The 143,774-nt window shown below is 47.4% G+C and overlaps 2 protein-coding genes and 2 pseudogenes across 5 annotated transcripts in view; 2 read left to right on the top strand and 2 right to left on the bottom strand.

The window, feature by feature from the left end:
• Positions 1-57,249, top strand: part of CASTOR2 (cytosolic arginine sensor for mTORC1 subunit 2) — a 62,968-nt gene extending 5,719 nt beyond the window's left edge. The window contains exons 2-9 of one of the 2 annotated variants that reach the window (XM_077141002.1): positions 31,578-31,648; positions 44,440-44,633; positions 46,183-46,315; positions 46,833-46,956; positions 47,577-47,687; positions 47,988-48,070; positions 51,732-51,826; positions 51,917-57,249. In XM_077141002.1, coding sequence (XP_076997117.1) covers positions 31,578-31,648; positions 44,440-44,633; positions 46,183-46,315; positions 46,833-46,956; positions 47,577-47,687; positions 47,988-48,070; positions 51,732-51,826; positions 51,917-51,982 — 877 coding nt within the window. In that variant the 3' untranslated portion in view covers positions 51,983-57,249. Of the gene's footprint in view, positions 1-31,577; positions 31,649-44,439; positions 44,634-46,182; positions 46,316-46,832; positions 46,957-47,576; positions 47,688-47,987; positions 48,101-51,731; positions 51,827-51,916 lie in introns of both variants that reach the window. The other variant, XM_077141001.1, reaches the window with a different exon arrangement.
• A 6,405-nt stretch (positions 57,250-63,654) lies between these two features.
• On the bottom strand, positions 63,655-118,038 carry RCC1L (RCC1 like). 3 transcript variants are annotated; one of them, XM_077140997.1, is made up of 11 exons: positions 117,623-118,038; positions 91,327-91,456; positions 87,910-88,038; positions 86,978-87,044; positions 86,301-86,352; positions 84,291-84,375; positions 79,419-79,600; positions 73,540-73,627; positions 72,576-72,749; positions 70,133-70,218; positions 63,655-64,697 (listed from the first exon to the last, which is right to left on the bottom strand). In XM_077140997.1, exons 1-11 carry the CDS (start codon positions 117,944-117,946, stop codon positions 64,620-64,622), a joined length of 1,395 nt encoding a protein of 464 aa, XP_076997112.1. In that variant the 5' UTR covers positions 117,947-118,038; the 3' UTR covers positions 63,655-64,619. The 3 variants fall into 3 exon arrangements, with proteins under 3 accessions (XP_076997112.1, XP_076997115.1, XP_076997113.1); XM_077141000.1 differs by lacking the exon at positions 117,623-118,038 and adding an exon at positions 111,058-111,642; XM_077140998.1 differs by lacking the exon at positions 63,655-64,697 and adding an exon at positions 64,720-69,429.
• LOC143667782 (lactosylceramide alpha-2,3-sialyltransferase pseudogene) lies at positions 93,735-94,327 on the top strand (annotated as a pseudogene).
• Positions 118,039-133,460: 15,422 nt separating the features above from the next.
• On the bottom strand, positions 133,461-134,371 carry LOC143666493 (large ribosomal subunit protein mL45 pseudogene; annotated as a pseudogene).
• Positions 134,372-143,774: the final 9,403 nt, after the last annotated feature.

Here is a 143,774-nt window from a genome sequence, read left to right as displayed (position 1 = left end):
CCTGTGAAATGCTGTTATCTTTAAATTCCGTCCTAGAAAGTCTATTTCATTTGATGGGCAAGTAAAGGTAACTAGGTAAGTATGTAGTAAGCGTGTGCCCACAGAAACCCTCAGCTGCCTGCCTGGGCCCGGATCTGCTGTCTCTGGCTCTCTGGTTCGCTTTGGCCGCTACTAGTTTATTCGTGTTGCTGCCTGTGCGAAAACTTTCTGACAAGCCATAGCGAGCACTAAAGGCTCAAAGACATTTATGGAGAAAAGCTTAAAACTTACAAAAAGTACAGCCAGACTCTTCATTGTTTTCCTGTCTGCACTAAGCTGAGGCCACCATTTACAGTTTAGGAAAAGATAGGCTAGCAGAGGGTTAGGGCACCTTAGTTAGAATCCAAGCACTGCCACTTCCCTGCTGTGTAACCTCAGACAAGTTGCCTAACCTCTCTGAACTGTCATTTTCTTCTACAATAAACATAGTGATTGTGCCTGCTGCCTAGGTCGTCGTGAGGACTTAATGAGATTCAGACTTGTGAAGCTCTGAGAACAGGGCCCAGTCCACGGTAAATGCCAGTAAACGGAGAGAAAAAAATGCCCTGGATGCATTTGCCAGCAGCAGTCTGGGAGCAGAAGTTGAAAAGCCTAGGTTTAGAAAATATTTTTAAGGCTCAGTGCATGCACATAATCACACACTGATTCTAGGGAGTGAAGATGCTTTCACTGCCCTCAGGGAATGAACCAAAGTCCCTGGTCATTTAGGTATAGGACTTTCCGGAAGAGGTGGTCACTGTGCTATATAGGATCTCAGAGCTGACAGCAAGTAAGGCTTCCTGGAGGAGGCACCGTGCAGCCAAGTGTGAGCCAAATGGGAAGAGGGCAGGGGTGCAGGGGAAGAAGGAAGACTGGCCAGGCAGGGAGCTGGAGCGAGTGGACACAGATTGAGTAGAGGAGGGGGCTGGTGGGAAGACACAGGGTGAGCCTCAGTGCCCTTACCCACCCCATGCACTGCCGCTGGGGCTTGCTGCTGCCCCAGAGGAAGGAGCAGGCTCAACCCCAGCTGTCAGCATCGACTATGGAAGACGTAGGGTGCGTCTTTTCCAACTGCTCATCCTAGTCCACCTTCCTTGCCAGGTCCTCTCCTTCGCCTCTGCCCTGGCCCAGTCCCCTGCGTGATCTAGCTTCTGGCTGCTCCATCTGCCCCCCAGGTAGCCCACATGGTTGGCACAGCCAGAACCCCGGGCTGGAGCCCAGAAGGAGGTAGGGTGAGCCTGCTGCAGGGCACATGGCTGTGCTCTGGTGGCCAGAGCTCAGGGTTGCTGTTTTGTTCATTCAGAAACCCTGAAGCCTGCACCCCCTGTGTGCTGGGCCCAGTGGGAGATACAGGAGCTGTGTTCAGAAGGAAGAAAAGCCAAGGTAAAGGCTGAGAGGCCCAGTGGCCCACGAGAGAGGACAGAGGGCAGTGCAGGGGAAGAGTGGAGCCACCGAGGCCCCATCAGAGGTTGGTGCTGCACAGACGGCATGCCTGCCTTCTGGAATCCCTGACCTCCTCCTCCCGGTTCCCACACTCACCTGGCCTTGTGAAAATTCTTCTTTTGTCCTCTCTGGCTTTATCCCATCCCAACCCCACACATGGCCTATTTTAGGGGTAACTGTGGTTGTTTAAAAATACTCCATATTCTTTGGGATGCCTCTCCCTTCTAAAGTTCAAGCCCTCACCCCTGGCCTAGCAGCTTCGGGGGGTGGGGGGTGCAGAGTGGCACTGGATGACTTCCGAGGCTAGGTTGGAAAAGATGGCTCGGCCTGGCACACCCTCTCGGGAAGCCAGTCGCCATGGCTTGAGGACGCTCAAGCCTCCCTGTGAGGAGGCCCATGGTGGCCGGGGACAGGGGCCTCCCACCAGGAGCCCGCCACGGGAGTGAGTCATCCTGGAAGCAATCCTCCAGGCCCCCAGCGGCATCCTGGCTGCAGCTTCCTAAGAGACCCTGCACCAGAACTGCCTGGCCGAGCCCCCGATTCCTAACCTGTAGAAATCATGAGACAATAAATGTTTCTTGTTATTTCAAAGGCACTGAGTTTTGGGGTAATTTGTTGTGCCACAATAGATAACTTTACTGTGACCATATGATTTATCATTCAAATAGGGCCATTTTTTAGAATAACAAGAAGTGCTATAAGTAATTACCCTCGGCCACAGGGCAAACCAGGTGGTGTGATTTGCCTACCTTTGGACCAGCTAGCCGGCTCTTGGCACGTCCTTAAACTTAAAACCTCTTCCTTCTCCTTGGCATCAGCTCGCACATTGCCTCCTCCAGGAAGCCTCCCTGGAGCTGGGTGAATGGCTTCCTGTGACTCGGGATGTAGATTGGAGGGCTTGCTCCTTTCTGTTCTTACCCCATCTGCGTGCTCAGACTTTGGGACCACGGTTTCCAAGGCACTGCCCATCTCCCGTGCATCAAGGGGGGGGCAGTGCAACAGGCCAAATCGGCCCCTTCTGTGCCCTGCAGTTGGGTGGCAAGCTTTTTTCTCATGACAAACCTCTGTCGCGAGAACCCCAACCCTGAATAGAAACCCTAGTTCCATCAGGGTGGGAACAACTGGGTGCTGGCTTAATAAGTCCTGTAGGCCCCCTGCAGGGTGTGGGTCTGCGCTTCGGCTCCCAAAGAAGCCAGCTCAGACCTCCCACAGTTCACAGTTCACCTGAGCCTCTAGCCGCTCCGTGTTATGGGCATTTTCAATTAAAACATTTAAAGGGAAAAGCACTTCTTGCTGCCCTGCACGTTCCCTTGTCTTAAATAAAGTACACGGAACTTAGTACTGCCTCTGCGTTTAAAACCTCAGGGTCTACCCTGAAGGCCAGCTGTTCTGGGCAGTGACCCTCGCAGGTCTTCCCAGGTGTGTGTCAGGAGTGTTTGTCCCTGCACTAAAAGGGTCCCAGGTGCAGTGTGGTCTCTCCTTGCCCTTTCCTGGCTCACCCCCCCCCCGCCCCCGCTACTCCCTGTGTCTTCTCGCAAGTTACCCTTGTCAGCACCTTCCAGACCAGCCTGAGCTTGGGGTCCAGACAGACTGCTGCCCAAATGCTAGCCCTCCCATTTCCTCTGATCTGGACAAGACCCTTCCCCGTGCCAGAGGGGCCTGTAGAGAACAGGTCAGGGTCTCTGAGTTCATGGGGCTTCTGTCCGCATCAGAGGAGCCAGATGCTGAATGAGGGAGTGACACTGCACGGCAGGACCGAGTACCATGAAGTCAGTAAAACAGGAACGTGATAGGGGCAGGGGGTGGGGCCAGTTTGTGTTTGGTCAGGGGAAGGTCTGCTTGGGAGGTGACATCTGAGCCGAGACCCAATGACAAACAGGAGCCAGCCACACAGACGTGGGGGCCAGAGAGGGAAACTGCCCGTGCCAAGGTGGGGAGCATGGGGGGCCGGGGGCAGTGGCTGTGCGTTCCGGCCAAGGGAAAGAGCTGACCCTCAGAGAAGCAGCTGCCCTACGCATATTAACTTGGGTAATCCTCACAGCAGCCCTTTTCAAGAGGGTACGACTGATGGCCCCATTTTACAGGTGAGGAAACTGAGGGCATTAAATGGTTTGAAATCTTGCCCAAGACCACGAAATCCGATAAGTGAGGAGTGGGGATTGTTAACAGCTTTATTAAGCTGTAATTCACTTACCCTAAAACTCGCCCTTTTAAAGTGTAGGATTCAGTGGTTTTTTGTACATTCGCAGAGCTCAGCAGCCGGTGCCACTGATTTCAGAATATTTTTATCACTCCAAAAAGAAGTCCTGTACTGTGGGCAGCCACTCTCCATTCCTGCTCTCCCCAGCTTCCAGGCAAGCACTCATCTACTTTCTCCTTTACGGATTTGCCTGTGGTGGACATGGCTGGCTTCTTCCATTGAGCATCGGGTGACTAGGGCTTATCCATGTTACAGCGTGGATCGGTCCTTCATTTCTTTATTTTGTGAAATAATGCTCTGTAGTATGGAATATGGATATCTTGTGGATCCATTCACCCACTGGTGGACGTTGGGGTTGTTTGCACTTTTTGCCTACCGTGAATAGAGCTGCCGTGAGCATTCACGTACGGGTTTTCGCGTGGACGCACCGTTTTCAGTTCTTTTGGGTACCTGATACCTGGCAGGGGAATTGCTGGGTCGTGTGTGGACCCTGCTTTCTGAGGAACAGTGCCTGCGCATCCAAGCTGCAGGGATATCATGGGACCTCGAGCAATGTGGAGGAGAAGAAAGTTCGCATGTGGGCCCTGGGGTGGCACTCCCAACCCCTCGGAGACCTCTCCTGGGTGCTTCATTTCTGGACTTAGGGAGGACGCACGGGTGGCCACGCCTGGAGGCTTAGCATGCTGCTGGGGGCAGGCAGCCTCCCTCTGTCACTGGCTTGGCCTGGGCTGTGGCCCCTTGGTGGGAGGCGAGGCTGCCAGAGGGTGAAGAGGAGGGACAGTGGGGCCGGCGGGAGGGGCCGGTGGCCAGGTGCCTATTCCCAAGGTAAGGTCAGTTTTCCCTCAGTGGCTTCTCGCTGAGCCCGGGCTGGGCCTCCCGGCCCCTCCCTTGGACTTTCTTTTGCACCCTCCAGGCCTCTCCGCCGGATCTGCGTTCTTTTGGTCCCTACTCCCCTGCCATGATTTACTCCTTTTCTCCATCGTGAAGGCAGTGGGTGGAAAATCTCAAAGTTCAATTTTTTTTTCCTTCAGAGCTCGAAAGTCACAGGGGCGCAGGGAATGATAGGATGGCTTTGGAACAAAGTTTAACCTCAGCACAGCTTCCCACAAAGCCTGCTATGGGTCGGCCAGCCCGCTGGATGCTTTCCAGCCTCTCTGGAGGAGGAAGGGTTGTCTGCCCAGCTGACCGACGGCGCCGTGCTTGCCCCAAATACCAACGGGGGCAGGTAGCAGGTGGGGTTCATACCTGGCTCCCCACTTCCAGCCCTTCTCAGCCTGGGCACAGGTCCTCTCATGTCTCTGCTGTTAACACCAGAAGCGAGATCCGGCTCTCAGAGACGCTTCCCAGATGGTGTACAAATAACATTAAACAAAATGCCTTTCAGCCAGATTCTGTCACTTACTGGCTAGGTGACCTTCGCCAGATTTTTCAAGTTCTCAGAGGCTCGGTTTCCTCCTCCTTTAAACAGGGATAATAAGAATCTCCCACTGTGGGTCGTTGCGAGGACTGAGCAGGAAAGCTGGGGTCAGGGCCCCAGGCGTCCGATGCGGACCAGAGCCAGTGTCATCGTGGCTGGAGTGCCTGGCCCTGTCCCCGGGCCCTGCCGTCTGTGTTGCTTTTGAGTCACCGGGAGGCCTGCTCGGGAGGTTGCGGGACTTAATGACTAATCCTAACTGAGGGCGGAGCTTTTTCTTTCGTCCTGGGTGAGCATAGGGCCTGCCGGGGTCCAGACCGAGGGGAAGGGTGAGGCTGGTGGGCGAGAAGCAGCAGCAAGATCCGAGGGTCCACAGAGATGCTGGAAGGGCAGCTGCTTAGACCAGCAAGCCAGGTGTCCAGCCTGGAAGAGGGTGCCATTTCTCAGTTGAAGCCCGGCCTTCCGGGCTCCTCTCAGCCAACCCACCCTGCACACCCTGGACCCCTGTCCCGAATGGTACTTAGTGTCTTCCCCCCAGACTTGCTCTCCATCCTCCTCGCCTGCCTGCCCCATGTCCACCCCACCTCCAAGACCTGTCCCCTCAACTCCAAAGATTTTCTTCAGTCTGCCCTCTCCTCTCCATCCCAGCTGCCCCCTCCTCTCTCCTCCATTCCAGCCCCCTTGCTGCTGGCCTAGGGCCTCGGACCCTGCTGCCCTAGGAGGGGCCCCCTCTGGCATCTGACCCTTATCCCTCTTTCACGCAGCAGGTGAGGTGCTTCCATTACTCAGAAACCTACCCATGCCCTAAGTTCTCCAGGATGCACTCCAGACCCCCGAGGCCCTGCGCACGGGACCCTGCGCCCAGCCTCCGAGCCCCACCTGCCTGGTCTTCTGTCCTAAGTCCTTCTGGGTTATCCCACCCCAGTTCTCAAGACCAAGAAGACATTGTCCAACAGGCCCACCGCCCCCGACGTTCCTGCCATCTCCTCAGTGCCCAGGCCATGCAGCCGTGGTCTGGTCACGTGGTGGCCCCGGGCCTTGCTTTCCTGTCTGTGGGTAGGGCTGTTGTAGCACAAGCTGTCATGTTTGCTTGTTTGTTTGTTTGTGAACTTTTTTTATTGTATCATATAACATACATACAAAGCAAAGAAAGAAAAAAAAACAATAGTTTTCAAAGCACTCTTAAATGAGTGGTTACAGGACAGATCCCAGAGTTTGTCATGGGCTACCATATACTCTCTCAAATTCTTCCTTCTAGCTGCTCTGGGACGTTGGAGGCTAGAAGGAATAAATATTTTTTTATCATCACAATCGACTTTTTTTTCCTTTTTTCTATGAAAAAAATAGCATACATACAAAAAAGCAATAAATTCAAAGCACATTGCCACAGTTAGTTGTAGAACAGATTTCAGAGTTTGGGGTGGGTTACAATTCCACAATTTTAAGTTTTTACTTCTGGCTGCTCTAAGGTATTAGAGACTGAAAGAAGTATCAATGAAATGATTCAGCACTCATACGCATTTGTTAAACCCGACCTTCTCTGTATAACTCCACCATCACCTTTGATCTTTCTCCCACTCTTTAGGGTTATTTGGGCCATGGTCATTCTGGCTTTTTCATGTTGGAAGGGGCTGTCGGTGCATGGGGTAGGGAGATGGAACGAGCTGATGCTCTGAAGAGGCTGCAGGCCGTCGTGTTTTATGCAGCCTGGAGGTCGGGGGCGCTTCCAAAGCCGGGAGCCCATGTCCGCCTCTTCCCTGCGGCCCCCATAGGGCCAAGCGTGACCCTTCAGGGCAAGGAGAGAGTGGCCGGAGCACTGGGAGCATTTAAGCACCGAACCAGAGGCTGGAGGATGAGTGCCCAGGGGACCCCTTCTCCCTGTCACACGGCTGAGTGGTGGGACACAGGATGAGCATTTCAGTGGGAAGACCCCCCACCCCACATTCTTCTCGGGGTGGAATTTGGAGCCCTGCAGTGGAATCTTGAACTTCAGCTGGACGTGTGGATGGCGCTTGGAATTGGGGGGGGCCTTGGATTTCGTTCCACCTTAAGTGCTTTCAGGGAAGCCTAAAGGGAGGGTCTCAGGGGAGGAGCCTGGGAGGGTCTTCCAGGGCCAGGACCCACCCCTGTTCCTGGTGGGACCCCCTCCCCCGTTCCCATCCGGCTCTGGGCCCCCTGGGCCTCCAGGTGAGCCATCCCAGCCACCAGCAGCTCTGCCATGGTAGGAGCAGGTGGGGTGGGGGCACCCCATGTGGGGGCTGGACCTCCCTGGCTGTCCACTGAGAGCAGCCCAGCTGGGAGCAAGGGACGAGTGGCACCTGGGGGAGCAGGCAGCTTTCAGTCCCGCCAGGACCCATCCCCCGTGCATGCCGAGGCCGCTTCATCCCTGCCCCCCAGGCCTCTGAGGGGCCCCAAGTGGGTGTATGCAGGTGCCTGGAAGCAGTAAAACCACGCTGGGTCTTCACCTGCATCTTTCTAAACCCTCTTCAGACTTTGTTCTGTTTGGAGCAGCTGCCTTCAGCTTCCCTGTCCACCTCCCGCGACGCCCGGGTCCTCGGGCCAGTCCAGGGATTAAAGGAGACCTGCAGCGGCGGTGCTTGGAGCAGCGCCTGGGGTTGCACACGTCCGTGTGGGGGGCGGTGTCCATAGGGAGGGGGATGGCATGCGTGGGGGGGGGCAGCATCTGTGGGGGAGTGGCATGCGGTGGGGGGGCGGTGTGCATGGGGGTGTCGGCATCCATGGGGGGTGCGGCATACGTGGGGGTCCGCGTCTCTGGGGGGTTCAGCGTCCATGTGGGGGGTCAGTGGTTGTCCATCCAAGCCCTCATGGTTCCTTTAGGAGCTCAGCATCCCCAGGGGAGCCCTCCAGCCTGCTTACTGACAGCCCACCTGGACTCTGCGGCGTTGGGGGCGTCCCGTCCACGCGTATGCAGGAGGCAGGCGCGTTTCCCCGTGCTCTCACCTGTGGAATGGGGCTGTGAGGACTCGGGCCTATGACAGAAGGGACTGCCTCAGACAGTGCACACGGAGTGTCCTTTCTGGTTGAGCCGTCGCTCGGCCTCCGGGGCCCTGAGACTGGCACACACAGCCAGGCATCCCAGGCCAGCCCTTCAGTGTCACTGAAAGACCCTGGGGATGGGAGAGGGGCAGCGATTGGGGCCAGGGCTCTCCAGGGAGGTGGGGAGAGGGCAGCATGACCACGGGGCAGAAACTAGGGAGTTTCCGCCTCGCTGGGGATGCTGGGCTGGAAGGCAGGGTCCTGGGCTGGTCCTCAGTGGGATTGAGACCTGTCCCCCGAGGCCAGGAGAACTGAAGCTCTGGGATGCAGAGTGATAGGCCAGCTGCCACGCTACACTGTCGTGCGGGCGTCCTTTGGCTGGGGAGCCTTGGAGAGAAAGACCCTCCAGGGTCCCCACCGCCACCTCCTGATCCTTTCCCTGCCTTGGTGATGAAGATGATGACGATGATATCACTCCTTGACTCTTGTATTCCTGACCCAGTGCCACGCGCCTTGAATGCATTATTGCTGTGGTAGGTAGACCACCTCCCCATTTACAGATGGGGAAACTGAATCCCCAGAGGATGGGAACTTGCCCAACGGCCTGAAACTCAGTGGATGAAACTCTGCAGTCCTGAGAATTCAGGAGCCACTGGCCTGACCACCACGTCCCACCCTCTACATGCCTTCCCTGAGGGTCCCAGGAGGCTTTAAGGGTCAGGGGTATCCAGCCCCTAACTGGGGGCAGGGCTAGGGGCAGGGCTGTGCGGCCCTTGGCAGGAAAGCGCACCTCAGCAGGTCCCGAGTCAGTCCTGACCCTCACCCAGCTCTGCCTTCCTGAGCTGGGGGACCGTGCCCACCTGGGCCTCAGTTTCCCCTCTGCAGAATGGGCATGGCGTCGGCAACTTCCCCACGGGGCCGTGAGGGTTAGACCACGCCCGGTACGGACAGAGCCTCATACTGCGTCCAGCACAGGGTGTGCTCCAGAACAGGCAGCTGTTTTTTAAAAAGGATGTTTCAGTCATTTTAGCCAGTTCCAACTTTACACTCACTCCTTCAGCAAACGCTGACCAAGCCTCAGAGGCCATCTTCTGAGCACCCTCGGTGCTGCAGGGGGCTCCTGTCGAAGGACTGTTTGACCTCTTTGGAACGCAAAGGGGCCTCTGACCCCTCGTCTCCCCCAACGGGGCTGAGAGAAGGCGGCTTCCCAGAGCCCTTCGGGGCTGCGACTTTGGGGTTCCAGAGCCCCCCTGTACTTCGGCTCCCCTTTGCTCGCCTGTCATGTTCCTGCCGCGTCCTGTGAACGATCAACCCTCAAAAACCACCCCAAGGAGCTCTTGCTCCTGGCTCCAGCCAGGATCCCTGACTCTTCCCGTAGAATCAGGAATTGTTGGAATCCCCTCCCCATGCCCGCCCGCGTTTCCTCTGCAGCTCCCCTTCTCCCGAAAAGGCAAGGGCAGCTGGAGGAGGGAGGCAGAGTGGGCTCCCCGGGCAAGCGCGTGCTCCAGGCGCCTCTGGTGTCCCATGGTCCTCGGCCTTCACCTCACAGGACAGCAGACCTGCCCAGGCCGAGGCTGCTCCGTGGAGGAGGTGCTTCACACCTGGGTGGCCCCCGGCCCTGAGGCCTCCGTCTGACCCACGGGTTCAGCCAGGGCCATGTGCCCGGGCCTGCGGGGATCAGATTCAGCCCCCGGACCCCGAGCTGGGGAGACGGGCGCACGAGCCCTCCACTCTGCTCTGCTGTAACAGGTGAGCGCCATCCCGGAGGCCCTGTTTACCGACCCCGTGGGCCAGGGAGGAAGTCCAGGAGACCAAGATAGACAAGAGTGTTCCAGGAGGAAGGAACAGTCTGTGCAGATGCTCAGAGGCTTGGGCCGAGGTGTGGCTGGAGCTCAGGGTGGGCCTGGAACGGGGAGCTCATGGCTGTGACCTGTTTGCCAGCCTAATCCCAGGGCCAAAGAAGGGTTTGTTGGGGCAGGAGGGAGGGAGGGAGGAAGGCACTGGACAGCTGGGGGATGGGCCTGGTAAGGTGGCTTGGGACAAAGGGAGTGAGAAAGTACAGGACAGTACAGGCGCCAGGAACCTTCTTTGAGAAAAATCACATATCCCAGGGTTGTGGCAGAACCCAGGGCAATGCCCCTGCCCCTTTCCGACTGTGCCACCTTTGGAAAGGATTTCTTGTCTAGAAAACGGGGTTGTGGTACTGACCCCCGGCATATTGCAGGACTCTTGTGAGCTCATCTGTGTCCGTGGAGGGTCCTGGTAGGTGCTTGGCCAGTGGTGTGAGCCACCACAAGTGAGGCTTCCCTGAGCCTCCAGTGCGCCTGGCCTGGCCTGACCTCAGCCTGGCCCCAGACCCGGGGGTGCTGGTCTTTAAGTGGAGGGCTGGACACAGGCAAAGGCTCAGGAAGGCCCGTGCAGGCACATGTCCCCATGTAGAGTCTGGATAAGCTGCATTGGGATTCCTGCCCATCTATCATTCGCCCATCCCCACGGGACCCAGGCTTACTGGGGGACACCCCGACAGCCCCCGGCAGCTGGGGAGAGGGGTCCAGCACCCTGATCAGCTGTAGGATGAAGGGTCAGGGGTAGGGGAGGCAGGAGCCTCCTCATACTCTGATCCCCCTTTGGTCTTCTGACATCGGGCTGTGGCTGGGGTGTCCCCCAGGGCTGTCTGACTCCTGATAGATACCCCTAACTACTACCACTGCCCCCCCACTTCCCACACCTTCTCCATGCCCCCTTTCTTATCCCCCTTGGCCTCCTTGCCTCTGAAGTTCATCACAGACCTGTCCCCTCCTCCAGGAAGCCCTCTTTGACTCTTGGTGCTTTTTTTATTATTATTATTAATTTCATGTTTGTTTTGTAAATAGATAATACATTGGCATGGTTCGGTGTGCCAAAAGCCCAAAGAGATACCTTCCAAACGCCCTCTCACCGTTTCATCAACAACCCAGTTCCCACACCTACGGACAACCAGATTCTTGGGAATTCCTGGCGATATTTCCTGTGTATAGATGCCATGACCCCATATCCTTTTTCTAAGTGCCGCCCCGTTTTCCCTGTAGCAGGTGGCCATAAGACCTGCCTCCACGGATGGACGTTTGTTCCCAACTTTTTTTTTTTCCCTTCCTTTTTCACAATCACAGATGTGACGTGCCCCTTGGCACACAGGCCTCGTTCCGCAGGCATGGGAACGTATCTGTTGGCCAATGCTAGAAGCAGGGTCCTAGGGCAGTGCACATGTGCATCTGTAACTCTCCTGGGTGCTGCCCTCCTGCCGGGGTGTCCTGGAGGGGCCCGGCATCCCACCATCTCCCCAGCCCAGCACCTCATCGGCCTGCGAGGCACGAAGGCCATCTCCGTGTGCCCTTGGCTCCTGGGCATGTGCATTTTCTGTACTGTGATGTTTACACCCCTCCTCCCGTGGGCGTGGGGTCATCTTAGAGTCCAGGGTCATTCGCTCCTGTTCGTCGTACCCCCCATCCTGGGTGCAGGCGCCCAGCGGCAGGGCAGGGCTGTGTGGGTCTCTACCCCCACCCGCCACGGCCCCCTACCCTTGGTGGGCCCGCCAGATTAGGGCACTGATTGCTCTTCCCCCAGATGTGTGGGTCATCCGTGCGGCTGGTCTCCCCTCCTTCCCGCCACGTGCAGGTGAAGAAACTGTCGCCACCCACCGTCCGCCAGCCCCTGGGGCCAGGCCCTCCTTGCTGCGTGCTCACCCACCCCCAGCAGCTGCCCGGCCCTGGGCTCAGCATTCTCCTTCTTCCAGGAATGTGGGACCGTCGGTCCGGGGCCCCAGCAGCCGGAGTCTTCCCACCTTCCCGCTGGCTGAGCTGCTCCAAGGCTCCAAGTCTGACCAGTGGCCTCCATGCCCAGGCCGGGCCCCAGGGGGCCAGGGGGGCAGACACTCTTAAGTCAGGGAGGTGAGTAGCTTCAGGCCCCTCTGGCCTCCGAAAGGCCCTGGAAGATGGTCACCCCTGGGTGCCCCACCACCGGCGGGCAGGGACGTGGCCACAGCAGCCCAGGCCTGGTTGGGGCCCAGAGGGTCTGCTGACCGCTTGTCCTTACTGGTCACACGCGCAGCACGATCTGTCTGCCTCCCAGCTCACGGCGTCCAGCAAGGGTTGACCTCTTGGAGCCTCAGTTTCCTCATCTGCAAAATGGGGTGATCCCACAGACTTTGCCGGGTTGTAGGCACTGTTCTGTAATGATGTTCGGATGACTTTACCTCTTTTTCTCTAAAAGTGCCAGCTCCCTCTCCTCATCTTTCCCGGGGGCCCTGGCAGCAGCAGATGTGGCGCTAGTCATGTTGGCCATGGGCCGAGAGAGAATTTTTAGTAAAAATGAACTGCTTGGCGTAAAGCCCCTAGAAGGCCCTGGGGCCTGGACCTCCTCACGGGGAGCAGGGCCGGTCATCTGGACCTTCTCCAAGCTGCTCCAGGCAGCTCAGAGGGGTGACGACAGGTGGAAGCCGCAAAACAAAACGCCGTGTCCTCGCGGGTTGTTTGGGGAAGGTTGGGTTGCAAGACGCTGAACAGGCCATGGGTGTCTGTGTTGATTTTAGGTCCAGGGCCTGGCTCTGGGCCATCGATGGCGCCATTTACACCTCCGGGGTAAAGTGACAGCTCGTCTGGGCATTTGCCACGGCCCGAGCACTTTGGAAGGAACAAGCAGGAGCCGGCGACCTCCATGCCTTAGTAAGCAAAGCCCTCCCGCTGACCATGCGCCCAGCCTGGCCTGGGGGAGTCCTGTGAGCGTGTTTGCCAAGGTTGAATCTCCCAGCCACTGGAAGCCAAAGGTCAGCAGACAGGTTCTCTGCAGCAGGTCCGAGGAGGGGGTCCGAGCCCTGTACCCTGCGATGGCACCGGTTGGGTGAAGTACTGTCCTTCCTGGTCGAGAAGGGCAGCACATCAACGCTCGGCTAATCCAGGCCAGGCCCAGCCTGACATCTCTTAGCTCAGCTCTTTTTATTTCATGGATTTGGAACTGAGTCACAAAAGGAAATGACTAGCCCGGGACACATGATGATTCCACGGCTTCCCTGGAGGGCTGGAGGCTGGCCCCTGTGTCAGGGAGTGGTGGCCACCGGTACGTGCGTCCCGGCACCCAGGCCTGTGACAGCACCCACGGGGGAGTCTGTCGCTGCCAGAATGGAGCAGGAAGGGCACGGGTAGGAACGAGTGCCCGGCACCCTGCTCCCGTGGCCATCCCAGTGTTCTCCCAGGTTCATGCCTCCTCTGCACTATGCCCCCCTTTTCTCTGTCTCAGTCCCCCTGTCCTTAGGGCCCAGCACGGAGTCCCCTCTCCTGGGAAGCCTTCCTGCGCCCCTTGCTAGCCAACTGATGTGGCTACTGGCGCTTTCTCCCTGGTCAGCACATTCCTTCCTGGGATTGCATCCAGTCCAGCCCTTTATCCGCCATCCGTGGTGTCATCTAGTTGTACCCTCATGAGCATCTCTTCCCCTCAGCGTGCAGCCTCAGGGGTCTGTTGCTGTAATTTCTCGGGTTCCCTGCGCTGCCAGGCCTCCTGGGTCCAACTTGTGGGCACGCGGAAAGAGTGCAGGCTTTGGGCTGGGATGAGCCTCTCCCGCAGATGGGACTGTCCTGGGCCTCAGTGTTGCTGTCTCCCTCTGGGAAGGGCTAAGAAAGAGGCGCTGTCAGACCCGGTAATGGTTTTCCTGCCCTTTCTTCCTGGCTCAGGATTGAGCTCATTAAAAGTGCTTGGTGTAAATGCCAGCAGTTTTCTCCTGTGGGCTGAGTGAATGAAAAGACTTTTCTGGAAGAAAGAGGTGGGGATGTGAGCAGCAGACCTGGGACACTGCCTTGTGCCAGGGCCTCGGGGAGATTCCCAGCAGCAGGGACCACGTGTGGAATCGAAACTGGGAATACTGGGCCCAGGGCCCGTGGCATAGGGGTCAGGTACAGTAGCATGGCCAGGCGGGGACAGGACCGCGAGCTGCAGGTCAGTGGGAGTGCTCGGGCTGGGTTTTTGGTGCAGGCTGCCTGGGTTTGAGTCAGGAATAGGTTGAGAAGTTCTAGAACTGTGTCCACATCAGTCACCTCTACCCACAGGTGACTATTCAGATTAATGACAATTAAATAAAATTAAAACTGCAGTTCCTCCGTTGCTCTGGCCTCATTTTAAGTGCCACATGTGGCAAGTGGCTACTGTATCTCATAGTGCTGAAATAGACCATTTCCATCATCCTCAGAAGCCGTGTTGGGCAACACTGTTCTAGAAGATTCCACGTGGGTCAGTGAGCGCGAATACCAGGTTCGTTTTAGCATTGGCTGCCTTAGTTCAGGATTGGGGTAAGTGGCCACATATGGCCGTACTTGCCATCCTGAGGGGGCTGATGCTGGGGAAACACCAAGGGCCCCCCTGCCTGGGAATGGGGTGCCAGGAATGTCATCAGGCACCACTTGGAAATCTCAGATGCCACCTCTTCCAAGACACCTTTCCCCGGCCCCAGACCCCGACCCCTGCCACTCCCTGGGTGCCCTGACCCCCGCATCTGCACCCCTCACAAGCCCGGTGCTTGGCCCAGGGAGAATAGGAAACAGGACTACGGCTTGATAGAGCTGGAGCCACTGGCCTTCGGAGGCACGGACCCAGATGTAAGGGAAACGTGTGATAGGCCCGGCGTCACCCAGCTCGCTGGGGTGGGGTGGGAGCAGAGGCTCATGTCTTTTCCTCTCTTCCGCTTGGAAGCTGGAGGGGCGAGAGGGGCAGCCCGAAGTACCCCAGGGGCAGCTAGTGGTGCTGCCACCCAGGCCTGGGTGCTGGAGCTCCAGGAGGAGCCCCAAGGGGCAGCAGCAGGCGCTCAGCAGCGTGGAGCTGGCAGGTGGGCAGAGGCGTGGGCCACGTCTCTGTTATCTGATTCCCATTTTGCTTCACCTGCCCGTGAAGGCAGCCTGGGAGCTCTGAGTGGTCCGGCGAGGCCCCTGGCTTGGGCCGCCCCTTCCCTGGGCCCTGTCCTCTGGGCATTGATGCTGGCTGCCCTAACACAGGACCCTGAGAGGAAGAGTGGGATGTCCATCAGCCAAACATGGTTTCTTAGGCTCACCCAAGTGTGTCTAAAAAAAGATAATTGCACCAGCATGTAAACGTTGAGAGAAATCCTAAAAATCTGGATTTCCGACTTTTCTTGAAATAATGGAAAAGCTTGCAACCCAGGGCCCACATGGCAACAGTTTATCAGGGCCAAGTCGCGGCTGCCCCCTTTGGGCAAGGAGGGAGCCCCTGGTTGCTTCAGTCCCATGCCATTTGTCATCAGGTATGCACACACCTGTTTCTTGGGTACAGAAACAGAAAAATATTTCTCTACTGTTCTTTTCCCAAAGTGCTAGGAAGAAAAGTCGACTGAGAGGGCCACATGTTGCTTCGTGAAGGTAAAGAATGTTCCTGGGTTTCAAATATGCAAAAGTTCATCTGCGCCCATTTTCCTTCTCCTGGTTCCATTCTCCCATCCATCCCAGCCACTGCCCTTGTGAGTTCCTCCCTGCCTGGGATCCCCTCCTGGATCCCCTCCTCCTGCCAGCCCCTGCACCTGGGGTCACCAGCAGAAGCACAGCCCACTCCCTGCACCGGCTGTCCCTGGGACACCTGCAGAAACACAGCCCACCCCCACCCCACAGCACATACTGGGCAGACAGTGCTGATGGGGTGCACGATGGCTGGGCATGTGCTGTCCCTCCAGGCTCGTCTAGAGGAGCTCAAGGGCCCCAGGGCTGCCTCCCAGGCTTCAGTCTCTGGCCCTGAGTCACAGCAGCTCCTTCCCCACACCAACCCGGGTGGCCTGTAGCCCCTAGTCCAACTCCTCCCACCAAAGAGAAAATGGGGCCCAAGCAGGGACAGAGGGGGGAGTTCAGAGGTTAAACAGGGCGGGTGTGAGGTGTAAGAGTGGCATCCTCACTGCAGCCAAAGTGAGCTTCTTATAATCATCTCTGGTCATTGCAATGCCTTTATTTTATTTTATTTTTTTAATGAATCTCAGATGCAGAGTTTGATTAATCCTAATTCTTGGTTCATGGCACACTTCTCAGGAATCCATGCACGGCCTCCCACCCCTGTCTGGAGAGCAGTTACCCAAAGCCCCTCCCCCAGCTGCAACCACAACAGTTAATGAAACCGCCTGCGCCCACCTTTATTTTTCCCTTCTTTTTTTTTTTTTAACATTTTTTGTTGTGAAATATAACACATTTACAAAAAAATGTGGTAAATTTCAAAGCATGTTTTAACACATAATTATAGAACAGATTTCAAAGTTTGGTATGGGTTACAGTTCTACCATTACAGGTGTTTCCTTCTAGCTGCTCTGAGACACCGGAGCCTTAAACATCCATACTCGTTTGTTAAATCCTGTCTTCTCGGTTACAGCTCCTCCCTCTCCTTTGCACCTTCTCCCGATCTTTAGGGATATCTGAGCAATGGCCATTCTAGCTTCATGTTGAAAAGGGGCATTACCATCATGGGGTAGGGGAATGCAACTGATTGACGGTCCCTCTGGGTTTCAGGACTTATCTGGCATAGGAACCATCTGGAGGTTCTGAAAAATAAACTTAGTGAGTTCATTGCAGTTTTGTCCCATGTGTGTGCACCCAGGTAATGGGTTACCTTTAGGGTTTCTTTAGCATTACAGAAAGGGTATCTGGTTGTTGTATAATCTTCTGCTACAAAGTATAAGAAAATCTTCTGCATTCTCACTGCTGTGGAATTGTCAGCGCATTGCTGTAAAGCCTTCTTTTCCTGGAGTTAGGGGACTCTTCCCCTTCCATGGGCCCTTTGCACCTGTCGTTTGCCATCCCTGGACCTCTTCTGTTCCAGCCTCAGCCGAAGCATCATCTCCTGAGAGCCCTTCCCTGCGCGTCCCGACCACCCACGTTGTCCTTTGTCTGAACTCTTATTTCACGGCTCTTAACCTGAGCCACACTGTCTTGTGTTCTTGGTTTTTTTAGGGGGAGAACCCCCCCACCCGTCTTGTCCAGGCAGGGGACACTGTCTCTGCACAGAGTGCCTGAGCCAGTGGCTACAGACCACCTGCCCCCCACCAGAAGGAGAGGGCAGGCTTTGCAGTGGGCTTGGGGACACCGAGGCAGGGCATGCAAACTCCTGCACAAATCTGGAATTCTGCAAGGGAAGCTTGAGCTGCTTTTGTAGCTTCCATTCAGGCCACCTTGGCATGGACCACTCAGTGCAACTGCTCGAGTGTGGCCCAGATGACCCACAGAAGACAAGGAAAGAGGAAAGAACATTCAACCTCAGCCGCTGTCCCGCCGGCCTCCCTCCTGCCAGCCTGCCTCTCAGCTCCTCTCCTTTCCTACTCAGGGGCTAACAGAGGAGCATGTGAGAGTCATGGGCAAGCGGCTGGGTGAATTCCCACAAGCTGAGCACACTCTGGGTAACAGCCAGAAGAGAACACCACCAGGATTCCAGAAGTTTCCTCCGTGCCCCCTTCCAGTCTCTACTCCCCTTTTCCACCTCCATCCCAACTTCTGAGGCCTTGATGCCCCTTTTTGGCATTTATCTTAGGTCCTTCTTAACCTGGCTCACCGGCCACCTGTTGGTATATCGTGTCAGGTTGCACAGGACCCCAAAAAGATGCATCTGACCACCATCTGATGTCCCTTGGGGTTTCGGTGAGCTGGAAGGTGTGAAATCGCCAGGCTCATCTACCTGTAAAGTGCCCTCCCACTTTGAGGTGCTGCCTTCCTGTAGTTAGATGTTGGGGAGACATAGGATTATGACCCCTGAAGGGACTCGGGAAATTGCCCAAGCAGCTGGAGACGCTAAACGAAGGAAGGGGCTTGGGGCCTAGGCCTGCAGGGAGCCAGTGGTTCACCCCTCCACCCTCTTGTCCAGCCCCCAGCAGGCCCCCAGGCAAGGGGCAGCTCCCTCACGGCCTCAGGCAGGTGGCAGTCAATCATCAAACATGCCAAGGCTGATGGGGCCCGCGAGCTGGGGTGGCAAGGACAAAGGAGCCTTGGTCCTCAGTGTCATTGGCTGGGTGGGGGCAGGTAATCCCAGCAATAGCACATGCATCTCACTAGACACTGCCTGCAGTGGTGAGGGTAGGTGGGCAGTGCAGAGGGAGTCCCCAGGGAGGGGGTCAGTGAAGGTGCTACCCTGAGTGCCGAAGGACAGCTCCAGGGCAGGGAGGTCAGCAAGGAGTGTGCCAGGTGGGTGCCCAGCAGGTGGAAGAGCCCAAGAAGGGACCTGAAAATGGCACAGGGCTGCAGTGCCCAGGTATGGCTGGGCAGGAAGGCAAAGCGAGATGGCCTAGTCACCCGATGCTGTGAGCTGGGCCCAGGAATTTGGCGTCGACCTGGTGATCGTGGGGTGTCATAGAAGGCATTTGAGTGAGAGCCTCAGATGTGTGTTTTAAGAAAACTGTTGTGTCTTAGTTTGTCTCAGCTGCTATGACAAATACCACATGATGGATGGGCTTAAACAATGGGGATTTATTGGCTCATGGTTTTGAGACTAGGAAAAGTCCAAAATTAAGATATCGGCAAGGCTGGCTTTCTCCCCAAGGACTGTAGCTTTCAGTTCCGTGCCTTTCCTGTCCTCTGGTGATGTCCTCTCCTTTCTCACTGCTGTGACTTTCGGGTTCTCTTTATAAGGCCTCTAGGGACATGCCTTCAGACCCACCCTCAGACGGTTGGGCCACACCATAACTAAAAATAACCACTTCAAGAGGCCCTGTTTATAGTGGGTTCACACCAACGGGAATGTGGATTGAGATTAAGAACACGGCTAGACTGGGGTACGTAATCCAGTGCCCCACTCCTTGCCTGAGCTGTGGCGAGTAGATGGACAGGGCTGCTGGCTTCCAGAGGGCCAGGCCTGAGGTGACAGCAGAGAGGAAGGCAAGGGGTCGATTCAGGGTGGGGTGGTGAGGTTGACAGATTGGCGAGGGACAGTTTGTAGGGAAGGAGTGGCAAGTGGAGAGTCCAGGATGGCGCCCAGGCAGGGTCTGGCTCTGGGTGGGTCCCCCACCAGAGTACGTGGGAGAAGCCCATGGTAGGGAGTTAGGGGGGGTGGGGGATGGGCAGAGATGGCAAGTTCAGGCTCCCTTGAGTCTGCAGCCCCTGCCACACCACCCGTCCCTCCAAACCCACAATTACGGCCCTGACACCTCAACACTCAGCCCTGCTTTCCTTCCCATGGCCATCCAGGCGCGGGGTCACGGCAGGTCCCACTTTACCCATGACTAAACTGAGAGGCTCAGAGATGGAAAGTAAGTTGCCCTAGGTCACACAGCTGCCAGGTGGCAGAGCCAGGATATTAACCCCAGGTGCATTTGCTTCCAAAGTCACCCCCATACTCTTATCCACGGCACGTGGAGATGAGTCTGCGGAAGCGCCTGTGTGGGATCTGCCCAGGCCTCCGTGCCATGGGCCAGACCTGCAGAAGGCTGGGAGGGCTGCCTCGTGTGCCCAGGAGTGGGGCCACCCAGAGGCCAGGCCCCGCCCGGCTGCTGGTCCGAGGGCATGATGGCCCCAGCAGCCAGAGCACGGGACTCCCACCTACGCCGGCGGCTCACGGTCACCAGAGGGCTGGGTCTCCTGGTCCCGGTTCTGGTTCCTGTGAGGTCCCCTGAGGCCTCAGCAGCTCCTTCCCCTCTCTGAGCCTTGGTGTGGGTCTGGAGATGAGTCCTCCAAGGTGAAAGCTTTCTTCCCTCTTCTGATGCTAATCAGGAAGGACGTGAGGGAAGCTGGTCCCTGACAACAGGACTTTAGAAACTGTCTCCTCCTGATGGGGAGCTAACCCCCCTGGTTTGCGCAGGACTGATGGCTTTCCTGGGATGCAGGACTTCCAAGGCAGTTGGTCTCCCTTGTTTTCCCCTTGCTGGCATTGTGGTGACCAGGCATGGCTTGTGCCCAGCGAAGACACCCAGCCAGGGTGCTACGTAGGGCCCACCTTGCATCCAAGGGGTCTACAGTGCACTCCGGGTTTTGACATCATCACTCCCGCAGTGGGACAGTCATCCTCACTTTATAACATGGGGTGCTTATCCTCCCAGGCTTGGTTTAACAGTCACAGATGTGGAATACACTTCAGCAGCACTGGGAGTGTGGCTAGTGAGCAGATCCCGTCTCCCTCTGTCTCATTTTCAGAGGGCCAAGAACATGCCATCACCCCCCCCCCCCCACCCATGGACATCTGCAGACATAAAGATGGGAGCAGGTGGGGTGGGGCCAGGTGCAGCCACTTCATTTAACAGCCCTGCAGGTAGGCACTCGCCCAGGGTGGGCCGCCAGGAATTCAATGTGTGGTGCCGTAGCTGCTGGTTAGGGCAACCTGCCAGGGGCCTCTCCAGACCAGGAAGACCCAGACATCCGGGGGGGGGGGGAGAGAGAGAGAGGGAGGCTGCCCATCCCCCTAGTTTTCCAACTTGAGCTTTACCCCCTCAGCAGGTCCTCTGGGGGTGGGGCCCCAGCCTTGATAGTTTTTAGAGCTCGTAAGGTGAGTTCAATGTGCAGCCTTTTTATTTCCTCGGTAAAGAGCTGGAGGTTGTTGTGTAGAACAGGTGATGGCCCTGCTGGGGCCACTGTCACTTTCTCAGCTGGAGATGCACATATTTCTGTGAAAATCTGTGGGTCCCCGAAGGGCAGGATTCAGACTAGTGGGGTGCCAGTTAAAAGGAGGCCCCATGGATAGAGCTTTCTAGAAACTAGTTACCCTAGGACAGACTGAGTTACCGTGCAAAGGAATGAGCTCCCCATCTCTAGGGGTATGCAAATGGAAGCTGGGTGACCATGTGTTTGGGATGCCTCAGAGCAGAGTTTCTATCCCTGGGGAAGGCAGCATAAGAGGCCCTTCTGGTCTTGCCTCAGTGATCACCTGTGCCCAGCCTGCCTGTCTCTAAGGCCGTAGGAAGGGCCTTCCCGTGTAGCTTTAAAGGGGGACTGGTGTTCAATCACCCCACAAATTAGTTCTCTTCCCTTTGCTCATTTTTCTGGTTCACAAATCTGAAACCTCCCAGGGTGGGTTTTGCTAGACACGTCCACCTGTTGGTGGCCCTCCCCTCACTCCTGCCCACCCCTGCCCTTTGCCTGCAAGATTTAGGGCTGTGACCCAAGCAGGGCTCGGACCGGGGCCGAGGCTCGTTGCCCAGGATGCCCAGGAGTGGCCCATGTCAGGGCCTCCTTCGGCCCTCAGGAATCTGAGGGTAAACAGATCAAGTTTCCAGTGCCAGCCGGGCTGTCCACAGGCGGCCGGCGATTGAGGAGAATGTTTTTCTCCAAGATGACTCAGCTTCTCGGCCGCAGGGTAGGGGCAGCTCCCGGCCAAGGCGGGACAGCAGCGGGTCTTTAGGGTCAAGCCCTCGGGATGAGGGGACATTTCAGCAGCTCTACGCGTTGCCACAGTGTCCGTCGTTGGCTCAACCCTGCCCAGCCTCAGTTTCTCTTTCTGTCAAATGGGGTCACCGCGGCCCTGGCTTTTCACCGTCTCAGAGGGTGGATGTGAGAAGCGCCACCCGGACGCTTCCAGGGGAAGTGGAGACGCGCACATCTGAAGCTTGGGAGAAAAGCCAGGGCCGCGGTGGGAGCGCGTGAGCTTGGGGACCGGCCGCGGGAGGCTGGGCAGGCCCCAGGGGAGGCCCCTGCAGCACTGTCCGTGTGGGAAGGAGCGGTCATGACAGGAAGCAAAAGCCAGGCGTCCCTGTCGGAGGAGACCACGTGGAAGGTTCTGGTGTCTGGGGAAAAGGGCTATGTCAACCGGTGGGTCCGGCCCTCGGGAGGGCCTGGGCGGTGGGTGGCGGCAGGGGCGTGAGTCGGGGACAGTGGTAGAGGGCTGTAAGGAGGTGGAGGCCTGTGTGGAGGTGGCATGAGCATGAGCAAAGACTTTTATTTAGGCCGGAGAGAACGCGAGCCTGCTCGCGGGCTGAGAGAAAGAGGCCGAGGGTGCGGCGGCCGCTCATTCTCCGGGGAAGAGGCGCGTGGGAGTGGGTGAAGGGAAGGGCCTTTGGGAAGGGGTGAGATGGGTGGCAATTCAGAGACCTTCTGCGGGGAGGGGGTGGGCTCCTCCCTGCTGGGCCTCGGGAAGTGGGAGGGGCAGGTCGGGGTGCTGAGGGTTAGAGAGGTGAGAGAGGCGGGTGGGACAGCGAGGGGAGGGTGGAGGGTCGCCCCATTGCTGGGAGGACGACTTCCGAGCTGGAGGCCTCTTGCCCAGGAGAGTGGTGTGGGGCGGGCTAGGGCAGCCCAGGACACCGCAGCCCGAGGCCAGCAGCAGAGGGGACAGAGGAGGGAGTGGCCGCAGGCGGTGAGAGAGGCCCTCAGGTGACCCAGGAGGCTCCAGCAAGGCCAGGGCCACTCAGGGTTGCCAGGCAACGGGACAACACAACTGTGGGCAGCTTGGCCCCAGCCTCTCTGCAAATTAATAGCCAGCCCTCCAGGGAGCGGCGATGCCCGGGGGCCTGGGGTTGGGGGGTGGGCAGGAGGGCACCAGATGGCTTTAGGGGCAAGTCTTTTAATCAGTGTTTTTAACATGCTGACGAAAAGCTGTTGGTATCCTTGGAGAGGGAAGAGGTTGTGTGTTCTAAGCTGCAGGTGGTGAACATGGAAAATCAAAATGAGCTTCCAGTCATGTCAGCTCAGTCATGTCCGGAGTGGGAGAGGAAGGAGCCAGCCACTGTTTGAACGGCCCCTGTGTGCCTGGGGCCTTTATCTGCAAAGGTGTGGGACTTCTCGCCTGGCCCCCCGCGGCAGGGCTACTGTACCCCTCTCTGTGGGTGGGAGAGAGGCAGGCTCGGAGACCAGGCGAATTGTCTGAGGCCCTGGGCTGGGCATCCGAACTGTGACTTAAACCCCGGGCCCTCCAGCTCCACAGTTGGGCTGTTTCCAAAAACACCCCACGGCACCGCCAGGATGCCGGATGCAGGTGGGTCTGTGGTCCCCGCGACGGAGCTGGGGGATGAAGGTACATCAGTGGAGCCACGGTGAACCCCCAGATCACTGGCCTGCAGGACAGACTGATGACCCAGTTGGGGGCCTGGTATGGGGGCTGGGGCAGCCCTGGGGCTTTGGCCTCATCCGGTGTCCAGACCCCTTTCTGACCACTCCTTGGGGTCAGCTCTTTGGCTTTGTTTCCTGCTGGATTCTGTGTCCAGAGGCCTCCTCTGGCTCCAGCTCTGCAGCTGTATCCTGCCGGCCCTTCTGCCCGACCCCTGACCCCTGACCCCCGACCTCACCCACCTGCTGCCTAACCTTCCATCTGATCCAGGTTCCGCAGAATTTTTGCCTTCTGGGGCATGCCTGTAGCTGTGGCTGTTTTTGGTACTATATATTTATTTATTTTTATTAATTTTTTTAAAATTACAACAAAAACATTCTTAACATATCATTCCGTTCTCTATATATAATCAGTAATTCACAATATCATCACATAGTTGCATATTCATCATCATCATTTCTTAGAACAGTTGCATCAATTCATAAAAAGAAATAGAAAGACAACAGAAAAAGAAATAAAATGAAAACAGAAAAAAAAGATTATACATACCATACCCCTTATCACTCCCTTTCATTGATCACTAGCATTTCAGTCTACTAAATTTATTTTAACATTTCTTCCCCCTATTATTTATTTATTTTTAATCTATATGTCTACTTGTCTGTCGATAAGGTAGGTAAAAGGAGCATCAGACACAAGGTTTTCACAATCACAGAGTCTCATTGTGAAAGCTATATCATTGTTCAATCATCCTCAAGAAACATGGCTACTGGAACACAGCTCTACATTTTCAGGTAGTTCCCTCCAGCCTCTCCATTGCATCTTGAACAACAAGGTGATATCTACTTAATACGTAAGAATAACCTCCAGTGTAACCTCTCGACTCTGTTTGGAATCTCTCAGTCATTGCCACTTTGTCTCATTTCACTCTTCCCCCTTTTGGTCAAGAAGGTTTTCTCAATCCCTTGATGCTGAGTCTCAGCTCATTTCAGGATTTCTGTCCCACATTGACAGGAAGGTCCACACTCCTGGGAGTCATGTCCCACGTAGACGGGGTGGGAGGGTGGTGAGTTTGCTTGTTGTGTTGGCTGGAGTGAGATAGCCGTTGCTTTTTGCCCCAGTGGCCTGCAGGCTCATCTGCTCCATCCATCGTGGATCTTCGTGGCGCCCACTTTTATTCTGTACCGAAGTCATTAATGTTAATGATGTAATGAAACACACACAGCCGTCGCCCAGAAGGAAGGCGAGGATGTTGTGGGACCCTTCGGCTCACCATGAGCTGTGACAACTCCCTGTTCTGTCCCTTGCCTTCTCCCACCCCTGCTCTCCTATTTATGAAGTTATATTGCAACTATTTGTAGTCCTTTAGGTGTATTTTTTTTTAAGTTTTTTATTGTAAAAACATATATAACATATACAAAGCAAAGAAAGAAAAAAGCAATAATTTCCAAAGCACACTTCAACAAGTAGTTTCAGAATGGATTCCAAAGTTTGTCATGTGCTACATTCCACCATCTCAGGTTTTTCTTTCTAGCTGCTCCAAAACACGGGAGGCTAGAAGGGATATGAGTATAGTGGTTCAGCAGCCATATTCGTTTGTTAAATCCTGTTTTCTTTGTTATGCCTCCTTCTCCTTTAATCCTTCCAGTCTATTGGGATCTTTGGGCAATGCCCCTTCTGACTTTTTCATGTTGAAGAGGGTGACCACACTAAAGAATAGGGGGATGTAATTAATTGATAATCTCGGAGAGGCTTGTCCCTCTGAGTTTCAGGATTTATTTGACCTGGGAACCCTCCGGAAATTATAGATTCCATGAAGGCAAACCTAGGGCATGAAATCTTTGTAGAGTCTCAGTTCAAGCCCTAGGTGTTCTTAAGAGTTCGCAGGACCTTTAGGTGTGTTTTTAAAATTGTAGTTGCTTTTAACCCTGTGGAAAGAGTGTCATGCTCTATGTGGCATTTAGGGACGTGTTTCTTCATAAGTGTTCTGTTGCTGAGACTCATTCCTGTTTTGGGGGCATCACTGAAGATTGTTCATTTTGACACTAGATGATGTTGTGCTGTGTGCAGACCTGCCCTGCTGACAGGTATCCGGGTTTTTCTTACTGAGAACAGACACTCCCGAATTTTTGGTCCCTGTCTCCTGTTGCACAGATGGGGTGGGACTCGGGTCATCGGGGACGTGCCCCTGTGGCTCTCCATCCTCACTGGCCTTCTGGCTGCACCCACCTCTGAGACAGAGCATGCGGGGGACCTCCGGACACAGTGTTCCCCTGACTGAGCCCCAGTTTTCCCACCTGTAGAATGGGAACACGTATACTGCATATTCCTTCCATTGACACTGATAAAGCCCAGATCCCAGGCCCAGGGACCCCGAATCCCAGGTCAGCTGTCTCGCTAGGAACGACCTACCTGGGAAGGAACAGCTGCAGGGACGTGACGGTCATCGCTGGGGAGGTGATCGGAGATGGTGACCAGAGGCTCTGGGCTCACGAACGCCCCTGCTGCCCTCCCGGTCCGTGCTTTGGCCCTTAGGGCAGGGGCAGGCCCATGCCCCTCCCCGAATTCCTCCCCTTCCCGGGTCTCTATGGAGGAGGGAGTGCTGATACGGTGGATCAGGGCCAAGTCCAGAGGCAATTCCATGAGCACAGCCCGCTGTCCAGGGTCCCGTCCCTGCCTGCTGACTCCCTCGCGGAACGGCTCTGTCTGACAGCACTGTCCCCGGAAGACTTTATATTTCTACACCAGGAATATGATTTTCTGGCCACAAACAGACCCACATCCCCCAGGACCAGCCGCCACGACAGTGGGCTGTCACCTCCCACCAGCATCCTTTAAAAAAATAAAGGCACAGCCTCCTGCCTGGTCTCCCTGCTTCGTCCTCAGAACGGCGACCAAGCATCCCTCCTTGGTGGCGAGGAGAGAGGGCAGCATCTCTCCCTTCCCTGTGAGCCGCTGCCGCTGCCTCTGCCGTCATCACCTGGCATTGCCCACCTTTGACCCCCTCGGGGTTCCCCAGGACAGCAGACCGCTCCTCCACCTGCTGCAGGTCTCCCGTGGGCCTGCCCTTCCTGACTGCATTTCAAATGATAAATCCCTCCTTCCGCATCCCATCCCCCCTTCTCCCCCTTTTTTTTTTCTTTTTTCTTTTCAGCATTCACAGCCATCTGACACACTATTTGTACCTCCCCTCCCTGATCAATTCCAGTTGTTTTATTTACAGTGCACCCCCAGCACCTGAAGCACTGCCTGATGCCCAAAGACGCTTAATGTTTGTTGAATGACTGAATGATCTGTCCATTGAATTAGGCTGTTTGCTGGGTGTGGAACACCGGGGGTGGGGTGGGGGACCTAGACCTTTCTGATTCTATCAGCTCTTATCCACCTCTTCTGCTGTCCTGCCTCTGCATCTCACCCTCGAATTTGCAAAACACCGTCCCCCACACTGCCTGATGGGATTCTGGTGGCTCTGGAGGCCAGCAGATTTGTTTCCATTCTGCAGGGTCAAAAGCCTCCTGTTCAGGTTGCCGTTTAAATTGCAGAACCTGTGCAGGTAGTTTTTCTGAGTAAGCCCAGCCCCAGCAGCTTCTAATTGTAAAAGACAACAGAGGTGAACTGTAAATAATATGACAGACCTGTCAAAGCCCCGGGAGAAACAGATTAAAGAGTCACAGTTGGTAGAGAGAACGAAGCCAGCCTGCCACGCTCCATCCTGCCTGGTTTTCCTTTGGGAAGAGAAGCCCTGGGAGTACGTATGAGGCTGCAGCTTCCCCACGCCCCGTGTCGGTGTTCCACAACAGAAAGGTATTAGCCGAGGGAGGACGGCAGGGGAAGGGAATCTCTGGAAGAGGGACAGAGCCTGGCTCCTCTCCCTCCTTGCTGTGACACACTCCAGGGAAAGGTATGGCTAAACTTCCCTTGTTCAGACTGCATGTACAGCATTTTGCAAGGAACACCCCTGGCTTTTCGAGCTGCGCCATGACTCGAAGTGAGCGAACAGCTGTTCACAGGTACAGGAGGACCTGCCTTAGCAAAACAGCAAGGTGGTGTGTGAACTGTGCTTGGGAAGGGCCCAAAGCCTGTTTTGAGGCCTGCTGGTGGGCCCCTGTGGTTTGGGTGGCCAGTTTGGGTGAGAATCTTTAGGCTCATTTCAAAGCAGGGCTGGCCAAGCATGAACCAGTTCTGTGGTTAGCCAGCAGGTGATATCAGGTGACCTCGGCAGGGTCCGGCGTCCTGCACCTGCAGCCCTCGCCTCCCAGGGCCCCTGGTCCTCTGAATGGAGTCTCACAAAGGCACCTTTGCAGAGCCCTGGCTGTACTGGGGGGGGGGGGGGGGTCCTTGTGGTGATGGAGAGCACTGGAAGCGGGGTGCATGCCTTGCAGGGCCCCAGAAGGCCAGTGAGTGATGGGGAAGACAAGGCAGAGACTGATGGGTGCTCACACACAGGGACAATTGGTCGGGCTCCCCTCCTGGACTCCCCCTGACCTGCACGGGCCCTGTGCTCAGACGTGCTTAGCATGTGTACAACTCCCTTGGTCTCGGCATGACACGTCAGGGAGCCAGGGGCCAGGTGGGGTCAGCACAGCCTCACTGGGGGCTTCAGGCTGAGTCAGGCTCTCCGGTCACAAAGCAGTGTCATCACCCCACGCTGCTGTCCTGGTGGAGGGGGGCTGCTGGGAAGACGGACAGAGTCTTTAAGGCCAGGCTTGTTTCGTGGGGTTCAGTAAGTGGGACCCAGCTCCAGGGAACCTCAGAGGTGTTCCATCCAGCCTCCCCAGCAAGGCGGCCTGCCTCTGAGAACAGACCTCCCTGTCCCCACCATCCCCAGCCAGCCCATATGGCCTCACGGACGTCCTTCCCACGGTGGGACTGGCTGGGTTCCACGAGGCCCGTTCATGGGAATGAGTCCACCCTGGCCCTGTCCCCTCATTGCGCCAAGAAATGTGCTTTTCCAGGGAAAGAGAGGTCTGGTGGCCCACAGATGCCAAGTGGGACTGGAATCTGGGTCTCTTGACGGCATGGCCACAGCTTGTTTCCTTTCACCAGGCTGCAGTCTCTTCCCCATTGCTGCTTCCTAAGGGGCACATCAGGGGCACAGAGTCCTCCTCCCGCTCCCCAGTTTCCTAATGACACCAGGGGAGGTGCTGGCTACGTGCTGGTCTCTCTGCAGCACCCCCGTGGTAGAGCACCAGGGGGTCACAAACTTGGGGCCCAACCTTGGGGATGTGGGTTCAGCCATGGCCCGTTGGAGAGGGCGTGGTTAGGACTGGAGACTTTCAGTGGGGGTAAGCAGGGATTTGTTCCAATGGGAACTTCTCTGGCATTTGGGACAGGGGCTTGCTCCTCTAGGCCACTTGTTCCCTCAGCAGTCACCGAGTGTTGGCACTAGGCGTGTGCACAGAGAACCCACAGCCCTTACCTCTCACAGTTTATGGTCTACAGGGGAACAGACCCTTACATTGTTATTTTTAATAGATTATCAAAAGCACTCGGGACCATCATGCACAGTTGCACAGGTTATGCACTGCTCAGCTCTAAGCGCACTCCTCACACGGCTGAGAAGAATGAATGAACTGTAGAGTGGTGATGCGCCAGCTGCCAAGCCATCCCGGTGGCCTGGAAGCCTTGTAGATGTGTGCACCGAGTGAGGCCGCAGGCTGTCGGAGTGGACCATGTCTGTGGTGGGAGGCAAGGGGGAGGAGTGCAGGTCAGACTAGAGTTCAACAAGATGCATCCATGGGACTTGAAGGATGAGCCAGAAACCTCCAGCCAACAAGGAGGGGGAGGAGTGCTGGGCTGTGGGACGCACCGTTGTCGACCACTGGAGGCAAGGAGGCCGGCTAAGAGCACGGGAGTGAGCCAGGGAAGAGACCGGGACAGTCCTCCACATGAGTGGCTGCAGCAGGGAAGTGGGAGTGAGAGAGAAGCAGATCCCGAAGACTGGGGAGAAAAGGAAGGGCTTAGAGCCGCGTGGGATGTGGTGGGAGGGAGAGCCAAGGGAGTCTGGGGTCCGGCTCCTGAGTTGGGTGACCGGAGAGAGTGACAGGTCCCTGCGGCTGTCTGACCTGCCCACAGCATGCCCACACCAGGCTGCGTGTCCTGAGATTGATGTCCAGCAGCTGGCCAGGCTGCAGAGACACCCGGCCCCAGGAGAGGGGTCACATCAATGACATTTATACCCCAGTTACTCCCAGGCTGCTGCCTTCTGCCGCTGCTGTTTTTGCCCTCCAGAATAATCCGTGGGGTCTATTTCTGGAGCATCCTTCCCAGCCCAGAGGGCACGCGAGCCCCACGTCCGCGTGCCTCCCCAGGGTTCCCGCAGACAAGAGGTGATAGCTGCCCCAACCAGCGATCTGCGCGCACGGGGACCCGGTGCCTCGAGGGGCTCCCAGCCTCCATCCAAGGACAGGCAGGTCCCTAGGAAGGAGCTGGGCCAGACCACATTAGGCAGGGCAATGCTGGCCGCTTAAGAAGGTGATAATTTGCTGTCGGCCCCAAAGCAATTACAGATTTCATCTGTCCCAGCAATAGTTGCAAATTGGATAGGAGACAGGCAGGGACAGAGATGTAATTTGAAAACCAAAGGGCTGCAGGGAAACAACCTCGTGCCATTGGCTGGGCATGATCGGGGCAGAGAATGCCTGCTTCATTAGCGCCCGAGCGCAAGCATTTTCCTTTTCATGTCCATTTTATTGCGGCATAATTTACAAACGATGAAATCCACCTTTGGAGCACGCAGTGTCTTGAACTTTGACAAATGCAAACAGTCATGTAACCACCACCGCAATTGAGATTTGCCGTAGTTCCATCACCTCTCAAAAGTTCCCCAGTGCCCTCCCCCGGACCCCAGCAGCCACAAATGTGTTCTCTCTCCATCGTTATAATTTTGCCTTTTCTGGAATGTCCTATCCGTGGACTCCGACAGTAAGCAGCCTTTTGAGGCTGGCTTCTCTCACGTAGCAAAATGCGTTTACGATTCGTGCATGTTACTGCACGATTCTGTATTTCCTTTGTTTTTATTGCCGAGTTGCGTTCCAGGGTACGGAGGCGTCACCGTTTATCCATTACCCAGTTGAAGGCAGGACATTGGGGTGGTTTGCAGTTTTGGGTGATTACAAATCAGGTCTGTAAACATTTGTGCATGGGCCTTTGCAGGGGGGTGGGGGTGGGGGTTCTTATGTTTTCATTTCTCTTGGGTAAATACCTCGGAATAGGATCCTGGCTCAGATGGTGTGTGTTTCACTTTATAAGAAATTGCCAAACCATGTTCCAAAGTGGCTGTACCATTTTTTCATTCTCACCAGCAACATATGAAATTTTCCAGTTGCTCTACACCCTTGGGAAAAATTTAAAAAAGAAAAAAAAAAGTGGATGCCGTGGAGGTTTCCATTGACAAGACGGCACAGTTGCAGGGTGGCTGGCGGGAGGGGAGGGCCCGCGAAGAGAGAGGTCTGTGGACCGTCCTGCCACCCCCGGCCCCTGCAACTCTGGGTCTGCTTCCAGATTCCTTTTCCAGTTGGAGCTTGGTGAAAACGATATTTGGGCCCTTGCCTGGGTTCTTTGCTGGGCCTCTTTTTGGGCGGTTTCTCGTGATGGATGGGTTTTACGTACTGGGCACGGAGCCCACGCGTGGCCTCGAGCTGCAGAGTGGCAACGTCTGATAAAAACCGTGGGCCTGTTTCCTCCAAGCCACTGCTTGTAGACGCGCAGGCTCGGGCGTGGGGTGACTCCGGGCGCACCTGGGGTGCTCCGGGCAATTCTGGCTGGCTGGGGAAAAGGCAAGGGCCTCGAGGGGTGGATGGCACCCGGCCCCCAGTGACTGCAAGCCTCAAAGCTCCCCCAAGGGCTGCCTGGACACAGAGCCAGGCACTCCAGTGCTGGGAACCAGGCCCACGGGGAGGAGCTGCAGGAGAACGGGGTAGTGCCTCATCCCGGCTCTTGGGGACTCGATGGTCTAGATTTGGGGGGAAGGAAGCGGCGCACACTCTGGGCCAGACAGTAGTTCCAAAGGTGGCATGTAGCCGTGCAGGAATTCCTGTCCCCAAAATGTCACAGACATCCTTCTGAGGAAGGAAAGTACCCCGGGGGCTGGACAGTCTTGCAGGGGGACAGCGACCAAAGGCCTTGAGGTGGGAACACAAGGTGCATTCAAAAGACAGTTGGTCTACAAGAACCCCTCCAAGAGCCACCCTTTTGGCTGCCTCCTTCCCCTGAGAAAAATGCAGATCAAAGACTCTCAGGCCTGGATGGAACCTTAGGGGGAAGCTGGCTCACAGGTCCCCAGAGATTGGGGGTGCTTCAGCCGTGACCTACTGAGTCAGAATTGGGGGGTAAAGAGGGTGCAGGGCAGAGGCAGAGTCCAGGAGCTTACCGGAGGCCACAAGCACCCTGGCAGAGAGCTCAGAGGAACCCGAGCCACCTCCCGCTGCGCCACCCTTCCCCGGCGACCGAGGAGGGATTGAGCGGGTGGGCGGCTGCCGCAGAGGGAGGTCTCCCCAGCAGGGGCCGGACTAACGTGCTGTCCCATGCTTGTCCTCGGCCTAGGTGCAAGTTCTTCAGTCTGACCGAGACGCCTGAGGATTACACCATCATTGTGGACGAGGAGGGCTTCCTGGGTGAGTGGCCCTCCCACCGTGGGGGCTTGCAGACTGGCCCGAGGCCGATGCTGCCTGCCCACCCCCTGGTTTCTGTCCCCACCTGCTGGTCGGTGAGGAAGCCCCAGAGTCTGCTTCCTTCTCTTCCTCTGTCCTTGGCCGAGCCACCCTGGGAAGTCTCCAGAGGTAAAAGGGTCAATACGGCCTGGTGGCACCCAGCAGAGAAGTAAAGCAGCCAAGAAAGAGAGGCAGCATGCTTTATTGAGTGCCTACTGTGTGCATGCTTCCAAATGTCCTCCATTCTCACACCTCTCCTGGAGGAAGCTCTGATCACGATTCTTTTATTATTTTTGCTTTTCTCTCCTTGCTGAGATGTCCTTCGCATACCATCCCGTCCACCATTTTAATTTTAAAACGGACAGTTCCGTGGTTTTAGTATATTCACAGCATCGCGCACCCACTCTCCTGTTCCAGAAGGTTTTCATCACCCGTACCCATTAGCGGCCACTCCCTGTGTCCCCCTCCCCCGAGATCCTTTTATGTTTATTATGTTTGTCCTGCTGTAAAGTAACAACTAACATCTGTGGGATGTTTGCTGGGCTGCCCGGTACTGTGCTAATGAGCGCACGTCAGTTTACGGGAGGCGTTATGGTCTGCCCTCTGTCAGTGAGGACCCAGGGGGGAGCTGCAGGGGCTTTACCCAGGCTGACTGCAACGCCACTGCTGGCTCCAAGCCACAGCTGCATTCCTCCAGACATGCAGAGAATACAACACGGTGGGCATTTTCAAAGCACCATAGTCCTACCCTAAAGACAGCTGCTACCAACATTTCAGGGTGTTTCCTTCCAGCTCTTTTTTTATGCACAGGTTATTGGCTCTGTTTTTTTTTTTAAAACTTACCTATGATCGTATTATGTATAGAATTGTTTTGACTTTGAGCATTATAACCTAAAACTCCCTATGTTATTACAGAGTGGTAGATATGTCCTGCTTGCTTCTCCAGTTGCCTACAGTTAGAAGTTTAAGTTGTTCTTAATGTAAGCTTATAAATGTCTTACATGCATAGGTATTGTGATTCTCAGCAGTTCTGCATTAGAGAGATGAGTGCCCATTAGGAAAGGAAAACGTGTTTGGGTTGCCCAAGCATGCAGTCTTCTCAGGTTAATTCCTACAATGGCATCTTGTAGGATTGGCATGAGGAGGTTGGAGGTGACTTTTTTATGGCTCGTGGGACAGCCGTGTGAGACCCTCTGTGTTAGTGAGGACATTAAGTCCCCAAGAAATTACCTGCCCCCATATGGTCCATGGCAGTCTCACATGTGCTCTTGGGCAGAAAGCCAGGGGAGGGGCTGGGCCTGGCCTCCCTGCATCTCAGGGGCTGCAGGTGTCCCTCCCTGCTGTGTGGCCAGAGCAGGGACATGCCGTGTGTGCTGCCTGCTCCATAGCAAAGGGAGAGAGTGTGCAAAGAGTGTGCAATGTGCCCAAGGGCAAGCCCTGACCCCCTCATCAAAGGCATCTGTCTGGTCATTCATTCGCTTGCTCATTCATTCATTCATTCGTTCAGCACACATCTACTCAGCATCTGCCCTGGGTGCAGCACCCCAGGCTGAGCACAGGAGCCACAAACACAACCCACTGCCTTAACTGCGGAACGCAAGTCACATGGAGATTGTTTTCTTGGACAACCCAAATGCATTTTGATTTATTTATGGACGTTCATACCTTGAAGCAGAGCTGCTGAGAATCATGGCACTTCAGAGACAGAAGGAACCTCCCAGAGAATGTTTTCTGATCTGCCCAAGATAGAGCAAACGCTCTACCTCTCTGGGCAGCGAATGGGAGGGACTCTGTGAGCCAGGAGAAAGGGAGACCCTGGTCCCTGGTGGGCTGGAATTTCAGGGCCCAGAAGGCCGTCTTGGCGATGTTGTCAGTAACCAGGGAGATGCCTCGGGGCTGAGGGGCCGGTTACTCTGAGCCCCCAGGGGTGGCAGGAGGCAACCTTTACCGAGCCCCTGCTAGGTGCCAGCTTCTCGCTGGGCTCAGAGATGCCGCTGGGAACGAGAGCTCTGACCCCGTGAGCCTCAGATCCTGCCAGCAACTGATGACATCACTAACTGTCGAACTGTCATGGAGTAGATGCCATGCAGGTGGGGAGAATGCGGTGCTGTGTGACCAGGCCACAAAGGAAGTACTGCTGTGCAGGAGACCCCATGGGAGGGACCCTTGGAACAGGGAGCGAGACATTAGAAAGTTTGGACTTGAACTCACTGTCTTGACATATGGATTCATTTCACCAGCCTGTCAGTGCTTCTCTCAGATGGACACTGTTCTAAGCACAAGAAATTCTCTTATCCTCATTTTAGAAATGGGGAAACGGAAGCACAGGAATGTTATACAACCTGCCCAAGGCCTTATGACTGGTGTCCTTTGCACCTGTTTCCGTGGCTGGGGCCCAAGCAGGGCAAACAAGGAGGTGCAGGGGCTTGTGCCTCAGGCCTTATGGTCCCAGAGGAGAAAGATGTAGGAGCCAGAATTACAGCATCCACAGAGGAAGATACTCAGCCCAGTGGTTAGGAGTGCAGTCCTGGAGGACTTTCAGGAGGAGGTGATGCTGAAGGTGAACCCAAATAGGAAAATCCCACCAGGTGAAAGCCCCCAGTCAGAGGGAACAGCACGCATGTGCTGCTGGGGTTTCCAAGAACGGGGTAGCTCAGCATTCCTGGGGAGTTAGAGTGTGAGAAGGGCAGGAGGAGGAGATAGGCCAGGCAAGGCTAGAAAGGGCTGGAATAGATACTGAGACTTGGTCTTGAGGGTAAAAGGGAGCCAGCGAACGGTCTCAACTGATCTTGGGGCCTTGCCTAGAGGAGGAGCCTGAAGGAAGAAGCCAAGCAAAGAGGCTGGGCAGTGAGAATTCAACAGATTCCAGATCTGAATTTACCTGGGACTTTATCCTGAGCTCCCCTCCCAACCAACAGCAACCCCACCCCACCACCACCAGAAGACTGTGGGAAGCCTTCCATAGCATGACCTTTTCTCATGCAGTCATGTGATCCAGGAAGACTTCCTGGAGGAGGTGAAATTAGAGCTGGCTCTGAAGAACTAGGAAGCCTGGGAAGGGAGAGAACATGTCAGGTTGAGTGAGATTGAGTACAGGGCAGAAGCAGGGGCCAGGTCTAGCCTATGAAAAGGAGATGAGGGGCTGGAGGTTCAAGCAAAAGAGGTAAGCCAGGCAAGTTTGGGCCTTACTCTATAGGCAGGAGGAAGCCATCGAAGGTTGTGGAGCTGGGACAGTCACTGAGGCTGGACCCGGGGGAGAGTTGCCTGGGATGTGTACTAAAGAGAAAGGGCCCTCCCTGGGGGTCATAAGCAGGTTTGGTCCAAATCGAGGTGTTTAGGTCCAGGGCTGAGACCCTCCACTGGCCCAGGGGGGAATAAGCCACAACCTCTCCAACCTGGGGTTGCCCAGAGCTGTTCCTAATGACCTTGTGACTTGGAATGGCCTCGCCCTGTCCCTCCCCCAACCTTTCCCAGTGGCAGGAGTGTAGCTGATGACGCAGGGGCTGTCGTCTCAGCCTTCTGTCCGAAGGACGTAGGATGGGCAAGCAGGTTCCACTGGGAAGAGAGGGGCCCAGCGGCTGCTTGGATGTCCATTGCTGCCCAAGAAAAAGAGCGTATTTTTAAGCTGTCAGCCCCTCTCACTCCCTACTGTGGTGCCCCGGGTGGGGGAGGCATACAACATAAACTCCCCTTGGTCACATGGTGCAGTGCCTCAGTTTCCCCACCAGTGCTCAGCGGATACATCATCTTGTTGAATCATTCCAGTGGCCTGAAAGGTCCCACTGTACAAGGGAGAAGACTGCCGTGAACTTGCCTGAGTTTCCATGACTCGAAGCAGGAAATTCCCGCAGGGAGCTTCCAGCGGGAAGTGAGGTGCTGGCTTCCAAACATGGCAAGGTCCAGCTGCAGCCCAGCAAAGGTGGTGGGGGCTCCTGGCCAGCAAAGGGGGTGGGGGCTTGAGCAGGGTTTGCAGGGGGCAAGCAGTGAGGCCTCAGCCTCCAAGGAGTCTCTTCGGAGGCCCCGTCTCAGAAGGGGGACGAAGGTGGGGGCCGTGGAGGGCAGCTGCCCAGGCCTGCGGTGTGAAGGGCAGCTCTGCATCTCAGCCCCACAAAGTCAGCTTCTCACCCCAGGGCCTCCCCTGGCCACCTTCAGCCTCAGCCAGGAAGCTTCGGTGGCTGCTCACCAGAAACGTTGCCAGCATGAAGCTTTCCTGGTTAGAAACCAGCAGCTGTCCATGTACACCGCGGCTCCTTTGGGGGAGCGGGAGGCAGGGAGTGGATTATAAATCACATGTACCAGACAGGTTCTCTGTTTGACGTGGAAATTCTGCAGAGGTTCTTTAGCTCAGCTGGATAGTGTCTGTGCGGAGGGGATGGGCGTCTGCATCGTTTTGGTCTTCTGCAGATTTAGCAAGCACTCCTAGGTGCTGGGTGTTCGCAGGGACCCAGGTGATGTCGGCAGCAGCCCCTGCCTTGATGTCAGGGTAGTGGCAGGATCTTAGATCCAGAGCTAGAGGGGCCCACTCAGTGCTGAACTGGCCTCCGTGACTGGCCCTCACCAAAGCACAGCCCCCTGCCTGTAAATGGGGCCCAGCAGTGTGTCATCATGACATGTAACAAAGTGGGGGCCGGCCGTGGTCAGTGGGCCATGGTTGGTGAAAAAGCACAGGCGGAAGCCATCAGGTGGTAACTGCTGGGCACCTCCCTCCAGACTGAGATGGGCGATCCAGGTGCAAATCCAGACTCAGCTCCCTGCAGCCTCCTTCTCCCAGAGCCGGGTGAGGCGTGAGCCTGGAGACGCACATGTGCTCAAGGGGCCCCTGCATTCCGGAAGTCTTCCCTGTGCATCCATCAGCATCCCTCCTCCTCCTAAGCTCCAAGCCTGTAGCTCACAATTTCCTTAAACCAGAGATCAGAGTAGCGTCATCCGAGAGGCGGTCACCTCTGAGTGAGGCCCAGGCCCGTGAAGTTGCTGGTATTCTGGCCAGAGTCGCAGGCCTGATGGCAGCCAGTTTCGAAGCCAGCTCTTCAGCAGGGGGCAGGGGGCGGGGGACGGGGGGCAGGGGTCGAGGCACGCCTGCATCCAGAGGGAGTGTCATCCCCATGGCTTTCAATACCGGCCCAGAGCCGAGGCTGCATTTCCTAGGGTGGAGAGGGGCTCAGACACTGGGGAGGGGGCGGCGAGGGTGGGGAGGGCAGGCTTTGAGGATGCGGGTGGGGGTACCCCTGGAAAGTCCTTGTTTCCATCATCCCTGTGACCTCCCACCTCCACCCCGGCCTCCCCAGGGTTGCTCTGCATCATGGTTCCTCTTTCCCTTTTGGATGGCAATTTTGAGTTGTAGGTCCCCAGTTGGTATATGCTTCTATACGCTCACATTCGTTTTCCAATACCAGGTAGCCTGCAATGGCTTGCCATCCCCGTTCCTTGGTCCCCTGTAGTAACTCTTTGTATTTGGACATGTTTTAGTTCCTGTGCTGCTCAGACAAATCCCATGTGATGGGTCGATGTAGACAGTGGGAATTTATGAGCTCACAGTTTTGAGGCTAAGAGAAAGCCCAAAATCAAGGCCTCACCAAGGCGATACCTTCTTGCCAAAGAATGGCGCTCTGGGGCCGGCTGCCAGCAAGCCTCGGTCTGCGCTCCCCTGCCACGGCTGCTCCCTTCTCCTCCAGGTTCCGTTGGTTTCAGCATCTGGCTCTGTGGCTTTTTCTCTGCCTCTCTATTCATTCCACTTATAAAGGTCTCCAGTAATAGGATTACGACCCACCCTGGGTCCCCTTCAACTGAATAACCCCATCAAAGGGTCCCACTTACAGTGGGTTCACCCCACAGCAATGGGATAAGTTGAAGAACATGTCTTTCTGGGGCACAGGCAGCTCCAGACCCCTGCAGGCCAGTTGTCAGATCTGCAGAGTTGGTAGTCAACACCCATCACCTAGAACTTGACTCGCCGGTTGCTACCTTTTGGCGATGCTTGTTTTCTCTCCCTACCTAAGTACCTGTGCACAGGGATTTCTTGTCTAGTGAGCCATTGAAAACTTCACTCCAAGATACTTCAGCATTTATCTACTAGGAATAAGAGCAGTCTCCTAGTCATGACTAAGGAATGAAACCAAAGACCATGATATCAAGTATAAATTTTATATTCACATTTCCTTGATTATTGAAAAACATATTTTCTAGCCAGCAAACTTTTTTTTTGTCGATATCAACAAATCTTCACACACTTAACACACTTTTATCGACAAATCTTCACACACTTAACAGTCCATACATGATGTACAATCAGTGGCTCCCAATATCATCAGATAGTTGTGTATTCGTCACCATGATCATTTTTAGAACATTTATATCACTCCAGAAAAAAGAAAGAAAAAGAAAAAACCTGTACATTGCATGCCCCTTACCCCTGCCTCTCACTGACCACTAGTATTTCCATCTACCCAATTTATTTTACCCCTTATCACCCTATTATTTATTTGTTTATTTTTATCCATATTTTTTGCTCATCTGTCCATACCCTGGATAAAAGGAGCATCGGACACAAGGGTTTCATAATCACACCATCACGTTGTAAAAGCTCTATCCTCACAATCATCTTCAAGAATCAAGGCTACTGTATCACAGCTCAACAGTGTCAGGTATTTCCCTCCAGCAGACACCATAAATACACCATAAACTTAAAAGGGATTTCTATATAATGCGTAAGAATAACCTACAGGATAGCCTCATGACTCTGTTTGAAATCTCTCGGCCACTGAAACTTTGTCTCTGTTTCCCCTGTGGGTCAAGAAAGCTTCTCAATCCCATGATGCCGGGTCCTGGCTAATCTGGGAATTCTGTCCCACGTTGCCAGGGAGACTTATATCCCTGGGGGTCATGTCCTACCTAGTGGGGAGGGCAGTGAGTTCACCTGTGTTGTTGGCTTAGAGAGAGAGCCCACATCTGAGCAACAAAAGAGGTTCTCTGGGAGTGACTCTTAGGCTTAATTTCAAGTAGGCTTGGCCTATCCTTTGCAGGAATAAATTTCATAGGGCGAGTCTCAAGATCGAGGGCTCAGCTTATTGATTTGGTTGTCCCCACTGCTTGTGAGAATATCAGGAATTTCCCAGATGGGGAAGTTCAATATTTCCTTCTTTCTCCCCAGTCCCCCAAGGGTACTTGGCAAATAATCCTGTATTCACTGCCCAAATTACTCTGAGATTTATTGGGTCATCACACTAACCTGGACAAACCAACAAAATCTCACGCCCTATTCAAAATTCCACGTACTTAACGATATTCAACTAAACTGACCATACAACTTAAATAAGGTAATGAGCTACCCAACATATAAATTTGGCACCAACTAAATGTCTCTCCTTTAGGTCTCACACACAGAGGTGGAAGTTTTAATATATGGAACATATCATCCTTTACCCTGTATTCTGATTTACCTTAGTCTTACCCAGATCAGCTTCATTCATATCTCTAGTCGAAGTCTGATCTCTTTTTCAACTTTTTAAGCAGTTTCTGTATGGGGTGCTGCTGACTTTCATAGCTTCAGGGCTCTAATTCTGAGTTTCAGGTGTCCTATAAATACCCAAAGTTTCTGGGAATAACTAGATTATGAAAAAGCAGCTCAGTATCTCAAAATTTAGAAATAGCTGTTACACCTCCTGAAAAGATGTGACTGCAGTAAGAGCTTGCAATCTAGGACCCTTTACAGCAGGCCCCAACCTGATAACCCATGCTCTCGTCTTCAGTTCACCAAGTTTTTATGTTATAATTAGTCCATATGAGTGAGGCCTGATAATGTTCGTCTTTTTGTTTGTGACATTTCATTCAACATACAGTCCTTAAGGTTCGCTCACAAAGGTGCATGCCTCACAACTTCATTCCTTCTTGCAGCCTCTCCGGAGTCCACTGGAGTCCATGGTATGTGACTGTACCCCGCAGTTCCCCTTCCATTCCCCAGTTGTCGTACCCTTAGGCTTCCTCCATTCATCGTGGCTCACGATCTTTCCCACCGTAGATACCAGTGTCCAAATGTCCATCCGTGTCCCCAGTCTCCAGGTATATATACCTAGCTGTGGGGTTGCAGGATCATATGGCAGCCCCCGCCCCTAGCCTCCTGTGGCACCTCCACACTCCCCTCCAAGGGGCTGCACCTCTCAGCTTCCCTACCGACAGGGAATAGGTACATCTCTTTCTTCACATTTTCTCCGGCGCTTGTTTCTCTCTGTTCATCTTGAAACAATTTTATTCACATATCAGAATCCAGCGTAAGTGAATAGACGTAACTTCACCACCATAATCTATCTGAAGACCTTTCCTTTTCTTCCACGAAGAATCCGTACCCGTTCCCCATGCCCCCCGCCTGTTGACATTTAGTGTTGGCATTATGTCTTTGTTGCATTCAGTGGGGGCGTGTTACAATATCACTGTTGACTGTAAACTCTAGCGTGCATTGATTGCACTTTTTCCCGTATACCATCTATTTCCAACAGCCTGCAATATTGACATTCATTTGTTCTCCCTCACACAAAAACGTTTTTTATTTGTATATTTAATCACCATCCTTGTCCATTCTAGGCATTCCTAAGTTATACCATCTCAGTATTTATCTTCCATCTTTCCTTTTGGTTTCAAACGTACCTTTTTGAAACGAATGCATGGTACTCCATCATAGATGACCTGTGGCTTTGTCTTCCCGAGCCATTGGACTTTTAAGTTAAGCTCCTGGGTCTTTATTTTGAACCCCTTTGGGCTGAATTCTTGCCCAGGAGTCTTTACCCCACGTGAAATGACTTCTTTACAGTGAAATTGTGCATTTTTGAAACTCTTAGTACATCTTGCCCAACTGCCACCTGAGAAGGGTGACCTAGCAATGTGGTGCTGGGAAGCCCCTGGCTGGGCTGCCGGGCTCTTACCAAAGCACCTCATAGGGGATTCTTTCATTTGATCCTCGAGGCATCTTCTGGAGTGGTTCCCACCTTCATAAATCATCCAACACTGCAAAACTAATAAACCAGGGGACGGTGACCTTGCTCAAGGTCACGCAGCCAGCATGTGCCACGGCCACTGACACCGGGACTCCTGGGCTCCCACAGGGCAGGAGGGCCTGAGAAGCAGGGGCTCTGTGCTGCGGGCACAGCTGAGGACGTTAGGAGCCGCGTGCAGAAACGGGGGTCTGGGGGGTCGAGGGAACCAGAGGGAGGGAGCCCCAGCAGCCCCTGCCCAGCAACAGAGCAGCCCAGACTTTGTAATTGGTGGTGGCAGGACACTCACCTCCTCCCCAAGGAGAGTCCTCAGCTCTGAGAGGCTATTTTTAGGGTCAAGATGATGGGCAGTGACAGAAATACCCGCCTTGGCCCTGGAGTGGGTCCACATTTCCTCCAGAAGGGTGAGCTTGCTGCTTCCTGGCCACACTCCCAGTGGCTTGTCCCCAAGCCCCAAAGTGGCTCCCCAGGCACCCTGCGGCTTGGCCCAAGCCCGAGGATGGAGCCCAGGCCTTCCCTCCCAGTCCCCAGAATCTTGGGGCGAGACACCCTCAACTCCGCCTTCCCGGTGTGTCTGTGGGGCTTGCAAAGCCCACTCTTCTGCAAACCACGGAGGACTGACCCCTGTGCCCATGGGGTGCCACCCAGGATCTCCTAGGGACTAGGGCTGGGTGAGGGGGGCCTGGGGCCAGGAGCAGGGCAGCTGGGGGCCAGCCTTGGATCCCTGGAGACAACACACGCACGCACACACACACACACCACACACCACACACCACACACCACACACACATACACTCCCAAACTCCTGTCAGCAGTTTTATTGACTCAAAATCCTCCGGGGCAGACACAGCCTGCCTGCTACTTGCCACTTCTCCCCTCTCCCTCCTCATATCCCCGTTTCCAGTCTCCCTTAGGCCTGGGTTTCCCACCAGGACCACCACCCCCACCCCACCCCGCAACTCGTCCGAACTTGCCGAGAGAATCCTTGGGGCAGCACCTTGGTTATGCAAGCACCCTCCAAAAATAACAGCCCCCGCGCTGTGCCCAGCAGAGGGAACATGCCTTCCCTGCTCCGCCTGGGTCGGCAACAGCTCCCTCCCCGGGGTGGGGGGGGCCAGGGCCAGCGCTGGAGCCTGTGCCCGAGCCTATGCTCTCCGCCACCCACCCCACAGGACCTCCACCACAGGCACCCCCTTCCCCTCCCCCGCTACTAAAGCTCAGACCCCAATGGGAACGTGGGACCCAGTGGGCGGGACAGGCAGGCCAGCCCCAGGTGGGGGCAGTGGAAGGGTCTGCCTGACAGCCGAAGGCCCAGTGGGGCCAGTGAGACCGTGGAAGGGGGGACCCTGGGATCTGAGACTCATGGTGACGTCATTCATTCTCCCCCCTGCTGACCCGACACCCCTCGGTGCGCTCCGTGGTGCTGGATGCAACCACCACTGGTCACACACACTGCTGTGTGCCCCTGGGCTCGCAGCGCCCCTCTCTGGGCCTGAGCTTCCTGCTCTGTGAAGAGGTTGATGATGGGGTGCGGGCACTGACCCCCCAGGGCCAGTTCAGCATCTGTAAGCAGATGGACAGAGCCCTGCTTGGTCCTCGCGAGGGACTGAGAGGTCCGAGGAATCGGGCAGTATTTGGGGGCGGCCTGTGCGGTGCCAATGACGCTCCCTCCGTGCACCTTGTCCAGTCCTGGAAAGTCAGGGAGCTTGCAGCGATGTCAAAGCAGCCCACCCCCTGCTCCCACCCCCAGTCTGGCAGTGTCCCAGCCCCCCCAACCAGAGACGCCGAGCTGGGGGAGAGGGCAGAGAAGATAAAGGGGTGCACCTGGCAAAGGTGTGGGGCAGTTGGGAGTGGTTGGGGACAGCGGCCTCAGCCCTTCGTCCGTCCATTCGGCGGGCACCTGTGTGCACCCAGCACTGGGACCTGCAGGGGACAAAACGGGACTCTCTGCCCGCATGGTGCCAGCGGGCTCGGGGGCCTCATTTTCCACCAGCACTGCCCGCAGTTGCTTGCCACATGTGCCTATGGCAATCTGATTTACACTTTGAACTTCTGGTCCCTCGGTTGCCCTGGCCACGTTTCACGTGCTCACGAGCCCCCCGTGGTGAGTGGCTGCCGTGTGGGTGGGCAGTTCCCATCAGCCCAGAAGGTTCTCGTGGCTGGCACTGCTTTAAAGCATGGCAAGGACTCGGCATCCCCCGAGGATGGGAGGGCACAGGGCGCGGTTCTGAGCCAGGAGAGACCTCGGCAGGACCGGGAGTGGATTTGCAAAACCTGACATGCTTTTGTGGTTTTAACACTCAGCCACCAGCATTTTCCCAAGAGGGCTTTTGGGGCTCTGCTTTCACGAAAAAGGGGCAATTTTTTGTTTGTTTCGTTGTTTACTATATTAAAATGGCCACTTTGGAGCGACTTGCTGCTGCCCGGGGATGCGGGAAAGGCAGGCGTTGGCCACCCAGCAAGGCCTTCGGGCCCCTGGCGGCCCCCCTTGTCTGTACTCTAGTCATCCTAGGGAGGGGAGGGGGCGCCTACAGCCCGTTCCCCAGGAAATCCCCTCTGTTGCCCCAGATGCAGAATTTCTGAGTTGAGCTGGGTCTCGATATCCAGGAGCATGTTTCTTCTTGGTGCGGGGGCCAAGAAACTTCTTTTCTGAAACTCTGGATGGTTGGGGGAAGGCGGTGAGAGCCGGGGCTCTGGAAAGCCCCTCCTCTGCTCTCCCCACCCCCACCCAGGTCCCCCCTCTCCTCTGTGAAGCCTTCTGGCCTCTCCACCCGCCCCAGCACCCGAGGTCGAGTGATTTGCAGCCGCAAGACCTTGTGGCAGCCGGAGCTAGGCAGTGAGGGCCGGGATGGCCCACCTGGGCCTCCCACCTGGAAGCCCGCTTGCATCGCAGCCCCGGGTCTTGCCGGCCTCTGGGCCCTCCCCCTCTTCTGGAACCTGGAGCCCAGGATGGAGCATGGAGTTTTCAGCCAGACCCGGGCTTGGCTCCTGGTGCTCTGGGGAAATGTGTAGCCTGCTGCCCACCCCGCCTAGGCTTTGCCCCTGTGCCCGGGCCTGGTACCTGCCGGGGTCAAGCACCACCCACGCTCGGCTGGGTGGCCGTGCCATGTGCAGGCCTTCTCGAGGGACACGCAGGGGGCAGTCCCAGCACTTGGATTCTGAGTTTGCATGGCCAGCCGAGGGGACTCGGTCGTGGCTGTCGCTCACATCCTTCCCCACCCCTGCTCGAGCCAGGGCCACCCCAGGACCCCTGGGCTCCCAGGAGGAGCTCTGTGACGTCTCCCAGAGAGGCCCAGCCTACAGGCTGCTCAGGTTGGGGAGAGGTCGAGGCCCAGGCCCCACACCTCGACTTCTCCTGGCCTCCCCTCCCAGCCCCAGCCCCAAGTTCCCGGAACCCAGCTTGAACACCACAGGGCCCCACAGTGTGGTGGTGTCAGTCACAGCACTTCGCACAGAAGGGTCCTCGGAGCTAAAGGTGACGGCAAAAGTCCCCACCATAAGGATATTCCATCTCCTTAAGGGAGCCTGCCCGTTTTCTCTGTATTATGGCCGAGGAAACTGAGGCTCAGTGCCCTTGTCTGTCCCACTCCTGCCCGGCCGCACTCCCTGCAGCTCCCCGAGCTGTCCCAGGCCTTCCTGCCATCGCCCCGAAGGCGCCTCACGGGAGCCTGTCCTGATGCGGGAGGAGCTGAGGCCAGAGCGGGCATGGCCGAACCCCACCCTGTCCCGGGAAGCCCGGGGCCCCTGCACTCAGGGCCGCCTCTGTGTCCCCAGAGCTGCCCTCCTCGGAGCACCTGAGTGTGGCAGACGCCACCTGGTTGGCTCTGAACGTGGTGTCCGGCGGCGGCAGCTTCTCCAGCTCCCAGCCCATCGGGGTCACCAAGATCGCCAAGTCCGTGATCGCCCCGCTGGCCGACCACAACATCTCCGTGTTCATGCTCTCCACCTACCAGACCGACTTCATCCTGGTAAGATCCCGCGGGCCCCCGGCAGGGCCACCCCAGCACGCAGACACCTCAGGCAGGAGCCCCCCACGGCACGCAGACACCTCAGGCAGGAGCCCCCCACGGCACGCAGACACCCCAGGCAGGAGCCCCCCACGGCACGCAGACACCCCAGGCAGGAGCCCCCAACGGCACGCAGACACCCCAGGCAGGAGCCCCCCACGGCACGCAGACACCCCCGGCAGGGCCACCCCAGCACGCAGACACCCCCGGCAGGAGCCCCCCACGGCACGCAGACACCCCCGGCAGGGCCACGCCAGCACGCAGACACCCCCGGCAGGAGCCCCCCACAGCACGCAGACACCCCAGGCAGGAGCCCCCCACGGCACGCAGACACCCCAGGCAGGAGCCCCCCCCCCCCATGGCACGCAGACACCCCCGGCAGGAGCCCCCCACAGCACGCAGACACCCCAGGCAAGAGCTCCCTACAACATATGGGTCACCCCCACAAGCAGGAGCCCCTCAGATATATGCCACCCCCCAGGCAGGAAACCCTCCCAGCATGTGGATCACCCCCAACATGCAGACACCCCCCCCCCCCAGGTAGAAGGCCCCCACTGGGCATGGCACCCCCACATGTACATGGACTTTCCCAATGTGTCACCACCCCCATACGTAAGGATAACCCCCCTGCATGTGCACAGGCACCCCCCAGCATGCACTGCCGCCCCTCGGACATAGTAACAGGCACACCCCCACACATTCTCCACCCCTCCGTCATGTGGCCTCCCTCACACACTCGCACACACACCCTCTCACACCCCCCACACTCCCTGTTGAACGCCTGCTTTCTCCAACACCTTCCTCCTTCACACATCACTCACACACTCCCCTTGCACACATGCTCCCTTCACACGTGCTCCTTCTGGCACACACACACTCCCCCTCACACTCCCATATGCAGCCCATTCCCTCACATTCTCCCACAGCTCGCTCACACTTGCACACACACATACACCCTTGCACACTCCTGTCATGGACGGTGGTTTGTTGTGAAGCCTTGCTCCCTCATGGATGCGCTGTGGCCTCCATCCCCTCGGTCACCAGGCAGGTATCAGCATGGCCCCCCAGGGGTCCCTGATGCTGCTAGCCCCCCTCTACCCCACCCCACCCCCCGCCAGCTGCCTCCCCCCTGGGCCTTGGGTCAGCTTGGCCTGGAGGCCCATTACGGCAGGACGGCCGCCCTCCTGGCTGGACACTGCCCCTGCCCGCCCCCCTGCTGTGGCAGAGAGGGTGCCAGTGTTGGCCCAGCCTGGCCCGGGAACACGGGGCCTGGCAAGGGGCAGAGGCAGGCCTGGATGCAGTGTCCTCCCGGGCAGAGATGGGGCTCGGGCCTGGGCGTGCTGGGAGGCGGGCACCCTGGCCCTGGGCTCCCTCCCCACCCCCATCTCCCACCTCCAGGAGGGCAGGAGGCAAAGAGGGAGGGAGCTGGGGCTGGGGCAGAAACTCAGAGGGATGGGGTCCGAGCCCCCAGGACCTCAGGCCACTCACCCCCTCGGCTTCCCGCCCCCAGGTGCGCGAGCGGGACCTGCCCTTCGTCACCCACACCCTGTCCTCAGAGTTCACCATCCTGCGCGTCGTCAACGGCGAGACGGTGGCCGCCGACAACCTCGGCATCACCAATGGCTTCGTGAAGCCCAAGTTGGGTGCGTGGGGGCTGGTGTGGGCAGGGGGCCCTCGGGGGGGGGGGGGGTCCAGGCACAGCATGGTGCAGTGTCCTGCCAGGGCCGCTGTGACAAATGCACAGGCCATCGGCTCAAGCCGCAGGGACCGGGCATCCCCCCATGTTGGCGGCCAAGTTATGTGCTCTCTGCCCAGGGCTGGCCCATGAACCAGGCTCCATCCCACCCTTGTCCTAGGGCCGCTTCCACCCCCACCCAGTGTCCAGACTTCCTCATGAGTGGCCCACCCCGCTCCCCTCAGCTAGTAATAACCCCTTCAAAGATCCTATTTATAAGTGAGTTCCTCACACGGGGCCAGCCAGGGGGGACAGCAGCTGAGTGTCGGGGAGGGGCTCGGGGTGGAGCACACATGGGAACCAGTCTGTCTGGCGCAGGTCAGGGAGTCCTGGGGGGTGGGGGGGGTGCCTGGCCGACACCAGCCCCCTCCCGGGCCCCCCAACCTGTCCCCGGCTCAGCCGCCTGCTCGTCCTTGCACCCTCAGTCCAGAGGCCGGTCATTCACCCGCTGTCCAGCCCGAGCAACAGGTTCTGCGTCACCAGCCTGGACCCCGACACGCTGCCCGCCGTCGCCACTCTGCTCATGGACGTCATGTTCTACTCCAACGGGTAGGGACCCCCGGCCCCGTGGGGAGGGCCATGCAGCCTTCACCCGCATTTGGCATCCTTGGGTGTGAGGAGCTGCAGGGTGGCAGTCTGAGGGCGGAGATCCAGGCCCACCCTGGGAAGCCCCAGGGCCTAGCGAGGCTGCAGATGCACCGGCAGCTGTACCCCCCACCCCCACCCCCATAATAAACACTCTCCCAGGGCAGGCCCTGGTTGTGGAGCCAGAAACGCAGGTTTTTTGATCTGGAGACAGCAGCCCTTGTGTCTTTCTTCACAGACACAGAGACGCTCCCAGGCAGCCTTTGTGTCTCTGCTCGGGCCTTGCTGAGTTTAGCTCCATGCCCGGGAGGGTGGGGCAGTGGGGGCCAGGCAGTGGCCCCAGGAAGTGGGCCAGCGAGGGCCAAAGAGGCCTGCCCAGGAAGGGCCCAGCTCGTCCCTGCTTGCACCAGCCCAGCAGGAGGGACACTGGCTCCGGTCACCGGCACGTTTCCCTGGCCAGTGTCTTCCCAACAGCTTCGTGCTGAGACCAGTGGGCTCGGGGGGCGGGGGGGGTGGGGGCGTGGGCTGGAGGGTTGGGGAGCAGAGGGCCCCACCCAGCCTTCACCAGCTTCCCCGGCCCCCAGAGTGAAGGACCCCATGGCTGCCGGCGACGACGGCGGCCACATCCGCTTCTTCTCCTTCTCCCTCATCGAGGGCTACATCTCCCTGGTGATGGACGTACAGACCCAGCAGAGGTGAGCCGGGACGCGGGGGGGGGCTTTGAGCCCACGTGTTTGCCTCCCCTCCCCTCTCCCTGGGGCTGCAGGCGCCTCTCGGAACAGCCTGAGCGAGGGGGGCTGCTCTCCCAACCCGTCCCGGGCACTGCCTCCCTGCCCCCATGCCGAGGAGGGTGCAGAGGGAGTGGGGTGCCGGTGTGGGGTCCTTGGGGCCTCTGAGCTCGGCTGCATCAGCGTGCTGGGGGCAGGGGCTGGAGCGTTCCAAGAGGCCACAGTTAACATTAGCCTCCGGGACTTTTCTCCGACTTCCTTCTTAAGGTTTCCTAGTAATCTGTTGTTCACAAGCGCATCTGGAGAGCTCTGGAAGATGGTACGGATTGGAGGGCAGCCCCTGGGATTCGGTGAGCCTCCGGGGCAGCCCCTGGGATTGGGTGAGCCTGGGATTGGGCGAGCCTCTGGGATTGGGTGAGCCTGGGATTGGGCAAGCCTAGGATTGAGCAAGCCCCTGGGATTGGGTGAGCCTCTGGGACTGGGCGAGCCTCTGGGATTGGGTGAGCCTGGGATTGGGTGAGCCTGGGATTGGGCGAGCCTCTGGGATTAGGTGAGTCTGGGATTGGGTGAGCCTCTGGGACTGGGCGAGCCTCTGGGATTGGGTGAGTCTGGGATTGGGTGAGCCTGGGATTGGGCGAGCCTAGGATTGAGCAAGCCCCTGGGATTCGGTGAGCCTCCGGGCAGCCCCTGGGATTGGGCGAGCCTCTGGGGTGCGGGAATGAGGACAGCACGCGTTGCTGGGTGCCACACACACGGACCACTTCACTTACGCGTGTCATCTCGGCGCCCTCAGGAACACTTCCAGGAGCTCCCCAGTGGGTGTAGGGGTAAACTGAGGCTCAGACAGCCTGAGTCCCATTGCCTGCAGTGCCCTGACTGGTGTCTGGCAGGTGGGAGGAATGGGTTCCCAGCAGAGGGCCTTACCCCCCGCCGTGACCTGAGACCTGCTTACTGTTAGAGAACTGGGGGGTGACGAGAGATGAGGAAGAGAATCATTGCTTAGTTCCACCACCCAAAGGTAACGACTGTTGTCATTTCTAATGCTGTCCCTTCAAATAAATAAATGTAATTGCTGCGGCAGTTCATGCAAAGTGTCCCACCTTCAGTAGCTCCCCTCTTCTCTCCTACACACGGACGAAGACTGTCATTCCCTGACACTCAGTCTGTCTTCAGTTTCCAGTTGTCCAAACAGCATCTTTGGTAGATAGGTGTTGTTTTTAGATAGGTGTTTGTTTTTTTCATAAGTATTTTGCAGGGGGCTGCAGGTCTCCTGCCCTGTATCTCAGAGGGCCCATTCGGGGCTGAGGGAGGGTTTACCTGACCAGTCTCCCTGTTAACATAACTGCACCCACACGGCTTCTTGTCTAGGCTGGTCCTGCCGGCCAAAGGGCTTCAGCCCCAAAGAGGTTCTTTGTAAGTCACAGACAGCTATTTCCGGCAAACCCACAAAGCTGGTGCCACAGCAGCCCTTGGTGATGGGGATTGGTCGGTCTGATTTCTACAGAAGCAGAACATTCCAGATAAAGCCAGACTGCTCCTTAGGGTCATCATGTCCACTCTGGGCACTCTGTTCCTGGGACATGGAGGTGGCCAGGCACTGGGACGGGGGGGCAAAGGGCCAGGAGAGGGAGCCGCGCCCACTGTCCACCTTGTCTTCCTGACAGGCTCACAAAGGGAGGGTAACGAGCAGGGCGGGGCGGTGGCCCCCTAACTCTGCTCACAGCAAGGCCAGCTCCGTCCTTGGGGAAGATGGGTTTGCACAGACACAGACTAGAGGCTGGAGCCTGCTCTCTGGAACACAAGGACATGTACACTGAAGGCTCCTGGTCCAGTCCTTGGGCCCAACCTGTCTCTGAGGGCCTCCTCCTCCCCAGATGCAGCCCTGCATTTGTCCACTCGAGTAACACACCATGGAGGAGGCTGAAAGTAACCAGTATGATGTGGGGCAAGTGCCTGAAGCTCTGTGCCTCAGTTTCCCCATTGTAAAAGGACGGTGCTGATAGGACCCTCAGCTGGGGTGTTTCCCACGGGCCCTGTGGGAAGAACTCAGCAAGTGAGTGCTCTGTGAGCAAGGGTTGCTGTCATGTGTCAGTACCGGGTGGCCCAGAGAAGATCCAGGAAGGGAAGGCTTCCCGGAGGAGGTGATTCCGGAGCTGACTGTTGAAGAGAGCTGGTTGATATTTGCCAGGCAGCACCAGCGAGGCAAGGGAAGAGAACAGTGCCAAAGGCTGGCCCAGGCCAGTGGGGCAGGGCCTTGAGTGCCAGGCTGAGTGGTGCCTCCAGATTCCATACTTCGGCAGAGGAAATACTGCCGGAGACTGGAGGACGGGGTCACCCGGAGGCCACGGGGAAGATGGATTTGCGAAGACACAGACGAGAGTCTGGAAGACATCCATGTTTGCTTCTCTCTTTATCCCTGGCTTTGATCCTCCAAGGTTTTGAGGCAATCTACCAAAGTACACTCCATATAACAGTCTTAGCAAAAAAGAGAAAGCGCAAGGAGAAATGACAGGATGGGAAAATGTATCTCGAATCGCTTCGCCGTCGACACAAGTCTGTGTGGGCCTCTGAGGTGTGTGACAAGGGGAAGGGGGAGCGCATGGGAAGCTGTGGCATTGGTGTGGCCAGCAAGCGGCTGGATTTGCTTCCTAGGACATCGAGGTTTTATATCAATTCTTAAAGCTTTAAATGTTCCTTCAAGAAAGAAAGAGCTTGGTGAGACTCTGAGAAATTCTATACTGGCAGGCAGATTCCACATGTTTTGGACCATGGTCTGGAATAAATATTTTACATCCTAACCCAGCACGCAAACACAAACGAGGGAAACCCAAATGAGGGAACAGGCGTTTAACTCCAGCTCCGTTCTCGGCCGTGTGCTCTTTTGTTTTCTGTTCTGTGTCATTTTGGAAAGCGCTGGGCCCCAGCTCTCTGAATTCAGACCCGCTTTGCAAGAGACACTGAGCACCCCCAGCCTCCACAGAGCAGAGGGGACGGTGTCTGAGGTGCAGGGCACGAGGCTGGCAGGGCCACCAGAGGGGGCTGCAGGCCCCACTGTGAGCAGGGGCAGAGCGAGCCGGGGACGGGGGCCTGAGGCCTGCCGCGGTCACTCCTGCCGGAGGTCCTGCATGGGCGATGAGAGTCAGACCAGGGCGGCCACCAGGAAGGGAAAGAAGAGAAGGGATGCTGGTCTGGGTGACGATGGACAGGGCTGGGCAGTGGGGCCCAGGCCGACCCCCAGACTTCTTGCTTCTAAATCCCTAGGTCGGACTGGTAATCAGTTTGCTAAACCCAGCCCGGGGAGGTACCAGGAGACTCCTTCGGCACCCAAATCTAAACAGCAGCTTTTAGGGAAACCTCCCAGGGGACAGTGTGGGTGGAGAAGAGTGGCCCTCTGATCCCAGAAGTCTTCCTGTAGGAGGAAGCCTTGAGTGGCACCTTCAGATCAGGGAGAAAGCTGGGGGTGGGCATGGACCATCTGAGACCACCCCAGGGCTGCTCACTGGCTGGGGTTTTGGAGAAGGGGAGGAGCATTGCCGACCCCTGCTCAGGGGGCTGGGGGGAAAACCAAATGCCAGACAAGGCTCTTAAGACGGGGGCTGCTACCCAGTGGGGCCTCTGATGAGGAAACCGAGGGTCAGAGAGAGGAAGTGACTTGTCCACGAACACCTGGCTAGGAAAGGATCAGCATGGGCCTGCAAGGAGGCCTGAGCGCACATCCAACCCACTGCCACCCACCCCACCTTCAGAGAGCGCGTGTGAGGCCAGGGACAGCTGGGGGCACCTGGGCCCAAAAGGGCTGCGCAGGGGCTGAGGCTGGAGGGCGTGATGCTGGCGGGGGGGCTCAGACCAGGCTCGGGGCGGAGAGGCCTTTGTGCAGAGAGGCCTTTGTGCCGAGCCTTCAAGGAGACGAGAACAGGGTGGACATTGGCAGCGGAGGGGAGGGGGAAGGCTGCAAAGCCCAGCGGGCCGAGGGCGCCCGGAGGCTGAGGGCCGCACCCCGTCTGCCCGCAGATGAGTGTGGAATCGTGGCCCAGATCTCCGAGCCCCTGGCCGCCGCCGACATCCCCGCCTACTACATCAGCACCTTCAAATTCGACCACGCTCTGGTGAGTGTCCAGCCCCCACCCGGCAGGGGCCCTGCAGGGGCAGTCGGGGCCTGGCTCACAGCTCACGGGATTTGCTTCCACCCCTTGCAGGTACCAGAAGAAAACATCCACGGTGTCATCAGTGCCCTGAAAGTCAGCCAGGCAGAGAAGCATTAGAAGGGCCTCCGCCCCCCCGCCCCACCCACTCCCCTCGCCCGGGGCACTGCCCCCATCCTGAAGATTTTCTTGCAGTATTCTTGACAGACTGGAAAGTTGGCCCCGAGAACCCCCAAAGAAGGGGTTTCCAGGAGACGCCCCCGATTGCAGAGTTCCCAGGCCTGCGGCGCAAGCCGAGGCCTCCCCATGCCCTCCTGCCTTCCCAGAGCCCCCAGGCACTCCCGGGAGCGGCCCCCACCCTCCCCCAAACTCCACCCAAGGAAATGATCCCTGAGGCCCTGGAAGCTTGCAAGCAGGTACCCCCTCTCTCCCAGCCTCGCCCACACCAACGGGCGGATGCCAAAGGAAGCTGGCACCCCCTCCCCGAGACATGGGGTACCAGTTCTGGTGTCGTCGGACGTGGGGGGCTGGGTTCGTGGAGCCCCCTTGATCTGGTCGCCGGTCTCTGGTTCCAACAGCTCGGGGCTGGCTCCCTCGGTGGAGGCCACGGGCCGCCCTCGCTCACGCGGCCCAGACAGGAACACAGGTGGGGTCCCCAGCTGGGGAGCACCCAGGCCCCCAGCACCTCTCCCGCCAGCCACAGGGCCTGCGCCCCGACTCCCAGCAAGACTGCCAAGAGGGACCCCGTCCAGCCCCACTCCCCAGCACAAGCACTCGCTCCTTGGGTGGGGTCCCAGGAGAGCCACCAGCCTGGAGCCTGAGCTCCTGTCCCCTCTGCTCTCTCCAGACCCTCCTTGGTGGGGGCAGAGCCCTTCGGTCCTTCCCCAGGTGCAGGGGGAGGCGTCCCAGCATCCTGGGCCTGGGGTCTTACATATCCCCCTCCCCAGCAGTTGACTAGACCAGCATAGGACTGTCCCCCCACCCCCGCCGACCTCCCACTCTGGGGAGGCAGCAAAGGCCTCTACCCCCACCTCGCCTGCCTGCCTGCCGGTCCGGTCTGGGGACCATGGCACCCGTGAGTACTTGACGAGGGAGGCAGCGTAACTGAGCCTTAATAGAGAAAAACGTACCTTGTTTTAGTTTTTTATTTAACGTCTTTGCGCCCTGGCTGCTGGCGTCCACAGCTGCTGTTTGCAGGGGACAGAGCCCGTTTGAGTCCAGTGGGGTCCTGGCAGGTTCGTTACAGGGTGAGGGTGCCCCCCGCGAGACCCCCAGCCGCCCACAGTCACAGGGCCCCTGAGGTTCGGGTGAGCATCAGAGGGGGCGAGAGGCCCCCAGGATGCAGGCCAGCTGCAGTGGCTTGTCCCCTGGGGAGGGTGGGGGCGCCGCCTCCCGTCGCAGGGCGTGCCTTCTGATGAGCAGGACCCGAGGCCCCGCGAGCCTCCCTGGGACGTGTCGTCGTCATCGTTGTCGTCCCCTTCCCCCCACCCGGCCTCTTTGTAGGGTAAGAGGGGAATCGCGCTGTCACCGAGAAATGTCAGAGCAGAAGGGGAGTTTCTTGGCCTGGGGTGAGCCGTGCGTGAGCTCCGCAGCCCCGTCCCTTCCCAGGGCTGTGTGGGAGCCCAGGAGCGGGGAGCTGGTGCCCAGCCTTTCTGCACTGATTCGGAGCCCACCTTTTGTTGTTTTCAAGTTCATCCATTTTGCACAAAACTCAAAAACAACCAAAACTTGTAGACTGACTGCTGGTTCCAAAAGGGAGGTGGCCCGAGTGGGCGGGGCCGTGGCTGGTGCCCCGAGTCCCCTTTCTGTCCTTGTGAGGCCTTGGTTTTTCCGTGGCGCGCCTCCTAAAACCTCTCTGTCCGAGTCCCCGGCTGTCACCTCTCTCTGCCTTTCCTTCCTGCTGTGCCAGCGTGCCGGCCCCGAGCCTGCCTAGGGCACACATATAAATACCTGTTTTCTGTTGATATAGATGTATACTGTAAATAGCATATATACTTGAGCAATATATACGTTAATATATACCGTGTCGCACGTGCGTGGGTGCGTGTGTGGGTGTGAGGGCCTCCCCCCTCCCCCCTGCCTGCCGAGCATATGCGCGTGTTTTGAGCCACCATATATTTTTAATTCAAGTATATAGGCAATACGATTATTAGAGAAGACGATTGGATCCCTCTGACCTGACTTGAGAGAAAACAAAACCAGCAGCCCAGGAGCCTGAGAGCCGGGCTGGGGGCCGAGAGGGTCTGCCACGGTACATTTCGGGGTCTCTACCCCATGTGCCCCCGTCTCCCTCAAAAGCCGGGCTCTGCCCGTCCCTGCCCCCCGGGTCCACAGCCAAGGCGCCTGGACACCCTTGTCTGACCTGGGCATCCGGTGATCAGAGGGAGGGGGTTGGAGTTTTTTGCATTCTCATCCCGAGGCCTTGGGCTGCTGAGGGTCCCTCGTGACCCCCCGCTCTCCACCCAGGGTCCCTCGGACGGTCGTCTGTGCTGGCAGCTTACCCCATATTTTTTACCTGCAAGCTTAGAAATCTCAGGTTCTTCTCCCGGGTGTCCGCCTGGAACCTGGCCCTGTCCCACCGAGACCAGCACACGTGCCCTTGCTGTGTGTGTCACGGGCGGGGAGGCCGCCGCTCTCCAGGCCTGGCTGGCGGGGCGGGGCGGGGTGGGGGGCTTTCCCTCTGCTCGCGTGGGGAGCTGGGCTTGCTTTCTCTCTTGTTCCCTTTGTGCAGGGAGTAGCACAATCCGTGGTCCGTTCCCCGCGGCAACTCGGGTTGGGGAGAGTGTTTTCCCCATGCCTGTCCACCCGCCCCACTGGAGGGGACTCTGTGTTGCCCCATGGTGGCTCCCCTGGTCCCGATGCACCAGCCCTAGAGGCACCAAGGGGTGGACCAGCGCTGGCCGAGCTCCTGAGGGCTCTGGCGGATGGGGTGCACGGTGTGGAAGGACGATGGCGTTCTGACCACTGATGGTGTCCGGTCAGGTAACCTGGGAGAGGCACAGAGGGGACAGCGTGATGCCCCCTGGCTGGGCCTGTGTCTTTCTCTGTGCAGATCTCTGGTAAGAAAAGCTCAGGCCAGCGCCACCCCCACCCCCACCCCTGCCTGCCCACCAGGGTGATGACAGCTTAAGGTGGGGGAAGGGTTGGCAGTGGCCGTCCTACCCCCCAACCAAATATAAAGCTCTTCTTTGGGCTCAGCCCTCAGCCTGGGGGTTCCCAAGGAGCCCCTTTCCGAACCCCCACCTGCCGCGGTCCTGACCCAGTAGAATGCAGGCCCTGCCGGCGCTGCCCCTCTTTCCTCCCCGGGATCTCCGCCCCCTGCCCTGAGCCAGGCCACCCAGCTGGGCACAGGCAGACCTGACCCTGGGCACTCCCTCCCCAGGATTTGGGTGAGTCTGAAGCCCCCTAAGCCCCCAGCATTCTCCCGCTCCCACCAACTCTGGGAAATAGGTCCTGGTGGGGGGAGCCAGGTGGCATGGCCACAATGACCAGTTAGGTGTCCAGCAAGATGCTTGGTCTGCTGAGGCTGGTCCCCTCTAAAGGGACAGAGAATGCCGTGGAGGTCAGGAGAGAAAGCTGATGGGAAGGGGCAGACCCTCTCCAAGCCTAGGGTGCCACCTCCTGAGTGAAGGGGGGCTTGGGAGGAAAACACCCAGCGCATCTGTGCCCACTGGAGCAGAGCTGGGCAGCAGCCAGTCACTGGCAAATAGAATCAGGGGTGGGCTGGAGGGGAGAGGCTTGCTTGGGCAAGGGTGAGGGTGTCTCCCAACTGGGAGAAGATGGGCATTCTGGCCTTTTCAGAAAGTTTCCTAGATACTGTGAAGGGGCAGGGTGGGCCTAGAGAGGGCAGTAGCCTTCCCTGTTCAGAGAAGGCTGCCTGGGAGAGGAGCCAACCAAGAGGGCTGACTTCAGAGGAGTGGCTGGGGGCGTTAGGGAAGTTGAACCTTGGGAGAGCTCCATACCCTTTCCCACATTTGGAAGCTCATCTCCAGCTTTTTTTCTTTCTTTCATTTTGAAATTAGAAGCAGAAGGATAAGTGTCATCATCTGTACCTCTCCCCAGGGTCTGTGGGAGAAAGCCACATGGTGGGCTGTGGCCTCTGGCTTTGGTACCCACACCCCCTGGGAAGGCTGCTCTCTGTGGGAAGGTGAAGGTTGGAGCTGTTGCCTGATGCATCTGTTGTCCTTGGGGCCGGGAGGTGGCCCAGGGTGAAGCAGAAGCCTGCGCCAGGGCATCCTTGGGCAGCTGGGGAGTGAAGGACATTGTGGCTCTTAGAATAAGGGAGAACATGAGAGTTGGAAGTGCAGGGTGGCCCCTTCCCAAGGAGTCTGAACACTGGGCTCTGCAGACACCCACACCGGAGTCTTTATATACATATGAGTCTGACAGTGTGTGTGTGTACATGCGTGTACAGAGCCCAGATGTGAGCTAAGGTCTGGAATCCTTGGGAGCTGTCTTGGCCACGGGTCACACGCACAGAGGTGATGAGGGGATGGTAGGGTAGGCCTTGAGCAGGGGCCTGGCCTTCGGGTGGAGCGTGGGAACCCCAGAGAGGTTGCCCTGGCAGGCTGCCCCACCTAGCTTGACTTGGAGGAGAAGAGGTGCCCCAGGGGGGTTCTGCTCTGCAGACACCTGACAGCCCCCAACCGGGTTCACACAGCCATCACCAAGAAACCGGGCCTGCCAGTGCTGCCTCTGCAAAGTGGCTGGTCCTGGTGCTTCATGGGACAGGGGGATGGTGCTGGTGCACCCTCACTTACTGGGGACCCATCCTGGAAGAGGTTCCAGCAAAGTTGGGAACCCCAGGGGAGGAGAAGCAGGCCAAATTCAGGGCCTAAGGCTGAGCACAGTGAGGTTTCCTTTCCACTGCATTTGACCTGTTCAGGAAATGCCAGGGAGAATTGAGCAGGCAGGGCTGGTTCCAAAACAGTGGGGACTACCATCAAAAACATTCCCGGCCCCCTCTTGCTCTTTGCCAAAATCATTTCCGTTATCCTGAGATGGGGGGTGGGGTGGGTGCTGGGTATGCAGTGAGGTTCTGAAGGGCCTCTCCCCTGCCCACACCCCCACCCCCAGGGGTCAGGGACTTCCTGCCCACAGCCACCTCTGGCCTACCTGGCATGCCAGGCCCCATGTCACCAGCAGTAGCAGTGGCGCTTCCATCTGTCCCAAGGTCTGGGGGAAGGGGAGAACTGGGCAGTCCTAAACCTTTATCCCCCAGGGGCCCTCATGCTTATTTTCTGTTTGAAGAAACAGAAAACCCTCGAAATTCATGTACTGTATGATGGAGAGAAAAAAAGTACCTAATGTTCCCCCCTAAAAGACAGTATATTTTGTACTTTGTAAAGTGTTAATTAAAATGGAAAAAAAAAAAACCAAAAAACGAAGTTGGCTGGTAGCAAGTCTCATTCGGTGCTTTCCAGGCAACCCATGGCTCTTCTCTCTTTCTCCATGACTGGGGTCGGAGGACCTCTGCAGGGGGCCCGGAGAGGGGCAGGGCAGCCCTTCCCGCCTTTGACCCAGAATCAGAGCAAGACGGCCACATTTAGTTGCCTAATGCCCCAAAATGTGGTGGCCTAAAATAATGATTTTTGATTTCTATATCCTGGTTTCTGGGGTTCAGGCACCCGGGAGCAGACTGGCCGAGTGGTTATGGCCCAGGGCCGTGCGTGAGGATCACCGTCACCTGAAGTCTTCTTGGCTAAAACTGGAGGGTCTGCTTCCAAGGTGGGTCATCCACGGGGCCTGCAGGTTGCGGCTCATTGTTGGCAGGAGGCCCAATTCTTCATCTGTCCCTTGACCCTCAAGGGCTTCTTGAGGGTCCTCAAAACATAGTGCCTGATTTTCCCTAGAATGAGGGATTCAAGAGCTCAACGTAGAAGCCAGTGTTTTTTTTAAATCTCTAGTCTTGGAATTCACATGCCATCACCTCCAACTTCCTCTAGAGTCATACAGTCCAGCTCTAGTCAGACACAGAGGAAACTGCAAGAGTGTGAGACCAGAGGACAAAGCTCCCAGGTAGCCATCCTGAACACTGTCTCCTACACCCACCAAACCTCTGGCAGAGGTGGGTGTGGGAGTCAGGGGTCCATGGAGATGCCAGACGAGCCCTTGCTGATGGCAGGGGAGGATCAGGAGCTGGATTCCAGGCCACAGGGTCCCTTCCCCATGCTTGGAGCTGGGCTGTGAGTGTCACATCCCCAGGAAAAGTTCCTTGGTGATAGAAACCCAGTAACTGCTACCTCTATGCAAAATATCTCGGGGGGGCTGGGGAGGACCATGTCCAGAATCCCTCCCCAAGCACTCTGATTTTTGGTTCCTGCACTCTTGGAGTTGGGGTGCTGGAGCTGTCTAGGCAAGAAAGAGATGGACTAAGGCCGGCAGGCAGGTGCTGGGCTTTTGATACTCTTCACCCTTCCCCTCTCTGATAACCAAAACCGTGCATCTGCCCTTCCCCTGCCCTGCCTCTTCTCCAGCCAGACTCTAATTCTTCCAGGGTGGCAGTTTTGGCTTCTACCTGGCAGGGTTCTCACCTTTTCCTGCACATCTGAATCACCTGGGAGCATGGGGTCCAGGCTAGGACTCTACCCCAAAGAGGCTGAATCAATTGGCCTTGGCTTCAGTATAGTTGTAAAAGCTCCCACAGATGAGTCTACTGGGCAGCCAGGGTTGAGAACCAGAGTTAAGAAGCAGAATCTGCCAAGAGGCATCCTGAAGTCCTCGGGACAAACACCATTTCCTCCAGCTTGCTCTGCAGGCTAGGCAGCCTCTTCTCTTCCTCCCTCTTGAGGCCAGGCACCAGAAGCAGGCCAGCCCCGAGATGCACACATGCATGAATGAAAGCAATCATCTTCACCCACCGCTGGCAGGACCCAGCACACAGCAGGTGTTCGGCAGTGTAATTTGTTAGCTGCCAGATGCAATATACCAGAAACAGCACGGCTTATTTTTATTTTTTTTTAAAACATAACAACATACAAAAACGAACATTCTTACCATATGATCATTCCATTCTTGGTATATAATCAATAACTCGCATTATCATCACATAGTTGTATATGCATCACCATGACCCTTTCTTAGAATATTTGCATCAATTCATAAAAAGAAATAAAAAGAAAAAAAAATTTGTGCATGCCATACCCCTTACCCCTCCCTCTCACTGATTTTTCCCCTCTATTATTTACTTATTTTTAATCCATATGTTTTACTTGTTTGTCGATAAGGTAAATAAAAGGAGCATCAGACACAAGGTTTTCACAGTCACACAGTCACATTGCGAAAGCTATATCATTATACAATCATCTTCAAGAAACATGGCTACTGGAGACAGCTCTACATTTTCAGGCAGTTCCCTCCAGCCTCTCCATTAAACCTTAACTAAAAAGGTGATATCTATGTAATGCGTAAGAATATCCCCTCAACTCTGTTTGGACTCTCTCAGCCATTGATACTTTATTTTGTCTCATTTTGCTCTTCCCCCTTTTGATCAGGAAGGTTTTCTCAATCCTTGATGCTGAGTCCCAGCTCATTCTAGGATTTCTGTCCCATGTTGCCAGGAAAGTCCACACCCCTGGAAGTCATGTCCCACATAGAGAGGAGGAGGGCAGTGAGTTTGCTTGTCATGTTGGCAGAGAGAGAGGCCACATCTGAGCAACAAAAGAAGTTCTCTGGGGGTGACTCTTGGGCCTAATTTTAAGTAGGCTTAGCCTATTCTTTGGGGGGTAAGTTTCAGATGAACAAACCCCAAGATTGAGGGCTTGGCCTACTGCTTTGGTTGTCCCCACTGCTTGTGAAAATATAAGGAATTCTCCACATGGGGAAGTTGAATTTTCCCCCTTTTTGCCATTCCCCCGAGGAGACTTTGCAAATACTTTTTTATTCACTGTTCAAATCACTCTGGGATTTATGGGGGCATCACTCAGAACAAACCTACAAACTCTCATGCCCTACTCAAGATTCCATGTACTTATGGCAGCATGACTTTTAAAAGGGGGGATTTAATAAGTTGCTATTTAACAGTTCTAAGGCTGTGAAATTGTCCAAATTAAAACAAGTCTATAGAAATGTCCAATCTAAGGCATCCAGGGAAAGATACATTGGTTCAAGAAGGCCCAGGGCGTTGAGCATTTCTTTCTCGGCAGGAAGGGCACATGGCCAACAGGATGTCGTCTGCTAGCTTCCTCTCCAGGCTTCCTGCTTTATGGCTCCCACAGGGGCATTCTCCTTCATCTCCAAAGATCGCTGACTGGCAGACTCTGGTTCTCTTGGCCTCGTGGCTCTGTCCTTCTGTAGCTATCTCCAAAATGCTTCCTCTTTTAAAGGATTCCAGTAAACTCATCAAACCCACATAGAATGGGCACACACCTCCATGGTGATAATCTAATCAAGTTTCCAACATGCAGTGCTAAACAGGGTTTAGGAGAAACAGTTGCTCCCACAAGACTGGATTAGGATTAAAACATGGCTTTTCTCGGGTACATAAATCTTTTCAAACCAGCACAGTCTCCAAAGGTTGCTGGCTGGTGGACTCTGGTTCTCTCGTCCTTCTGTCGTGGCTCTGCGGCTCTCTCCTCATTCTCAAAAAAGGGACGCTCGCCAAAATGTCTCCTCTTTTATAGGACGCCAGTAAACTAATCGAGACCCATGTAGAATGGGTGCAGGCATGTCTCCACCTACTCAAATTTAATACCCTAATTGATTGAGTCACGTCTCCATGGAGATAACCTAATCAAGTTTCCGAGCTATAGTAGTGAATAGGGATCAGAAGAAACTCTTGCTCCCATAAGATTGACTGGGATTAAAACATGGCTGGTCTAGGGTACATAAATCCTTTCAAACCAGCACATTCCACCCTCTGGACACTAAAAAAGACATGTTTTTTCCATATACAACATACCATAACAATATCAGAGAACCTTAACCATTACAGTAACATTACAAATACAGTACAAGGCTAAAACCAGTACCAAGTCAGTTACAGGCATGGCCTGTCCTACAGCAAAATACTCCTGCCTGGACCTATAAAAACTCACAACAAGTTATTTGCTGCCAACATACAAAGGAGGAACAGTCACAGGATACATATACCCATTTCCACAGGGAGGAAGGAACGCAGGAGTCGTTGGACCCAAGCTGTTTGAAAAACCTGCAGGGCAAAGTCCATTAGATTTTAAAGTCTGAGAGTCAGTTATCCTCAGGGCTTTAGAAGGCCATAGTCCCACCCTTTCCAAGGGCCTATGCACTGGCCCACCTCTCTCTGAACACAACCTTAGAGGACAATGGAGAGACCACCTTTTCTCGGCTCCACCCTCTCCTAGCATTGGGGCTGCACCCAGGCTCTCTGCCATCTCTGGGGCACAAGCTCAACCCCACCATCTGGTGGCAGCCAGGCTTTCCCCAAACCCCAAGGAATGTACTCCACCCCCTCCAAGGCCTGAGGCAATGTGACTCTTCCACTACAGGGAGGTGGAAGGCCCACCCTCTGCCTTAGGGGCAAATTCACCCTCTGCACGTTTTTGGATGGGTCTGATCTTCTGGGCCTGAGGCTTCTTTACTTCAGACCCCAGCCTCCATGGCTTTGCCTCTGAAGTTATTTTTCCTCCAATGTGTCCCTTCTCTGTCCCTCTCAGTCCCGACAGGCAGTGGTTCAGAAGCAGTGCCCCTGAAAAGAGCTGGAGTAATTCCAATTGCCCTCTTCAGGTGCTGGGACTGGCACTGAATTACAAGGAAGACGGAATGGGATCTTCCTAAAGGCATCCCGAGTCTGCATCCTGAGCCAAGCGTAATGCAGGTATTTGGCAAAAGATTGAAACCTGCCATCCTAAGTCACACCATTCTTTACATTTCTGAGATGTGGCTAGTTTGCCTTTGTCATAAAACAGTTAAGTACATATGTATTTCCCAAATTAATGAAAACATGGGTCACCTACATATACAAGAAATGATAATAGTTATCTTAGGATTCTACTAAATATGTTTGGGGTTAATAACCTTACAAGAATGGCACGCCCAGTATCTTTCAGTAGCTGATTTAAAGTTTTCCATGCCAGTAAGAGTCATCCCTTTCCTCAGAAGTCAGTATGAAGTGACCTGCCCATCTGGCAGAGGACTGAAGTCCAAGAGCCAGGCACTGTGGGAACGACAGCCCATTGGGGGCATTCCCACACCTTCTCAGGCTGAGCAACAGGCAGCACCTTCCACTGAGGCTCCACTCTGGTTTTGGCTACTACCCCAATATATAAAAATGTCCAAAGTCTGAGCAGAGGGATGAGGGGGGCCAGAGGATGCACAGGAGTTGGCACATGGCTCACTTTATTTGGGGGGTTTTCTCACACTCACTGAAGCAAAGAGCCTGTGAACACTAATTTTCCACAGGTACAAAGTGATATATCATAGCAACCCGGCTAATGGCATAGAAGGTTTTCCATGTAAGAGTGTATTAAAAGCTGGGAAGGGCTGGGGAATGAGGAGACAGATGCTTAGATGACAACCTGGGTAAAGGGCCAGGGGCATGGCAGGGGAGCACTCGACACCCACAAAGAGAACAGTGAGCTGCAGGCCAAGCTCCACTGGGAGAAACTGGGTTTTAAGCAAACCCAAGCAAGTCTCTTGTACTCTGGTGCTAACAACAATTATGGCTATGTCCAAGGCAGAGTTCACTGCTGGGTCACTAGCCTCTTGCTGTTTTGGGGGGAGGTTTAAGATCGTTCCTAACTTCTTAAAGAGACCCATCCTTGTCCATCATCACCAGCCAGCCTTCAATACAGGGCTGGCCTGACTGCGGCCCTGACCTCTGAGGCACCTATCCTCTATAAATAGTGTCTCACTGAGGTCTGGTTACTCTTCTTCGCCTCCAGGGCAACCTTCTACTTGGCACCACCAGTTGTTTCAGAAAGGAAAATGGAAACTGGTTCTCAGTTTATATGCTAAGTTTATGGTAGAGCCTGGTTGTAGTAACCTTAAGAACTCATCTCCACAGAGAAACGGAGGAGCGCTAGCCTAGATGAGGGGCCCCTGTTGCTCTAACTGGGTGTTCTCCCCCAGAAGCCCACCTGGCAGGTCCTCACGGCTGTCGGACCACAGCAAGGACATCACCTGCTAAGGGACTGTTCTTTAAACGGCCACCCTCCCACCACCTCCCAGCCCATTTGGTGCTAGCTTTCCCCCCACACCCACATGGCCACCTAACATACTTTGTACCTCATTTGTCGTCTCCTCCCCTAGAATGTAAGCTTCACAAGGCAGGGTGTTTTTTCTCACCATGGGACCCAGTGATAAACAATACCTGGCACATACAGGGCACACAACAGGTAATTGTTGAGTGCGTGGGGGAAAAAAGGAATGGGGGCCGTGTTCATACTATTCCCAGCCCATCTATACTACTCCCAGCCCCAACAAGTATTTCTAAGTAACATGAAACTGTCAGTGGATCCTCCTGGCCCATGCTATAATCTTTAAATTTTGTTCAGTGATAATTAAAACTATCCCTATTGTTTCATTTTTAAGTCCTAAATCAAATTTCAATATGTGATTCTTTTTTTAACTCTAAAAAAAAGAAAGAAAAGGCACAGGGGGCAGGCAGTGAGCTCCCAGTTTATGACATGAGAGACAGTTACTTTATACCTCATTGTTTTCCTGACTGAACTATAGGGGTGAATCTGCTCAGAAAAGATTTTTCAAGAGGAACTAAATTATTTTTTTATTGGCTTCTATTTGCCTCATTATCAAAAGCCTTATAAAAACTAATCTCTAAATGATCACATAAAATATTTAAAAAAAAAAGACCTCAGTTCTTGAAAATAAAAAGGCAGAAAATATACTTTATTCCAAAAGAGATTTTTTTTCAATAAGTTTTTAAAGAAAAAGACAAGTTACATTACTAAATCCAATGTTTTCCACAATTTCTGAATCTTTCTTCTCCAAGCCTGGCCCTCCAGCCAAGCTTTGCAGGGATGTGGTCAAGGCCCCAAGCCCACAAGAACTTGGCCCGGATCTTCTTCCTGTGGGGGCTTCCAAGCAGTCCCAAGCCAGCCAGTGGGGGTGGTTATGAGGCCGGTGACAGCCATGGCCCCGGGGTACTGACTGGCACAGGCCGGGGATTCCACGTGGGAGCCGTAATCCAGTGTGTTGCAGGCTGCCTGCTTTGCGTCCCACGTGCTATGGGCGGGGTGAGTAGGGTGGATCGAGATGGAAACCTTAGGCCGAAGTTAGCCTGGCCCCCTCAGCTGAGGTGGGGCTTACCCGGATCCACCCACCCAACCTTTCCAGTCACAAACCAAGCATTTGCCAGGATCAGAGGAAGTACAGCATTCCGTAGCACTAGTATCAGGCCTCCTTTTATAATGAAATAAAATGACACTGCCAAGAGAAGTAAGCTATCTCAATTCCAGTTTCTTGGGCCAGACTTGACATCGGAAGCCATCAGGTATCACCTGGAAAGCGCTGAGCTCTGCAGACTGTCCTCACCCTCCCTGGGCTGGCCCTAAGACTCAAGGGCAATGGAACCTCACTCCTTAGGAGCACGGCCTGTGGCCCACTAATCATAGCCCTGCTATACAGAGCTCAGCTCGTCTCGTTCTTAGCCAGAAGGGACCATGTCCCCAAGATGTCTAACATATACCTGAAAAGGTTATAGGAGAGAGCACCCCTCTCCACCATTCAAGAGCCATGGCTGGTGAGTTGCATCTCTGCCTGTGTGTGGCACATCAAATGGTACTGAGGTTGGGACCAGACTCAAGCAGGTGAGGCAGGAAGGTCAGATGAATGACTTGGCCAGAGTCACCATGTGATCCACGCCACATGCCACATCCACAGGTTGTCCAGGCATCGTCACCTGAAAAACAAGGCCCAGCACACAGTGAGGTGGGAAGTGGCCACCTGGGAGGTGGACAGGCCTTGACATCAGCCCCACCTGGGATCGAATACTGGCTCTGCGCCTTGTTAACCTTTCCAAGCCTCAGCTTCTCCCCCTTAAAATAGGGATGCTGACACACAGCAGGTTTTGTGTCAGCAGGTTTGTGGCGTAATGCAATGGGATAAGCAAGTGAAGGGCCATCCCAACTCCCAGCCATGACTGACCATACCCATCACCCAGAGAAGCTGTTCTAGGCAAAGACCTGGATTCTGTGTGCAAGTTCTGGAATGCACACACTCCACAGAGTGCTACTCCCCTCCCCCACCCGACACCCAAGCGTCATCCTACACAGACTCCCTGCTTTGAAGCCAGGTGTTCTGTGATATTTCCTTAGGGGTGGCCACCATGGCTCACTGGAGTAGCTCAATAAATTTTTTCTTCCAGCTTCAAGGTCCAGTTTGGGAACCAGACCCTATAGGCTCAGTGCCTTTACTCATTTTATCTGTCAACTCAAGCTCCAGACAAAGGCGGGCTGCTTTCCAAAGTCACAGCCACCCTGGAGGAAGAATGTCTGCTGCATCTCACAAGATACCAAAGACTCCTCTGGCAGTCCTGATGGTACTACCGGCTGTGCTAGCAACAGGTCACACAGGGAGGTCCACCTTTCCAGGCTAAGAGGAGGCAGCTCTCCCTTGGATGTGGATGCTCTGGCCTGTTTGCCTTTACAATGACTCTCTTTCTATAGCCTCCCTTACACAGACACGCAACAGCTCAGGTGTGTCCACAATTCAGGGATCTCCACATCCATATAACCAAGCCAATTCTCAAGGAAAGGGGCCCTTTTCTTTCTTTTGCTTGGTTATTATGACTATTACTTTCAAATAGAGAATGTATTCACATGGCTACAATATAAAGTGACATTCAGTGAAAAACAGATAAAGAAAAAGGTATTAAATGCCTTTTTATTCTACCCTTGTCATTAACTGCACTATTCTCCACCTTTCCTCTGAACTAAAATCACTCTTCATTGGTTTCTCGTTGTCCTTCCAGATTTCTTTATGCAAAAAGAGGCAAATGCAGGCCTAGCTTTTCTTAAGTGACAATTTTTGGGCAGTGCACCAGTGTCACTTGTGCCTCTGACTCCTGCCAGGAAGGTGATGCTTGCTGTCTTTTCCCTGGTGGCAGCACTCAACCAGGTGGCATGACAGCCAGAAAGGGGGTCTATAAGACAGCCTGTGGAATTTACTGAGCTTAAGAGAGGAAAACCGTCTAATCCAGGTGGCCCAGCCTAAAAACCCGAGGTGCAGACACCTGAAGCTCCAGCACTTGCTCCCACAACACGAGGAGACAAATCCATTAAGGACTTCTGACCGCAGGCAAGTGGGTGCTAGGAACCAAGTCACACGACAACTCCCTGCCCTCCCTAAACAAAGGCCTTCAGCAAAACATTACAGAAATCACTAAACAAACAGGAACCAGTGCCCCCAGTTAACCGCAAAGGCACGGAGATACAAAAAGAGTTCCAGGCTGGCCATGAAAGCCCCAGAAAACGTGTTGCAGTGTGTGGTGACTGCACCCAGATGAACACTTAGCAATATCCCCCAGGGCCATTAGAGAGTGGTTATTTACCTCTGCCCGGGGAGAGTACCCCACTCCTTGCTAATTCTGGCCAGCCTGCTGCACTCAGGCACCCATCCTTTCCCAAGTGCTGTGGTCATTAGAGCCTGACGCAGAGGAGACCACCTGACCTTGGACCATTCTGGGCCTGTGCAGGGGTGTGCTCCGAGGCTGGCCTTGGAAGCTGAGGGCCTGGCTCTGGAGCCCCATATGGGGAGCAGCAGGCAGCCCCCTGAGGCTCCAGCTGCCCCTGGAAAGGAGCCGCACACTGTCTCTGAACTGAGTCCCAGAGAAGACTGCCCTCAGTCAGGTTTTATTTTTGTCCTAGTCAAGGTTAAAAGGAGCTTCTCTTCTAAACCAATTTACACTTACAGCATTACTGTGAATGGAAACAGCTCCAAAAACCAGCACCGCATTTAGCCTGAGTGACTCTTTTTAAAAGTTTGAACAGAATCAGTTTAGAAACATCCCTCTCCACAATTACAAGTTCCTCAAACAAACGCCCACCAGGTGAAAGACAGAGGAACCATGAGAATGAGCTCCCAAAAGCAGCCCAGACTTGCTGTTTCCCCAGCCTGGCTGCCCCATAATTTCCTTCACAGAAACAGGAGATGAAACAACACTCAGCCTCTGAGAAAGAGAAGTCAGATTCCAACCACAGGAGGGACTGTTCCTGAAAGGCGGTACACCCTTGAAAACTGTACTTCTCTCCTGGGTTGTCAGAACCACCTACGATTCCTAAGGTAGGCATATAGGAAAGAGACCTGGAAATCAGAGGGTTTCCAGACTTGTGCTTCCAAATCTCAACTGGTCCTAAAGCTTTGCAGGCAGAACCCCAAGTTCAGATTATAGCCCAGCCATAGTGGCTGTGAGACCTTGGGAAAGCCCTGCCAGGTGTCCACACGTGCACACTGGGTGGGATTTTCACCTCTTGCAGGTGAAAGCACACCCTGGAAGGTAAAGTGGGAAGGGTATTCAAAAGGCTATTCCAGCAGTGTATTTTGATGCCTCTAATGCTTCTCATTTAGGTCACAGGGTCCTCTAAAAATCCAGATGACACCTGGTCAAATGTCTCCCAGCCTCCACACAGTCCTTCTCTCCACAGCTAGGATGTCTGAACAGCCAGCTGCAGGCCCTCCGTGGCCTGGGCTACAGTGAAAAGATCATTGTCTTCAGAGGTCTAATTAAGGTCAGAATCTTGGCTCTGCCTCTTTCTAGCTGTGTGAACTTGAAGAAGCCACTTAACTTCTCTGAGCTCTCAGTATCAATGTTTAACAGGAAAACATGTCCTGGAAAGGTTCCAGGAGAGGTTCACATCAGGTGGCCCAGATGTCACTTCCTGAGCCAGCATTCTGTCAGAAAAGCCAGGTTCTACAAGATTGAAAATAGCCCACTATTCTCTTTTCTTTTATGGAATGTTTTTTAAATCATACAACATATCCCCCACTGTTTTTTTTTAAGAATAAAATAAAAGTCACCTGTAATAAAAAACCCACTGGGGCAAAGTTCAACCCACCACCAACAGGCTGATGTAATCTCATAAGGGATCCACCCAACTCGATCCAAACCCTGGTTGCTGCCACCACCACTCTCCCAAGGCCCCAGCCTCACACCTCACAGTTTGCACAAGCAGGAAGGGGCTGGGGCATCAGACCTCAGCACTGTCCTTCCAAGCCCTTGCCTCCACCCAGTTCCTCCAAGTCCAAGCCCAATCAAAAGGTGAAAAGGAAACAAAGTAGGTTTCACATGCAAACAGCCAGAGCCCACCAACTGTACAAGAGGGAGGATGACGGTTTGGCAAGAAATGCAGTGGTCACAGGGACAGACCAGAATGTTCTTTCCCTGACGGGACGAATGTGGGAAATCAAATTACCAGAGGGCTGTTTAGTGAGTTAGCAGTCAGAGCAAGGGAAGCTCCAGTCTGAGAGTCCAGTGGCCTGATACTTCCAACTCCAGAGTAGAGGACATAGCTCTGCACGAGCCATTCACTCAGAGAGAATGTTATTGGTTATAAAATCTGATTTCGTCTTCTCTCTAATGTGAAGGAAACAAAAGCAGGTGGATAGGCCCAGTCACAGTGTTCACTCAGCCAAATCCCAGATGCTTTAACCATTTCCCAAGCTTCCATCAGAAAGAAGTCCTTTTTGCTGGGGTTAACATAAAAAGCAGTACGGGACTACCAATTAAACAACTGGGGTGTGTAAATTATCGATGTTCACATTATCTGAACTGCTGTATGCTGTGCATCAACTGCCTCCCCATTCCTGATACAATATCATTTCCAGGCTGGCAAGCTGGCAAGTACCAGCCATTTTGGGAACAATTCTGTCGTGCAAACGTTTTCTCCTCACAAGTGCAAATCTCCATTTTGACTTGTTCTCTTAGAGACTCCCGTGACAGCTTTTAAAAAAGAAGTTAGGGCCTGTAGGGTTCACAGTGAACAGGAGAAACAGCAGCCAAGGGAAGCACCAGTGGAAAACAGCCCTAAGCCCTATAACCCTAAAATACCAAAGTGCCTCAAAATATTGTGCAATTGGGTTTTTGACAGATCAATCCTTTATTTTATTTAAATTATACATTTATTTTGCATTTTACAAGTGTTTTTTTCAAAATACTATTCAAAACATAGGATTAAAATTCAACCTTCAGGGCGGGCAATGGCTCAGTGACAGAATTCTAGTCTGCCATGCCGGAGACCCGGAGCCTGCCCATATGCCAAAAAAATTTTTCAATTAAATAAAAAATATATAAATCCAACCTTTAAGGAAAAAAAGCGTGTGCACACACAAAGACATATATATACACACACACACTTATTCACACACTTCTCTCTGCACAGACTACCTCTGGAAGGGAACATAAGAAACTAGCACCAGTGGCTGTCTATAGGGGCTAGAAGATAATTTTCACAATACATTTTGTATTTTTAAATTTTTTGCCATGTTCATGTGTTCTGCATTGAAACACAATCCAAGCTTTTTTAGAAGAACTTAAAGGAGTCAGTAAACAACACTAAGATAAACCACAATTTGAGGATGCACAGGTGGTTCAGTGGCATGGTTCACCTTCCAGGCAGGAGACCCAGGTTTGATTCCTGGAACATGTACCAAAAAAAAAAAAAGTCTACAATTTGAGAAAGAAGCTTTTTTCCCGTTTAATTTTGAAATAAACCTTTTTGTCTAACCTTTCTGTCCCAGCCCTAAAAAAAATCTTTCTTTTTGCAATTGAGTGGCGTGGTCAGGTCCTCTGTTAAATATTCTGCTTTCTTTTAAATTCACTGTCAACCATGCCACTACATGGGGATCTATAAACAGTTTCCAGCATGTCATATTCTTCATTTCAAACATCCTCACCTTTGGGAGCCTCTTAGCAGCCTCATGAGGTCCTGTCTGCAGCTTGCCTCTCTGATGCACCAGTGTCCTTTTTTTCCCTGACCCTGCTCAGGGTACCGTAGGACTGGCCATTTGGGGTGGGCCATTCCCTCCAACCTTTCATTTGATAGGACTCAGAAATGGGTTGACCCTTCCATGAACAGACTTAGGGGCACTAAGCCTGTAGCCTGAGAACCCTGCAGCAGGCCCTCTCTCCACCCATTCCCATCAAGCAGGTATCTGCACCTGGTGCCCACAGCAGGGGGCACTGGACAGGAGAAAGGCAGCCAGGAACTGGAAGGGAGAGCAGCCCCTTTGGGTCTCCTAACCCAGCCCCAATTTCACACTGGGCTCCTGATGGCTCATGGGGTTTCCTAGGAATCTGCTCTGTAGGTATATACTCCAGCCCGCCCAGTCCAGACTTACCCTCCACGGGAAATACTGGTCTTCCAGGTGACCAATTCCCAGGCAACCACGGATGTTCTTACCCCACACAAACAGCTCTCCTTTGTCTGCAAAGAAAGGAAAACAGTGACTTGGTTGGGGCCACGCCAAGAGCAAGTCTCCAAGAAGAGAAGGGGTCATGAGAACAGGCTTTCTAGTACGGGGCACAATCGTTTTCACCAGGCATTACAGCTTTCTTTTGAGAAGAAAGTCCAGTGTCTTAGATAACGCTCTCACACCCCATAAGATGTCCTAGCCCAGGATTCACACTGTGCCCAGCCACACAGGAGATAAGTGTGTTAAATGAGCTATGGGCTTAGAGGCCCTCTCTATTCAGCCCTTACCCATGTCCCTTTGCCCCGTTATCTCCGGTCAAATGCTTCCCTCCACAAGCCTGAAATCTGAGCATTTTCAAGCCATGGCCATGGCTAGGCTTTCTAATTTGCCAGAGAAGTGGGATAATTCATCATTCCTTGTTTAGGTTCCTGTATTTGGGAGCATTCAGTCAAGTGACACGTAACTACTGAGCACCTATGTGTGCCAGTGCAATGCCTGCATGCCAGAAGCTGGGGCAGGACAGTGACTGAGCAGTGATGTTCCTGTCCTCCTGGAGCTTGATCTAGTCAAAGAGCTACAAATAAACAAGTGATCAAAGCAATAAAGACACATTTACAAATTGTGAAAAGTACCATGAAGGGAAAGAACAGGGTGCTAGGGGAGCATAACCGAAGAACTGAAACTAGATTGGGGACTGAGGGAAGGACCCCAGACCTGGTGAGGAGAGCCTGTCCTAACCCAACCTTCCGTTCAGATTGCTGTTCATGTCAGCTTCGGATAGTCCCTCACGCAGAGGCCTCCATTTCACCACCCCATCTGGCAAGAGGCTTTGGTCATGGGAAATAGAAGAAATGACATGGAGATGCCAGGACTAAAATAATCTGGGCTGATTAAACAGAAAGCCCTGTTGTTTTAAGCTGTCACAGCTTCTCTGGTCTGACCAGCATCCTCGGTCCTCCAACCTCAGATTTTATGTTTAACAGAACAATTCAGCTTGGCCCCGGGTAGATTGTTAGCAGACCTCAGGGTAAACCAACCAACTCCAATTCCCAGGTGGCCAAATGCAAATGCTGGGCACATAGACTTGGAGAAACCCAAGGTCTGACGCTCTCTCTACTGAGGGATAGCAACTGGCAGTTAGAGGGAAGCCACTGGGAAATCTAGGTAGGGGGTTCACTTCAGTGTGACCAGAAATGGTTACATCGCATAACAGCAAATAGGAAATTACCTACTCTAACTGAATACTTTTGTATGATTTCCCAAATAGGTGACTTTGTATATTCAGTTTAAGCCTTATAACATTCTGGAAAGCAGATACTTTTACCCCTATAACAACTTGTATATGCTAAATCCAAACAAAAATTCACTTAGCCTACACTCATTTGTACATGGAAGTAGCTGACACTGAGTGCTGGCAAGGAATCCTTCCCCTTATATCACTTGTTATAAACAGAGTCAGACAAAACTCCAACCCACCACCAATCCAAGAGCCTACAGATTTGATGGCCCCCAATTCTGGAACCCAGACCATAAGTGAAGGAGGGCAGGCAACTGTTAACAGTCCTCACATTAGAATGAGGACAACCCCATCTGCCAGTACCAGCCCAAATGTTTAAAGAGGAAATAGTTACTTACCATGGGACAAAAAGATTTCTTAACTGCAAGGAAATAACTAATTTACTTGAAAATCACCAACTGAAATTAATTAGTACAGTTTTACTAGTCAAGTCACCTAAAGAGCAGCAAAGTGAACTGACAGTAACTGGTGGAGTAAGAAATATAATAAAGAAAAGTACACATGCTATGGATCTGTAGAGTAAACCTGTTATATTACGTCTTTGTAATTTGGCAAACCTTTGCAAAAACGTCACTTTGGAGAAACAGGGTAGATTCACCTTTCAGAAAACCACAGGGCGGTCCTGCAAATCTGCCTCGTCATTGCTCATTGCTGGGTCAGATCAGGGTCTGGCTTGACCAGGGAATGGGCTTAAGCCCCACACATCCATTTCCTAATTACCCATCCATGGACCAGCCAAACCCCTGCTGGTTTCCTTCAGCTGCCTGACAGACTTGGGGTCCCCTCCTCCTACCAACAACCAAAGTCCTCTTGAGAAAATTCACTTTAACATTAGCCTAACCACAAACCAAGAGAACCAGAAGTAAAACTGCAGGATGAAAAAAAGACACACATTTATACAACCCCAGGCCAAACAACTTCTGGATTAGCCACTCTTTTTAATTATCCATATAAAGGCAGTACTCCGCTAGAAGGATGGAAACCTGAGAGATGCCCATAGTTTAAGGTTGTACCTGGAGGAGTGACCCTGTACTGGTCTTAGTTCGGGGTCGCTCAGGCTCGGTCACTTACTGGTAAGTGCAGCAAACTGGCTGAGTCCACATCGAACGTGGGAAACCTGGATTTCTGGGTTGAACTCCGTCACGCCAAAGAGAGTGGGCGGAATCATTTCTGGAAGAGCAGTCTCCAGGAGATTTGGTCCTTTCCCAAGAATTCCATAGCCCCAGACAAAAACATGTCCTTCTCCTACATTGCAGTAAAAGCAATGGTCAATCAGTCAACAAAGGATAGCCCGCCCTCACCAGAAATTCAAACTGTACCACAAGAATTCGTTACATCCACATGGGTACTTTTCCCCTCCTTGCTTGGCAAGAACATCCTGATGGATATTAAATAATAATATCTATTCTCCTTTTTCCCTGCTAAAATTTTTGCTTGTGACCACATCTAGCCAGCTAACCAATCTCAGAACATCTTCTTCCCACATCCTAAGGGTAACTGTGGATGGGACTAGTCCAACAGATCACCCAGAAAACCCACGTGAAGACAGGAGAACCTTAGAAGGACAATTTTCCCCTAGTTACAGCTAGAAGTTTCACACTGATCAGAAGACCAAACCAAGTACATAAACTATTTCTGGCCAGATTCTTAAAACTCTTTGAAACTATTTTTTTGGTTAAACAAACTCTGAGGCTTTTCTCCCATCTGCCTTTCATTCCTTGGCACAGCCTCTCTGGAAGAGACAGAGGCTAAGGGAGGAGAATAAAGTACTTAATTCTCCACTCCAGAGTTTTGCTATAGAATGACTAAGCTCTGCTGCTGTCTATTTGTCTACAAATAAATCACAGGCTTTATCTTTCTGTCAAGAATTTCACCCTCACCCTATAATAACTGAACTCAATCCAACTCGATCTTCCCATGGACAGGCTCCCTTCCTTATGCAAAGGTCTGCAGCCTGTGAACCCAATGGACATTGACCAATCCCCTATTCCATCCACCTATAGCTTCCCAATGAACTGCCTGGCAGGGCACTCACCATTTAATATGGCACAGCCTGTACCACCACAAGCAGCCTGCTTCACCTTCCCCACTCCAGAGAAGGGTAAGCACCGTGGGACATTCACCTGAATGAAAGAAAGAATCCAAGTCCATGCTGTTAGGAAAGCAGACCAGCAAGAAATCAGAAGTACTCTGATCTATGATAAATCCCAGTTCATTTGTTCACTCTGCATATATTCCTTGAAGATGTAACACTAGACTAAACACCTAACAAGATGCTAAGGATACAATGGGGAGCAAATGAGACTCATTTTCTAATGCTCGGAGTTCTAATCTAGTGAAGAGGGTAAGTGACAACCAAAAATAACATAAAATTACATTTGTGCTAAATGGATGAAGGACAGCACAGGGGTCTCTAAGAGTATATGACAGGGGACTAGATCTAGTTTAGGGAAGGGAGCAGTCAGGAAAAGTTACATTTTGTCCTGAGATCTGAAGGATGAACAGGAATTAACTAGGTAAGAGGAGAAGAGAAGAATATTCCAAGGAAGGGAGCCAGCCTGTGCAAAGGAAATGAGATGAGCATGGCACACCCAGAGAGGCCCACTCAGAGAGGTCAAAGCAGGGAAAATGGGGGATATAGCACAGGAGGAGGGTGGAGGGAAGGGGGTGGCCAGAACATGCAGGGCACTGCAGGCCATAGCAAGGATTTGGTATTCATCCCAAGCACAGCGGAAAGCCAGTAAGGGTTCTAAGTAGGGAAGAAACCTGATCAAATGTACATTTTTAAAAGATGACTCTAGAGTGCACATGAGTGTGTAACAAAGGTGAAGAGCCAGGGCTGTGGGGAAGTAGGTATGAGTTCAGTTTTGCATGTATGGAACTTGTAGTGACCAGAGACAGCCAAGGAGAAACGTCAAGTGGTATTCAGAGAGGACTGGAACTCAGAAGTCTTGGCCTAGGAAGTATGTTGGAGAGATACTGGCATATGGGTGGTAATTAAAGCCACAGGTGTGGATAAATCTTCTGAAGGGAGGGTACAGAGAAAAGAAGGTACTTCTATAGGACCTTCAATACTTAAAGGCCTGGCAGAGGAGGAAAAGCAGGAAATGAGACCAAGAAGGAACAACAAAAAAAGGCCAGAGAATAAAAAGACAGTGCAATCACATGGGCATAAGGAAAATGTCACAAATACGATCAAAGTGGTTTTCACAAACTTGGTCAATGTGTCATGGTCACAGTCAAATGCCGCTGAGCGGTCAAGCAAGATGAGGACTGGAAAATGTTCTCTAGATTCTTTACTGATCTTTTTAGCAGGCTGGAGGTCACTGGTAACCCTAGCAAGAAACACTTAGCAAATTGATAAGGGTAGAAGTGAAGTGGAATAGGCTCAGGGATGAGTAAATGAGGAAATGGAGATAGTAGGTAAACACAGCTCATGAGAAGCTTGGCTTAGAAGAGATAAAGGGAGATGGGGGAAGCCAGCAAGGAAGCTTTTTAAGCGGGAGGCATATGAATCAGGTGTAATAGGGAGGAAAATCAGTGACGGAGGAGAGACTGAAGTTCTGGGACAGGCAGGCCAGCAGACAGATGGGTCTCTGAGGTCGGAGATGGGATCCAGGGTAGAGGGAGAAGAATCAGTTTCAAGAGGAAAAGATACATCGCCTCTGCTGTTACAAAGTGAATGTGCCCAGGGTGGACACAGACACAGGCAGTGTGAAAGATTCCTAGCAAGTCACTGACGGTGATTCCAACTGATCGCATCTGTTTTCCTCTTTAAGCTGAGAGGAAGACAGGAGAGTGAGAGGGGAGAAGGGTGAAGGTAGCAACTGAGTTTTCCAGCAAGACTATAATGCTCCTGGTGCCTCTACTGAGGAATAACTTTAGAAAGAGATTGTAAGTGCTTCCCTGACAGCCATGAATCTTGAAAGATTCACTTTCAAATGGAAACAGCTGGAGGATGGCTGGGCCTAAATTGACTCAAAAGGAACAAAACGGCTTACCGATGCAGAAAATCTTTGCCTAGATGAAGCTAGGCCGTCAGAGCTAGGGCTTGGCCTCTACCACTTGGCTCTCAGAGAACATCTTTACTTTACTGTGCTCTGGCACATTGCCCACAGCAAATGTGAAGAAGCACTCCAGCAATCGGAAATTCACCACTGTAGTCACTGACAGCGTGAGGCTGAGGCCACCATTCACGGCATGGTGGGCTGCTTCTGAGATGGCTCCCGAGGATCCCCTCCCCTTGTGTGTGGGGTGGACCTAATGACTTACCAGTAAGGATTAAGACCACCAGCCAAAGTGATGGATATAGCCTCCATGATCAGATTTTAGAAAACTGTGGCGTCTGCTTGCCAGCCCTCTCTAATGAAGCCAGATGCCATGTTGGGAGCTGCCCTATGGAGAAGCCCACATGGCAAAGAACCAAGGAAGCCTAGCCAACAACTGCTGGCGTGTGAGGGCCAGGGAAGAAATGAATCCTGCTGACAACCACGAGGATGAGCTTAGGAGTGAATCCGTCCCCAGGTGAACCTTATGATGAGAGACCCAGAGACCCAGAGACAGAAGACCCAGCTAAGCCACGCCCAGATTCCTGACTCATAGAAACTGAGAGGTAATAAATATGCCTTGTTTTAAGCCACTGGGTTTTGGTGTCATTTGTTATGGAGCAATAGATAACAATGACATGACACAGGGACTGTCACCTGAGGAAGGTCATGGGAGACATCTCTCTCAGGGCCTTGGAATCAGGAAAAGGACTTCTACTGAACACCTTATCTGCAGCTTATCTTATGGAAACAATGAATAATTTAAATGACCATGTTTTCTTCTTTGTTTCAGCTGCTAGGGTGCTCAGAGTCAAATCTGCCACCACTTGCAGCCACTGTACCAGAATACAGAAAATGCATTTTTCAATCTTATCTGACCTTTAGTTTCCCTTTGCCCAAATTTCTTTATCTATGAATATATTTTTAAAACCTTTCTATATCTTGTCAAAATTTTCATGATATTAAGGAATGTAGTATGTTTTTTAAATAGTCCTTATCTTTTAGAGCTATATGCTGAAATTTTTATGGATGAATATGCCTAGGGATTGCTTTAAAATAATCGAAGGCAAGGGTGCACACAGTGGTAGAATGCTTACCTGCCATGCGGGAAACCAGGGCTTGTTTCCTGGCCCACGTACCCAAAAAATAAAAAAATAATCTAGGGCAGAGAAGTGGATAGAATTATAGATTAAACAAAACTGAATATCAGTGGTATGGGGTCTACTTGGGGGGTAATGAGAATATTCTGGAATTAAGATAGTGGTGAGGCAATGTGATGTGTGATTGTGAAATCCTGTGTCTGATGCTCCTTTTATCTACCTTATCAAAAGACGAGTAAAACATATGAAATAAAAATAAATAATAGGGGGAACAAATGTTAAAATAAATTTAGATTGAAATCCTAGTGATCAATGAAAGGGAGGAGTAAGGGATAGGGTATGTATGAATTTTTTCTGTTGTCTTTTTATTTCTTTTTCTGAATTGATGCAAATGTTCTAAGAAATGATCATGATGAATATGCAACTATATGATGATACTGTGAATTATTGATTATATATGCAGAATGGAATGATCATAAGATGTTTGTGTTTGTTGCTATATTTTTTAAAAATTAAAAAATAAAAAAAAGAATTTGCAAAGTCCCCGTTGGGGACTGGAGAGAAAGGAGGAAATATTAGACTTTCCCATCTGGGGAATTCTGATATTCTTGCTAAGCAGGGGAGACAACCAAGGGATCAAGGGTGATCCCTTGATCTTGGAATTTGCTGCTATGAAACTTATTCCTGCAAAGGAGAAGCAAAGCTTACTTCTAATTATGTCTAAGAGTCACCTCTGGAGAACATCTTTCGTTGCTCAGATGTGGTCTCTCTTTCAGAGCCAACTAAGCAGATAAATTCACTGTCCTCCACCCTACATGGGACATGACTTCCAGGGGTGTAAATTTCCCTGGCAACATGGGACAGGACTGCTGGGATTTGCTGGGAACACGGGACAGGACTGCTGGGATTTGCTGGGACCCAGCAGCATCATGGGATTGAGAAAGCCTTCTTGACCAAAAGGGGGAAGAGAGAAATTAAACAGAGTTGAGAAGTTATTATGGAGGTTATTCTTATGGATTATATAGATATCCCCCTTTTAGTTTATGGTGTATTGGGGTGGCTAGAGGGAAATACCTGAAACTGTTGAACTGTGTTCCAGTAGCCTTGATTCTTGAAGATGATTGTTTAACTATATGGCTTTTACAATGTGATGGTGTGGTTCTGAAAACCTTGTGTTTGATGCTCCTTTTAAGCAGGGTATGGACAGATGAGTTAAAAAAAAAAAAAGGATAAAAAATAAATTAATAATCAGGAGTGATGCAAGCGTTCTAAAAATGACCATGGCGATGAATACACAACTATATGAAGACATTGTGAGCCAATGACTGTATACTATGGATAGACTGTATGTGTGTGAAGATTTCGCAATAAAATATTAAAAAACAAAGATAGTGGGAGGGTTGCACAACCTTGTGAATATACTAAAAATCACTTTACTGTACAGTCTGAAATGGTGCATTCGATGCTATGTGAATTAAATATCTCCAATTTTTAAAATTTTGTCATTAGTTGTATCTGTCGAAGTTGGGTGATAGATACACAGAGATTATTTATATAATTAACTACTTTCACTGATGTTTGAAACATTCCTTAATAGAAAAATGCTAAAAATCCTACTGTATTGATAGTTGTTCTCTGTGGTGAGAGGAGGTGGCAGTGATGGGGAGGAAAGGGCACAAGGCAGGGGGTTTGCGGTGTTGCCAGTGTTTTTCTCTTTTTTAATTTAACAACATTACTGACGTGTAGCTTACCTTAAAATTCTTTCATTTTAAGCATAAATTCAACAAACATTAATAAATTTAGAGTTGTGCACCCAGCACCACCATCCAATTCTAGAATATTGCCACCACCCCAAGATCTATGCTCATTTGTTCTTGCCCCCAGATTCAGGCAATAACTGATTTAATGTTAAACTCATATGGTTGCCTAACAGGTCTAGATTTAGTTTCCTCACATGTGGGCTATAGTCCATACTTTTTAATACAGTAGGTATCATCTTCATTCTACGTATGAGGAAACTGAGATTCAGAGAGGACAAGAAATTTACCAAAGGTCTTAGAGCTTAAAAGCTGCAGGATTCGAACTTTGTTTAGTCTGACTCCAAAAGCATTTTGCATTGTGCTGCATGGTCACTCCAGATTTGAAAGTGAGCTGATTGTGGGTCTTAGTAGAAGTTGGACATTAATCAAAGATTATTGTTACCCATGTGTGTGTATTATTGCTCTATATCTCATTAGGCATATATGCTATTACGTATAAAGCATTTCTCTTTTTTCTTTTTTACTTTGGTTGTTGCTTTAAGGTTTGAAGCCTGATACTAACCTATTTAATAGTTATTACCTCTGTGGTATTTTGCTGATAGTGATAGTGGTACCCACACTGAAGGTAATACTATAATGTCAGATACTGACCAGTTAATTCTTTACACCAAAATGTTTACCTGGAGATACTGTATTATCCAGAGGTGTTATTTTGCTTGTTTTAATCTGTAGTACAAATAAACAGAGGCTTAACCTCTTGGTGCTAAATTCTGTCAGGTTGGGCTGGTAAGGAGTTTAACAAACATTCAAATGCCAACTCATGATAATGAAGACTTTTGAACCTAAGCTTTCTTTCCAGTTACCAATGAGAAGGCCAAGAACTCAATACTCTGAAGAGGCATCTTCACAATAGGTTAGTCCTTGACAAGCTCTTGGTGAAGAGCTTCTTATCAATATCCTTAAGGCTTTCTATTTCCAAACTTCTGGCACCATGAGGTTTCCTAGTACCTGTGTGGAATCCGTGATGCAGGCCAGTTGCAGGTACTCAGAGTTTCCCCAACCAAAGAGGGATCCATCGGCAGACACGGCCAGGCAACAATCACCATAGGTGGCAACCTGGACAACATTCACCCCAGCAAGGTCTCCACCCAGCCTGGTGGGTGTGCTGGTGATATCGTAGTGACCCAGACCTAGTACAATGGAAAATATGTACTTTTAACTTCTTATTCTTTTAACAAACACTCACATAGCCTTACTATGTGCCAAGCAGAGTTTTAAACACTTTACAAATATTAAATCAGAAATCCTAATCTGCTCCTCTGCATTCTCATAACTTTCTTCTCCATGCTCTCTCGAGGGGACTGCAGCAGGGAGACTGTGCTGGTCTGAAAGGATGCATATACCCTAGAAAAGCCATGTTTTAATCCTAATTCCATTTTGTAAAGGCAGCCGTTTCTTCTAATCCCTATTCAGTACTGTATGTTTGAAACTATAATCAGATCATCTCCCTGGAGATGTGATCTAATCAAGAGTGGTTGTTAAACTGGATTAGGTGATGACACATCTCCACCCATTTGAGTGGGTCTTGATAAATTCCCAGAGTCCTATAAAAGAGGAAACATTATGGAGAATGAAAGAGATTCAGAGAAAGCAGAGAATGCTGCAGCACCACAAAGCAGAGAATCCACGAGCCAGCGACCTTTGGAGATGAAGAAGGAAAAATGCCTCCCGGGGAGCTTCATGAAACCGGAAGCCAGGAAAGAAAGCTAGCAGATGACGCCGTGTTCGCCATGTGCTCTTCCAGCAGAGAGAGAAGCCCTGACCATGTTCGCCATGTGCCTTCTCACTTGAGAGAGAAACCCTGAACTTCATCGGCCTTCATGAACCGAGGTATCTCTCCCTGGATACCTTTGATTGGACATTTCTATTGACCTGTTCTAATTAGGACATTTTCTTGGCCTTAGAACTGTAAACTGGCAACTTATTAAATTCCCCTTTTTAAAAGCCATTCCGTTTCTGGTATATTGCATTCTGGCAGCTAGCAAACTAGAATAGAGACATAATAGGAACTGGTATATGTGCTGGTTTGAAAGGATGCATGTACCCTAGAAAAGCCATGTTTTAATCCTAATCCCATTTTATAAATCCAGCCATTTCTTCTAATCCCTATTCAGTACTGTATATTTGAATCTGTAATTAGAACATCTCTCTGCAAATGTGACTTAATCAAGAGTGGTTGTTAAACTGGATTAGGTGATGACATGTCTCCACCCATTCAGGTGGGTCTTTATTAGTTTACTGGAATCGTATAAGAAAGGAAACATTTTGGAGAAAGCTGGAGATTCTGAGAGAGCAGAACGATGTAGCCACAAGAAGCAGAGAGTCCCATCTAGCAACCTTTGGAGATGAAGAAGGAAAATGCCTCCCGTGGAGCTTCATGAAACAGGAAGCCAGGAGAGGAAGCTAGCAGATGACACCATGTTTGCCACGTACCTCTTCAGCCAAGAGAGAAACCATGACCATGTTCACCATATACCTTTCCACTTGAGAGAGAAAGCCTGAACTTCATCAGCCTTTTTGAACCAAACTATCTTTCCCTGGATGCCTTTGATTGGACATTTCTATAGACCTGTTTTAACTGGGACATTTTCTCAGCCTTAGAACTGTAAACTAGCAACTTATTAAATTCCCCTTTTAAAAAGCCATTCTGTTTCTGGTATACTGCATTCCAGCAGCTATCAAACTAGAACATCATATTCTTAAAACCCTTGGAATTTTCCACATCTGAATTAAGTTAGAAAACATTGTAAGAGGGAATGCCACTACAAAATTAAATCTATTAGATCCTGCCCAAACACAACAATTTTTGATGCGCTGCTGGGCTTCACCTCCATCCCCACCTACTAAGAAAAAATAAACCAAGACTGGCAAAAGGAATAGTGTGGCAAATACTAAGCAGAGGTAAAAGGTAGGGCTTGCGCTGAGGACAAATGTCAGTCTTAGCACTGCAGTGGGGGCTAATTCCTGGGCAACCAGCAAGGGGACAGCACTGAACTTTAGACTCTGCTTTAAAACCAGGGTTCCTCAAAGGGGGGCCAAAGTGATCTTCCACTGCCACCCCTGCCTGGCAACAGAAGAAAGCAAATCTAAATCCTCTCTGATAGAAAGCATCTCCAATTTAGGCCCCCAGAATTTCCACAAATTAAGTTCAATAAAATATGAGCTCATGATCAAACATTACCAAATACACAAGGAACCACGTCACTATGAATGACAGTCAACAGAAGCAACCAACAACCAACTGACACTCTCCAGAATTCAGACATCAGAATGATGATATACAAAATGAAAAATAACTCCTGCATGGAATGCTTAAAGAAATAAAAGCAAGAACAAGAGACTATTGCAAATGGCAAGGTAAACTTGAAAACGAAGCAATTAGAAATGAAAGATAGTAGTTAAAATTAAAAACTCAAATGGATGGACAAAAAGGCAAGTCACAAACTACGAGAAGATATCTGCAATGCTGTAAGTGATAAAGAATACCTATAAAGAATATATAACAAATTTCTGAAAATCAGGAAGTACAAGACAAATAAGCCTACACAGGCAAAGATGCCATGTGCAGTTCAGAGGAGAAAAAAATATGACTTCCAATTAACACATTAAAAGATGACAATTTTTCCAGTTACAAGTAAAATTGTAAAATTTAAAACGTAATTAAAACCATCCCCAGAGATGAAAAATAAAACACCCCCAGATTCTCACCTAATCCCAATAGACAGGCAAAAATTTTAAGTCTAAACATGTAAAAAGCCTTGCCTGGGCTGTGGGACAAAGGTCACTTGTACCAACTATTTTGGAAACGAAATGTGAACAGATGTGCATACCCTATAACCCAGTAATTCCTCTCCCGGGAATCTTCACCAAAGAAACTCTTGACATGTGCCTGAAGAGACGCACGAAGTAGGGCAGTGCTTGTTACAGCAAAGTCTTGTTAACCACCCAAAAGTCTAGTGACAGGAGAATGGACAAACTGAAGTATGTTCTCATGGTAGAAAAGCATATAGCTATAAAAATGGCTGAAGTGCAGATACATATAATGACCTGGCTGAATCTTAAGAATCATAATGTTGAATTTAAAGCAAGCCATAGAAGAGTACATATATCATCCTCTCCCCAAAACAAACAAACTACTCAACACATTGTTTGTAAATCTGCATGCGCATGTGTATAAATATACACAGTTTTTCCCCTGGGATAGAGGGGAGCCATAGGCAAAGACTGCAGTATTGATAATGTTCTAAGTCTTAAATCGGGAGGTTATGATTAACTATTTGCTATGTATCATCTTTTGTATACACCAAATATTACATAATAAAAAAGATTTTAAGTAAGTTATTCAAAATGCTGAAGGGTTATGAAAGAAAGTAATAGAATGAAACTATCAGGAAGGAGAACAACTGATTTAGAAAGAATGGTCATGGAAGCCGTCACTGAGGAGATGACACCAAATTTAAGACCTAAAGGATGAAAAGGCGAGTGAAGAATAATATTCCAGGCTAAGGAAACAAACAGTATGTACAAAGGCTCTGAGGCCAGAAAGCTGGGCATGTTCCAGCAAGTGAGTAAAGGGAAGCTGCATGTGGTGGGACTCTGAGCCAGGTGACAAGGACAGGAATATCAGAGGAGGTACAGATATGAACAGCAAGTTTCTGGAACAACACCCAGAAAACCGTCAACTGTGGTTATCTCCAGTGAGTGGGGCTTTTAACCTTAATCCTCTCTATGTCATCAGGCTGTATCAGCAATTTTATTAAAAACTGGTTAATTAAAAAAAATTTACCCACAGCAAATTTTTAAGACCTGCACACTAGGAGAATAATCCACTTACACTGATACACTCATGGCTAGAGAGGCCATGATTAAAGTTCTATGCATTGCTGATAGCAGAATAAATGAGGAAAACTTTTGGAAAGCAGTTTAGCAACAGATTCTAAGAATAACAAAAACTATTCAAATCCTTTGATCCACTCCTGAGAATTTATCCCAGGGAAATATTCCAAATGAAAGAAAAACTGTATGTAAACACATGATAACGGTAATGTGTTTCATCCCACTACCCCCCAAAAATAAAAAGTATGACAGCAGGAGAATGATGACAATGTCTTATGAAAAATTAACTTGATGCCATATCACAATAATATTAAAACTACAATTCTGAAAATTGCACCAACTTGGAAAACTATTTTATGTAAACCTAAATGATAAAACAAGCATCTTAAGTTGTACCCATGCTATTATTACAACTGTCTGAAAGATACATACATATTAAGCAAGGACTGGGTAAAAGTATAAGACAATGAACAAAGATGATCAAATGTGGTGGTAGAGGACTTAAAATGGTTCAAAACTTTTCTTTTGTTGTTCCTAACCTGTTAATACTACACTTAAAAAAAAAAAAGTTTTAAAAAGGGAAACTAAAATAGGCTAAAGGTAAAGGCCTTCCTTTCAGACACATGTCAAAACCCAAGAGTAAATGAAGCAGGGTGGCCCAGCCTGTCCTCGTTCCTCCATTCCTTACTCACATTCTCTTCCCATCACCTAAAATGCAGGTTCTTTTTGGTAGCATTTGTTTCATTTTTAAAAGTCTCCGTTTCCTCTCTCTGCTGAGGGAAAGGCTCAGAATTCCTCTGTTGAGGAATGGCTGAAGTTGCTTCCAAAGTTTCACTGATGCGTTTCTATGACTCAGCAGCATCCCCCAGAGGTGAGAGCAAAACTAAGGAAGTAGGCTGAAGCCAGGAGAAGCTCTACAGATCACAGCTTCTTATCGCACAGACAGGACCCCGCACGGTCCCAAGCAGGTGAAAAGTACATTACCTGTCTGCCCATCTGCGCCCCATCCACAAGAATAGACTTCGCCTCTGTCCGTTAGGAACAGACTATGATCCTGACCACAGGCAACCTATAAGATGGAGAGAGGTGAGGCTGATGAGAAGAAACACTCAGGACCCCAAGTGCCCTAGACAATGGCTCTCAAAAGCCAGTCCCAATCCATACTGGCCCCACAGTACCTGAGCCCCGGAGAAGAGGTCGGGCGCAGCACAGCTTGTGGCTCCCACTGCACTGAAGCTGTTCCTGCTAAAGGGCTCGATGTGCTAAGGGGCAAGGCCTCCGTCCTGAAGGAACCACTCTCCTTCACAAACCCTTCTCTCCCTACTCCTCTCCCCTGCACCTCTAACGGCTGCCAATCTTGTTCACTAGCTCACCCTCAGTGTTGGAATCCTTGCCAAGGTTTTGTCTTCTGCTCTCCTCTCTCCTCACTCTTCACACTTCCTGGGAAACAGCATCCATTCCCAAGGCTTCAGCTGTCACCCTGACACTGTTACTACTCCAGCCTCAACAACTCTACTGAGCTGATTCAGATATGTTTTTCCATTAATTTTCACTGTATTATCCTTGATACACTTGTGAGAAGTAAAATGACAGAAACTGGGGGCATGACTTGTACAGAATTTACTATAAACCCAAAAGAGAAAAACAAGACTAAATAACACTTGACATCTAGTCCAACGAGGGACATCTGGTCCTGTGATCTTCATTAATGAGATGTTCTTATATAGAGATCCGCTCTGCCCTGTTCTAGACACCCAACTAATAGAAAAAATGGTATCCCTTCTTACAAAGCCAGGCACCATGCTAAGTTTGAGGCACACAGAACCACAACCCCCGGTGAAAATCTGAAGCTCAAAGTCACTCAGTAATTCAGTGGAGGAACAGGGACCTGAAATTCCATCCACGTGACTCTTGAAGCCTATGCAAGAGCCACTCCCCACTACTGCGACCTTATGTCCATCCTGCCTAAAACCAAATGGCTTTTTCTTCCCCCACCCCTCACTTTGCCCTCACCACCCAACCTAAGCCTGCCCCTCCTCCAGTCCTTCCCATCTTGGTTAGGAGCATCAGCATCCACTCATTTGCTTACTGGAGTCAAACTCGACTCCTAGTTCACTCCCTGCCCATCGAACCAAGCCCCAAATCCAGTCAATTCTCTCCTTATGTGTGTCTCCCACCCACTCCTTCTCCCCATCGCTTCCCAACTAGCCTTCATCAGCCCCTCCCCAACTCTATACCACACCATGCTCAAAGTTACCTCTCTGACAGGATCGTGATTTGACTGTCACTTGCCCTACCAGAACCTCTGACAACCCCTGACTGTAAAGAGGATGAAGTCTAAACTCCTTAGGAAAGCATCATCCACATCTACCCTGTCATCTAGCTGATTTCACCACACTGCCCCTTCAGCTACCAATCTCCAGTTCCACTGCATACTCTAGGCCAGGAAAACCTGTCTTCTGTTTACATGGCCCCTTCCCCTCTGTCTTAAAACCTTTTCCTTTCACCCATCCCTGATCTAGCTGGTAAACTCCTCTACCACCTCCCACGTCTTTTCTCCCTCCTATCCAGCCCTGGGGCTCTTAACAATTCCCCTTTTGATGCCCCTGTAACACTTTCTGTACACACTCATACATGTATTCAAGCATTTATTCTAAATCCCTACCATATGCCATGTACTATACCAAGAACGGGAATAAAACAGTGAGCATAATACCAGTCTGGGACACACAGGGAACTAAGTACACTAGGAAACAGCTAATTACTTTTAAGCTCTCTCTCCCACTGGAGCATTATCCCTCCCTAAATCTTATTCAACTTTGTACTCCTAGGATCTAGTGTAAATCCTCACCCACTTATAGCAGGCAGGCAATGATTTTTATTGAAATAATTTACAATTCAGAAAACCCTCTAACAAGTTTGCCATCACCCTATCCAACCATTCAAAAGTACCCAGGGAATGGGACGGGTGGCTCTCAGTCTGCAATTTCTTACCTGGACCACCTGGCCATCGAAGCCCTGCATTCTGTGGATTTTGTGACTTTCACTATAGCCAGGAACAATCAGGGAGAAGAAGGAGATATGGTCAAGGTAAGCAGTGTGCAATCCTGGCCCCCTCCCCTCCAAACCCAACCTAGCCAGCTCCTACTCACACTACCATCTCTTGGCTTACTTTTATGGTAACATAGCAACTATGTGGGAAACTCCCAGGGTCAAAAACCAGCCAGAGCTAGGCCTAGGCATGAAACTGAAACAAAATCCTTAGGCAATTTTAATATGCAGCCCAAATTAAGACTGGTATTTAAGCGCACCAGCAGAGGAACCAGAAAGGAAATTTTTTTAAGACTAAAATGATCAGAACAAAAATAAAGAGGTTTTTTAAGCTAACTAATCTGATAAAAATCAGAATTATCTTTTTAAAAAATATTTTATTCAAAGAAATTCTACACATCACAACCAGTGCTCATCCACCCCCACCCCACCTGGAGCGCACCCTGAAGTGGAACAAAATGCTTCACACCTTGCCACTGGGCTCTCACTACTCCCTCACAAGCACAGGGAAACTTGCTTTTTATTGCTCTGTGGGCCTATCACATAGGAATCACTCAAGAAAGTGGCTTGATCAATTCTTCATACAGCAAAGGGAGGGGGTAGTCCTTTGGGGAACTCACCTGTAAATTTCATCTTCAACCACCTTTCTTCCACACTGCCCATAAGAATTGTTTCCCATGCTGAAGACTAAAGAGTAACAAAGACAATTATATCAGCTCTACTAATTCACAGAATCCTAAAATGTCAGGACTGGGAGGGATCTCAAAACTGGTCCTAGTCCCAGTGCCCACCAAAATTGCCCACCATAACTCAATTTCCTTCTCGGACTTTCCTAGTCTCTGCAGGCACACCCACAGGCATGTTGGAGATCAGGCCACCACAGCAGCCCAGGCCACCTTGACTGCTCCTCTGCCGTCCACTCCAGACCCTCTTCTCTTATTCTTCCAGATTATGAGGCTCACATCCTCCCATGAAAGGCCCCAGCACCCCAGGCCCTGCTCCTGCTACAAGGCTCTCCTCAACATCAAACCCCCCTCTTTTAAGAACTCCTAAACACCACCTTCACCTTTTCTACAAAGCACACAACTAAAAACTGAATTTTAAAAATTATTCAAGTTGGCCTTTCCAAAAATGTCTCCTCTTCTGGAGAGAGGCCTTAGACTCTGAAAGCCATACCACTTGGAAAAACTTCTAGCAAACAAGCTTCTTCCAGCACCAGTTAGAAAAGGCAGTCTACATACACAAGCCTGGCTTGGTGCCTTCACTACAACGGGGGTGGGGGGCCTTAACAAGGCGGGCTTGTGGGCTCTGTCACATTTTTAAATACCTGTGATTTTCCAAGAACCACAGAGAGGAGAGGTCAAGAAAAAGTTATCATAGTCTGTCCACTATAGCTCTTGGGCAATCCTAATGATTTGCTCAGCAAATGCCAGCAGTTTGACTAATTAGATGTGGCTCAATCAAACAATCCACTTCAGCCCTGATGACAAGACTCTTTTTCACAATAAAAGTGTCCTCCAATCCCTCATCAACCTTGAATGGGTCAGTTTACCTCCTTCCCTGTCTGTCAGGACAAGGGAGTGGGCTCTGCCACAGGAGACCTGTAGCACCCGTGTTTCCTGAGGTCTGTCCAGAGGCAGTGGGATGGGTGAGGGCTCCAAAACATACTCATAACCCTTGGCTGAAAAGAAAAACAAAACAGGTTCAATTTTTTAAATCACATTACAGTGATTTAGAGTGATAGCATTTCTAACATGAGAAATCCATGCTGTCCAACCACCGCATTTTGACTCAAGAAGAAAGAACCAGTCATGGGAACGCCATACCCAAGGTCCCTAAGCAAGGCTAGGACAAGAACCGGGTTTCCACCCACTGCATTGCACTACCTCCATTACACCAGAGTTTTATTATGTAAATTTCTTCACAACATTTACTAGGACTTGAATTTAAAAGGAAAATAAAAAACTTCTTCCTGCAATACCTGTTGAGATTTCTTAGTAGCACATACTGCATGATACTACTTCTATAAAAAGGAGTAAAAAGAGAACACACGGATGCATTTGCTCGCCTATGTATTAAATCTCTCTAGGAGAATAAACTGGAAACTGTTGGCACAGGTTGCTTCAGGGAGAAAAATCATATGCTGGGGAGATAGTGGTGGGAAGCAAACTCTTCACCATTTAGAACTCTGAACTACGAACATATTATTTCTTAAAAAAAGAAGTAAAATTTAAAATAAATTTTAAATCCTTGGTAAACATCCTTTCATTCAATGAACAAGGGGCACCAAGCAGCAAAGGGAGAGATTCATGTGCCCCACGGTCTTCTTTAGGGAGCCACTGCTATAGCCGGCTTCTCCCGGATTTAATACCAACCTGTCAAATGCATGCCAATTCTCCATACCCTTTGGGGAATTACTTTTTTTGCCACAAAGAATTAGGCAAAATTATCCCCAAACTGCTATTACTTAAAGTAAGGGGAAAATTCCATGGAAGTCACTCCAAAGTAGAATCTTAACTGCTCTTTGCTACTGGAGAAGCCAGTAAGCCTATGTAGGGAGTTTTAAACAATGAGCTTTTGAACATTTATAATGCAGGTCAGCATTACGGAGACAATGTACAAAGATACTGGGTCCCAATCCACTCCTCAGTAATGACTCCTCTATTTTCCCCCATGGACCCCATGTTTCAAAAGATTTTGTCTACCAAATAAATGGCATCATCATTATAATAATAATAATAATATTAATATATTTGCCTATTTGTATTTGTCATTGACTGTTATAATTTGCAAAGAGAGCTTTTGATGTACAGTACAGGATAACAGATTCATCAAAAGATACAATTCTGCACACCAATGTTTATAGCAGCATTATTTACAATTGCAAAGAGATGGAAACAGCCAAAATGTCCATCAACAGAAGAGTGGCTAAACAAACTGTGGTATATACATACGATGGAATATTATGCAGCTTTAAGACAGAATAAACTTATGAAGCATGTAATAACATGGATGGACCTAGAGAACATTATGCTGAGTGAGTCTAGCCAAAAACTAAAGGACAAATACTGTATGGTCTCACTGATGTGAACTGACATTAGAGAATAAACTTGGAATATGTCATTGGTAATAGAGACCATCAGGAGTTAGAAATAGGGTAAGATAATGGGTAATTGGACCTGAAGGGATACAGACTGTGCAACAGGACTGGATACAAAAACTCAAAAATGGACAGCACAATACTACCTAATTGTAATGTAATTACGTTAAAACACTGAATGAAGCTGCATCTGAGCTATAGGTTTTTTTTGTTTTTTTTATATATTTTTTGTATTTTTTAATTTTTTTCTCTATATTATCATTTTATTTCTTTTTCTGTTGTCTTGCTATTTCTTTTTCTAAATTGAGGCAAATGCACTAAGAAATGATGATCATACATCTATGTGATGATATTAAGAATTATTGATTGCATATGTAGAATGGAATGATTTCTAAATGTTGTGTTATTTTTTTTTTAATTAATAAAAAAATAAAATAAAATAAAATAAAAAAGATACAATTCTGGGCAAAATCGAAGAAACTGGACAATGTTGTTAGCCTACGCAGCCTCATTTGCTGAAAATATACAGTACTTCAAAATACTAAAAAAGTGACTCACATATTCCACTGCTACCTTCATAGATTCCTAGGTGCCTGGGGTAATATAATATTTAAAGGTAATCTGGTTCTAGATCCAACTATCAATTTACAGGAAGTACAGAGGACAGATGATTGTTAAATGGCACCACAGGGATACATTTGGGAAACTCCAGACTAGAAAATTCCATAAAATAAACAATGCAATTTCTTCAAAGAAAAAAAGGTGAAAAAAGACTTAGACTTTTAAAAAGTCTTTTAAAAGAGTTAGCAATCAACTGCAATGAGGGGAACTTATCTGGATCTTGATGCAAACAAATTTTTTTTTTAAATCTAATGACAATCATGAGAAAACTAGCCATATTAACACTGACTAGCTATTTGATGATATTAAGGGATTATACTGTTAATTATTTTTAGGAATGATAATATTTGTAGGTATTCTTTTAAGAGTCTTCTTTTAGATATACACTAAAATATTTTCAAATGAAATCATAAAATGTTGGGACTGGCTTCAAATTTATTGGGAGAATGTGTGGGAAATGAAAAAAGCAGGACTGATGTGAACTGATGACTGCTGAAGCTGGTGACAGTACATGGAGGTGAGTTATACTATTCTGTCCACCTTGGTATATGTTCAGAATTGTTGCTAATAAAAGGTATTGAAAAAATGCAATCTGGCATCTCAGAGCTAATAAATACTAACACAAAACATTTCTGACATACAAGTGAAAAAAGCAGAATGCAAAGTATATGCTATGATCAAAATTATGTAAAATTATATTTGCATATGAACAAGGGAATAGGAAAAACAAATGAAGAGAAAGGTTCATCCAATATGTATGTTTGGGTAATTTCCCTGTTATCTGAAAAAATGCTGATTATTTTTATAATATTGTTTGGCTAATGTCTATCTGTTAAAATGTCATCATAAATTATTTCTAACAATTTGGACTATTTTTATAATCCAAGTTTCCAACACTTGGAATAATGCCTCTAAAGATTTCACTGAATATTTCCCCCAGTCCATATCCTAGGCACCATAAAGTATTTCAGGTTATCGCCCAGCTAGGAAAGAAAGGTCATTCCTTTGGAGCCAAAAAGAAATAGCTTCACTTATCAGAAAAATGCCAGGTTCCTTCTCTTTGCCTGAAGGCTCAATGTAGTTACTGAAGGGGCTGAAAAATAACCTAGTCCAGATGGTGACAAACATTCTTTTAAGACTCCATTTATTCTGTTGTTATGGCTTAGCTTACATAATCAAATCCTTGAAAATCAAAAGAGCTTGCTCAGACCCATTGCAGCAGAGAAAAGCCAGAGTGAATGTGCTCACTTTTATCTTTCCGGCTCCTGTGAAATCCAAGCTGAGAATCTTTGTTGAGTCCCATGCCCCAGACTTTCGTAACATCCTTCGTTTTAGAGGACAGCAATGTGAATCCATAGCCACAGGCAGCAGATGAGATCTGAAAAAGAGACCCCATGAAGCATTAACTATCTGTGATGTCAAGTTTTTTCAGCAATAGATGACAGATTACTTAACAAATTCGAGACTATATACTGTTAATATAACAACTAACATTTATTGAGCACTTACTATTGTCTTCAGTGTTTGATGTACTCAATCTCATTTAATATTCATAATTACCCCCTGAAGTAGATATTATCATCAACCCCATTCACTAAAAGTTTAGCCTAGCACTTAGATTCACAGTCTGAATTTTGGCTGTACCCCTCACCAGCTGTGACCTGAAACAGATTACTTAACCTTTTTCTATCTGTAAGATGGGGACAGTGATAGAGCTCTGTCATAGGGCTGTGTTGTGAGGACTACATGAGTTAACACAGCCACAGTTCTTACAGCAAACGGGACCTGCCTTTATGTCAGAGCTTTCACGGTACCTGTTATTGCTGCTGCTGTTACTATTACTATTACTCAGTAAATAAGGAAACCAAGGCTCCTAGAGGTCAAGTAACTTGCCCAGGGCAGTCACCAGCAAATATGTGGAGGCAGAGTCCAGAATTCATTCAATTCTCAAACCATTTCTACAAACCATAATAAGTAGTATTACAGCCACTGTGAAGTTAATACATTAATGGCACCAGGTTCTTTGTTGGGTGTCTTATCCCCACTGTCATCAACCCTCACCTTCACTGACCAGATGGAGAAACTTCCATCAGCCTCCTCTTCCACCAGAAGAGGCTTCTGGTGGGGCTGGAAGCAAACCAAAGGCTGTCTAACTTTAAAGTTGACCCTCTTTCCATACCACCCAAAGTGGCCTATTTCCAGTTGGCCTGGGACCATCCTAGTTTCTATATACAGCTTAACTATACAGCTTTTACAATGTGACCATGTGACTATGAAAACCTTGTGGCTGATGCTCCCTTTATCCAGACTATGGACAAATGAGTAAAAAAAAATTAGGACAAAAAATAATCAATAGGGGTGGGATAATGGGTAAAAAAAATTGGGTAGATTGAAATACTCGTGGTCAATCAGAGGAGGGGAAAGGGGATGTATGGGTTTTTGCTTTTTTCTTTTTATTTCTTTTTCTGGAGTGATGCAAATGTTCTAAAAATTATCATGGTGATGAATATACCACTGAAAAAAAAGGGGGGGGACCCTGGTTTCGAAAACAAATTATATGGTCACCCTAGTTATCCCCAACTATCTTTCAGCTGTTTAAAGTTTATCAGAGGCCAATGTAGTCTGTCTTCAGAGACCACATGTAAATCTAATCTAATCCTAATGAAAATGTCAGTTACCAAAGGTTGTATCCTTTGATAAGGAACAAACATAAGGCTGTATACAGGCCTGACTGGGGTAGGAGGAATGGCCAATCGGTCAGGAATTTAAGAGAGAGATCCTAGAAATGAGAAAGTCATACATGGGCCAGCAGACCTGCCTGAATAAGTACTGAACGAAGTTCTTTAGGCTGAAAGAAAATGTTGGCACATGGTGACTAAAAAATCACAAGAAGAAATGAAGTACATCAGTGAAATAAACTATATAAATATAAAACATTATATAAATATAATTTTCTCTTTTCCTCTCTTAAATGCTTTAAAAGACAACTGCAAAAAACAATAACTATTAAATTGTATTGTTGGAAATGTTAAAATAAATTTAGTAGACTGAAATACTAGTGATCAATGGAAGGGGTATGCTATGTATCAATTTTTTTGTTTTCTTTTTATTCCTTTTTCTGAATTGATGCAAATGTTCTAAGAAATGATCATGATGATGAATATACATCTATTTGATGATATTTTGAATTACTGATTATATGTGTAGAATGTAATGATCATATGGTAAGAATGTTTGTATCTATATGCTTGGTATCTTTAATAAATAAAATTTTTTAAAATAAGGAAATTATCAGATGAAAATGCAATGATACTATTAAGAGGATATCATCATGACCATGCTGGGATTATTCCAAAGATGCAAAGGTGGTTTACCATTCCAAAATCAATCAATAACTCCCACATGAAAGAAAAAAGGGAAAAAAATCACATATTAATCTTCACAGATGTGAAAAATTATTTGATAAAATCTAAGATCATTTCATGATTAAAAAACAACTCTAACAACAACAAAACTTTTAGCAAAATATGAATGTACATGTGCCACTGATTGTTGTACACCCTTTTTCTTGGGGGTGTTTGCTGAAAACAATCAGAGGCAACTGTTGACCCTCACAGCTGCTTGAGGCAGTGATAAAATCAAAGAGAACACCAGTTCAGGGATAATCAGAGCATGTTAGAAACAAAACTATTTTAAGGATGACTTACATAGAGGACATGTCTAACCTTGAATATTATTCCAATGACTTGTTTGTGCTATTTTACTTAAAAGTGTTGACTTCAACTGGTTCCAAGCAATGGTAAAAACTGAAAATCTGCCATCCTGGATGTCACTGTTCTTTTGGAAGCAGGTGGCAGAAAAAAAATTCCACTAGTCAAAATATATGAGAACTTTGAATCCAGTTATTATCAAAGAGACTGCCTTTAAAAGCCTTCAATACCCAGAGCCACAGTCAAGGATTTGGGGTTCAGATAAGAAGGTCCCCATGATTGGCTTCATTGCCTTGTCTCAGTCACATTTGTGTGATGAAGTCAGTCTGGAGGATTTTGGATATGACCACAATCAACACAAAACACCTTTGCACTACTTTGACAATCTCTGTATGGCTGCCATGAACTTTCAGATCATTCATAATGTGAAAGCAGAGACCAAGTTCCTCCTCACAGTGGTCAGAGAAGATATTGTGAAGAATCTAGAGGGAACATCCAGTATAAATTTTGAACACAGAAAACCTCACTTGAAAATGTAACTCTGACTCTGAGAGCTGTTTTTAATAGTCTTCTTGATGCATTTCATCCTGCAAATTCTTTGAAGTGCAGCTGGTGTTTCTAACTCTTAATTAAAAAAAAAAAAAAGCTTAGCTCTCCCCACTTTTTAAAATTATTGTTTATTTGATGCCAGTGTTCATTTTTTAAAAAATATTTTTATTGAGAAATTTTCACACACATACATTCTATACCTGGTGTACAATCAATGGCTCACAATATCATCACATAACTGTGTATTCATCACCATGATCATTTTTAGACCATTTGCATCACTCTAGAAAAAGAAATTAAAACAAAAAAGAAAAAGCTCACAGATACCATACAACTTATCCCTCCCTCTCATTGACCACTAGTATTTTTCCATCTATCCAATTTATTTTACCCTTTGTCCCCCCCTATTATTATTCTTTAATCCATATTTTTTTACTTATCTGCCCATACCCTGGATAAAGGAGCATGAGACACAAGGTTTTCATAATCACACAGCCACACTGTAAAAGTTATATCTTTATACAATCATCTTCAAGAATCAAGGCTGTGTGAATCAAGGCTGCATGTTTCTTGAAGATGACTGCATAACAATATAGCTTTCACAATGTGACTGTGATTGTGAAAACCTTGTGTCTGATGCTCCTTTTATCTACCTTATAGACAGATGAGTAAACCATATGGATTAAAAATAAATAAATAGGGGGAACAAATATTAAAATAAATTTAGGAGATTTAAATGCTAGTGATCAATGAAAGGAAGGGGTAAGGGGTATGGTATGTACGAATTTTTTTCTGTTTTCTTTTTGTTTATTTTTCTGAACTGATGCAAATGTCCTAAGAAATTATCATGATGATGAATATACAACTATGTGATGGTATTAAGAGTTACTGATTATATAATAACAATGGAATGATCATATGGTAAGAATGTTTGTGTTTGTATGTGGTTTTGTTTCATAAATAAATAAAAAGGGGCATCTATATAATGCATAAGAATAATCTCCAGGATAACCTCTCGACTCTGTTTGAAATCTCTCAGCCACTGAAACTTTATTTTGTCTCATTTCTCTCTTCCCCCTTTTGATCAAGAAGGCTTTCTCAATTGCTTGAAGCCAGGTCCAAGCTCATCCTGGGATTTCTGTCCCACATTGCCAGGGAGATTTATACCCCTGGGAGTCATGTCCCACATAGGATGGAGGGCAATGAGTTGACCTGCCAAGTTGGCTTAGAGAGAGAGGCCACATCTGAGCAACAAAAGGGGTTCTCTGGGAGTGACTCTTAGGCCTAATTTTAAGTAGGCTTAGCCTATCATTTGCAGGAATAAGTTTCATAGGGTGAACTCTAAGATTGAGGACCTGGCCTATTGATTTGGTTTTACCCACTGCTTGAGAGAATATCAGAAATTCCCCAAATGGGGAAGCTGAATATTTCCTCCTTTCTCCCCATTCCCCCAAGGGGACTTTGCAAATTCTTCTTTATTCACTGCCTAAATTACTCTGGGATGTATCAAACATCACACTAACCTGGACAAACCAACAAAATCTCATGCCCAATTCAAGACTCCATGTACTTATGGTGTTCAACTAAACTGACCATACAAATTAAATTAGGAAATGCACTACCCAAAACACAGATTTTTCACCAAATTAACATCTCTCCCTTTGGTCTCACACAGAAGCTGAAGTTTTAAAATATGGACGATATCATTCTTTACCATGTATTCTGATATACCTTAGTCCTATTCAGATTAGCTTCATTCATATCTCTATCGAAGTCCAATTATTTTTTCAACTTTTTAAACACTTCCTATACGGGAGTTAGTTAGAGCTCTAAATCTGAGTCAGCATATTTATGTGTCACATAAATATCCAAAGTTTCTGGGAACAACCAGGTTATATACAAACAGCTCAGTAACTCAGAATTTAGAATTAACAGTTACACCTCCTAAATATATGTGATTGTGTAAGAGTTAACAATCTTGGACCCTTTACAATAGGCCCCAACCTGATAACCCATGTTCTCTACTTCAGTTCACCGAGTTTTTATATTATAGTTAGTCCACACAATTGAGGCACGATATCTGTCTTTTTGTTCCTGACAATTCATTCAACATACAATCCTTAAGGTTCATTCACATAGCTGCATGCCTCACAACTTCATTTCTTCTTGTGGCCACTCAGTAGTCCATTGTATATATACAGCATAGTTTCCCCTTCTGTATTCCTCAGTCGTTGTATCCTTAGGCCACCTCCATCTATTGTGGATCAGGAACTCAGTGTTCATTTTTGCACTATATATATATATATATATATATATATATATATATATATACACACATATATTTTTTTTTAACATGGGCAGGCACCAGGAATCGAACCCGGGTCCTCTGGCATGGCAGGCAAGCATTCTTGCCTGCTGAGCCACCGTGGCCCACCCTGCACAATATATTTTAAGTCAATTTTGAGAACGGACTTGAGTTGGAAAGACTTTGCAACAAGAACCTGATCTAACAATGCTTTATTGTATTATTATTACTTTTTTTTGGCATGGGCAGGCTTCAGGAATTGAACCTCGGTCTCTGGCATGGCAGGTGAGAATTCTGCCACTGAGCCACCGTTGCACCGCCCACTTTATTGTATTTTAAGAAAATAATTTAATCTGTAAAAACTCTGAGTACTGCACACAGAATACAAGGTAACTGAGGGGAAGCAGAGGAACGGCCACTCCTTTGAAGACAGTCCTGGTTCTCTGTTTGGTGGGAGAGGTGTAGGAGGCACTTCCAGGATGATGAACCACCGTACTGGTCCAGCAAGGCTGCTGTTATGAGGCCAGTTAAAGAGAGGTTCCTAGCCCTTCTCTGAGGCCTCCTGTGTTAGTTTGCAAGCTGCCGGAATGTGATAATACTATAACTGAAGTGGCTTTTAAAAACAGGAATTTAATAAGTTTTACAAGTTTACAGTTCTAAAGAAGTGAAAGCATCCAAATTAAGGCACCATCTAGAGGTTACCTTCACTCAAAAAAGGCCAATGGGTCAGGAACACATCTGTCAGCTGGGAAGTCATATGGCTGGCATCTGCTGGTCCCTTGCTCCTAGGCTCTGTTGCTTTCAGCCTCTGTCCCTGTGGGGGTTCCTCATTTTGCTTCTCCAGAGCGGGCTTTCATCTCTTGGCTTCCCTTGGCTCTCTCCAGGTTCTGGCTTGCTTAACATCTCATGGCAACGTCTGCTGGGCTCCAAGCATCTCCAAATATCCATATCTCTGTTCTCCATGTGTCTGTAAACTCTGCCATATAGTTTCTGTCAGCTCTGAGGCTTCTGCCATTTCTCTCGTTTCTTTCATTTCTGACTCTCTCCAAAATGTTTCCTCTTTTAAAGGATTCCAGTAAGCTAATCAAGACCCACCTGGAATGGGTGGAGGCACATCTCCATTTAACCAAATGTTTAATACTCACAATTGGGTATGTCACCTCTCCATGAAGATAATCTAACCAAAAGATTGCAAGCTACATCAATGAATCAGGATTAAAAGAAACGGCTGTCTCCACAAGATTAAATCAGGATTAAAATGGGCTTTTCTGGGGTACACAATATTTTCAAACAAGCACAGGCAATGAAGAAAATAAAAGGTTTTGGGGAGCTCTCACGGTCTAGCTCATTAATTTTTGTCTTCAAAGAAACTAGTTGAGTTAAAATCCTAAAATGTCCTTCTTGGATGCTGCTGCTGCTGTAAGGCACAGACCTTACTGAGGATACTGTAGTGAGGGCTAGCAAATTAAGCTCCTTGACCCCCAGACAGCTGAGAACTCTTCTGAATAAATGTTGGGTCAGTGGCTTTCTCCCAGGGAACAGGCTTGCTCTAGCTCCTGTCTCTTAGTTACTCTTGTCTTTGCTGTCAGACCACTTGACCACCTGTCACTACTCATGCTCCCTCCTATTCCCAATCTTTCCCACTCTCCAGTTCTGTTGGTGCTGCCACCACTCTCAATTCTCATTTCTCTCATGTTCTCCTGAAGCAGCTAATACAGTTTTTACTCCCAGCCCATCACAATGTCTTCTACTTTTGCTTCTTTCTGGGCATATACAGGGCAGAGACCTGGGTCACAGCATTTAAACCAGAGCAAAATAGTCTATTTCAAGTTTTATACCTTTTCTTAACATTTTGTATGATTTTGCATTCTACTTTGTAAGACAGCGTTTGTTTTGTAGAAAACATTTTTAAATTGCCCATTAAATTACTTAGTTTTGAAAATTAAAACTTAGGAAACTCATTCACAGCTCTCCAGTGACTCAGGACAGGCTTACACCATATATCTCCACTCCACCCACACCCCCCATTCCTTAGGGACTGGTTAGATAAGCACGAATATTTAAAAAAAAAAGACTTTGAAACTTCCTCAGACAACTTTCTTAATTTAATGAGTGCCTCCACACTGATAAATGTGGACTCCTGTACCACTTGCCTTGCAAGGCTGCTGCAAAACGCGTGGCTCAGCAGTCGGCACATGGTCGGTTTTCAGCAAATGTCAGGTCTGGCCCCCAACCCCACACTCCTCCTTGGTGTCTCCTTTATACATCCTTTGCCCATGCCTCTCAACTTCTGTGACCAGAATCAAGCCTCACATGCAGTAGATGCCTGAACTGAATAAAAAAGGTCCATTTTTTTTATGACCAGCCATAATTGGCACTAGCCAATTAGAGGTTATTAGAGACCAACTTTGGTAATTATTTGTCAGAAGTTTTTTCTTTTGCCTTCAGAGTTGGTCCCCCTCACCCCAACTACCCACACTCACTTTCCTGGGCTTGGACTTTCTCTAGGTGCTTCAAAGTGTCGAAAGTTTGATCTCAAGTAACTGAAGTTTTACTGTCATTTTTATAATAATTTTGTATACTTTTATAGGCACAAATGCTCATCCCTCTTACATGGACATAATCATTGTTTTTGAGGCAACTTGGGAGGGTTTATATATGCTCAGTATTTTAATGTACTTTTACTGGAACTGACACCCACAGAAAAAAATCAATGAGTTATTTTTTTTTCCCTACAGAGAACAAATTTTCTCCAGAAATTTAGGTTGGCCTTAGAAAAATTATTTCAGAGTGGGAATGGGATGAGTATACACCTTTGAGATGTCTCATAATTTTTAGACAAAGCTAAGTTGAGATTTCAGAAATCATGTAGTCTGGGTATTATCTTGCTTTCTTTATTGTTCCTTAGGTGTCACACACACTGACTTTTTTATTTCCCAGGAATATATTAGTAAGACATTGGCAATATCTATTTCCACAAACTCTAGTAGTCTCATCAGTTGTTTGAACCATTAGTTGAAATAAATTTTCACACCAGTTTTTCAACTGGTTTGTTTTTGTTGGATGATGACCCCTTGGTCAAAAGGTCAAACATGGCCTCAGAAAAAATGTGGTCATGCCAATAGCCCACCCAGATTATTAAAGATTTCTAAAACAAACAAAAACAAAATTTATGGGTTACAGCTAAGCAGTGCTTAGAGGGAAATTTATGGCTGTAAATGCCTACTCAAAAATGAAGGAAATCTCAGAGCAACAGCCTAACCTTCCACCTTACAAAAACTAGAAGAACAAACTAAACCCAAATCAAGCAATGGATAACAATCAAACAGAAACAAAAGAGAAACAACCTTTTTGAGAAAATGAATTAAATCAAAAGTTGGTTCTTTCAAACGATTAAGAAAATTGATAATTCTACTGTTACAATGACAAATGAAAAAAGGAAGATACAATTACCAAAATCAGTGGAAGCCTAGAACCCTCAGGAGTGCATAGACAGGGAGACCAGAACTAGGAAGTAAACCAAGCTGAACTCCTTGAACGCACTACCCTCCCCAGCGTAGCCCACGAACCGCAACTCACCCCACACCCCACGCACCTGAACCCCATCATCCGCACCCCATCCCTGCACTCCAAGCGTCCCTGCCCTGCCAACCCCTTGTGCGTATACCTACCCCACAGCTTGCGGCCCAACACACCTCTCCTGTGCAAGCGCAGTCTCAACCTGCCCCTCCCAAACCCTACCTCCCAATCCCTGCCCCCTGCAGGCAGTCACCAGCACATAAAAGCTGCTGGCCCTTACTTTCATACCCAGGCTACACCCGCCCCCACCCCATACAGTCGAGCAGCCCCACCCCGCCCCTCCCTGAGCTCTGTGCAGGGGTACATCAGTTTACAGTGCTCCCAGATTCGTGCACGCATGGTCCCCAGTAACACACCCCCAGCTCTGAGCAAGTGGTGACCTGTGGAGCCGGGCCACATCCACCCCCACCCATGCATGTGTAACGCCACCCCGCTGCCCTAACCCCACCAATGTACACAAAGGGCCCCACTCCCTAGACCAGTACACACCAGGGCCCTGCCCCCCAGACCCGTGCATCCACACAGCCACATCCTCCCCCACTGCTGGTCATCCATGCTCACAGGCACCAGCCTACACCTACACTGCAACCATCACTGCCCTGTTGTGCCCCGCCCCATGCCTTGCATCTTGCTCAACCATCTTGCAAATACAAGGCTTTAGACTACTAAAGGAAATCAACTTCAAAGTAAATCAATCAAGATATTTAAATGCCATGAAAGCATCAGAAGATCACTGAACACATCACAATGCAGGTAGATATGGCCCTGCCTAATGACCAAACTAAAAGGACCAGAGGACACAAGGACATTGGAACAACTAATCAAAGATGTTCATATAACTCTACTAAATAAAATAAATGGGATGGCTAATGACATAAAAGAGATCAAGAAGACACTAGAGAAGAGCATAAAGAAGAATTTGAAAAAATAAACAGAAAAACAGCAGACATCACAGAGATTAAAGATGCTGCAGACCAAATAAAAAACAGACTAGAGACACACAACAGCAGATTTGAAGAGGTAGAAGAAAGGAAAAGTGAACTAAAGGATGGGACAACTGATTTCGAACACTCAAAACATCAAATGGCAAAAAAAGATGGAAAAATTTGAATCGGATCTCAGGGAAATGATGGGAAAAAACAAAGCACATAAATATAAGAATCACTGGTATCCTAGAAGAAGAGCAGAGTAAAGGGCTAGAAAGATTAGTTTAGGATATAATGGGGGGAAACTTCCCAACCCTTACAAAAGACTTAAATACGTAAGTAAAGAAGCTCAACAAACTTCAAATAGAATAAATCAAAACAGGTCTTCCCCAAAACACATACTAATAGGCCTTCTCCAAAACACATACTACCAAATGTTGAAGAGAAACAAAATCCTGAAAGCAACAAGAGAAAAACAATCTACTACATACAAGAGAAACCACATCAGATTGAGTTCAGATGACTCAACTGGCATCATGAAGGCGAGAAAGCAGTAGTATAATTAAGATCCTGAAAGAGAAAGACTTTCAGCTGAGAATTCTGTACCCAGTCAAGTTGTCCTCAAAACTGAGGGAGAGCGGGCCACAATGGCTCAGCAGGCAGAGTTTTCGCCTGCCATGACAGTGACCCAGGTTTGATTCCCGGTGCCTGCCCATGTAAAAAACAAAGAAAAAAAAACTGAGGGAGAATTTAAAATTTTCACAAACAACTCCTGAAAGAATCTGTCAACAAGAAACCAACCCTACAACAAATACTAAAGGGAGTTCTGCCCATTGAAAAACTTCCTTCCTTCTGAGGAGAGCAAAGAATTGAAGAGTACCATAAGGGTAACTAAAAGGATAAAAAGAGAGAGGGAAAAGAATATATAGATCTGACAAAATCCAAAAGATAAAAATGGTGGATTCAAGAAACGCCTTTTCAGTAATAACTTTGAATGTTAATGGACTACATTTACCAATTTAAAAATACAGATTGGCAGAATGGATTAAGGAACAAAATCCAGCTATATCTGCTTACAAGAGACTTATCTTAGACCCAAGGATACAAAGAGATTGAAAGTGAAAGGATGGAAAAAGATGTTCCATCCAAGTTGTAACTAAAAGAAAGTAGGAGTACCCATACTAATATCAGACAAAATAGACTTTAAATGTAAAGACATCATAAGAGACAAAGAAGGACATTATATATTACTTAAAGGGACAATTCACCAAGAAGAAATAACAATCATAAATGTTTATGCTCCCAATCAAGGAGCTCCAAAGTATTTGAGACAGACACTGGCAAAACTGAAGGGAGCGATAGATGTTTCAAAAATAATAGTAGACTTCAATATCCCACTCTCTTCTATAGATAGAACAAGCAGACAGAAGATCAACAAGAAAAGAGACGTTAAACAGCTTGGTAAATGAATTAGACCTCACAGACATATATAGGTCATTGCACTCAAAGCACCAGGATAAACATTCTTCTCTCGTGTTCATGGAACATTCTCCAGGATAGATCATATGCTGGGACACAAAACAGGTCTTTATAAATTTAAAAACACTAAAATTATTCAAAGCACTTTCTCTGATCACAAAGGAATGAAGTTGGACATTAATAACCACCAAAGAATGAGAACATTCACAAATATATGGAGATCAGACAACACACTCTTAAACAACCACTGGGTCAAAGAAGAAACTGCTAGAGAAATCAGTAGCTATTTGGAGACGAATGAAAATGAGAATACAATATATCAGAACTTATAGGATGCTACAAAGGCTGTGCTGAGAGGGAAATTTACTGCACTAAAGGCCTGTATTAAAAAAAAAGAAAGAGAAAAAAAATCTAGATTTAGGCTCAACTGGAGGAACTTGAGAAAGAACATTAAACTAACCCCAAAGTAAACAGAACTGAAATAACAAAGATTAAAGCAGAGATAAATGAATGGAAGAACAAAAGAAGAACAGAAAGAAAATCAGTAAGACCAAAGTTGATTCTTTGAGAAAATCAATAAAATCGATGGGCCACTAGCAAGTCTGACAAAGAAAAAAAGAAGAGAGAATGCAAATAAACAAAATCAGAAATGAGAAGGGGTGCGTTACCACAGACCCTGAAGAAATAAAAGGTATCATAAGAGGATACTATGAACAACTATAGGCCAACAAACTAGACAACTTAGATGAAATGAAAAAATTCCTGGAAACACACAAACACACTACACTGACTCAGGAAGAAATAGAAGATCTCAACAAACCAATCACAAGTAAAGAGATTCAAATAGTCATCAAAAATCTTCCTACAAAGAAAAGCCCAGAGCCAGATGGCTTCACAGGGGAATTTTCTCAAATATTCCAAAAAGAACTAACACCAATCTCTGCTCAAACTTTTCCAAACAACTGAGGAAAAAGGAACATTATCTAACTCATTTTATGAATCTAATATCATTTTAATACTAAAACCAGGTAAAGATGTCATAAGATAGGAAAACTACAGGCCAATCTCCCTCATGAACACTGATGCAAAAATTCCCAACAAAATACTAGTAAATCGAATCCAGCAACATATTATAAGAATATGTAACATGACCAACTGGAGTTTATACCAGGAATGCAAAGATGGTTTAACACAAGAAAATCAATTAATGTAATACAGTACATTAACAAATCAAAAGGGGAAAATCACATGATCATCTCAATTGATGTTGAAAAAGCATTCAACAAAATTCAACATCCTTTTCTGATAAAAACACTCCAAAAGATAGGAATTAAAGGTAACTTCCTCAATATGATAAAGGAAATATATGAAAAAACTGTTAGCGGAGCATCGTACTCAATGGAGAAAGACTGAAAGCTTTCCTCCTAAGATTAGGAATGAGACAAGGATGCCCACTGTCACCACTATTATTCAATATTGTGCTAGAAGTTCTAGCTAGAGCAATCAGGCAGGACAAAGAAATAAAAGGCATTCAAATTTTAAAAGAAGAAGTAAAACTTTCATTATTTGCAGATGACATGATACTATACTTGGAAAATCCTGAGAAATCTACAACAAAGTTGTTTGAGCTAATAAACAAATTCAGCAAGGTGTCAGGATATAAATGTGTAAAAATCAGTAATGTTTCTACATACAAGCAATGACCTAACTGAAGAGTCAGTTAAGGAAAAAATTCCATTCAAAATAGCAACTAAAAGAATCAAGTACTTGCAAATGAATTTAACTAGGGATGTAAAGGACCTGTACACAGAAAACTACATAACATTGTTAAAAGAAATCAAAGGAGATCTGAACAGGTGGAAAGACATTCCCTGTTCATGGATAAGAAGGTTAAACATACCTAAGATGCCAATTCTACCCAAACTGATCTACAGATTCGACACAGTACCAATTAAAATTCCAACAACCTACTGTCAAGACTTGGAAAAGACAGTTACCAAATTCATCTGGAAAGGAAAGAGATCTCGAATAGATAAAAGCATCCTTAAAAAGAACAAAGCAAGAGGATTAACACTTCCTGACTTTAGAACTTATTGTAAAGCCACAGTGATCAAAACAGCATGGTACTGGTACAAAGACAGAAGTATTGACCAATGGCATAGAATCTAGAGTACAGAAATAGACCACCAAATCTATGGTCAAATGATTTTTGACAAGGCCCTCAAATCCACTGAACTGGGACTAAATAGCCTTTTCAATAAATGGGCATGGAAGAACTGGATAACAATAGCCAAATCAATGAAAGAGGACCTTTACCTTACACCCTATACAAAAATTAACTCAAAGTACATCCAACACTTCAATATAAGAACTAGTAACATAAAGCTTCTTGAAGAAAATGTAGGGAAACATCTTCAAGACCTAGTAATAGGAGAGTGCTTCCTAAACTTTATACTCAAAGAACAAGCAACAAAAGAAAAAATAGATAAATGGGCACTCCTCAAAATCAAATGTTTCTGTACCTTAAGAGACTATGTCAAAAAGGTGAAGAGGCAGCCAACTCAATAGGAGAAATACTTGGAAATCATATATCAGACAAAGGTTTAATATCCTGCATATACAAAGAAATCACACAACTCCACAACAAAAGAACAAATAACCCAATTATAAAATGGGTTGAAGATATGAATAGGCATTTTTCTGAAGAGCAAATACAGATGGCTCAAAAACACATGAAGAGAGGACTTCCGGAGAAGATGGCGGCTTAGTAAGATGCGCGGGTCTTAGTTCCTCCTCCAGAAAAGCAACTAAAGAAACAGAAACAATACGAAACAGCTCCCGGAGTCACGACAGAGACCAAAAAGACAGCGTACCCCATTCTGGAATGGCTGAACGGGCAGGGAGAATCTGCTGCGGTGAGATACCCGAGGGGCGCGCGTTTTCCCGGCCGGGGCGGCTGGTGACTGGGGTCCCCTCCACGCACGTGGCTCCCTGGTCTGACTTGGAACGTTGGATAGCGGGGCCCTCCCGTCACGCTTGGCGTTTCGGGCCAGCTGGGCAATTAGGACCGGCACTCTCCCAAGCCCCGGCGGCCAGCGACCCCCGCCTCCACGCACAGTTTCCCGGGCGACTGCTGTGCAGACAGACGAGTGTCACGAGCGCCACCTACTGGGCAGGAAAAGAAAAACAGAGCCCAGAGATTTCACAGAAAAAGCTTTCAACCAGCTGGGTCCCACACCCAGGGAAATCTGATCAAATGCCCAGACACCAGCAGAAAATAATGGATAACGCTCGGAAAATTGAAGATATGGCCCAGTCAAAGGAACAAACCAATAGTTCAAATGAGATACAGGAGCTGAGACAACTAATGCTGAATATACGAACAGAAATGGAAAAACTCTTCAAAAACCAAATCAATAAATTGAGGGAGGACATGAAGAAGACATGGGCTGAACAAAAAGAAGAAATAGAAAATCTGAAAAAACAAATCACAGAACTTATGGGAGTGAAGGACAAAGAAGAAAAAATGGAAAAAACAATGGATACCTACAATGGTAGATCTAAAGAGACAGAAGCTACAATTAGTGAACTGGAGGATGGAACATCTGAATTCCAAAAAGAAACAGAAACTATAGGGAAAAGAATGGAAAAACTTGAGCAGGGGATCAGGGAACTGAATGACAGTATGAAGCGCACAAATATACGTGTTGTGGGTGTCCCAGAAGGAGAAGAGAAGGGAAAAGGAGGAGAAAAACTAATGGAAGAAATTATCACTGAAAATTTCCCAACTCTTATGAAAGACCTAAATTTACAGATCCAAGAAGTGCAGCGCACACCAAAGAGAATAGACCCAAATAGGCGTTCTCCAAGACACTTACTAGTTAGAATGTCAGAGGTCAAAGAGAAAGAGAGGATCTTGAAAGCAGCAAGAGAAAAACAATCTGTCACATACAAGGGAAACCCAATAAGACTATGTGTAGATTTCTCAGCAGAAACCATGCAAGCTAGAAGACAGTGGGATGATATATTTAAATTACTAAAAGAGAAAAACTGCCAACCAAGACTCCTATATCCAGCAAAATTGTCCTTCAAAAATGAAGGAGAAATTAAAACATTTATAGACAAAAAGTCACTGAGAGAATTTGTGACCAAGAGACCAGCTCTGCAAGAAATACTAAAGGGAGCACTAGAGTCAGATACGAAAAGACAGAAGAGAGAGGTATGGAGTAAAGTGTAGAAAGAAGGAAAATCAGATATGATATATAAATACAAAAGCCAAAATGGTAGAGGAAAATATTATCCAAACAGTAATAATACTAAAAGTTAATGGACTGAATTTCTCAATCAAAAGACATAGAATGGCAGAATGGATTAAGACCCAGCAATACCACTGCTAGGTATCTACTCAAAGGACTTAAGGGCAAAGACACAGACGGACATTTGCACACCACTGTTTATAGCAGCATTATCTACAATTGCAAAGAGATGGAAACAGCCAAAATGTTCATCAACAGACGAGTGGCTAAACAAACTGTGGCGTATACCTACGATGGAATATTATGCAGCTTTAAGACAGACTAAACTTATGAAGCATGTAATAACATGGATGGACCTAGAGAACATTATGCTGAGTGAGTCTAGCCCAAAACTAAAGGACAAATACTGTAAGGTCCCACTGATGTGAACCGACATTCGAGAATCAGCTTGGAATATATCATTGGTAACAGAGACCAGCAGGAGTTAGAAACAGGGTAAGATAATGGGTAATTGGAGCTGAAGGGATACAGACTGTGCAACAGGACTAGATACAAAAACTCAAAAATGGACAGCACAATAATACCTAAGTGTAATGTAACTATGTTGAAACACTGAATGAAGCTGCACCTGAAATATGGTTTTTTGTTTGTTTGTTTGTGTGTTTGTATCTTTTGTTTTTGTTTTTTTCTTTTTCCTTTATATATATATATATTTATTATTAGTATTATTATTTTAATTCTCTTCTCTATATTAACATTCTATATCTTTTTCTGCTGTTTTGCTAGTTCTTTTCCTAAATCGATGCAAATGTACTAAGAAATGATGATCATACATCTATGTGATGATACTAAGAATTACTGAGTGCATTTGTAGAATGGAATGATTTCTAAATGTTGTGTTAATTTCTTTTCTTTTTTTTGATTAATAAAAAAATTAAAAAAAAAAACACATGAAGAGATGCTCATTTTCATTAGCTGTAAGGGAAATGCAGATCAAGACTACAAGGAGATACCACCTCACACCTATAAAATGGTTGCTATTAAACAAACAGGAAACTAAATATTGGAGAGGATATAGAGAAACTGGGGCACTTAGGCACTGCTGATGGGAATGTATAATGGTACAGCCACCAAGGAAGACAGTTTGGCGGTTCCTTAGGAAACTAAATATAAAGTTGCCCCATGACCCAGCAACAGCACTACTTGGTATATAACCAGAAGAGCTGAAAACAGTGACACAGACATTTGCACACCAATGTTTACAGCAGTATTATTCACAATTGTGAAAAGATGGAAACAACCAAAATGCCCATCAAGAGACAGTGGTATATACCAAAATGCGGTATATACATATGATGGCATATTATGCAGCATTAAGACAAAATGATGTCCTGAACCACGTAACAAGATGGATGAACCTTAAGGACATAATGCTGAGTGAAATAAGCCAGACACAAAAGAATAGATACTGTATGACTCCACTTTCATGACCATGGTAAAGTTAAATCAGAGGCTTAAAATACAGAATATGCAGGACTTTAGAGATCCATAGAAGCCAGAGATGGATGAATGGTTAGCTAATAAGGTTGAACTCAAATGGCAGGGAAGAGATAGAAGTGAAGGCAGTTCTCTAGTGGGTCTATAAGTAACATTAACATATTGAAGGTGAACAAGGTTGAAAGGGGTTGTATAGATCCGTATGCCCCACTGATTAACACTAGAATTATAAATAAGTTCTTCCAAGAACTACTTCAAAGGTATGATTCATGTAAAAGAGTGCTTAGGTCCAGGGTACAGGGGGAAAACTGCTACTGCTGCTTTGGGCTATATTTAACAGGAAAACATCAGCAGTGCCACAGCAACAGCAGAAGTAAATTATGGGGGGGAGGGACAAGAGTTAAGGGCAGGTTTAAATGTCCTATTTGGTGAGGGCATGTTTATTGGTTATTTTTCTCTTGGGAACAATGAAATTATCTAAAATTGAGAGTGTTGATGGAATGTGGACTTTGGGCATTATACATAACGCCAAATGAGTGCAAGTGGCTAAAAGATGCACTGAGTGAGAAGTAGATTGGCAAATGATGGTGTACACACGTGACTGAACATTATGCTGCTACAAAAAGGAATGAAGTCGTGAGGTATGCAATGATGTGAAATGAACTTGTGGGACATGTGGTGAGGCAAAATTAAGCCAGAAACGAAAGAACAATTATTGTATGATCTCCTTTAGAAAATGCTTATAAGAAAACAAGGGCCTAGATTGTAAGCACTTGTAGCAGACACATTTAGTCTGGATTGGTAATTATTATTTTTGGATTTTGAGAGGCTGTTTTATGTATCTATAACCTGATTTTAGAGATAAGAACAAAGATGATCAGGATTAAAGTAATTTAGAACACTGAATTACACTGAATTAAGGGGTAAGGAAGACATTGTCTATATTTTAGAACCGCACCTATTGTTTGAGACTAAAAGAAGAAAGGTTTATATTGTCTGGAACCTAAATTTTCTGTAGCACATAATCTAACTCAACCTGTCTGGATAGCTCATTTAAACAACTGCAACACAGGAAGCCCAGAATAATAATGAGGGCCTTTAATCTTGTAAAACCTAATGTAATGCCTGGATACATCCTAGAATATATTAAGCAGATAATCAAACAGTATTGGCAAAGTATCTTGAGGGATGGGAGAAAAAATAAGGAACTATTAAACTTTACCATTAGGGAATCCCGATACTGTGTTAAACATTAAGGGACACCCAAATCAATAGGCCAAGCCCTTATCTTGAGGCTTACTCTTGTGAAACTTATTCAGAGAATCTTAACCTACCTATAGGTATGCCTAAGAGTCACCTCCGGAGGACCTCTTTTGTTGCTCAGATGTGGCCTCACTCTCTCTAAGCCCAACTATGCAAGTGAAACCATTGTCCTTCCCCCAATATGAGACGTGACATCCAGGGGTGGAAATCTCCCTGGCGCCATGGGAGATGGCTCCCGGGATGAGTCTGGCCCTGGCACCATGGCATCAACAATGCGATCCTGACCAAAAGGTGGAAAAGAAGTGTAACTAATAAAGTATCAGTGGCTGGGAGAGTTCAAATACAGTCAAGAGCTACTCTGGAAGTCACTCTTATGCAAGTTTCAGTTAGACATTTCTATCTATCATAACTTGCCAAATCCCAACCAAAACCATTCCAGCCAATTCTAAAGAACACCTAGGGCAAGATATCACATCTTACAAAGGTTCCATGCACTAGGATAACTGTCCAGAAACCTACAACCTCCATATGGGTCCCTGAACCACATAAGTCCTGAAACCCAGACAGCCCAGCCTCTCCAGAACATCAGCTAGTTCCATTTCCCTACCTCATATTATTGACAGCCCCTTCCAACATGAAAAAGTCAGAACGGCAATAGTCCAAATAACCCTAAAGAGAGGGATAGAAAGATCAAAGGTGATGGTGGAGTCATACAGAGAAGGTATGCTTTAACAAATGAATATGATTGCTGAATCATAAAATTGATATTTCTTTTAGTCTCCAGTATCTTAGAGCAGCTAGAAGTAAAAACCTAAAATTGTGGAATATAACCAATACAAAACTCTAAAATCTGTTCTACAACTAATTGTTGTGCTGTGCTTTGAAATTTATTTTTTTTTTGTATATTTGTTATTTTTCAAAAAGAAAAAGAAAAAAAGGTGACTGTGATGATAAAAAAAATATTTATTCCTTCTAGCCTCCCATATTCTGGAGCAACTAGAAGGTAAAATCTGGGAGGATGGTATGGTAGCCCATGATAAATCTGAGATCTGTCCTGTAACTACTTGTTGAAGAGTGCTTTGAAAACTATTGCTTTTTTCTTTCTTTGCTTCGTATGTATGTTACATCATACAATTAAAAAAAGTTTAAAAAAATACCAAAATCAGGAATGAAAGAGTGGATATAACTACTGACCTTACAAAAATTAGAAAGATTACAAATGAATAATACTATAAACAACCTCATACAACAGATTAAGTAAGTGAAATGAAAGGGACAAATTCCAAGTAAAACTCAACCTACCAAAACTGACTCAATTTACCAAAGCTTACAAAGCTGAGCTTACCAAAGAAACAAAAAATTTTAATAGAGATAAGTTTTGTTTTTTTTTTTTTTTTTTTTTAGGGAAAACTTACTCATTCGGGAGCCACCTCCTCCATCCTATCTCCACATCTTCTACATTTTGCATGTTAGGGGATCCTTAGTAGGGCTTCTTAGACTAAAGTTTAGAAACCTAGTAAAATCTTTATCAATTGGTTTTTAGCAGTAAGGTCTTTTACTGTTGCATAATCTATGGCATATACTGTCTGCTTTGATTTTAATAATTCCGAGAAGTAAGGAATGCATGGTATTAGTATGTTTGTTTCATGGATGAGGCAACCGAGATTCAGAGTTTATCATTTGCTGTAATCTCTTTTGCCAGTAATTGGAAGCACTGGGGTTAGAGCCCCAGTCTTCTGATTCTGTGTACAGTTAATCCTTTTGTCACCATCAAATGTTCCCTAACTGCTTTATGTTGGTTCAGTGCAGTCTCTGGTTAAAATACCTGAAAGGATTTCTGCCAGAAACTATTACTGTATGCTTATATTATAGTTATACCCTTGCACATATCATAAAACCACTTAAAAATGTTTTCCTAAATGTTGTTCTACACCTGAATTAGCAAACTTACAGAACCTTTAATCAAATTGCTAAGAAATAATAAGCTGTGAGAAATCATTATAATTTCTCCACAGAAATCTTCCAAAATGCAAATCCAAGAAATTGACTGAACACTTAAATCTGTTTAATTTTGAAATCAGTTTCATTTTTGAAATAATCCTCACATTGAGACAGATGAAGCATATAGTCTTATTTAATGGGAATACATTAAAATAGGAAATCAATTTTAACCCAAATGCATACTGAGGAATTAGAAGTTAATCAGCATTAAGCATTGGATCGGGAGGGGGTAGAAGCTGGGGTGACCACATCATACAAGCACCACTGCCTCAGAATAACTCTACCTTCTGTATAATTCTGTACAGAAACTACTTTCCTGTCTGGATTTGCTCATGCTGACCCCACTCTAGGAGTACTCTTTTTGACCAGATAAAAATAATACTCATCCTGCAAGTCCCATTTCATAAGCTGCTTGCTTCCTCTGTGAAGCTCGCTGTCAACCTAGTATCTCATCTTCCTTCCTGGACAGAGTTGATGTTCTCCTTCTTTATGGGTTCCCCCAGAACTCTGGGTGATGAGTGTAGTATTCTTCACATACACTCTGTGAGAAATAGCTGCGAAACTCTCTAATTGTCAGATTTGAATTACTACAAAGGCAGAGATCCGACAGATAAGTTTTTAAAAAATGGATTTTTAACCAAATAATCTTCCCACAAAGAAAAGCCCAGGCCCAGATGACTTTACTGGTGAATTCTACCAAATATCTGAGGAATAAATAATAATTTTTCACAAACTCTTTTAGAAAATAGAGGAGGGAATGTTTCTATCAATTCATTCTATGAGGTCAGTATTACTATGATACCAAGACCAGACAAACACAGCCAAAAAAGCTTTTCTAGATTAATATATGTCATGAATATAAACACAAAAATCCTCAAGAAAATATTAGCCAAAACTGAATCCAGGACATATAACATAGATTATTCACCATTACCAAGTAGAAATTACTCCTGGAATGCAAGGTTGGTTTAACATATGAACTCAATTAATGTAATATACCATATTAACTGAATAAAGGACAATAACCACATATTCACCTCAAAAGATACAGGAAAAACATTGGACAAAATGTAATACCTATTTATGACAAAAATTAAAAACTCTCAACAAACTAGAACAAGAGACTTCTCCCTTGATAAAGGGCATCTATGAAAAATTCACAGCCAACATTTAGCTTAAAGTGAAAGACTGAATGCTGCTCCCAAGATCAGGAATGAGGCAAGAATGTTGGCTTTCATTACTTCTATTCAACAATGTATTGAAAGTTTTAGTCCATACAATCGGGCAAGGAAAAGAAATAGAAGGCATACAGATTGTAAAGGAAAACCTAAAACTACTTTTTTACAAACAACGTGATCCTGTATATAAAAAATTCGGAGGAATACATAAAATTCTACAGAACTAATAAACAAATTAAGCACAGTCACAAGATACAACATAAACATACAAAAATCACTTGAGTTATTATATATTAGCAATGAATACTCTAAAAATAAAATTAAGAATTCAAAATAACATCCAAGATAATAAAATACTTTGGAATAAATTTAACAAAATAAGTACAATATCTGTACACTGAAAACTACAAAACACTGTTGAGAGAAATTCAAGCTCTAAATAAATGGGGAGACATTTCACGTTCATAGATAGGAAGATTCAAATTTGTTATCATGGCAAATCTCCCCAAATTGATCTTTAGAGTAAGAATAATCCCTATCAAAATCTCAGTAAGTATTTTTGCACAGATTGACAAACTGATCCTAAAACTCATGGAAAAGCAAAAGACCCTGAGAAGCTATTATGGGTTGAACTGTGTCCCCCAAACAGATATGGTGAAGTGCTAATCTCCACTACCTCAGAAAGTGACCTTATTTTAAAATAGGGTCACTGCAGATGTAACTACTTAAGATGAGGTCGTACTGGAGCAAGGTCAGCTCTTTTTTTTTTTTTTTTTTTTTTTTTTTTTAAAGAGAGAGGGAGGAAGGGAAGGAAAGAAAGACAGAGAAGGAAGGAAGGATGGAAGGAAGGAAGGGAGGAAGAAAGGGAAACATCTTTAAACATTTTCTTATTTTATTATATTTTGTTTGTTTGTTTTTTACATGGGCTGGGGCCGGGAATCGAACTGGGGTCCTCCGGCATAGCAGGCAAGCACTCTTGCCCGCTGAGCCACCGCGGCCCGCCCCCAAGGTCAGCTCTTAATCCACTATGGCTAGGGTCATCCTAAGAAGAGAAGGGACACAGAGATAAAGAAGACAGAAGAAGGTCATGTGAAGATGGAGGCAGAGATTGGAATTATGCTGCCACAAGCCAAAGAATGCCTGGGGCCACAAAAGGATGATAGAGGGAAGGCAGGATTGCTTCCCTTGAGCCTTCAGAGAGAGCATGGCCTTACTGGCCCCTTGATTTTGGACTTCTAGCCATCAGAACTTCGAAGAAATAAACTTCTGCTGTTTTAGGCCACTCAGTTTATGGCCATTTGTTACAGTAGCCCTAGAAAATGAAAACAATGGCCTAAATAATCGTTTTTAAAAAAGAACAAAGTCCCCTGATACTGTGTCAAACTTTAGGGCTACCCGAATCAATAGGCCATGCCCTTGATCGTGAGGCTTACTCTTGTGAGGCTTATGTACGTAGCGAAGAAGCTTAGACTACCTATAGGCATGCCTAAAAGTTGCTTCTGGAGGACCTCTGTTGTTGCTCATTTGTGGCCTCAGTCTCTCTAAGCCCAACCCTGCAAGGGAAATCATTGTCCTCCCCTCTATGTGGGACATGACATCCCGGGGTGAAAGTCTCCCTGAGAACATGAGAGATGACTCCCAGGGCTGAATCCAGATGTGGCACTGTAGGATCAACAATGACATCCTGACCAAAACGGGGAAAAGAAGTGAGATTAATAAAGTATGAGTGGCAGAGAGAGTTCAAATACAGTCGAGAGGCTACTCTGGAGGTTGCTCTTACACAAGCTTGAGGTACACCTTGCTACCTATCATAACCTACCAACCCCTAACCAGGACCATTCCAGTCAATCCTAAAGAACACCTAGGGCAATATATAAGATTCCACAAGGGTTCCAGGCACTAGAGTAATTTTCCAGAAACCTACAACCTCCAGATGGGTTCCTGGTCCAGATAAGTCCTGAAACCTAGCCCAGCCTCTCCAGAAGATCAGATACTTCCATCTCCTTACCCCATATTAGTGACAGAGCCTTCCAATATCAAAAATTTAGAATTGCCATAGCCCAAACAACCCCAAAGAGAGGTATGGAAAGATCAAAGGTGATGGTGGAGTTTTGCATAGAAGATAGGTTTTAACAAATGAATATAAATGCTGAGTCATTAAATTGATATCTCTTTTAGTCTCCAGTATTTAGGAGCAGCTAGAAATAAAAACCTAAAATTGTGAAATTGTAACCCATGTCAAACTCTGAAATATGTTCTACAACTAACTGTGGTGCTGTGCTTTGAAATTCATAGTTTTTTTGTATATATGGTATTGTTCACAAAAAAAAAGGAGGAAAAAAAGTCGATTGTGATGATAAAATAATATTTAAGCCCTCTAGCTTCCTATATTCTGGAGCAGCTAGAAGGAAAAATAGGAGAGGTTCGTTTGGCAGTCCATGACAAACTCTTGGATTGGTCCTGTAACCACTTTTTGAAGAGTGCTTTGAAAACTATTGCTATTTTATTTCTTTGCTTTGTATATATGTTATATTATACAATTAAAAAAAGTTTAAAAAAAAAAAAAAAAGAACAAAGTTAGAGAACGTCCTGATTTCAAATCATCTGATTAATCAAGACACTGTCACATTGCCATAAGGACAGACAATGGAATAGAACTGGGAGTTCAGAAATAAACATTTACATTCGTGGTCAACTGATTTTCAACCAAGGTGCCAAGACAATTCAATAAGGAAAGGGTAGCTTTTTCCACAAACAATGCTGGGACAGCTAATAACCACAAGCAAAGAGATGAATTTAGACAGTTACCTCACACCACACACAAAAATTAACTCAAAATCGTTTGCAGACCTAATTATAAGAATTGAAACTATAAAACTTCTAGAAGAAAATGTAGGGAAAAAATGGTGATTCTTAGGTTAGGCAAAGATTTCTTAGACATGATACCAAAACAAAAAAACAACAATCCACAGCAAAAAACCTGATAAATAAAATTTCATCAAAATTAAAACCTTTTGCTTTTCAAAAGACATCATTAAGAAAAGGAAAAAGAAAAGGCACAGGCTGGGAGAACACATTTATACCTATCATGTATGTGATGAAGGGCCTGTATCCAGAACACATAAAGAACTCTTATAACTCTATATTAAGCAGCCTAATTATTCAATTTTTCATTCATCTGGAGCTTTAATTCCGTTTCTCTTGACCCTCACATTTCAGTTATAAGATCATTTGTTGAATGTTTGTATATGGTTGACAGAAATGTAAAATGGACAGGTACTGTGGAAAACATTCGGTGGTTCCTCAAAAAGTTAAATTCAGACTTACCATAAGACCTGACAAATCCATTTCTAAGTTACATACCCAAAAGAATGAAAGCAGAGACGCAAAAAGATTATTTTATACCAATGTTCATAGCAGCATTATTAACAATAGCCAAAAGGTGGGAACAGCCCAAATGTCCATCAGCAGATGAATGGATAACACAAAGTGACAGATACTTGGATACATAATGGAATATTATTCAACCATTAAAAGGAATGAAGTTTGTTCTTAGGAAATGTACAAGAATGCATTAAATGTTCAAAGGAGCATAATGTAAATAGGTATACAACCTACTTTCAAGTACAAAAAATACAGATAGATAGATATACAAGACTGAGAGAGAGATGGATGGAAAGATTTGGCAAATGTGACAAAATGTTAATACTGGTAGTTCTGGGTATCTGGAGAGAGGAAATATGCTGAAGTTCTCTGCATTGGGTTTTTGTATTATTTTCACAACTGTAAGTTTGAAGCTATTTCAAAATAAAAAGTTTAAAAGAATGGAGCGCTGTTACATGCTACAACACGGCCAAAACTTGTAAACATGCCACTGAGTGAAATAAGCCAGTCACAAAGAAAAAATCTTGTATGGCTCCACTTATATGAAATATATAGCACAGGCAAATTCATAGAAGCAGAAAGAGTAGAGGTTACCAAGGGCGAGGGTAGGAGGAACGGGGACTTAATATTTACTAGGGACAGAGTTTCTGTCTGGGGTAATGAAAGTTTTGGTAAAGGATGGTGGTGACGGCAGTGCGCTGTGCCTGTAATTACCACCACCGAATCATACACTGAAAAACGGTTAAGATGCGAAATCCCGAGAGAGAAATGTTACCACAATAGAGAATATTTTTAAAAAATCATTTGTTGTCCTTCACAAAGAAGTCAGAAGCCAAACTGGATAAGTCTGCTTCTTTTTTTATCACCCACCAAGATTTCCACAATCATCCCCAAACACGAACAGGATCCTAAGAGTCTATTTTTGCTCAACCATTGTAATGTGTCTTAGACATCTCACCCTTACTCTCTCGTCCCTGTAACTTGGAGTTAACATTTCCTTTCCGAAGCGTTCACTGACTCCAGCCCGCCCGCATTTACGAACTTTCTGGAGGCAGGCTGACCCGAGCGCGAATTCCGGCCGGGCCTACACCTACCAGCCCCGGGACCCCGGACCAGCCCCGTCACCGCTCTGGGCCTCCCGCTCCTGCCCTCTAACTGCGGGCGCCAACCTCCCACTCAGGGGGCCTGTGGGAATGACACGAGCCGGGCCCCAAACGTGGCGCGTTTCAAACACCCGACTGATGCTGGGAGCCGCCCCGAGGCCCTCCCCTCCCGGCTCAGCAGCCCAGCTCGAGGGTCGTCCTCCCCGAGGTCTGACCCCCGGCGTCGCGAACTCCTTGACAGGGCCCGAAGGCCCCGGCACGGACCGGGGCGCAGAGGAGCGGAAGGAAGGGAAGGAAGGAGCCGCGGCCCGCACCTTCTGATCCAGCTCCAGGCGGTAGGGCACAGCCTGGATCCTGCGGCGCGGCCGCGAGCCAGCGCGGGGCCCCGGGCCGGCGCCGGGCAGCACGAAGGTGGGCACGCCCAGCGCCCCCGAGAAGCTGAAGCCCCACACGAAGATGCGGTCGGCGCGGGCCGAGCGCTCGCCCACGTACTGGAACACGGGCGCGTCCGCGTCGGCCTCCGCTGCCTCGCGCCGGCTCCGAGACCGTCCGGCCGCCGTCCAGTGCCCACGTCCTGGCCCGGGACCGCTCAGCCGCCGCCCTAGCCGAGACACCGCAGCCAGCGTCGCGAGCGCCATGCTCCGCTTCACGCCTCAGGAGCTCCTGGGCGCCGCCATCTTGCGTGACCCTTGACCCCACGCCCCGGCGGAAGGGTCGGCGGCCACGTTTACTGCTGGATGAAGGCAAAGGTAGTACGGGCAGTCCAGGGCTCTAGGAGACCCGGAAGGCTGGGCGCCCGGAGTTGGAGCCAGGCACCTCTGTCCCTGCAGGTGCGGACCCTGGGGCCCCCGTCTTGGCTCAGTCCTCCTAGTGGCGTCTCCTTCTTGGAGCTCTCTCATCCGGCCAGGATCCACTCCCCTTACCCACGCTGTGTGCGTTTCCTGAGCATCGTCCCTGAGTCAGGCGCTGTGCTGGCCACTTTCATCTGCAAGCCCCTTTGCTTCTTGTCATCCAGGCAGGATAAGACATAGGTTTCCTACTCTGCAGTGTAGTGCTCCAGTGTAATGCTCTCCCTTTGCCACTGCCCCTCGCCATTTATTACCTGATCTTGCAGCCGCTACCAGACCACTTCAATCCATCCTGCAGCCACAGTGAGCTGCAGTGTAACGCTCTCTACCTTGCAGCGATTCCCTCCTCCCCAGCGTTATCTCGCCCTTCAGTCCGTCGCTCCGTTGTCAGACAGGTCTGCTGTAATTTCTGAAACCCTGTCCAGTTTCAGGATTGCATGCGAAGCGTGGAACGTCCTTCCCACGGCCCTCTTCTTCCTCTACATGGGTGACAAACTCCTGCTCACCCTCTATGATTCAGCTCAAGGATCTCCTTTGAATTTCCTTGAGGTTCCTTCATACAGTCCTCACAATTTTGTTCTAGTGAGTTTAGCGTGCAGCATCATGAATGAATGACCCAGGAGTCTGGGGACTTGGGTTCCAGTCCGGCTCTGCTATTGACTTGCCATGGGTGCTGTGAGGGGGATAAAATAATTGGTACATGAAATGATTTCTTTTTAAATAAATAAATGAGAGGTTCTAGCTTTATGGCCTGTAAGATCTCTTACAACCCATTTCTGATCCACGACAGGGGTTCACAAATTCCTAGTCCCAGATATTGAGGGCAAGTTCCTTTTTCTTTCTTTCTCCTTTTCTTCCTTTTCTCTTGTCTCTTTATGGCCTGATACTTGGGGCTAATCTAATTTTGATCTCCTCCCTAGGAGGAGACCAGTTCAGATTATGTTGTTGTCCTGGAATGTGTTTTGTATCCAGTCTGTGAAACATGTTTTTACCATTCTCTGAGGCTCTTCTGTAGAAGTGATTGGGGAACTGCCAAATGGCCAGGTGTGGGAGCCCTTTCCAAACGCTATGAAATCAGTAGCTTTGCTGGGCTGTGAAATCTATCCCCTGTTTATGCTGAGGTGCTATTTCCCTTGGCTGCTCCTGGTGACTGAGTGTGGTTGGGTTAGATGTGAAGGCAGACCTGTTCCCTGGAGACACAGACTCCTCTGACGGTCAGCATTAGCTCAAGGACTTCCTGATGGCGTTAACCAAATCTTTCCTGGACTGCATCACAGACTAGGATGCTTCTGCCCAACCTTCCCTCCCCTTCTCTCTCACCTGGGGTCAGACTTCCACAGTGGCCTGATGACCCTCCCAACTTTCTCAGGCTCTCTCCGCATTTTCTCCTACAGAGGCATTTCCCCTGGTAAAATTCTTGCTTATTTAATCCTATCTCAGCATCTACTTCTCAGAGGACACAGACTAGCACATAAAGAAACAAATGTGAGCAGAGGCATGAAGAAATGACAGAATGAGGCATTTAGATCTCCTGGATGGTGTGTTCCAAATAGAGGTACAGCAGGTGCAAAGGCCCTGAGGTGAGAGACTGCTTGGGAATGTGTACTGCAAGCCCCCCCCCCCCCAAGGCGATTACATCAACCCAATATAGTCCTGTACAGCTCTTCAATTATTTTTGGTAGATGACCATAAGCCATCAAAAACTTCCTTGGTAACTGTATTAGTTAGGGTTCTCTAGAGAAACAGAGTCAACAGGGAACACTTGCAAATATAAAATTTATAAAAGTGTCTCATGTGACCACAGGAACGCAGAGTCCAAAATCCACAGGGCAGGCTGTGAAGCCAACGACTCCAATGGATGGTCTGGATGAACTCCACAGGAGAGGCTCACCAGCCAAAGCAGGAATGGAACCTGTCTGCTCTGAGTCCTCCTTAAAAAGCTTCTGGTGATTAGATTTAGCATCACTAATTGTAGAAGACACTCCCCTTTGGCTGATTACAAATGGAATCAGCTGTGGATGCAGCTGATGTGATCATGACCTAATCCTATGAAATGTCCTCATTGCAACAGACAGGCCAGCACTTGCCCAATCAGATAAAGAGATACCACAACTTGGCCAAGTTGACACATGTCCCTAACCATGACAGTAACAGTTTCCTATTTTTCCTCCACAGCCTTGTTAACCAGGTTATAAGGAAAGCAAGTCTCCAAATTATGTTACACAAACAGACATTTACTTTACAACTTTCATCGGCCAATAGGCATAAAACAATTCATAAAACCTATTCTGCAAGATCCGTAGTCCCCGCTGCTCTGTCCTTGTAGATGCACCAACCAGCCCATGCCTGTCCAATTTTTCCCAAGGCAAATAAAAGTTCCAGAAGAAAGGTTTTTCTTTCCCTTTTAGCGGCAGTTGGCATTTGCCTTGAGAGATCTGTGTGGGACTCAAGCCTCAAACTCAAACAGTCTGTACCAGAAGTAGGGTGGTGTTAAACCCTGACTTGTTGGGGCATCACGCTTGCTAAGGCTCTTACTCATTGAGGTCTGGGAAGAAGTAGAGAGACTACAAAGCACTCGGTTTCACTATAACTCTAGCAGATGAACAGTATGGAGTTAATAGTAATTGCGAGGTCTGTGGAGTCAGCTGGCTTTATTAGCTGCATAGAAAGCCTTGAAGGGAGATAATGACAAGTTCAGCTCAACCAGCTCTTAATTCAGGGTGTGCTCAGAAATGCAAAAGGCCTCCATGGTGCTGGTTAAAGAAACTTTCACCTACTGTAGCCATAAAGGAGCTAAAGGGCTGGGATTGCATTGTAAAGGTGTCAAGAGCTTCAGGGGAGGCTGGATGTACGACTTTCACAGGCCTCCTAGGCTGCAGTCAGGCCCTGATGGAGAAGGTGTGGGGCCCTGGAGTTGGGATGGGCCATTGGGATTATATGCCCGATAATCTCAAAATGCAAGTCTCCTGATACTTCCTAACCAGCAGAAGTAGCCCCTTCCTCTTTGATATAGAACAGCAGCCTTCCCTTGCCCGGACTCATGTAAAGATCTTATCTCGCAAAATGATGCTTATCCTCCTCCAGCTACAACCTCCCTCATCTCATTGCCTCCAGGTCGATATTGAGGATCCAGTCTCAGTACAGTCTAAGTGGGAAAAACTGTCCGATTTTTAGGAGGAAATAGCTTACTCACTGGTAGAGTTGTAGTCCCTGGTTAATATGAACCGGGAGGAAATAGGGTGTTGGACCAGCAAACTCAGAATAAAAGAATTTGTGAAAGGGAGAGTCTATTATCCAGAATCTATAAAGAACTCTTAGAAATCAATGACACAAAGACAAACCACCAATTTTTTTTAATGGACAAAGGACTTAACAAATATCTCCCTGAAGAAGATATACAATTAGACAAGAAGCACATGGAAAGATACTCGTTATAATTAGTCATTAGGGAAATGCAAATCAAAACTACAATGAAAAAAAAAACACAATGAATATACTTGACACCTACTAGGATGGCCGTGATTCAATAAATAAATAAATAACAAGTGTTGATGAAGGCATGGAGAAATGGGAACCATCGTGCATTGCTGGTGGGAATGTATAATGGGAAACAGTGTGGTGGTTCCTCACAAAGTTGAGCATAGAATCACCATATAACACAGCAATTTCAATCCTTGGTTTATACCCAAGAGAATTGAAAACTTGTTCAAACAAAAGCTTGTTCATAAATGTTCATGGCGGCACTATTTACAATAGCCAAAAGGTAGAAACAATCCAAGTGTTCATCAGCATGAGCTGATAAATGAATAAACAAAACGTGATATATCTGTACAATGGAATACTATTCAGCCATAAATAGGAATGAAGTTGGTCTGTTAAACCCCAACCACCATCACTTCTGTTGACTCTTAAGAACACACAGGGCTTGAACAGAGACTCTATAAAGATTTCATGCACTAGGCTCATCTTCCTGGAACCTATAATTTCCAGAGGATTCCTGGGTCAGATAAATCCTGAAACTCACAGGGACCAGCCTCTCCAAGATTATCAGTTAATTACATCCCCCTATCCTTTAGTGTCACCCCATCTCAACATGAAAAAGTCAGAAGGGACATTGCCCAGAGATCCCTATAGATTTGGAGAGGGATCAAAGGAGACAGAGGCGGTATAACAGAGAAAATAGGATTTAACAAATGAGTATGACTGCTGCATCACTATTTAATATTCCTTCTAGCCGCCAGTGTTTTGGAGCAGCTATAAGGAAAAATCTGAGATAGTAGAAGGGTAACCCATGACAAACTCTGGAATCTGTTCTGTAACTGCTTGTTGAGGTGTGCTTTGAAAATTATTGCTTTTTCTTTCTTTGTTCTGTATATGGGTTGTGTTTTACAATAAAAAAGTTAAACAAACAAACAAAAAGGAGTGAAGTGCTGATGCATGTACAAGATGGATGAACTTTGAAGATACATGTTAAGACAAGGAAGCCAGGTACTAAGGGCCACATATTGTATGATTCCACTTATATGAAATATCCAGAATGGGCAAATCCATAGAGAGAAAAAGATTATAGCTGCTGGAAGCTGGGGCAGGAGAATGTGAGGCACAACTGCTTTACGGGCATGGGGTCTCCATTTGGGATAATGAAAAGGTTTGGAACTAGACAGTGATGGTGATTGCATAACATTGTAAAGGTACTTGATGCCACTGAATTGTACACTTTAAAATGGTTAAAATGGTCAATTGATGCTATGTCTATATCACAATAGAAACAAAAGAATGGGTGGGGGGATGTGCTGGTTTGAAAGGATGTATGTCCCCTAGAAAAGCCATGTTTTAATCTAAATACTGTATGTTTGAAATTATAATCAGATCATCTCCCTGGAGATGTGATTTAATCAAGAGTGGTTGTTAAACTGGATTAGGTGATGACATGTCTCCACCCATTTGGGCGGATCTTGATAAGTTTCTGGAGTCCTATAAAAAAAGGAAACATTTTGGAGAATGAGAGAGATTCAGAGAGAGTAGAGAATGCTGTTGAGAGAGAAAGAAGCCCTGACTGTGTTCACCATGTGCCTTCTCACTTGAGAGAGAAACCCTGAACTTCACTGGCCTTCTTGAACCAAGGAATCTTTCCATGGATGGATCCTTGGTTGGACATTTCTGTAGACTTGTTTTAATTGGGACATTGTCTCGGCCTTAGAACTGTAAACTAGCAACTTATTAAAATCCCCCCTTTAGAAGCCATTTCCTTTCTAGTATATTGCATTCCAGCAGCTAGCAAACTAGAACCGGGAAATTTATTGACACAGGAGCATCTCCTTTAGGATTTAACATCCTGGCAAGGACTTCTGGAACCGATGCTAATATTCTGCTGGGAATGCTTCAGGAAGCTCATCCACGATGATAACGTGCAGTAGATGAGATGCAGCTGCTGCAAACCCTCAGCAGAGAAGAGAGTCAGAAGGTCCAGGAAAATGGGCATGGATTTGGTACATGCCATCAGAGAACCCACTACCTGACTCTGTTCCCTGGGAGGGCCAAGAGGACTCTTCCTTCACAAGGCAATAAGAAATGTATAGGTGAGGAAATAGTTCTGAGATGCTTGAGGGTGACCGTTCCCTGTAGTATAGTGACTCCCTGAGGCCTGGTAGGATTCGAGCACAGCGGAGACCAGGTGACCGGACATAACTTTCATCAGAAGCAAGGTGGATACATTTGATATAACAGGTAACAGGTAACGGGCAGAGAGGCAACCATAGTACAGCGCCTTGACCTCCAGCCATCTGTGACAGTGACCATCTGACCATGGTATTCTTAGGGAGGAGCTGTAAGGGTTGACAACTAATGTGCTTCTAGAGTTGTATAATCAGGAAAAAGAAATACCCAATGAGCTGATAACATTTGCCACAATGGAAAATCACAATTCCTGTTTTCAGATCTGAGCCGGTTCTCAGACCAGAGCCCAGCAGTTGAAGGGCAGATGGGGTCCACCGAAGAAGGACCCTGCACAGTCACTACAAGTGTAGTCAATACATAGTCTCCTAATGGAATCTCTGGTCATTTAGCAGAGTAACTATAAACTTGAGAGGTCTGGATGTCCAGACATCTCAAGAGCTGTTGGATACAGGGTCTGAGTTGACGCTGACATCATAAGACCCCATGTCCAAATACATCTCACAGTGGGTCAAATGTGACTAAGGACCACACTGTGATGATTTCCCTGATACTCAGGTTCATGATGGGGATAGATACACATAGCAGCTTACATCGGTTCCCTTGCACGGTCTGGACCGAGCTGGTCTAACATCAGAAGCCGTGCTGCATCCCAGGTGGAATTGCAGTCTTTACCGCCACCTTCGAAGGTGAGTCCTTACAGGATTCAGAGGTGGTGGTTCCCACCACATCCCTGTTCAACTCGCCATTTGGATTCAGCTAAACCCAGATGGATCGTGGCAGGAGACAACAGATTCCTGAAAACTGAACATAACTGCAGTGTTGGGTATAGGATTTTGTTGGAACAAGTCAAGACAGCCTCCGGAACTTGACAAGGGACACTGACCCGGTGAATGGATTCTTTCCAATCCCATTGGCAAAGAGGATCAGAAGCAGTTTGTATAGGAAAGACAGCAGGACTCATGAAATTTCTCGGCCCCTCTCACTCCTGAGCCCTGGGACGGCCTCCTAAAGTAAATATCTGGGTAGAAAACTTGTCTCAGGTTCTGTTTTGTAGGAATCCAAGCTAAGACATATATTGATTAAGTGTAATTAGGTAAACATTTATTATTATTTAAATTATTTATAGACTGGTGGAATATTTATATATTTATGAAATTCAGGTATGGTTTTCAACTGTCCATGCTTAAACACAGGGCTGTCTTTTCATCTGAGATTATAGCCTTTCTGTTTTTTTTATTTTAAATATCTGATCTTTTGCAAACCAGTAGTGATAGAGAGAAGGCTTTATTTTAAATATTTTACTTGGAAAAATATTGGCAACCCTATGTGGACCTCCCACATTTCTTTTAAAATTTTACTTTTAAGGGATAGGTAAAAGACGGGAAACCACTGATTTGAAATTTAGGAGAAAAAGGGAGGTGACGTGCCCTGCAATGCAAACCACAGCCACAGGGTGGCAATGGTTGTCCATCAATTTTGTGACTTGTTCACAGTGAGCCTATGAGTAGATTTTGGCCAATGAAGAACTGAATTTATAGTCACAGCTGGATTTATATTTATTTCTATCAAACCTGATTGTTTTTATAGACTGCTTTATGCTGGCAAATATTTGGGGTTTTGTCCAAATTTGTGTCTGGTAAATACAGCAAAATATCGGCTACTCCAAAGAATCAAAATGTCAGGTACTAGTAGTCAAGCTAACTTTTTCTCCAGCCTATGACGTTTGCTTTAGGTGAGCTAAATTTTTTTATACTTTCGGGGTAGACAAAAGTAGTTGGTCTGGGAAGGAGTGAACTTTACTAGTCTTACAGATAGATGTATTATTATTATTAATTTTTAATTATACAAATGATATGTGATACAATATATATGTAAAAATAATATATATATATATGTGTATATATATATATATATATATATATATTGCATATGGTTAAGGCTAAATGCTTCTTTGACCACAACTCCACTTATATATGTTACCATAGACAAAAATTCTTCATTTTTGTATTGTAGGTGTGTGTTTAAATAAAATGGTATATATATGTGTGTGTGTGTGTATACATATATATATATATATATATATCCTTCTACAACTTTCTCTTTTCACTTAAAACTGTCTTTGAGATATTTTTATGTCAGTCTATTTTTACCTACCTTATTCTTTTTTTTAAATTTTTTATTAACTAAAAAAATTACAAGAAACAAACATTCCCAACACATACACTCAGCAATTCACAATATCATCACATAGTTGCATATTCATCATCATGATCATTTCTCAGAACATTAGCATCAATTCAGAAAAAGAAATAAAAAGACAACAGAAAAATATAACAAACAGAAAAAAAAAATTTTTACAGGCCATACCCCTTACTGATCCCTTTCATTGATCACTAGCATTTCAAACTAAATCTATTTTAACATTTGTTCCCCCATTATTTATTTTTATATAAATAATGTTTATTTATATAAACATTAAATAATGTTTATTAATATAAACATTAAGTAATGTTTATATTATTACAGTGTTCCTCTCATCTGTTGACAAGGCAGATAAAAGGAGCATCAGACACAAGGTTTTCACAATCACACAGTCACATTGTGAAAGCTATATCATTATACAATCATCATCAAGAAACATGGCTACTGGAACACAGCTCTACATTTTCAGGCAGTTCCCTCCAGCCTCTCCATTACATATTGGATAACAAGGTGATATCTACTTAATGCTTAAGAATAACCACCAGGATAACCTCTCGACCCTGTTTGGAATCTCTCAGCCATTGACACTTTGTCTCATTTCACTCTTCCCCCTTTTGGTCAAGAAGGTTTTCTTAATCCCTTGATGCTGGGTCTCAGCTCATTCTAGAGTTTTTCTCAATCCCTTGATGCTGAATCTCAGTTCATTCTGGGATTTCTGTCCCACGCTGCCAGGAAGATCCACACCCCTGGTAGTCATGTTCCACGTAGACAGGGGGAGGGTGGTGAGTCTGCTTGCTGTGTTGGCTGGAGAGAGAGGCCACATCTGAGCAACAAAAGAGGCTCTCTTGGGGGTGACTCTTAGGCTTAATTTTAAGTAGGCTCGACCTATCCCCTGTGGGGCTAAGTTTCATATGAACAAACCCCAAGACTGGGGGCTCAGCCTATAGCTTTGGTTGTCCACACTGCTTGTGAGAATATCAAGAATTCAACTTGGGGAAGTTGAGTTTTCCCCCATTCTCACCATTCCCCGAAGGGGACTTTGCAAGTACTTTTCCACTGACTGATCGAATCACTCTGGAATTCATCAGGGCATAACCTGGACAAACCAACAAAATCTCATGTCCTATACAAAGTTCCATGTACAATATCTTACCCTATTTCTATCTCCTGATGGTCTCTGTTACCAATGAAATATTCCAACTTAATTCACTAATGTCAGTTCATATCAGTGAGACCATACAGTATTTGTCCTTTTGCTTTTGCCTTATCACACTCAACATAATGTCCTGAAGCTCCATCCATGTTGTTACATACTTCATAACTTTATTCTGTCTTACAGCTGCATAATATTCTATTGTATGCATATACCACAATTTGTTTAGCCACTTGTCTGTTGATGGACATTTTGGCTGTTTCCATCTCTTGGTACTTGTAAATAATGCTGCCAAAAACACATTTGCAAAAATGCAAATGTCCATTTGTGTTCTTGCCCTCATGTCCTTTGAGTAGAGACAGCATATAGAAGGGTCCTGTTTTTTAATCCATTCAGCCAGTCTATGTCTTTTGATTGGGGGGTTTAGTCCATTAACATTCAGTGTTATTACTGCACGGCTAGTACTTTCTTCTACTATTTTGTCTTTTGGATTTTATATGTCATATCTAATTTTCCTTCTTTTTACCTTTACTCATAGTCTTCCTTTCTACCCTCTTCCCCGCACCTCTTTCTTTCTTTTCATATCTGTCCCTAGTGCTCCTTTTAAAATTCTTGCAGAGCTGGTCTCTTGGTCACGAATTCTCTCAGTGATTTTTTGTCTGAAAATGTTTTAATTTCTCCCTCATTTTTGAAGGACAATTTTGCTGGATATAGAATTCTTGGTTGGCAGTTTTTCTCTTTTAATAATTTAAATATATCATCCCACTGTCTTCTCGCCTCCAAGGTTTCTGCTGAGAAATCTATGCATAGCCTTATTGGGCTTCCCTTGTAAGTGATGGATTGCTTTTCTCTTGCTGCTTTCAAGATTCTCTCTCTCTCTTTGACCTCTGACATTCTGATTAGTAAATGTCTTTGGAGTACTTCTATTTAGATCTATTCTCTTTGGGGTACACTGCACTTCTTGGATCTGTAATTTTAAGTCCTTCATAAGAGTTGGGAAATTTTCAGTGATAATTTCCTCCATTAGTTTTTCTCCTCCTTTTCCCTTCTCTTCTCCTTCTGGGACACCCACAATGCATATATTTGTGTGCTTCATATTATCATTCAATTCCCTGTGTTCCTGCTCATATTTTTCCATTTTTTTCCCTATAGTTTCTGTTTCTTGTTGGATTTCAGATGTTCCATCCTCCAGTTCACTAATCCTATGTTCTGTCTCTTGAAATCTACCAATGTAAGTTTCCATTCTTTTTTTCATCTCCTCTACTGTGCCTTTCATTCCCATAAGTTCTGTGGTTTGTTTTTTCAGACTTTCAATTTCTTCTTTTTGTTCATTCTTTGCCTTCTTTATATCCTCCCTCATTTCATTGATTTGGCTTTTGATGAGGTTTTCCATATCTGTTTGTATATTCTGAATTAATTGTTTTAGCTCCTGCACCTCATTTGAATTGTTGGTTTGTTCCTTTGACTGGGCCATATCTTCAATTTTTCTAGTGTGATTTGTTATTTTTTGCTGGTCTCTAGGCATTTAATTACCTTACTTAGTTTATTCTGGAGATTGCTTTCACTTCTTTTACCTAAGATTTTCTTGCTGGATGAATTTGTTGTCTATCTGTTCTTTGACATTCAGTTCAGCTTTTTCTGGACCTCTAGCTTAGATTTTGTTTAACAGAGGAGAATTTTTCAGTTCTTGTTTTCTTGTCTTGCCCTGCTTGTATGGTGCCTTTTCCCCCCACCCTTAGGAGGGTCTACGTAGGTATTATAGACCCCAGCCAGATTTTCCCAGACCAAGCTGGCCTCCTGTCAGGAGGAAAGAGTCACCTGTATCAGTTTTCCCTGCAGGTGAGACCCAGCAGGTTGAAAGACTTTCCTGAGAAGTCTCTTGGCTCTGTTTTTCTTATCCTGCCCAGTATATGGCGCTTGTAAGCCTGCAGGTCCCACCAGCATAAGATGATGTGGTACCTTTAACTTTGGCAGACTCTCCCTGTTCTAGTTTGCTAGCTGCCAGAATGCAATATAACAAAAACAGAATGGCCTTTAAAAAGGGGAATTTAATAAGTTGCTGGTTTACAGTTCTAAGGCCAAGAAAATGTCCCAATTAAAACAAGTCTATAGAAATGTCCAATCATAGGCATCCAGGGAAAGATACCTTGGTTCGAGAAGGCCGATAAAATTCAGGGCTTCTCTCTCAAGTGAGAAGGCACATGGCGAACACAGTCAGGGCTTCTCTCTCAGCTGGAAGTGCCCATGGCAAATATGGCGTCATCTGCTAGCTTACTCTCCTGGATTCTGGTTTCATGCAGCTCCCCGGGAGGCATTTTCCTTCTTCATTTCCAAAGGTCATTGGCTGGTGGACTCTCTGCTTTGTAGCGTTGCAGCATTCTCTGCTCTCTCTGGATCTCTACCTACCTTGTTCTTTATCACTGTTGCCTGTTATAGATAAACCATATCTTATTTGGCCATCCTTCATTGGGTGGACATTTTGGAGGTTTCCCTTTTTTATTTTTTACTTCTATAATATTACAGTTAATACTCTTGAGCGTGTCTCTTTCACACCTGTGTGAGGGTACCTCCTGGGTAGATCCTGATAGAAAAATAAAACTGGTGGGCTATAGAGAATGCTCATTTTCAAATGTTAATAGATATTTTCAATTTGTTCGCTAAAACTTGTGTTTTGATAGTGTGATTGGATTGATTTTTCCATATCCTCACCAACAGCTGATACAAACTTTAAAAAACGTCCGTCAATATGATAGCTAAAATATCCTATCTCGTTGTTGACATAATTTATATTTCTGTATTCTCAAGGAAATTTGAGCATTTTATGTTTACTGGTCTTCTGGAAATTTCCCCTCTCTTCATAACCGTGGTCAGATTTCTGTTGGGTTGTTTGTCTTTTAATAATTTGTAGGAATACTTGATATGTTCTGGACAGAAATCTGTTAGGTGTTGAAATAGTTTCTCCTGTCTTTGTACCTTATTTATGGTGTCTTTTGTCATAAAAACATGTTATTTCGATCAGCTTTGTTAGTCTTATCATTAGAGCTTTTACTTTCTGTATCTTATTAGGATGGCTATTAAACAAGGCAAAAACATATTCTGTGATTTTTTAAAATTCATTTATTAATTTAAAAAATTAACAAATGAAATAAAAATTAACATAGATAATCAGTAATTCACAATATCATCACTTAGTTGCATATTCATCATTTCTTAGAACATTTGCATCCACTCAGAAAAAGAAATAAAAAGACAATAGAAAAAGAAATAAAACGAAAACAGAAAAAAAAAGATTATACCTACCATACCCCTTACCCCTCGCTTTCACTGATCACTAGCATTTCAAACTATATTTATTTTAACATTTGCTCCCCGTGTTATTTATTTCCATTCTATATATTCTACTCGTCTGTTGACAAGGTAGATAAAAGGAGCATCAGACACAAGGCTTTCACCATCTCTGTGATATTTTTAAAGCATTTGATTGAAAACTTTTATTTTTTATCTTTCAGTTTGAAGTAATTATTATGAGTGGCATTAGACAAACCTGAATATTTATTGATAATTGTTTCCACATGGATAGCTAGTTGTCCCAAATAATTTATTGGCTAGTACAGACTTCTCTGAAAGTGTGAAGTATTTACAACATACTATAAGTTTCTATAAATACATGGGTAACTTTCTGGAAAGCATTTGTTTCTACTGATCTATTATTGTGCTAATATGACAAAGTTGCAATTGCTGCATCTTTATAAAATGTTCTGGTTTTTATTCAAGCACCTCTTCTATGTTCTTTTATAAAATTGCCTGAACTATTCATAACATTGACTTTCATATAAATTTCAAAATTTCACCCTGTCAAGTTGCACACAAAAAGATCCCCCTGGGGATTTGAATGGAATTGCATTAAATTCATGAGCTAATTGAGATAATTTAACTAGGAGGAATGACATTTTACAATATTGAGTGAATGTAGTATTCTCTAATATTACAGTTGGTTTCAATCATCTACTTGAATGGATTCTACCCTCTCTTTATAGATAAACATTTCTTTCAGTTTTCTGAGAACAGGATCATCCAACTTTTTAGGGCAGTTGTTTCCAAATTATTTTTATTATTAATTTTTGAGCATGAAAAAATACCAAATTATATACCCACCTTATTATACTAATATGTACTTTGTAAATCATACAAAGAAAAATTTAAAGAATGAGATAAAGATGAAAAGCCAATTTTAAAATGAATATTTTATTTTGTTTTTTAAACCATTTTATTCTCTCTAAAGGAAGTAGTGGTAGGAAACTAGTAGTGGTAAGATGTTTTTAGTGAGAGCAATGTACGTGCATATGCCCACTTAAAAAAATAGCCTTAATATTTTGTGATAAAAAATGTGAAGGGCTAAGTTTTTCATCAGTTTTGGGATACAATTTATGAATAATAATAAATTTAAAGTGTATAGTTCAATGAACCCTGAAAAATATATTCACTTGTGTGGGTGCTAATACAATTAACATCAGCATAATTTCATCACCCCCAAGCTTTCTTAGGTCCTTTGCAGTCACTACCAGCAAAGGAAACTGACATATTTTCTGCCACAATGGAATAGTTTACACTTTCTAGAATATTATATGTAGGTTATATAAATTTTGTACTCTGTCTTGTTTGACTTGGCATGATGATTTTGAAATTAATCCATATGTTAAATATATCAGTAATTCATTCTTTTATATTGCTGAGTTGTAGTCCATTTTTGAATGAGTTGCAGAGTATTTCCTCCTCTTCAGCCTTTGGAAAGAGTTTGTGTAGAATTGATTGGTTGTTTTTTTATTTTTTGTTTTTATCCTTAACTGTTTTGTAGCATTCACCAGTAAAGCCATGCTGGGCCTAGAATTTCTTTGTGAGAAATTTTTAAACTACAATTTCAATTTAATAGATATTGGGTTGTTTGGGTTATCTATTTATTCCTTTTGTTTCTTTGTTTTGTTTTTTTGCTTGGGCAGGCACGGGGAATCGAACCTGGGTCTCCGGCTTGGCAGACAAGAACTCTGCCTGCTAAGCCACCGTGGCCCACCCTATCTATTTATTCTTGACTGAACTTTAATGATGCTTTCAAGAAATTTTTCCATCTCCTCTAAATTGTAAAACTTAGTGCCATAAAATTGCACATAATATTGCTGTTTTGTCCTTTTAATGTCTGTAAACCTGAAAAGTGATTTCATCTGTTTTATTCCTGATATTGGTAAGATGTGTCTGCATGTGTTTTTCCCTGATCAGTCTAGCCAGAAGTTTCTCAATTTTATTAATCTATAAAAAATAACAGCTTTTGATTCCATCAATTTTCTCAATTATTTTTCTGTTTTCTTTTTCATTGACCTCAGATTTTATCTCTATTACTTCCTCTCCTCTTACTGCTTAATTTGCTTTATTTTTCTGCTTTATTTTTCTCCTATTCTTCTAATTTCGTAAGTGGAAGCTGAGGTCATTAATGGGAGGTCTTCCTTCTTTTCTAATATAGGTGTTAGTTCAGAATCCCACCAATTCTTATGTGTTGTCATTTCATTTTCATTCATTTCAAAACACTTTCTCATTTCCCTTTTTTCTTCCCAGAGGGATAAATGATTTATTTAGATTTACAGTCCTCTACGAAATACAAATATTGATTCAGTGAGTCAGTATATGATAAAAGATATTCTGAAATGATATTTCATAAACACTAATTATTCTTCCCAAGTCTGGATTTCCTGGAATTCACCTCAGTCACGACTGAGCTTTTCTTCCACTTCTACCGTTTGAAGATCCGTCTACTTCCAGCCTGAACCAGGTGACATGCACAGAACCCACCACAGCTTGTCCAATACCCTGACAGTGTTTTCTTTCAAACTATGTTGCCTGCCCTGTGATTAGAAATAGAACACACCGAATTTACTCCCAACTGTCACTACTGCAAGAAAAACTGGTATAAAGATGTTCTCTGAAACATATCGTCTTTCATCTAGACTCAGAAGCTAGAAATACAGTTAAAAAAAAAGAAGACAGAAAGAAAAAAGTGAAAACAGAAAGAAGCAGTGGGAGTCCATGGCTATTCCTACCAGTAACCTACCTGGGCTAAGCCCACCAGCGACAACCATGGTTGTTGAAGATGAGGCTGCTGAAAAGACTCCAGGGGACCTTTCTATGACATGACAGAGATGGATGACTTCTCAGCTCCAGACTCAGATACTTCACAGCTTCCAGCGGCCTCACCACCGATGTTTCACCTAGGAGATATTTTTGCCATCAGGCTAGTTGAGCTTTATGGGCTTCCCCTTCTTTCTGTCCATAGTCTTCCCATGGTTTCAGCTGGGGACCAAGGATCATCACTGTCTTAAGGATGGGTTACTTAGAGGGTGCCCGTGGGGGAACAATCTTCCATGCATTCTGCAGTTCCCATTGGGGTTTGCCAGGTGCTTTTCAAATACAGCATACGCCAGGACATCCTTGGGCACATCTTCCTGTCCATACATCAATGGTCCAAACCGGTCATAGATGGCCAGCGTCCGCCGAGTCTGCATGTGTACGGTGACCTGGCCGTACATGCTGCCCTGGTTCACCAAACTTGAACAGTGAACCTGAACCACCTGGGATGGCTCTAAAGATTCCACCATCCAGCAGATGGTCTTGTACTTGATGTCCCAGACCATGTCCAGAAAACAGTGTTCTGTTATCCAAGTATGAAGCGGTCATGGTCTGAGTTGATTAGACAAAGGTGAGCATCAATGAAGAGATCCTTAGCTTTTTCAGGAAAGTCCTTTGTTTTAAAATTAGCATCATATTCTTTTATCTTCTGGATTGAAAACTGTGATGCCACATTCTTCTTCAGTTGCTCAGTTTTCTGTTTCAGTCCTTCCTTTGAAAGAGATGGCATACAAGCATCACCCTCAGGGGGAAAACACACGTCAACAATACCAGCTGCACAGGCCAGATGTGTGCGACGTTCCACACGTTCCTGAGGAATGACCAATCCTGCTTTCCACATATACTCTATAAACCCCTTTTCTGTTTTGTATTTGGGTTCATAAATAGAGGGTATAAAAATTTTTTAGTTCTCACTGAAATTACAGCTGCAGACTGAGTCACCAGGGCTGGCTGCTGAGACCACCAACCCCAAACCCTGAGTAAGACAATCCCCGTGGCATAGGCACTGCCATTTTGTTCACCCAAAGACTGCTGGGCTCTCTCATTTCCCTTTTTTTCTTTATTTCTTTTTTTTTCCCTGCATGCAGGCATCAAGAATTGAACCCAGGTCTCCGGTCTTATTTCCCTTTTAATTTATTTTTTATTCTATGGCTTATTCAGAAATGTGTTATTTTGTCTCCAGATATTTAGGGGTTTTTCAGGAATCTTTCCATTCTGGATTTCTAATTCGATTCCATGTGACTGCTTTTTTTTTTTTTTTTTTAACATGGGCAGGCACCAGGAATCGAACCTGGGTCCTTGGGCATGGCAGGCAAGCATTCTGACCTGCTGAGCCACAGTGGCCTGCCCCATGTGACTGCTTTTTAAATGTTTCTTTTTAATATTAGTTTTGAGGAATTTGATTATGAAGTGATTTGGTATAGCATTCTTTGTGTTTTCTGTGCTTAGGGTTACATTGAGCTTCTTGGAGCTATAGGGTTTTACTTCCCATTAAGTTTGGAAAACTTTCTCTCCACTTTTGTGGAGACTTCAATTACTTGTATATTAAACTGCTTGAAGTTGTCCTACAGTTCACGAATGCTCTTTTCACTTTTAAAAATTATTTTTCTCTGTGTGTTTGGATAGTTTCTATTGTGGTGCCTTCAAGATCACTAATCTTTTCTTCAGCGATGTCTAATGTGTCATTAATTTCATCCAGTATATTTTTCATCTCAGACATTGTGGTGTTCATCTCCAGAAGTTCAATGTAAGTTTTTAAAGTATTTTCCATTTCTCTACTTAACTGATTGTGCATATAGAGTACACTAATCATTCTTTTTATGTCCTTTTCAGTTAATTTTAACGTCTTTGTGAATTCTCAGTTAGCTTCAGTCAGTTATTCTTTTCATTATGGGTTATGTTTTCCTGTTTCTTAGTGTACCTGTGTGGTAGCTTGAAAATGTTATGTGTCCTAGAAAAGCCCATGTTCTCTTAATCCATTCCTGTGGATGGACCTTTTGGTTACATTATTTCAACTGAGATGTGACCTGCCTCATTCAGGGTGAGTCTTATTCCTCCTACTGGAGCCCTTTATAGGGGATAAAACACAGACAGAAGCTAAAAGATAAAATTAAAAGAAGCTCGTATAGAAAAGTCCTGGAGAAGCTAAGAGGATCCACAGAGCTCATAAAGGAAGCCACTGGAACCAGAACCTGCAAGCAATGAAACCTGGGAATGAAGAACCAGCAGATGCTGGTCATATGCCTTCCATATGACAGAGGTGTCCCAGATCCCAGCAGCCAGTCTTCAGAGTCCAGGTATCATCCTGTCAATGCCTTGAGTTGGATATTTTCATGGCCTTAGAATTGTACACTTATAAGCTTATAAGTATCCATTGTAAAAGCCAACTTGTTTCTGGTATATTGCATTCTGGCAGATTTAGCAAAGCCAAACAGCCTGGTAATCTTTGATGAGATGCTAGACATTGCAAATTTTACTTTTTGTGTATGTGTTAGATTTTTTATTATTATTATTACTACAAATCTTCTTTGATCCATTCAGGTCTTGTGTTTATGATTTCTTGGGTAGATCTAGAGCAGTGCTCAGTCTAGGGCTAATTTCCCTCACTAATGAGGCAAGACCCAATGCCACATGAATTAGGAGTTTTTCCAGCCTGGCAGGTGGCAATAGACATTATTCTCCACCCTTGGTGAGTCCCAGTTACTATTCCTTTAATACTTTCAGATGGTTCTTTACCCAGCTACAGGTAATATCTTCACACACATGTACTTATGAGTACATATGAGTGCTGAATAGTCCATGGGTTCCTCTGCAAACCTCTGAAGTTTCTCTCCATGCAGTTCTCACCTCTTGGATACTCTGCCCCATGAACTCTAGCTGTCTTGTTCTCTATAGACTCTCAGTTCCATTTCCTTAATGAAGGAATTCTGCCAGGCTTTGCCTAAGTTCCCCTGACCTGAGCCACGACCTGGAAACTATCTCAAGTATGTAAGCCGAGGCAACATAGAGTTCGCTTTCTGTTTATCATCTCTCAGAGAATATTGTCCTTTTGTTGCCTGATGTCCAATGTCTTGAAAAAAATCATTATTTTGAGGGGTTTTGTTGTTGTTGTTCCTTTTTTTTTTTTTTTCTTTTTAGTAATTTCAGGTGAGAAGCTAAATCTGATCCTTGTTACTTTATCTTGGATAGAAGCTTTACTTTTACTCTGAGATGGAGTTATCAGACAGTTTCTAAGAGAGGAATGAAATGAGTTATACTTGACAGGATTCTTCTGGTTAAAGTGTCAAGAATAGGCTAAAGAAAGGCAAGGGCAGAATCAGGGAGACAAATTTGGAGGGAATTGCAAGAGACGATGGTGGTTTGTAGCAGGGGTGGCAAGAAGGTGGTAGAATCTGGGAGAAGTTAGAGTTGACTGAGATGTTTGAAGGATTATGTGATGTGTGGGAGATGGTAAAGGATGATGCCAAGCTTTTTGGTCTGAGCAACTGAAAGAATGGAGTTGGAGTAATTGAAAAGGAGAAGAGTACAGGCAGAAGTGAGGAGAAGGTAGAACATGTTCCACTTGAGATGCCTGTTCATCCTCCAAGTGAAGATTGCATGGCAGGCTACTGGCTGTATAGATTTGAGGGTCAGAGGAATGTTCCAGGCTAGAGATATATATTAAGAATCAAAAGCATTTAAATGATGGTCTATCCATACAATGGAATATTATTTGGCATTTATAAGGAATAAAGTTCTGATGTATATAACAATCTTTTTTTTTTAATTTAAAAATTTTTTTAAATACCAAAAAACACCAAACACAAACATTCTTAACTTTTGATCACTCTGTTCTACATATATAATCAGTAATTCACAATATCATCACATAGTTACATATTCATTATCATGATCATTTCTTGGAACATTTGCATCAATTCAGAAAAAGAAATAAAAAAAAAAAAACAGAAAAAAATTCATACATACCATACCCCTTACCCCTCCCTTTCATTGATCATTAGCATTTCAATCTAAATTCATTTTAACATTTGTTCCCCCTATTGTTTATTTTTATTCCATGTGTTCCTCTCATCTGTTGACAAGGTAGATAAAAGGAGCATCAGACACAAGGTTTTCACAATCACACAGTCACATTGTGAAAGCTATATCATTATACAATCATCTTCAAGAAACATGGCTACTGGAACACAGCTCTACATTTTCAGGCAGTTCCCTCCAGCCTCTCCATTACATCTTGACTAACAAGGTGATATCTACTTAATGCGTAAGAATAACCTCCAGGATAACCTCTCGACTCTGGAATCTCTCAGCCATTGACACTTTCTTTTGTCTCATTTCACTCTTACCCCTTTTGGTGGAGAAGGTTTTCTCAATCCCTTGATGCTGAGTCTCAGCTCATTCTAGGGTTTTTCTCAAGCCCTTGATGCTGAGTCTCAGCTCATTCTAGGGTTTTTCTCAAGCCCTTGATGCTGAGTCTCAGCTCATTCTAGGATTTCTGTTCCACGTTGCCAGGAAGGTCCACACCCCTGGGAGTCATGTCCCACATAGACAGGGAGAGGGTGGTGAGTTTGCTTGTTGTGTTGGCTGGAGAGGCCACATCTGAGCAATAAAAGAGGTTCTCTTGTGGGTGACTCTTAGGCCTAATTTTAAGTAGGCTTGACCTATCCTTTGTGGGGTTAAGTTTCATATGAACAAACTCCAAGACTGGGGGCTCAGCCTATAGCTTTGGTTGTCCACACTGCTTGTGAGAATATCAAGAATTCAACTTGGGGAAGTTGAATTTTCCCCCTTTCTCACCATTCCCCAAAAGGAACTTTGCAAATACTTTTTAATTCACTGTTCAAATCACTCTGGGATTTATCGGGGCATCACTCTGAACAAACCAATAAAATCTCATGCCCTACTCAAGGTTCCATGTACTTATGGTGTTCAGTTAAGCTGTCTACATAAGTCATATTAGGAAATGCACTAGTTAAAATATAAACTTTGTACCAAATAAACATTTTTTGCTTTGATCTCACACATAAGTTGAAATTTTAAAATATTAATTACCATCTATTTTCAGCACCTTGCAGTGATGACATTCCTTTGTTCTTCCTCATGCAAAAGCATTTTTTTTAATTTATACATTTAGTCACTATCATTATACACTCTAGGCATTCCTAGATTATACCATCTCAGTCTTTATCGTCTTTCTTTCTGATTTCATTTGTGCCCCCAGCCCTCCTCCCTCTATCATTCTCACATTCATCTTCATTCAGTGTTTTAACATAATTGTATTACAGTTAGGTAGTATTGTGCTGTGCATTTCTGAGTTTTTACATTCAGTCCTGTTGTACAATCTGTATCCCTTCAGCTCCCATTACCCAATATCTTACCCTATTTCTATTTCCTGATGGTCTCTGTTACCAGTGAAATTCTCCAAGTTTATTCACTAATGTGAGTTCATAACAATGAGACCATACAGTATTTGACCTTTTGTTTCTGGCTGATCTCACTCAGCATAATGTCCTTAAGGTCCATCCATGTTGTTACATACTTCATAACTTTATTCTGCCTGATGTATGTGACAATCTTGAAGACAGCATGAGTGAAATAAGCCAGACATAAAGGGCAAATATCATATCTCACTGATATGAAAGAATTAGCATAAGCATACTCATCAAGTCAGAAACTAGAATATAGGTTACCAGGGGCTGAGGAGGAGTAGGGAATGGAAAGTTAATTCTTAAATTGTACACAATTTCCATTTGGGTTGATTGTAAAGTTTTGGTAACGGATGGTGGTGATGGTAGCACAGCATTGAGAATGAAATTTCAGTTAGCACTGAATAAATTGTGTGTGATTGTGGTGGAAAAGGGAAGTTTAACGTCATGTATGTCACCAAAAGGAGAGCCAGAGGTTAAAACATGGGACTATTTAATGCAGTGAATCTTGTGGTGGATGATAACTGTAACTCACAAAGCAAATATTTAAAAAATGCCTTCATGGAACTAGAACAAATGTATGACACTATTACAAGGGGCTAATAATAGAGTGGTATGTGGGGGGAAATGCACCTATTTCAAACCATGTACTACAGTTAACAGTAGTATCTTAATATTCTTTCATCAATAGTAATAAAGGTACCACACCAATACTAGAGGTCAATAATGGGGGGGAGGGGGGGGGAAGGGGAATGCAATATTTTGGGTTTCTTTTCATTTTATTTTATTTTTGGAGTAAGGAAAATGTTGTAAAATTGATTGTGGTGATCAGTGCACAACTATGTGATGATACTGTGAGCCACTGATTGTATATTTGGATGGACTGTGTGGTATGTGAACATATAGCAATACAATTGCATTAAAAATTAAAAATAAAGAATAAAAGAAATTAACAGCACTGAACTATACATGTGAATGTGGTCCAAAGAGGGAACTTTTAGGTCTTATATTACTAGAATAGAAGTTTAAAAGGTGAAACAGTTCGTTTCCCAATGCCTACACATGCAAAAAAAGAAAAAGAAAAGGAAAAACATATAGGACTGTACAACACAGTGAACCGTGGTGTAAACAATGGACTGTAGTTAACAGTACAATTATAAAAATGTTCTTTCATGAATAACAAATGTACACTAATGCAAGGTGTTAATAATAGGGTGGTATATGGGAACTCTATCTTATATATTTTGTGCTTGATATTTTTGTAAACCTACAACTTCTTTAAGAAAAAAAAATTTAAGCCTTTAAATGGTATTTAAAGCCCTGAGACTGGACGATATCATCTAAGAAGTGAGAGTAGGCAGGAAAGAGGTCCAAGACTGAACCCTGGAGCACTGCACCATGTAAAGATGGGGGCTGAGCATCAGCAACAGACTGAAGAACAGCAGCCAGAAAAGTATGGAGAAAAGTGGCCCAGTGTGGTGTGTCAGAAGTCCAGAAGTATTTATGAGAGGGTGCAGTGATTAGTTAAGTCAAATACCAATAGATCAAGTAATTCGTGCTCTGAAAAATGATCAGCGGATTTAACAACATGGAGGCAACTTGTGGCTTGGGAAAGGACAATTTTAGTGGTGTGGTAAGGGAAAGGTTACAATGGAAGGATTTTAACACAGAATAAAGGGGAGGGGGAATTGGAAATAGTGGTTGTTTTGGTTTGCTAAAGCTGCCAGGATGTAATATACTAGAAGTGGGTTGGCTTTTACAATGGGGGTTTATTTGTTTACAATTTACATTTCTAAGGCCATGAAAATGTCCAAATTAAGGCAGCAACAAGAAAATACCTTCTCTGAAGAAAGACTGCTGGTATCTAGGATTCCTCTGTCAAATAGCAAGACACACGGTGTCTGTTGGTCCTTTTCTCTAGGGTTTCATTGCTTTCACTTTCTGATTCCAGTGGCTTTCTCTCTGAGTGTCTGTATTTCTCTCTCTTATCTTCATAAAGGACTCCAGAAAGGGAATGAGACCCAGCTTATTCAAGGTGGGTCAAGAACATGGCCTTTTCTGGGTACATAAAGCTTTCAACCCAGCACACTACACACTAATAACCCCCCAAAAGACATATTCTTTCCATATGAAATATATTCATTCCATCACAATATCACAAAAGCCTTAAATAATTTCGGAAACAATATTAAGTACAAAGTCTTATCAAAATCAGTTACAAGCATGGTCTATCCTAAGGCAAAATTATTCTCCAGCTGTGGACCCGTGAAACTTAAAACAAGTTATCTGCATCCAGTATCCAAAGGAGGGACAGTCATAAGGTAAAGATCCCATTTCCATAGGGATAAACTGGAAGGAAAACAGGGGCCAAAAGTTCCAAACAGTTCTGAAAACTTACAGGGCATACTTCATTTAGATTTTAAAGTCTGAGAGTCTGCTGTAGAATGGTGTTTTGTCCTAGGAGCTTGAGAGAGCAGTAGCCCCACCCTTTCCAAACATTTAAGCAGTGGCCTTTCTCTCTCTAAACACTGAGGTGAGGGCTCCAACATCTCCAGACAGTAAGGTCATGTTCTCCATTCCACCCTACTCAAGATCTGAGTGGCAGCCGGAGTCTGCCATCTTCAGGGTATAGGCTCACCCCTCTCTGAATGGTGGAGTCGTGGCCAGGCTCTCGCCCATCCCCAGGGAATGTGCTCAACCTTCTCTGAGGCCTGGAGCAGTACCTCTCTTCCTGAACAACAGGGTGACCAAGCTCCCCTCAATTCCCCAGACATCTGAGAGCCCTGGGATGGCAGCACTCTTCCTGAACAATGGAGAGCAAGGCCTTCCCTCTGCAAATTCCAGGGAAAACTCACCCTTTCCACATGCATGGGTGGGTCCGCTCCCCTGGTGCAAGATTTCTTTGCTCCAGACCTCAATTTCCATGGTCCTGCCTTTGAAGTCATTTTTTTTTCAATATGTCTCTTTTCTGTCCCTTTTAATCCAGGTTGGCAGTGGTTCTGTTTATACTTGTCGGTTTCACACTTGTCGGTTTCACATGCAGTACACAGAGGTCCGAACTATCAGACAATTGGATGCTCCATATATTCTTTCTGGATGACTCCAACTCTAAGCCTGTCTGCAACTTAAATCACTGACTGGTTAAATCCTCACGTGGGGCTCTATTCTCTGGTGACTTGCTTTCTGGAAACTCAGAATTTTCAAACCATCAATTTCTGGTTTCTTTGTAACTAAAGAGCTCAGTTTTCAGCTTATCCCCTTCCTCTTGCATTTTACTATATAAGCTGCAAGAAGAAGCCAGGCTGCTTTTTCCACATTTAGTTTGGAAATTTTCTCAGCTAGAAATCCAGGCTCATTGCTTTCAAATTCTGCCTTCCATCTGACAATCAAGATTCAATTTTGCTAAATTCTCTGCCATTTTAAAACAAGGGTCACCTTTTGTGCCAATTTGAAACTGGCACAAGAAAAGCCATGTCCTTTTTCCTAGTCCAATCTTGTGGGGCCAACCATGTTTCTTTAATCCTGATTTAATATGTAGGGAGGAAACCTTTGATTAGATCGTTTCCGTAGGGAAACATTCAGTTGTGGGTGTGACCTTTTGATTTGGAATACTTCCATGGAGATGTGAACCACCCAATCGTGGGTGTGGCCTTTTGAATAGATGGAAATGTGACTGTGCCCATTCAAGGTGGGTCTTGCTTAATTTACTCGAGTCCTTTAAAGGGGGAAACATTTTAGAAAAACTTCAGATGCAGATGCAGACACAGACTTTCGGAAATACAGAAGCCCCAGGAGATGGTAGGAGCTGAGGGAGCCAACAGAAGCTAGACAGTTGCTTTGGAGCTGACAGTGATACAGTGCTGAAAGAGAGAACAGACTTCTAGACATGGACATGTGGAGATGCAGAGCCCTGCAGATGTCGCCATGTGCCTTCCCATGAGATGCTAAGCAAGCCAGCACTCAAGTTGTATCCCAGATGATTAAGTGAAGGCCCATAGATGCTTAGAGGAAACCACTGGCATCAGAAACTGGAAGCAGCAGAACCAGGAACAAGGACCAGCAGACGCCAGCCATATGCCTTCCCATGTGCCGGACATCGGCCTTTCTTGAGTCAGGGTATTTTTCTATGGATGCCTTAGTTTGGATATTTTCCTGGCCTTAGAATTCTAAACTCTATCATAACTTAATAAATTCCCTTTTTAAAAGCCATTCCATTTCTGTGCATTGCATTCAGCAGCATTTAGCAAACTAAAACATCTTTCTTCCAGTTGGCAATGACACATTCATCCTTTCTGTCTAAGGCCTCATTGGAAGGCCCTTAGCATCCATATTTCTACCAACAGTCTCTTCAAAGCGATCTAGGCCTTTTCTATCAAGCACCTCACAATTCTTCCAGAACCTTTCCCTTACTCATTTATAAGACCATTCTAACATTTCTGGTATTTGCAAATTGCAGCATCCCACTCTTCAGGTACCAAAATCTGTTTTCAGTTTGCTAAAGCTGCTGGAATGCAATATATAAGAAATGGGTTGGCTTTTACAATAGTGATTTATTAGCTTACAAATTTACAGTCCTAAGGCTGTGAAGGTGTCCAAATTAAGGATTACCAAGAGGATATCTTCTCTGAAAAATAGCTACTGGCATCCAGGGTTCCTCTGTCAGATAGCAAGGGACATGATAGCAAGATATGTCAGACAGCAAGGGACATGGCTGGTCCTTTGCTCCCAAGTTTTGTTGCTTTCACTTTCTGATTCCAGTGACTTTCTGTCTGAGCATCTGTATTTCTCTCTCTTTCCTATCCTCATAGAGGACTCCAGTAAAGGATTAAGACCCACCTAGAATGGACTAGATTATATCTCAATTAAAATAACCTAACAAAAAAGTTCCACCAGGCGGGCCACGGTGGATCAGTAGGCAGAGTTCTCACCTGCCATGTTGGAGACCTGGGTTTGATTCCCGGCACCTGCCCATGCCAAAAAAAAAGAAAGT

Source organism: Tamandua tetradactyla, chromosome 23 (assembly GCF_023851605.1).
Source record: "Tamandua tetradactyla isolate mTamTet1 chromosome 23, mTamTet1.pri, whole genome shotgun sequence".
NCBI lineage: Eukaryota > Metazoa > Chordata > Mammalia > Pilosa > Myrmecophagidae > Tamandua > Tamandua tetradactyla.
This window is presented reverse-complemented; position numbering and strand designations above follow the sequence as displayed.

Excerpts from the sequence above, each read along its gene's own strand:
- RCC1L (XM_077140997.1), bottom strand. The coding sequence starts at position 117,946 with ATGGCGCTCGCGACGCTGGCTGCGGTGTCTCGGCTAGGGCGGCGGCTG. Across the intron at positions 84,376-86,300 it reads TCGATGGCCAGGTGGTCCAG|GTTGCCTGTGGTCAGGATCA; the intron begins GTAAGAAATTGC and ends TCCATCTTATAG. Across the intron at positions 73,628-79,418 it reads GCATCACGGATTCCACACAG|GTGAATGTCCCACGGTGCTT; the intron begins GTACTAGGAAAC and ends TCTTTCATTCAG.